The sequence below is a fragment of the Diabrotica virgifera genome, chromosome 3 (assembly GCF_917563875.1).
Source record: "Diabrotica virgifera virgifera chromosome 3, PGI_DIABVI_V3a".
Taxonomy (NCBI): domain Eukaryota; kingdom Metazoa; phylum Arthropoda; class Insecta; order Coleoptera; family Chrysomelidae; genus Diabrotica; species Diabrotica virgifera.
The window spans coordinates 110,048,741-110,180,106 of record NC_065445.1 but is presented as its reverse complement, the minus strand read 5'-3'; the positions used below and the strand labels follow the sequence as shown (position 1 = coordinate 110,180,106).

Here is a 131,366-nt window from a genome sequence, read left to right as displayed (position 1 = left end):
TATATATGTCTCAGATAAGATATTTTCCGGTGTTTAACAGTTTTTAGCAGTTCTCTATCTTTGTAGGTTGTCAATTCTGATATACGAATGTGAATCTTGGACCCTAAGACAAGCCAATTGAAGAAAGATGCCAGTGAAATGTTCTGTTGGAGATGTTACGATTTCCGTGGACCGACCACAGGACAAATACTTCAAATTTTAAATGAGTCAAAGGTTAGCAAACGGGTCTTCAGCAAAGTATATCTCCAACAATTAAAATACTTTGGACATATTATGAGAGCAGAAACAAAAAACATGGAAAGCCTTATTATCCTAGGAAAGGCAGAAGATAACGAGGAATATCCCCAACAAGATGGATCTACCAAATTACTAGAAATATCAAAAAGGCGCATGCATGAGTTAAAGAAATGAGCAGAGACTGAGATATTTGGAGAAAAGATAGGTGACCTCTAAGTTCTAATTCAAAAGTACATAATGCAAAATTGGCGAAGCTTATCATCTTAGAGCCCATCCACTCCAACAAATCAAAGATATTTGAGGCGCTCAGAGCAACAGTGGCCTAACCCCAAAAACGAAGTTTTGAGATAAATGCAATATTTGTATTCGTATTTCCATTATGATTATGAGACGGCGCTACAAATTATGTATCGCCATCTAGCCAAATATAGAGGTATATTATGTAGACCCTTGTCAATCCGAAGATTTAATGTTGCTGCTTTTATTGATATATTAATCTAAAAATGCTCAATTTGTGGCTTAGGCCACTGTTGCTCTGGGCGCCTCATTTGTGAATCTCTTTCAGATATTGAGTAGAACAGCCGTAGTGCAACGGATCGCTTTCAGATATTGAGTAGAACAGTCGTAGCGCAACGGCATGACAATTAACTGGTCTCATAAGCCAGAGCGCCTGGGTTCGAGCCCCAGCACAGACAATCCATTTTTCATTTCTAAAAATGATATGAGCTGTTCACCGTACCTCGGAGAGTATGTTAAGCCGTCGGTCCCCTGGGCTAGTGTTAACATCGACACTAGTTACTTGAAACAGGGTTAAAGATGTAAATGGCGCCGGAAGCTGTCCGGCTAAAATGCCATACGATATTCATATTTAGCCATACGGCTCACACTCCATCTAAGGGAAAAATTGACTCATCCCAGATACTTACGGTATCAAAAGGATTGAGCTCTGGTGGGACTCTTTCCGTGTTATCGAGCCCTAGGTGACTTGGTATGCAGGTGTATCTCCCAAAAATTTTCGTACACATCTGGCCGTTGCGAGTAGTACTGCTTTCTGCATGGTCTTATAAAGATGTTCATTAAGAACCAGCTTTTTATGCTTTCGAGGAGGGTCTTCGGAATGACTCCAGTAGTAGACACAATAATCGGTATCGTCCGGGTACTTTGCATTCTCCATTGTCTCCGTATTTGAATTTCCAGATCTCTGTACTTGGCGATCTTTTCAGTAAATTTAGTACGTAGATTATTGTTGTTAGGAATCGCCACATCAATGAGGGTTGTTTGTCTCCTTAATTTATTGACTAATACGAGATCTGGTCTATTATGTGCCACTGTTTGGTCTGTGAGCACAGTGCGGTCCCAGTATAGCTTGTAGTTGCCATCCTCAAGCATACTCTCAGGGACGTATTGATAATATGGGAGATGGTCGGTTTGGAGAAGTCCCAGCTTGATAGCTATCTCCTGATGAAGGATTTTTCCCACTGCGTCATGCCGTTCCTTGTACTCAGTTGCAGCAAATGCCTGGCAGCCCCCTGTAAGATGTTGGATGGTTTCTGTCGTTTTGAACATGAGGGTCTTTGATGATATATTTCAGGTAATTTCTGGTTGGTATAACCTGATCCTGAATGGCCAGTAATGAACACTCCGTTTCAGGGAACATCATTCCTGATGTCAACCAGTAGTTCGACGCTATATTATTGTCTACATAATCTTGGCTGACCTCATTGGGATGTCGCCCGTGCAGAGGTTTACCCATCCAGGCGCGCACTTTTTCGTCATTAGTAAGGTGGTTTATGCGCAGTTCTGCTTCCCTCAGTTTTATCGGTGTTGTGTCATCTACTGCGCAGATAGCGCGATGTAGAGTACATGTTTCAGCCTGCATCTGAAAGTAAGATCTTAAATTAGCAATTTGTTTGTCTAATTGCTCACCTATATCCATAAGTCCTCTTCCTCCTAAATTCCGTGGTAATGTCGTTCTTTCTACTGCACTTTTTGGATGGTGTTTTTGTGCCTTTGTGAGGTGCGTTCTTACTTTTCGCTGAAGATTTTCTATGTCCGTTTTTGTCCACTTAACAATGCCAAATGAATAGCTAAGCGCGGAACATGCGTAGGTGTTTAGTGCTGTAAACAAATTTCTACTGTTAAGGTGTGAGCGAAGCAGCTGTTTTACCCTTCGTATAAACTCAGTAGTTAACTCTGTTTTCATTTGTTTATGGTCAATTTTCCGTGCTTGCTTTACTCCAAGATATTTATACATATCGTTTTCACCCATGGCCTCGATGTTCTGGCCATTTTGCATATCGAATCCTCCGGGCTGTACTTTTCCTCTGACTATATTTAAAATACGGCACTTGTCTAGTCCGAAGTGCATACTAATGTCATTAGAAAAAGTTTCTACAGTTTTTAGCATCTCATCAAGTTGGTATACGATTATCCAGATTAGCCATACGGCTCACACTCCCTCTAAGGGGAAAATTGACTCATCCCAGATACCTACGGTATCAAAAGGATTGAGCTCTGGTGGGACTCTTTCCGTGTTATCGAGCCCTAGGTGACTTGGAATGCAGGTGTATCTCCCAGAAATTTTCGTACGCATCTGGCCGTCGCGAGTAGTACAGCTTTCTGCATGGTCTTATAAAGATGTTCATTCAGACCCAGCTTTTTTATGCTTTCGAGGAGGGTCTTCGGAATGACTCCAGTAGTAGACATAATAATCGGTATCGTCTGGGTACTTTGCATTCTCCATTGTCTTCGTATTTGAATTTCCAGATTTCTGTACTTGGCGATCTTTTCAGTAAATTTAGTACGTAGATTATTGTTGTTAGGAATCGCCACATCAATGAGGGTTGTTTGTCTCCTTAATTTATTGACTAATACGAGATCTGGTCTATTATGTGCCACTGTTTGGTCTGTGAGCACAGTGCGGTCCCAGTATAGCTTGTAGTTGCCATCCTCAAGCATACTCTCAGGGACATATTGATAATATGGGAGATGGTCGGTTTGGAGAAGTCCCAGCTTGATAGCTATCTCCTGATGAAGGATTTTTCCCACTGCGTCATGCCGTTCCTTGTACTCAGTTGCAGCAAATGCCTGGCAACCCACTGTAAGATGCTGGATGGTTCTTGGGCTTGACATCCATATCGGCATCTGTCGTTTTGAACATGAGGGTCTTTGATGATATATTTCAGGTAATTTCTGGTTGGTATAACCTGATCCTGAATGGCCAGTAATGAACCCTCCGTTTCAGGGAACATCATTCCTGATGTCAACCAGTAGTTCGACGCTATATATTGTCGACATAATCTTGGCTGACCTCATTGGGATGTCGCCCGTGCAGAGGTTTACCCATCCAGGCGCGCACTTTTTCGTCATTAGTAAGGTGGTTTATGCGCAGTTCTGCTTCCCTCAGTTTTATCGGTGTTGTGTCATCTACTGCGCAGATAGCGCGATGTAGAGTACATGTTTCAGCCTGCATCTGAAAGTAAGATCTTAAATTAGCAATTTGTTTGTCTAATTGCTCACCTATATCCATAAGTCCTCTTCCTCCTAAATTCCGTGGTAATGTCGTTCTTTCTAATGCACTTTTTGGATGGTGTTTTTGTGCCTTTGTGAGGTGCGTTCTTACTTTTCGCTGAAGATTTTCTATGTCCGTTTTTGTCCACTTAACAATGCCAAATGAATAGCTAAGCGCGGAACATGCGTAGGTGTCTAGTGCCTTAAACAAATTTCTACTGTTAAGGTGTGAGCGAAGCAGCTGTTTTACCCTTCGTATAAACTCAGTAGTTATCTCTGTTTTCATCTGTTTATGGTCAATTTTCCGCGCTTGCTTTACTCCAAGATATTTATACATATCGTTTTCACCCATGGCCTCGATGTTCTGGCCATTTTGCATATCGAATCCTCCGGGCTGTACGTTTCCTCTGACTATATTTAAAATACGGCACTTGTCTAGTCCGAAGTGCATACTAATGTCATTAGAAAAAGTTTCTACAGTTTTTAGCATCTCATCAAGTTGGTATACGATATCCAGATTTAGCCATACGGCTCACACTCCCTCTAAGGGGAAAATTGACTCATCCCAGATACCTACGGTATCAAAAGGATTGAGCTCTGGTGGGACTCTTTCCGTGTTATCAAGCCCTAGGTGACTTGGTATGCAGGTGTATCTCCCAAAAATTTTCGTACACTTCTGGCCGTCGCGAGTAGTACCGCTTTCTGCATGGTCTTATAAAGATTTTCATTCAGACCCAGCTTTTTGATGCTTTCGAGGAGGGTCTCCGGAATGACTCCAGTAGTAGACATAATAATCGGTATCGTCTGGGTACTTTGCATTCTCCATTGCCTTCGTATTTGAATTTCCAGATCTCTGTACTTGGCGATCTTTTCAGTAAATTTACTACGTAGATTATTGTTGTTGGGTATCGCCACATCAATTAGTGTTGTTTGTCTTGTTAATTTATTAACTAGTACGAGATCTGGTCTATTATGTGCCACTGTTTGGTCTGTGAGCACAGTGCGGTCCCAGTATAGCTTGTAGTTGCCATCCTCAAGCATACTCTCAGGGACGTATTGACAATACGGGAGATGGTCCGTTTGGAGAAGTCCCAGCTTGATAGCTATCTCTTGATAAAGGATTTTTCCCACTGCGTCATGCCGTTCCTTGTATTCAGTTGCAGCAAATGCCTGGCAGCCCCCTGTAAGATGTTGGATGGTTTCCGCTGTCATAGTTCGACGCTATATTGTCGACATATTCTTAGCTAACCTCATTGGGATGTCGCCCGTGCAGAGGTTTACCCATCCAGGTGCGCATTTTTTCGTCTTTAGTGAGGTGGTTTATACGCATTTCTGGTTCCCTCAGTTTTATCGGTGTTGTGTCATCTACTGCGCAAATAGCGCGATGTAGAGTAGATGTCTCAGCTTGCAACTGAAAATAATTTCTTAAATTAGCAATTTGTTTATCTAATTGCTAACCTATATCCATAAGTCCTCTTCCTCCTAGATTCCGTGGTAATGTTGTTCTTTCTACTGCACTTTTAGGATGGTGTTTTTGTGCCTTTGTGAGGTGTGTTCTTACTTTCCGCGCTGAAGATTCTCTATGTCCGTTTTTGTCCACTTAACAATGCCAAACGAATAGCTAAGCGCGTAACATGCGTAGGTGTTTAGTGCCTTAAACAAATTTCTACTGTTAAGGTGTGAACGAAGCAGCTGTTTTACCCTTCGTATAAACTCAGTAGTTATCTCAGTTTTCATTTGCTTATGGTCAATTTTCCGCGCCTGCTTTACTCCAAGATATTTGTACATATCGTTTTCGCCCATGGCCTCGATGTTCTGGCCATTTTGCATATCGAATCCTCCGGGCTGTACTTTTCCTTTGACTATATTTAAAACACGGCACTTGTCTAGTCCGAAGTGCATACTAATGTCATTTGAAAAGGATTCTACAGTTCTTAGCATCTCATCTAGTTGGTTTCGAGTGGAAGCCATTAATTTCAAATCATCCATATACAACAGATGATTAAGCTTCGCCACCACATTGTTGTTATTTTTGATGCTAAAACCTGCGTCAGTGGAGTTCAATAGCTGAGACAGTGGGTTCATAGCTAGACAGAACCACAATGGACTTAACGAATCTCCTTGGAAAAGGCCCCGGCTGATTGCGATATTTTCAGTTTCGATGTTATTTTCACCAGGTATTTGAAGGTGAATTCTAGTCTTCCACTCTTGTCATTATATGCTGTAAAAAGGTCACTATATTATACGATATACGATAGTATACGATATTATTATTATTATTAGATATTGAGTATTGCTGAACAATGAACAAACTGTTATTTTCAAAGTTTATTTATATTCTGTACATTGTCTATTTATAAATTAGAACCTGAAAATATGCGACTTATTTTAATTAAAAATATTTCTTCGGCTGTCTAAGCTAAAAATATGTTGTCTAAGTAACTGTGTCTAAAACATTTTTTTACAATAATTCGTTTATAAAGCTAAATTCAAAAATACAAAATATTGTATTAATATAATATATAGTTAACAGTACGTTCTTAAATTCCAGAAACAACATATTTACAGATGGCATTCTAAAATAATAGCAAATAAAAATAAAATTTCCTACTTTATAAACAGCGAAAAATGTCATGTGAGAGTCTGCGTCTGAAGTTTAGAACGCAGTGCATAACATTATCTAATATTCACATGATATGAGTCAACAACTTATATAATAATGACATATAAAGTCTTAATGTAAACTAATGACGTCAAATAATTCATAATAAGCCTATATAGACTATATACAGTATTAAATTCAATAGTTCTTTAATCAGTGCCAAAATATGAAAAACATGCACAAAATAACTTATATGAAATCACCATGTATTTCAAACATGGAAGCTTTTGGAAGCTACAGGTGTAGGTATTTTAGTTGAAACTATCAGAAGAGTTCGTGCCCAAGGACTATATTATAGCAGATGCCAGTTACGGGAGGGATCGGGAGTTATCCAGGCAGCACACGATTGATCACGTAAATTGGTGTCTTCCCAAGACTGGAACATTGGAAATTGGCAAAGTATGCTCTTTTCAAACGAAACCAGGATTTATGTAAAATCAGATGACCAACGAATCTGTGTACTTGAGGGCTAGAAAGACAAGCAAGAACGGAAACTGCCAGATCTGTTCACAAATATAAAAGAGGGAGCGCCATGTTTGGGTAGGCATTATGATCGGTGAAAAAACTTCTATAATTTCCATCCAACCAACTTTAACACCTCGCAATTATGTTGATTTGGTTCTGTAGTCCAGGGGTCACCAATTATGTTCCCTAAGGGTCCGTTTCGAAAACCTATGACACTTCCGGGGTCCAGATTTAATGCTAAGTCTGGTTGATCTGATTCGATTTCTTTACGGATTCTTGTTAAAAAATATCCCGTATAAACAAATCAAAAGGATGCCGGACGAAATTTTTGGGCAGAAATTGTTCAGACAGATGTTCAGGCAGAAATTGTTCAAACCGGCAAACAGGTGTATGTTCTCAAAGAAATTGAAAGTGTGTAAAAAAATTTTTAATAATGAGCAAGTACTTTCAACACATAACGTGCCATCATCAGAGCTTCGTCCTCTTATAAATCCTTCATAGAAGAGCAATTGTTAAAAATCACATGATAAATCATGGATACTGGGCAAAAGCCACAGATATCGGGTATAAAACCCTTAAAATTAAAAGTTAAACACATCTAAATTCTCTTTTAGTTTTAAAATTACAACATGGCTGCGTCAAACCATTGTGAGTTCACGTGAACAGCTTGAACTCACAATGGTTTGACGCAGCCATGTTGTAATTTTAAAACTAAAAGAGAATTTAGATGTGATAAACTTTTAATTTTAAGGGTTTTATACCCGATATCTGTGGCTTTTGCCCAGTATCCATGATTTATCATGTGATTTTTAACAATTGCTCTTCTATGAAGGATTTATAAGAGGACGAAGCTCTGATGATGGCACGTTTGTGTTGAAAGTACTTAGCTGATTATTAAAAATTTTTTTACACACTTTCAATTTCTTTGAGAACATACACCTGTTTGCCGGTTTGACCTATTTAGAAGTGTGTACAAGTCATACAGTCTGTTTCAATTTAAGAAATTGTTCAGTTTTCGGCAGACAGGTTCTGAAATTTGGAATGAGTTTAGTGCAACTGAGAGTTGAGATATTCATCTGTTAGCTGAGATCTGTACCGATTATTAATAAAGTTCATTCTTGAAAAGGCGGCTTCGCACACATACCTAAGTTGAGCCAAACATACTACACAATTTCATGTCCAAACATTTTTAAAATTGCCAAACACCATATTCTGGATTTAATGGCGGTCCGCCAATTGGTGACCCCTGCTATTATAGCCTATATAGACGGAGAGCTAGAGCCGAAAAATCATCGTCATAAGTAATATGGAGTTTTTCCTGTGAAATGTGTCCATTGTATATTGACAATTATGACCCCTTTCAGGCTGACACCTCAGTGGATACAGGAAGTAGCAATAAGGGATGAAAGGGGAAAGTTAGTGCAGTCATTAAAGGTTTTCACCTCCTATTTTGTTAAACCTCCATCGATTTGCATGAAAATTGGTGACTAGTTAGAGCATAACTCAAGGAATAAAACTGATTTGGTGCCAACTTGCTCTTTTACCCTGGTGGCGAATACCACCCCTTCCTGCGGGTGAAAACAATTTTATTAAAAATAACCCCACAAGTCGATAGAGGGACAAATTTTAAGTAAAATTTGTTATATCATGTTATTAAAATAAATCAATACTTTTTGAGTTATTAAAGATCAAATATTTGTCTATTTAAGAGCATACCTATGCGTGAAGTTACGGATGATAAAAAGAACATATTAATTGTGTTAGTAAAATATTATTTCGATTTTTAATTGAATTTTTTCTATCAATATAAACTGAATATGTCCAGAAACTGGGGGTGTCCAATAATAGGTACTTTTGACATATTCGAATACATTTTTGCTAAATTTATAATATCGAAATAATATAAAAATAATATTTTAGTAACATACAATTATATATGTTGTTTTTATCATCCGTAACTTCACGCATGAGCTCTTAAACAGACAAATCTTTGAGCTTTAATAACTCAAAAAATATTGATTTATTTTAATAACATAATATAACAAATTTTACTTATAATTTGTCTCTCTATCGATTTGTGGGGTCATTTTTAATAAAATAGTTTTCACCCCCGAGAAGGGGTGGTATTCACCCGCAGGGTAAAAGTGCAAGTTGGCACTAAATCATTTTTATTTATTGGGGTATGCTCTAACTAGTCACCAATTTTCATGCAAATCGATGGAGGTTTAACAAAATAGGAGGTGAAAACCTTAAAGACTACACTAACTTTCCCCTTCATTCCTTATGGCTCCTTCCTGTATCCTCTGAGGTGTCAGCCTGAAAGGGGTCATATTTATCAATATACAATAGACACATTTCACATGCCAAACTCCATATTACTTATGACGATGATTGTTCGGCTCTAGCTCTTAGACTAATAGGTAGTCACCGGAGATGTGCAATGGAAGAAAATTTAATGTAGCTTTAATTCACTTAAAATTATAAAAAATGTCGATGATTCCATACAAGTTTGGTTGTTTGTATTTTAGCAACTTTAGAAATATATTTAGTTTTACTACAACAATGTATTTGTGTTTTTCATCATACTGAGGTAGCCGACGAATTTTTCGCCCTGTTGTTTGTATACAAAAAACATAAAACATTGCTGATTTTTTTTAACTGGTATCAAATTTTTTGTAGTACGATCATTTATTCTGTATGTGTTTGTTGAGTAGTAGAAGGCCAAGTACAAATACATGGGAAAAGACCAGGCACGTTTAAATGGGATAAGGGAATTAAACAAGGAGATGGACTAAGTCTTCTAAGCACCAACAGAAGTGCATGGAAGAAATGGATAAGAGAGGGAACCCTACATCCGACGATCTGAAGGTCACTAAGGATTATGAGAAAGAAGAAGAAGATGTTCGCTAACTGTATTATACAGATTTTTCTGTCTATAATTAATTTGGAAACAGGAAAAAAATGAAGATTACGAGCTATAGGAGGGAAACTATTGACGATGGTTGAATTGGGACCACATAATTTAATTTCATTGGATACAGCATAACTAATTAACGTATTTTTTTATTTTATATATTTTATGACCCTACAACGCATCAGTCATCCAACCAATCAGTCAAAAATCAAGTGTTCAAGTTCAGCGGCATAATGAAATGTATTGTACATGCATTAAATGCATGTCTCAATACAAAAAAGACTAAAATTCTAGTACAGAGCCGATCGGAGAGAACAACACCACAAAAGTGTTGCCACCAAGTAAGAAAACAAATGATTTCTTGTTTATTTTGTATTTTGAGAACTATTTCAGAAGTGGAAATCAAAATGTCAAAATAAGCCTAGTTTCAACTAAACTTGTGGGCAATTCGCATGAAAGAAAGTAAATAACGTACCCGAGTGTAACCAAAATCGCAATATTTGTCTAATAACTCATAAATTGCGTTTCAGCAGTTTTGATTAAATTTTGCTACAATAATTACATATAATCGGCGGGCTGAAAAGTTCGTAGGCTGACACATAGATGGCGCTACTGGTATTAAATCTATATGATTTTTAGTGAACCCTAACCTTCAAAAGATGCGTTTATAAATTTGACAGCTATCGATCTATTAGTTTATGAGATATAGCATTTAGAGTGAAGCAACTTATGTTATTTTAAAAAAATTGATAAAAAGGTATTTCGTACCTTAATAATTGATTGCTTTTTGGAGAAAAAAAAATACTGCTAAAGCCAAAGGTTGGCTTGATAAACAATATTCGGACTCTGCACCAGGAAAATCAACCGTTAAGAAATGGTTTGCTAAGTTTAAACGAGGCGAAGTGAACACCGAGGGCGATGCATGCAGTGGACGCCCCAAAGAGGCTGTTACCGATGAGAATATCAAAAAGTCCACAAAATAGTTTTGGATGACCATAAAATGAAGTAGTTTGAGAAAGCTGAGACTGTAAAGATATGAAAGGAATGTGTTGGATATATTGTGTATGAATATTTGGGTATGCGGAAGCTCTGTGCAAAGTGGGTGCCGCGAGAGCTCACAGTCGATAAAAAACAACAACGAATTTGTGTTTCTGGGAAGTATTTGAAGCTATTCAATCGTAATAAAACCGAATTTTTGTGTTGATATATTATAATGCATGAAATATGACTCCATCATTTCACACCTGAGTCCAATCGACAGTCTGCCGGGTCGACTGCACGTGATGAACCGACTCCAAAGCGTGGAAAGACGCAATAGTGGGCTGGAAAGGTTATGGCATCAGTATTTTGGGATGCGCATGGTATAATATTTATCAACTATCTTGAAAAGGAAAAAACGATTAACAGCTACTATTACTTTGCGATATTGGGGCATTTGAAGGACGAAATCGCGTAAAAATGGCACCATTTGAAGAAAAATAAAGTGCTGTTTTATCAAGACAACGCACCGTGTAACAAATTAATGAAAATGATGGCAAAATTTCATGAATTGGGATTCGAATTGCCTCCGCAGCCACCGTATTCACCAGATATGGCTCCCGGCGACTACTACCTGTTAGCTGACCTCAATATAATGCTCACTGGAAAGAAATTTAGCACCAATGAAGAGTAAGTCGCCGAAACTGAGGCTTATTTTGAGGCTAAAGACAAATTTTATTATAAAAATGGTACTGAAAACTTGTATGACCGCCATAATCGTTGTATCACCCTCAAAGGTAACTATATTGAATAATAAAATAAAATTTTATCAAAAAAAAAATTCTTTCTGTTAGCCTACGAACTTTTCAGCCCGGCTGTTAATTGCCTGGTGAGTATGACAAATTCAAAATATTTTACTCTCTCCTATGACGCTACAGCTTAAGTCGGGCCCTGGCCTTCCCCAGCATCCGCCTCCAAATATCTCTGTCCCTGGCTGCTCTCCTCCAGTTGTCCACCCTCAATATCTCTTTAGCATCGGTTCTCACTTCGTCTATCCAACTCTTCCTTGGTCTTCCTATTGGCCGACGTCCCACTAAGCGTTCTACTACTAGGTAGAACGAATAGGAAGTACAACAAAGCTTAAAAGCAAGAAAGCGGCGGGATCTCTATAGATAAACTAACAACTTTATCAGACGAACAACAAGGTTTCAGATCCGAAAGATCCTGCGCAAACGCCGTATTTGTACTAAGACAAATCACAGAAAAGGCCATTGAGTACAATAAACCAGCATAATATCTATATTTTATAGACCTGACAAAGGCTTTCGATCGCATCCAAGTCGAAGACGTCTTACACCTACTGTATATAGAAGAAACATACCAATCAATATTATACAAGCCATCGAAAACATCTACTTCCATAATGGAATACAAGCAAAGATAAATGGAAAACTAACACAGTTTATACAAGTACAAAGCGGAGTCAGACAAGGTGACTCATTAAGCCCACTGCTCTTTAATATAATGGGCTTGCGAGCTTTCCCCAACACGACTCTACCTTATCGGCAGAGTCTACGAGAAGTGTACGGTAAATTGAAGCTGTAATTACAAAGAAATAAATATATGTGTCTTTGTACTCACTTTATAACGCTTAAAGAATTACGGGATCTGGATTTCATTGCATATATTTTTTTAAATTCTCGTATCAAAGTTAGGCGTGAAGTTAGTCGTATTGATGACAGTTGGGGAAACGTCCGCGACCTAATATAATAATGGACGAAATAATAGAAGTACGTAAAGGTCATGGTTACAAAATGGGGAACAAAGAAATCCAAATACATATTATGTTATACAGACGACACCGCATGAATCGCCGAGACAGAAGACGATCTCCAAAGATTAACACACATCTGCAATACAATATCAGCAGAAAAAACCAAATGTATGACATCTAAATACCCAATACGATGTAAAATCGAAATTGATGGGAAAATAATAAACCAAGGTTTAGATATCTGGGGATAGATATAACTATAGTTGATTTTTTAACCAAGAGGAGTAAACTAAAAAGACAGATTCACACCCAAGAAAGTTACTAGAAAAGTCACCAAATTCATCTTCGTTTTTTGTTGATCATATGACATATCGATGATAATCCATACATAATATATTATACTAACACATCGCTAAAGAGTTCTAAAAACAACTGTTTTTATATAAAAGTAGACTAAAAATCTAAAAATTAAAGGAATAATGCAGAAAACACAAAAAGTCGCCGATATACTTAATTAACCTATAAAATGACAGATGGGCCAAAATTTCATAAATGTCATTAGTGTCAAAATTTAATAACAGTGGAGTAAACTTGCCTGCGGTTGGACCAATTAGAAACAAGCATTACGGAGCGGTAAATTTGAATCACTCCTCTTGGTTAAAAAACAAACAATAGTTATGGAGATGTTGAAGAAGAAGTAAGACAACAAAGCTTAAAAGCAAGTAAAGCGGCGGGATCTCTTAATGTAACAATCTGGAAGAACAAACACCTAAGACAAGACACAAAAGCAAGAATCTATAAAGCAGCAATTAGACATATCATATTGACATACACGGCGGAGACAATACCTGACACATCTAAAACGAGACGACTACTAGAACCAACAGAGATGAAAATACTTCGACGAATATCAGGGAAAAGTCTGTTGGATAGGAAGAGAAGCGAAAACATAAGAAGATCATGGCAATGTAGAAGACATAAATGGATGGGTGACAAAACGGAAACAGGAGTGGAACGAACAAATTAGTAGAATGACAGATGATAGGATAGTACGAATAGCACGAGATAAGTCACCAAATGGACGAAGAAGTATTGGCAGACCAAGAAAAAGATGGTGCGACAGTTTGATCAATTTAGGAGGCTAATATTGAAGAAGAAACAGGCTTTAAAGCCTACATACAAGAAGGAAGAAGAAGTTCTACTAGATGTTCTGTTGTTATCCATTCTTATATTATAAGGTGACCATCTCAGTGCAATCTTCTTTTTGCATAATTTGCTATAGTGGTTTCTTTGTAATAATGGTATAACTCGTGGTTGAACCTTATTCTTCATATACCATTGTCGCAAATTGGTCCCAATATCCTCCTTAATATCTTTCTTTCAAGATATTCAGCTAAGGTCATCTAGTTTTTTTTTAGTTTTACAAATATCTACCTTTATTTTCATTGATTTGCATAGTTCTGTGTAAACATTGTATACAACATATTATGCATGAAGTTCAGTATTAAGAAAATTGTAAACAAGTTAGGTTATTTATATGTTTTTATGAGCAGTTTATTAATGTTATTATTAGTATAAATTAATAAAATTTAATAAAGTAACAATACCAATTTCAATAACAACAGGTTTGCAAACCAGAAACGTGTTTTCATTCTTGGCACACCACTTCTCTCTGAAAAATAGTCGTTTGTTAATATAGTTGTATCTTACTATGAGTTGCTTGGCGCCATATCTTATCTGAAACAACGCTATAAGAAAATTTGTTCCCATGGTCATATACGAGTAAAATAAAACTACTAAAAAGTATAAAAAAATAAAATATAAAAAAATATAAGTTACAATTTTGTATTGCACATACCTTCTAGGCAACGAAATAAACCTTAAAAAAGAGCTTGCATTGCTTTGAGATTTATGGAAAAGACTGCAATAAAAACTATAGTTTGTATAACTGTGATGGCTACGTTACAAGAAAAAAAAAACAGGCAAAAGAAGATAGAAATAAAAATTTATTGTTGTAAAATTAACTAAAAAATTAGCGCGTCATCAATATTTTTGTTTTTCGAAAGTTCTGCGAACTTTCAACAGTGCGGCAACAGTGTGTCGGTAGTACGACAGTGACCGTTGATTGATACATAATCGAGGTGTGCAAGTACTTGGAGGGGATACGAGAAACGATCGTGCGCGAATAGCGGAAAAATATTGCAACTTTCTTAAATAATTCATATTGTCAATTGAAATTGTCAAATTGACGTATATTTCATACCTACTGTCATTGAAGAAGAAAAATTATATATTGCTCCACAATATTGATATGATAATATATGCAATTATTATATAAAGATAAATTTAATTGTATTTTGCTTGCTGTACTGCATTTTAATAACTAATTTTATTCTGACTTTTTCTTCTATTATTTTTTTGGACGATGGCCTTGACAATTATCCAGTAACCAGGACTAATATAATTGGCCAATATAATTAAAAGTGCGAAAAATGTTGCTGAGCGCAGAAACCAGGTGTCGCTTTGCCGAACTTTCACGGTCCCAATAGGGGTATGGGCTATGAGTTTCGACGGTAGCGCTCTCTCGCGGTTTGAAACTTGTACTTTTCTTATAAAATTTATATATGTGAAATATACAAAACGAGAAAAAAAGATATTTATCTAGAAAAACACAAATTATGAACTGAAATATTATTGTAACCTAATTACCGAACGAATACACAGAATTAATAGTAAAAGTAATAATGTTTTTTTTATTTTATTCATTATAATAATTATAATATTTAATTTTATAAGTTCGTGCGACTGGATGACTATTTACGCAAGAGGCCATTGAGAAAAAGAAAACGTTTATGTGAAATTTATAGGTTATTTCTGTTTTTACTAGCTATGAGTTTCGTCGGTGGCGCTCTCTCGCGGTTTTAAACTTATACTTTTCTTGTAAAATCTTTTAATTAAATGCACAAAAGTACCACTAACAGCGCTGGCGAAAACTGTAATCCCCTCTACTCATCGGCTCACAGCCAATTTACCTATCGGTATTCGCACCGTGCGTCTCCCCTCTATTTGCAGTCACGTGACACGCTGTCAGTTTTGTAAGGACGTTTTAGTATTGACTCTTATGGGATTATTTTGTTAAACTTAAATATTTTATTTTCTAGTGATAATAAACCAATACAAATTGTTAGAATTCATTATTTATTCTTTTATAATGTCATTTATAGTTCAACAAAAATATTTTTTGTCGTTACTAAAGATTTATTGACATAATCTGCGATAGTGAGGTTATAGACGACATAGCGTATCCGTACTTTTTGGAGTCAATTCGGATTTATCAGAGCTAAAAAGTGTATGTAATATGTACAAAACTTATAAAAACGTAAATAATATTATTATATCATATATCATAACCTCACTTCATCCTTATAACAGCGTTAATCAATTTTATTCTTTGATCTATTTTTTTTTTGAGAATGAGGAAAATAAAAGTATTTCACATCACTAGTTTTCCATATATTTTTACAGTGAACAATACAACAAATAACGTGATATGGCATTTTTTTAAAATGTCCCATTTAAACACACAATAAAGCGTCCTTACAAAGATTCAAGCAACCGCCACCATGAGCAGGTCCGTCCGTTTTTGCTTTGACACTTTGTTAACGCTCGGAGCGAATACCTATTTATCAGGTATACTGGTATACCTATTTATCAATCAACGTGAATACTACCAAAAACAATAATTATTATACTCATAGGCGCGCTAAGTGTTGCCAAGTCAGTCAAATTCGATTTCTTGTTATAGATAATCGATTTTTAGTAGTTCAAATGTGACACAAAATCTAAGAATGGGATAAAAAAGTTTATTTAAAGAAAGTGTATTTTTTGTTCTTTTTAATGGCGGTACAGGCTTTTTTGTAATATTTTCTTTAATTATAGAGTGATTTTCACATACTAACATATTTCTCAAATTGGGCTTTGTACCATCATTTATAGTTTGTTTATACAGGGTGGTGAATTGGAAAACGGGACATAGGAAACTCAATGTAAAATTCTAAACTGTTGAAATCCTGCTTCCCTAATTATTCTACATCAAAAGACATGAGAAACTATTTGTAGAGGATTGAAATCTTTATTGAAAACAATTGTTAAAATTGTTCTACGAATTAAACACATTCCAAATTTTGTAAAATATAATAAATTTTATCAAAGTATTTGCCAAATTTAGGCCATACACAGTGCAAGAATGTGTATAAGGTTGCCTTCGGTCACAATGAAATTATTATATTAACAATATTTTGAACTGTCAGTATTTTTATTTTATCGTTTTTATTGTTTAAAAACCAATAAAGTCGAAAAGATGTCCTCAGTTGAGGAGAAAGAAGTAATAATAAAGATGTTTTATTCAGTCAATAGTTTGCGTACTGTCAGAAATAGTAACGTGTGGCCTTACTTTTACGCACTTACTTAGGTATGGCAAATGTATTCTATTTTTCAAAATTTTGGACTCTGTTTAAATCGTAGAACAATTTTAACTTTTGTTTTTAATACAGATTTTAATCCTCTACAAATAGTTTCTCATAAATTTTGATGTAAAATAATTAGGGAAGCAGGAATTCAACAATTTAGAATTTTACATTGAGTTTCCTATGGCCCGTTTTCCAATTCACCACCCGGTATATAGTGAGTTTAATAGTAATTGTACAGAAAATCAACTACATAATTTTTAGAGCTCTTGTCAATAAAGCCATTATAGCAAATTTGGCAGCTAACATGATATCCAAGATCGATAACGGCCATGAAACTAGATGGTATAATAATGTTGATCACTCTTTCATGTTGACTACTTAGCTAGGTAGTTGTTGTCCGACTTCTATATTCCCTTCCATTATCAGCTGCAGAAGTTATATCTGTCATGTCTAAATATATGTCCAAGACGTTTGCATTTTTTGATAATTTCTATGAGTTCATGATCTCCATTCCTGCATCTTAAAACCTTTTCACTTCTAACATGGTCGATCCATGCAATTTTTAACATACCACTAAATGCCCACTTCCTAACCTATCCAGCATCGTAACGAACTGACCGTTAACGTACAAGTTTCCATTGGATGCAGTAGGTCAACATATGTATATGATAAACTGTTATGTATATTGAGGGGTCTAGATGCAAAACCGGACATTTACACTTTTTGGTCAAAATTAGTTGAATACACCTCTGTAATCTGTGATTAGAGATCTATATGTTAACAATTTGATAAAGAGCAAAATTGCACAGTTCCTAGTAGTAATTCAGTGTGAAAAAATTGGTTCAGATGCAAAAGTGGACTTTTCCTCCAATTTGAGATAGGGAACAGTAAAGTTGTAATTATTTTTTTAAGTTTACTCAGAATGACATAAAGTGGAAATGTCCGGTTTTGAATCTAGACCCCTCATGTGGTATCGTACATTCAAGTCAATGTTTCGGCTGATTAGAAGTTGTATAAGTTTTAAGAAGATATTTTTTCCTAATCTATTCTCCATACTTTATTGTTCTTTGCCCAACGTCTGATGTATCCAACAATTTGTTTAATACTATAGGTCGGTTTATAACGTTCTCCGACTTCCAATCGCCACTTTGCCCGGTTGTTCCATAGGTTCTCTTCTTCTCCTTCTTCAGGTGCCGTCTCCGCTACGGAGGTTGGCAATCATCACAGCTATTTTAATTTTTGAGGCAGTAGCTCTAAATAGTTGTTTTGAGCTGCATCCAAACCATTCTCTCAGGCTCTTCAGCCATGAAATTCGTCGTCTTCCGATGCTTCTTCTGCCATCTATCTTTCCTTGCATTATGAGTCGTAGGATGCCATACTTTTCGCCCCGCATCACATGTCCGAGATACTGTAGCTTTCTTTCTTTAATTGTAAGTTCGACTTCCTTCTCTTTACCTATTCTTCTCAGTATTTCATTGTTCGTAACTCTGTCTACCCAGGAAACCCTCATAATTCTTCTATAGGTCCACATTTCAAAGGCGTTAAGTCGTCTCATTGTCTCTACATTTAACGTCCATGATTTCACTCCATAATATAGTACACTGTAGCAGTAACATTTTGTTAGGCGTACTTTAAGAGCTAATGTTAAATCTTTGCTACATAAGACCTTTTTCATTTTTATAAAATTAGAACGTGCTTTTTCGATTCTGACTTTTATTTCTGTAGTGTAGTCATTATTTTCTGTTACAAATGTACCTAGGTAAGTGTACTTTTTTACTCTTTCGATCTGCTGGCCCTCTACTATCAAGATTTCGTTAGTATTATGGTTGTTTTTACTAATTTTCATAAACTTCGTCTTTTTGATATTGAGAGAGAGAGAGTCCGTACTCCCTACTACACCTTACTATTTTACTCTTTTGCAGTCTTTGCAGGTCTTGTAAACTATCGGCTATTATTACTGTATCATCTGCATATCTGATATTGTTAACTAAGACTCCATTTACTCTTATGCCGACTGTTTCATCTTCCAGAGTTTCTCGCATTGCCTCTACAGAATAAGCGTATAATAATAAAGGTGATAGTATGCAGCCTTGCCTGACTCCTCTCTTTATTTCCATTTCTTCAGATGTTTCCTTTTCAATTCTTACTATTGCTCGCTGATTGTAATAGAGGTGTGTTATTAGTCTTAAATCTCTTTCATCTAGGTTTTTATTTTTTAGGATTTCCATGAGTCGATCATGTTTTACTTTATCAAACTCTTTATCTATAAAACAGACGTAAAGAGGATGGCTAACATCCAAACATCTCTGTGTCAGCACGTTGAAGGAGAATAATGCCTCTCTGGTACCCATACCATTGCGGAACCCATATTGAGTGTCACTAATATCCAGCTCCAGTTTAGAGTGTATTCTGGGGTAGATAATTTTCAATAGAATTTTTAAGGTATGAGACATTAAGCTTATGGTTCGGTAGTCACTGCATTCTTTGGCATTCACTTTCTTTGGCAAACACACAAATGCTGATGTCAACATTTCTCAAGGGATGATTCCTGTAGTATAGATAGCGTTGAACAGTTTTACTATTATGTCCAGGTTTTTCTCGTTGACCAACTTTATCAGCTCGCTAGGTAATTCATCTGGACCAGCAGGTTCTCTTCTATGTTTTTTTTTTCTATCCGGCCTTTGTCTATTCCTTCGCTCCAACTTTCCCTCAGTCTACCTCGTTTTTCTTTCCTTCTGGATACCATTTTCGTATTTGCTTTGGTGTTCGTTGTTCATCCATTCTTTGTACATGTTCGAACCAGAAGTTGTTTTGTTAAATCATCCGTGATTGTTCGCGTTCGTTGGTAATCCTTTCTCTTCCTTGTTCTTCTCCCAAAATGCATTTCCATTTGGTCTTAGCGTTGCCAGTGTTCTTTCTTTCAGTAACAATACTAATTAAACAACAGCTCTTTTGAGAATTCGATATCTACCTTGTCTGCTTCTTTTTTGTCCACCATTTCCTCTTCCTCGTTTATTTCTTCTCCCGTATATTCTCGTATTATACTCGTCAAGAGTTCTCTGTAATGATCTGCACATAGTAGCTTATATTCATTATCCTCTTTATTTTGTATTACGTTTGTTTTACCTTTGTATTTTTTTGGTTTGCTCTTTAATATCTTTAGAAACATTTTTTGTTTCTATTTGTTCTTTCTTGTTCTATTTCTTGCTTTTTTGCTATTATTCCTTTACAGTCCTGGTTATACTATTCGTTTTTGTTTTCTCCTTATATTCGCCTATCCGCCTGTTTGCAGCTTGTATTGATTTTTTAATCGACTAACATTGTGTTGTTTATATTTCTCTCTTATTTCCTCTTCATATTTCTTTCGAATATCTGCATTGGGCAATTTACTTGCATTCCATTTTTTCTGTTGGTTTTTCTGTTTCGTTACTATTTTAACCTTTTTCCTTACAGTGGCAGTGACCATATACTCTTAGCCCGGCCGCACATCAAAGAAACATGAAACCTAAATTACGTTTCATGGAAATAAACCAGTGCTAAACAAATATATATCCGGCCATTTATGAGACTCTCCGAAAATAAAAATGTGTCATGAGCATGAATCACACTCGTTTCATTAGTAGGCGGACTTTGAGATTTTCTTAGCAGTGTTTTCTTTTCATGAAACATGTTTTTCGTTTCATGTTTCATGTTTTTCGTTTCATGTTTCTTTGGTGTGCGGCTTGGCGTAGTGATCTGAGTCTGCACACGCACCTGTAAATGTTTTCACACCCTTCATCGATAATTTGTTTTCTTTTGTTAATGAGTACCTATGTGATCAATTTGGCTACACGTTTTCTGATCTGGTAACCTTCACGTTATTTTATATACCGGGTGTCCACTTATATTTTCCCCCAATTTAACTGCCTATAACTTCTAAACGACTTAAGATAGATATATGCGGTTTTCGCTGAAATGTTTTATTTTAGTAAAAGCTTTGTTTGAATGGATTGAATTTTTTATATCGCTTTTAAATAAAAAATGGCGGATTTTTGAAAAAAAAACGTTGACTTTTTTATTGAAACACCCAGTATATTTTTTTTTGTAAATTGAAAGAACGGTCATTTACCTATCCAGCGATATAAAGTTTTTTATTTTAAAATCGGTTGTCAAATGACTGAGCAATTAATTTTAAAAATGAGAGATCCAATGTGGAAATCACATAACTAAAGTTATGTGACATCCACGTTGCACCTCTCATTTTAAAAATTAATTACTCAGTCATTTGACAAACGATTTTAAAAAAACTTTATATCGCTGGATAGGTGAATGACCGTTCTTTCAATTTGCAAAAAATATACTGGGCGTTCCATTAAAAAAGTCAACAAAGTTTTTTTTAAAATCCGCCATTTTTTTTCGTAATTGAAAGCGATATAAAACTCAATCCATTCAGACAAAACTTTTACTAAAATAAAACATTTCAGCGAAAACAGCATATTTCTATCTTAAGTCGTTTATAAGTTATAGGCAGTTAAAATGGGAGAAAATATAAGTGAACACCCTGTATTTTAGAGTGTTTGTGTTTTAAGTGTAAATTTGTTTTAAGATTATGATGTTGATTCTTGTTGCTAAGTTACATAATCTTAAACCATATTAATTCGTGTTTTGTGTAGTGTATGCTTTCCTGCAATTTGTTCTAAAAAAATCCCTTTTCCAATCTGCGCATTGAGATCTAATACAATCATAAAATCTTTGGATATTTTTTTCATCTCTTTTTCTTTCTCTCTCTCTCTCATACACAAAAAAATTCTAAAAAGTGATACAGTCTGTAACCATATATCTCAAAATTAGATTCACAGCTAACAATTTAAAATGCGCACAATATTGTACTAGTATTTCTAGGTATAATATTAAAACTTCCTTAAAGTACCATCAATTTATAAGGATATATTTATATCCTTTCATACGTGAGATTCACTAATTACCACTCGTGTGGTATCATCTCAATAGTTTACAATTCCATTTATAAAATTTTAAATAAAATACTGATAGAAATAAACTCTAGTTCGTTAACAATTAAAATATTTTATCACACAACAAATATGTTTTTAACACCAACCTGAGCTCATTTGATGCTAGATTCAAAAGACAGATTCATTTTGAGAAAATATCGTCATATTTATTAATTATTACAAATCTAGTTTACAGGAATACACTTGTTTTGCTTTTGGCTTCTTTAACATTAAGATGATTTACAGTGCTACAGAAACATTGCTTCATACAAAAAGGTATGTAAAAAAATTTAACACCCACATAAGCTGACCTTAAGAGCGTAGGCGCAAAATGTCGGTCCAATTCTTTTTAAATGTACCTCTTCATTTTTTCGAATCCTGAGAAAACTAATAAATATTTTTGAAAAATTTAAACGAAGACTGATTACATTATTAATATGTAATAATGATTACATTATTACCAAGAGCCGAAAGTCCCTGAAAACTTCAATAACATTTATTTTGATAGGTTACATGTGTGATAAAAAAAAAAAGAAAATTTAGTGTGATTTTTGATTTCAAATATAGCATTTAAAATAATCTTTTTGTTGACTCTAAGGGACTTTCGGTCCTCAGTAATAATGTAATATTTCATTCTGAATTTAATTTTGTTTTTAAATACTTATTACTTTTCTCAGGATTCGAAAAAAATTAATGCATTTCTAAAGCATTGGTCCGAAATTTTGCGCATACGCTCTTAAACATACTTCATCAATGGTTGTCTTAAAGATTCTCGACCACTAGGATGCCAAGATATTTATAATGCCAAACCTGTACGCATCAGTTCGATGATTTACCAGATAATCTCGTACCTGGCACAAAGTTGTGGGTCAACGAAAATTTCAATATCAAAAGTAAGATTTGTGTTACCTTCTAGCTAAGGTCTAGTGTTACGGTGTTCAGATCGCACGAGCGCCATAATATAGTCCATTCACTCAGGGCAAAATTTTGCAAAACCTCGCGAATTTTAAAGATAAGAACATGAGAAATTTGGCGTACATATAGCTAACATGTCAAAGAAAAAAGTGATATTGTGCCGATGTGTGCTTTTGCCCTGGGGATGAGTTTCACCCCTTCTCGAGGGTGAAAAAAAAACGTTCAAAATAAGTCCGGAATTAGATAAACTGACTAATTCTAAGTAACTAATTCTATTAGTTTTTTTACTAAGTCAAAACTTTGCGAGTGAATATGTTCATTTTTCAACAAAAAAATCAAATTTTTAGACGGTTTCCGCAAATTACTCAAGAAGTAAATATTTTATCGAAAAAATATTCTTAGCAAAAATATAGCTTATAAAAAAGTAAAAAAATGGTGTATATATGAAGTCGGTAGACCTAGTATTTGAAAAGTTTTACTAATGAAAAGTAGGTTCTTATTCATCAAATTATAAACCTAATATTTCAACGTGAAATAACCAAAAAATCAAGCACTTTTCGGGAAAAACTCATTACAACTTTTTTAAAGTGTGTAAAAAAGCTTTATTTTTGTTTTTTTTTTTTAATTTTCTAACGTCAAAAGTAAGTAAGTTACGCTCAAAATGATGTTGGTTTCCTTTTTGGTAACACTGCCTGGTCTACATATACTGAAGACTGAGTACGGGGGATAACTATTGATTTAAGGTAAAGGAAATGTTTTCTTTCCAGATCCATCGAATTAATGGTTATCTATGATGAAGAACTATTTTAAATTACATTCTCCAGGATATTTTAGAAGCAGGAAAGCTGGTAAAATCTCAAAGAAAACATAATTAACGCAGCAACAGAACCGAGTCACTGGGAGAGAGGAAAGTATCGAATACTAACATACCAAAAAATAATTTCCTGTAGTCGGCTGTATACCATAAATCGCAAAAATTCATTAAAAATCCTTTATAAAAGGTATATATTAAAAAGACCTTTTCGGGCTACATCACAGAATGTTTTCGGAATGACACTTCCATCATCAGTGCTGCTTACGAGGTATACATGGTTTAGCCATTAAAAATAGCTTGGCGAAAACCCTTTAAATTGGGCAAAGTTGTTATAATGTTACATTGTTATAAACTTACGTGCATAGAAATTTGGGCCCACTTAAAAATTTGGTCATTTTTGATGTCTCATATTTCTTAAACCTGTTGGCCTATTCAAGTGATTTTTTGAACATGCTATAGCCTGATTCTTTAACAATACCACTGTAATAATATTGTTGCTAGAAAGGTAAATTTTCATTGTATACTGGCTGTACCAATCAAACTGTGTTTTTTTCTCAAAGTTCGCATCACCCTGTGGAATATTCTAGCATTTATAAAATACTGAAATTAAAACCAAACTGTAGTCTCAGGTTTTCTTAAGTTAACATTCTGTTTTTTGATTCATTCGTTTAGGTTGGATAATAAAAAAGTTAGGTACCTTAACAACTAGACATGCTCTTCATCAATACACGGTGTTTTTAAATAAGTGCGACAAACTTTAAGGGGTAAATCTGCTTGAAAAAATAATGACAGTTGGCTATATAAACGTATGTCCGCAAATGTTTCGTTTCCGAAATACGGGATGTTAAATTTTTTCTTACAAACTGACGATTTATTTATTGCTTTAAAACCAGTTGAGATATGCAAATGAAATTTGTTAGGTTTTAAGAGATAGTTATTGCGGATTTTTTGACATAAAATTAAGAATTTTATATTCACCATTACGTGCATACGGGTAATATGATCGGTCGTATGAGCGCTAATGGTGAATATTAAATTCTTAATTGTATGTCAAAAAATGTGCAATAACTACGTCTTAAAACCCACCAAATTTCAGTGGCATATCTCAACCGGTTTTAAAGCAATAAAATAAATCGTCAGTTTGTAAGAAAAAATTCAACATTCCGTATGTCGGAAACGAATCATTGGCGGACATACGTTTATAAAGCCAACTGTCATTATTTTTTTATGCAGAATTATCCCTTAAAGTTTGTCGCACTTATTTAGAAACACCGTGTATTCGCGGTGTGCAAGTACTTGGAAGGGAAACGATAAACGACCGTGCGCGAGTCGCGGAGAAATATTGCAACTATCTTAAATAATTCATATTGTCAATTGAAATTGTCAAATTGACGTATATTTCATACCTTCTGTCATTGAAGCAGAAAAATTATATATTGCTCCACAATATTGATATGATATGCAATTATTATATAAAGGTAAATTTAATTAATTGTATTTTGCTTGCAGTACTGCATTTTAATAACTAATTTTATTTACGACATACAATTGTTTACGTTTGCTTATCATAACCTGCATCTTATTTTTTCTTCTTATTATTTTTTTGGACTATGGCCTTGACAATTATCCAGTAACCAGGACTAATATAATTGGCCAATATAATTAAAAGTGCGAATAAAAGTACAGAGCGTAGAAATAGGGGTCGCTTTGCCGAACTTGCACGGTCCCAATTGATGAAGAACATGTCTAGTTGTTAAAGTACCTAACTTTTTTATTATCCAACATAAACGAATGAATCAGAAAACAGAATGTTAAGAAAACCTGAGGCTATAATTGGGTTTTAATTTCAATATTTTATAAATGCTAGAATATTCCACAGGGTGATGCGAACTTTGAGAAAAAAACACAGTTTGATTGGTACACCCGGTATACAATGAAAATTTACCTTTTTAGCAATAATATTATTACAGTGGTATTGTTAAAGAATTAGGCTATAGCATGTTAAAAAAATCACTTAAATCGGCCAACAGGCTTAGGAAATATGAGAAATCAAAAATGACCAAATTTTTAAGTGGGCCGATTTCTATGCACGTAAGTTTAGTTACTATTATGTGATGTTTGAACTTTTACTTGATTTTACATCATGGCAACGCAGTACTCCCAACTTTGTGGGTTCCTGGCTTTGAGGGAAACCTCTCTAACGCTATCTAGACTCCATTTACGGCATGTAATGCGGATGATCCAGCAAAATGAATCAGATAGAAAACCGCTCCTTGACAGACGCATTGGTCAAAGAAGAAGAGGAAGATTCAGAACAAGGTTTCTTGATAATATCGATGACGACATGAGAAATATGGAAATATATGTTTGGCGGAGCAAGGCGATTATAGAGACGACTAGAGAGAAATTCTAGAGGAGGTTAGGAGTTCACACAGAGTTGTAAAGCCAGAATGATGATGAATATAAAAAATAATTCATGAATAACATCGCACACGTGAACAGGACATGCGGACAAACCTTATGTAAGATTTTCTTAGAAAACTAACTTTTACTGTTACTTTTTTTACATCATAAATATCTTGCCAATTATAACATCTTCAGCCAGCATTTAATTTTAACGATTCTCTAAATCTTTTCCATGTGTATATCAAGTGTATTCTTCTAAAAGAGATGAAAAATGAATCTGGCGAAACTCCTTATGTATTAGAAATGGGAAATTTTTTAACTTCAATTTTGTATTACTTCGTTCCACATTTCTTATAGATAAAAGCTGTACTTCAAAGTTATAGATGATTTTATTAGGTATCTGATATATTATGTATTTATGGCACTGATGTAAATAATTAGTTTTACATATTAAATCTGTCTTCTGTCACCAAAATAAACTCAGGTTAAAGAGCCTAATAAGTCAGAACGTTCGTATTCGCAGTTGGCACTACCGAATGGGCATTTGAAGGGTGCATTTGCAAATGAGACGTTTGAACAATGTTGCCACTAGACGTCTGTTGCAGCTGTGGCGGTTGACTTACGTGTACTTGGGGAATTTGAATATTTGGTGCGTTGCTAGTCGGTTGAGCATTCTGAGGTGGTGCCGTTCCTAGAAAAAAAGTTTACGGGTTTCATTAAAAAGGTTAAACAGTTTCAAAAATCACTAAATTCGTTCCCAATTTTCTAAATATTTAAAATGTGTTGCGAAAGAAAACCTGCGTTTTTTTTTCGAGCTGCTGACAGTAGTAACAATGGGAAATCTGGCAACATTCCAAGCAGCAAATTTGAAATCTCCATATTGCAGAATAGGCTTATCCCGTTTTTTGTACAATTCGAACCATCTACATGTTTAAGAGACTTTAAATCTGCATTTCCAGACTTATAAATATATAAACTACAAATGAGTCTTACCTTGTGGCTGTATTTGGCTATTGGGCTGCGTCTGAGCATTATCTGCAGCGTGCTTCTTGAGATGCCTTATCAAGTTACCTTTTTCGACAAATGCCTTACCGCAATCTGGACATACATGAGGGCGATCACTCATGTGTGACCTTCGGTGGGATACTAAGTGACCTTTACACATGAAGTCTTTCTCACAAAGATCACACCTGAAAAACAAGAATATAAATATACTATCTTTTAAAAAAGATATAAGCGTCATAAAAAATTATATTAAAAATATCCATTGTATAAATAAACTAAAGATGTGTCATTAAATTGTAAAAATGTGTAGAACATGAATATATCGATTTCAAACAGGTGTTCCATGGAGCAGATCCATGGTACAATAAAGTTTCATAAAATGCGAAATTTATTGTACCATGGAGCAGATCAGGGCAGGCCAACCCGTCGATCGCGGCCTCTAGCTCAGTCGATCGCGGGCAAGGAAAACATTATCGGTACCTACCTATTCCCGTCCTAAATATTACGAAAATTATTTGCTAGAAATCTTGCATCGATCATCGCGAGCTACTCATGAAGTGTCCACTCAATGATACTACAGTAGAACCCCGATTATCCGTGCTCCTCGGGACCGGACGTTGGCACCGATAATTGAAAAGCACGGATAATCCGAACATTTATTTCTTATTGTAATACATATGTACCGGGTGTCCCAATAAGAATGGCGCTCGGCCATATCTCAGGAACCGTTATAGTACAGCTTTGGGAAAAAAAATTTATAAGAAAAGTTGCCTCGAGAAAAGCCTGGAAGTTATTTTCATAATTGTAAGTCCACCGCTAGAGGGCGTAATTGAATATCAAAAATTAAAAAATCGAAATTTTACAAAATTTGATTAAGAGGAAACAGTAGCGATCAACAGGTAGCGAAAACGCGTTCCAAGATTGCGGCTGTAATTTTGAATATTTTTTCGAGATATTTGGTACACATATTCGTAATATAATAAAGAATGGCGGTACAGAGCCCAATTTGAAAAATATATTAATATGTGGAAATTACTCTGTAATTCAATACAATATTAAAAAACCGAGCCTCTACCGCCATTAAGAAGAACACAAAAATACACTTTCTTCAAATAATTTTTTTCATCCGATGCCTAGATTTTGAGTCATTTTGGAACTACTAAAATTTTTTATTCCATTAGTAGTTCCAAAAAGACACAAAATCTAGGCATCGGATAAAAAAGTTTATTTGAAGAAAGTATATTTTTTTGTTCTTCTTAATGGCGGTACAGGCTCGTTTTTTTAATATTGTATTTAATTACAGAGTAATTTCCATATGTTAATATATTTTTCAAATTGGGCTCTGTACCGCCATTCTTTGTTATATTACGAATACGTGTGCCAAATATCTCGAAAAAATATTCAAAATTACAGCCGCAATCTTGGAACGCGTTTTGGCTACCTGTTGATCGCTACTGTATCACCTTAATGAAAGGGCACTGGAAATCCGATTATCGTATTCTTTATAAAATTCTGCGCATATTTTATTTCACAAGTTTAAGTCTACCTGTGCAAATAAGAGATGGGGGTGAGTGGGAACCTTGTTATGAAAAAATCCTGCTTAATCAATTTTTGCAAACTTGGTCTTGTTGAAAACAGCTCTTTTTCGTCAATGTACTAGATATAATTTGGAAACAGCCTATTACGTAATATGCCGGCTAGGAGGCGCTATTTATTTTCTTTTTAGAAATCTAGTTTTCTTTGGAAAATATTAAATACAAGTATGTATTTTTTTCCCTGTATGTATTACAAAATTAGACCAAATTAGCAACAGAATACCGAAAACCGCATGTCTATACCTTTTTTCTATCTCGAGATATCTTAAGAAACGTGTAAATTTTAAACATAACTGTTGCTGTCATATAAGTGGAAATATATAGAAGCAAGCAGTGTGCTATGGAAAAAAACAAAGAAACATTTTCCAGATGTCACCGTATATAATAAATCAAAACAAAATATGAAAAACTCTACTACTGGGGTGACGTCTTTGGGGATATTTCATTGCATATATTCTAGTCGCAACAGTTGCATTTCTTTTGCATTCAAAGAATGTGGCTATCATGTCAAATGCTTCTTAGTTTGTAAGGATCATCTTGAATTTCACTCTGTATAAATTTTATATAAAATTTAATAGAAATAAACCGCAACAAACCATCAATGCACAAATTTTTATGTTTTACTGATTTGACACATAATTTGACACATGATGACTTCTTGAAATTAATACTTCTAATAGTTCTATTTTTTTTCCATAGCACACTACTTGTTTCCACTTTGACTTCTTTAACTTAGTTTACCGGCGACAATAACAGTTATGTATTTATCTTAGTTGGGAATAGGATAATTGATATTAAAATATAATGAAATAAAAATTAAAAATTTATGTAGAAAATCTGACGTTTTTACATTTTCTACGATTTATCGAGAGAAAAGCAAATGCGCGGAGGCAACAATTCATAAAAATTTACATATTAACGCTATTTTTTTGGTATTATTTTAAGTATTAAAATTAGTGTAATATTTAAATAAAAATAAAATTAAACTGTTTAAAATATATTTATTTCGTTAAAATCATAATAATAGAAGTATAACTTCTCACTCGCGTACAAAGTACACATACTCTTTTTTTGTTATATTTTATAGTGTTATTTGTCTTGTTGTTTTGATTCATTATATACGGTGACGGTCTGGACAATGTTCCTTTGTTTTTTTTTCTCATAGCACACTACGTGCTTTTATATATTTCCACTTATATGACAGATACAGTTATGTTTAAAATTTACACGTTTCTTAAGATATCTCGAGATAGAAAAAAGGTATCGACATGCGGTTTTCGGTATTATGTTGCTAATTTGGTTTAATTTTGTAATACAGGAAAAAAATACATACTTGTATTTAATATTTTCCAAAGAAAACTAGATTTCTAAAAAAAAATAAATAGCGCCTTCTAGCCGGCATATTACGTAATAGGTTGTTTCCAAATTATAACTATTACATTGACGAAAAAGAGCTGTTTTCAATAAGACCAAGTTTGTAAAAATCTATTAAGCAGAACCGGACTTACAGCGATTTTTTCATAACAAGGTTCCCACTCACCCCCACCTCTTATTTGCACAGGTAGACTTAATCTTGTGAAATAAAATATGCACAGAATTGTATGAAGAATACGATGATTGGATTTCCAGTGCCCTTTCATTAGGCAAATTTTGTAAAATTTCGATTTTTTAATTTTTGATATTCAATTACGCCCTCTAGCGGTGGACTTACAATTATGAAAATAATTTCCAGGCTTTTCTCGGGGCAACTTTTGTTATAAAATTGTTTTTCCCAAAGCTGTAGTATAAACGGTTCCTGAGATATGGCCGAGAACCATTCTTATTGGGACACCCGGTACGTATATCCATATATATAGCCCTACAAAAAGACAACAGAAAAAATAAATCTTTCATTATGGATCTCCCTCTCCGCGTATAGAGTTTCCGGCGAGTGATTTACAGTGACGCTATTTTGATAAAATCTCAAAAATACAATTTAAGTAATAGAAAATCATAGCACGGATAATCCGCATCCCGGATAATCCGCACACGGATAAGCTGGGTTCTACTTATTCATGACACCTTTGAAACAGTTAAGATAAAAAATCCTAGTCGGTAGATCGCAAAGGATTAGAAAGGCAGACAGTAGATCTCGAGTCTGATTAAGTTGGCCACCCCTGGAGTAGATAGACAAATAATGCTAAGGCAATTTTCATTGCTAGCTATACCCAAAAAGGTCTTACTTTTTTACTTGTATTTATACAAATGATCTTGGAAGGTTTTAAATTAAAATGTGGTTTATTACCATTAAATATAATAGATCTCTCGTCTAGATCCATCCGTCCTTGTGGAGTATTGGGCGCTTATGCGTTTCTTGGCCAAAAGTGTAAGATTGTATGACTAGCCGGGTCAGTGCAAAATATAATAGATAAGTTTTTTTTATAATAGATAACACAATATACAGCTCAACTGGCCTTAAAGGCCCATGGCTTGAAATTCTTTCACTGTTTCCCTCCTTTTCCTCTGTCCATGGCCGCAGTTCTCCAATTTGTTATACCGATTGTTTCAAGGTCTTCTTTACACACTTCGAGCAACTTTTTCCATGGTCGTCCTCTTCTCTTCTTTCCTTCCCCTTTCTCCATTCTCGCAAGATGACCTAACCATCTAATTCTCTTTGATCTGGCTATCTGATTTCCGGTACAGCTCTCTGATCTCTGCATTTGTTTGCTTCCTTCAAACATTTTCAATGTTTAGCATATCGTCTTGATGTTTTTTCAGAACTCATGTTTCGCTTCCGTGAAGGACTGTGGGCTGGATCAATGATCGGTATAATCTCAATTTTGTCTCTCTGGAGATGTTTTTTGCTCTTGGTAGTTTGTGTAGGGCTCCAACATAGGCCTGGATCCCGCGTACCAAAAAAAGTTGATTAATAACAAGCTGAAAATTTGTAATAGCTTAACGGTGTCTAGTCGGACAAACTTTGATGTACGGGAACACTGGAACAGGGGAAGTTGTAATTGTGGAACAGGTTAAAAATTTGGAACGTCAGACTAGGAAAACGTCCCATGTATTTTGTCGGACAGAACTTCCAATTCATTTGTTACTCTTTCGTTAAACTCTCATGCAAAAATCAGACTGCTATTTATCACCAACATAATTCCTGTCATTTGACATGTTCTACGTGTCGGACTTATTAAAATGCCCAATTTGTGATAAAGACCAGTCTGATTTTTGCATGAGAGTTTAATGAATGGGTAAAGGCGGAAATACATATCCGCGCCGCGAACTCCGCGCCGTGTGAACGCCGCGCGTTCGTGGCGCGGTTAATGTTCGTTAAAATTTTTCATTTTGACGAACCTTCCGCGATCCAGAGGAAACTTACGAACATTTAGTAATTGTAGATAATTGGTATTAAATGTGGGTGCCTACATTGGATCCGTTTTTCTCCGATCAGATCAGATCCGATATCGACCGACGTCGGGAGTAGCTTCTCCTATTCTCATCGAGAAGTGTTTGGTTTTATTCCGATTGGTCGCAAGTTGAGTCGCAAGTTGGTTGCAAATTGGTTGCAAGCTGGTTGCAAGTTGGTTGCAAATTGGTTGCAAGTTGGTTGCAAGATGGTTGCAAGTTGGTTACAAGTTGGGGGTTGCAAGCTAACATGTTTAAATATATTCAATGTCATCATCTCATTTTCACTTTCCACGGTAAACATCAATAAGTTTGATATTTCCTTCCTAACACTCCATTACTAACAAATATTCAACTCAGGCGCCCCAAATCCAACAAACCACTCGCAAACCCGTCCAAATACGTATTGCGAACCATCAAAGCATTTGTTGAAAAGCCGACAGAAGTTAGATCGTGGTGCGCCGTGTGCGAGCCGTTTGTGTGCCACTTGAAAACACGTACTAATCTAACAAATATGCTGCGCGCGAGCGGCTCGCACACCGAGTAGAGCGCATATGTATACCCGCCTTAACAAATCAATTGGAAGTTCTGTCCGACAAAATACATGTGACGTTTTCGTAGTCTGACGTTCCAAATTTTTAACCTTTTCCACAATTAAAACTTCCCCTGTTCCAGTGTTCTCATTTCATACATCAAAGTTTGTCCGACGAGACACCGTTAAGCTATTAACAAATTTTCAGCTTGCTATTAATCAACTTTTTTTTGGTACGCGGGATCCAGGCCTAACACTCTTTCTTCCTCTCGAAATTTGCTTCTCCATTTCTTGGCTTTCTTCCCCTTTACTTGTTAAGGTTACTCCTAGATACTCGAATTCCGTCACATTTTTGAAGCAATACTCTTTACCCTCCTTGTTTGTGCTAGTCTTCATTATGAATAGACATGCCAGATATATCTAGTTCTTCCATTTTATCTTTGCACATGCATGAAATTATTCACGAATTACTTCCTTTTTAGTCACAGGAACTACAATCGCAAAATTAACCCAGTTGTCCGTAGAAACCACAATAAGTTAAACAATGCTAACCATGTCTTTGATATCTTGTTTACTATGAATTTTGACGTTTATCATTTTCAGTAACAGTGACATTAGCACATTTGTTGTATTTATTGGTTTATTTGCATTTATTGTTCTTCATATTATTTAAACTTATAATCTTTGTATGTCATTTTAATTTTTATTCTCAAACATAATTGTTAGAATAACTAACTGTTGCTCTCTTAATTTGATTACTTCCAGTAAGCATTTATTTTTCTACGCTAATGAGACATGATATTATGACAATGATATTACATATCGACGTATGTTTCACTTAACGTTTTAATTTAACTTGTTTGCAAATGAAATGACGTTTCTGCAAATTTACACTAAACAGCAAAATTAACGCACCACTTTAAAAATGGGACGTTTTTGATGTCTCGAATTTCATTAGTGATTTTTTTTAGTATGTTATAGCCTTATTCTCTAAGAATATCGACGTAGTGATATTGTTGCTGGGCAGGTAAATGTCATTGTATACCGGATGTAACTGTGTTTTTTCCTCAAAGTTCGGAACACCCTGTGGAATACTCTAGCATTTAAAAAAATATTGAAATTAAAACTCAATTGTAACCTTAGGCTTTCTTAACAATCTATTTTTTGACTCATTCAGTTATGTTAGATAATAAAAAAGTTAGTTACGTTAACAACTAGTTACGTTTTTTATCAATAAACCCTCATTTTCTGCGTAGTTTAATAAACAAGCCTAAAATAGGCTATGAGATATTAAGAATTTGATAGATGCCAAATTGTTAACAGTCAAAAAGTGTCGTATGTTGTGAAAATTAGTTGATTTATTATTTAAAGTTACAATTATATCCGTAATTTTTTTTCTTGTTTGGTGGAAATGGAACGTACTACAAGGAATTTGACCCGTGATGAGTGGGTTCAAGCAGTGACCTTACACAGCGAAGGACTTAGCTACTATGTTATGGATAAGAGGTTTTTTGCATTACAAAAGGCCCTCTTTTGCTTGAATCCACTCATCACGGGTCAAATTCCTTGTAGTACGTTCCATTTCCACCAAACAAGAAAAAAAATTACGGATATAATTGTAACTTTAAATAATAAATCAACTAATTTTCACAACATACGACACTTTTTGACCGTTAACAATTTGACATTTATCAAATTGTTAATTTCTAATAGCCAACTTTAGACTTGTTTATTAAACTAAGCAGAAAATATGGATTTATTGATGAAAATCTTGACTAGTTTTTGTATCATCCTAAACATACCTAACTTTTGTATCATCCAACATAAGCGAATGAATCAAAAAACAAAATGTAAGAAAGCCTAAGGCTACAATAGGGAACTTGCATAAAATTTTAAATTCGAAAAAATGGTATAAATCACAACATAATTTAGAACATGTATCAATTATTAAAAAGTTTTGTTTGGCTTTCGTTTGGCCACCAAAGACGATTAAAAATTCAAATTATACCAGCCAGCCCAAAACGTGTCGTGACGTCATCCGGTTATATGGTTACATTCTGCACCAACAAAATAAACAAAATTGTATATAATTTTAAATTGGACTTTATAAGCGTCAGTAGAACATACAGTTATACAGTGACGTCACAAGTGTTTTTGATCGTTTGAACTATTCATAGAAAACTTGTACTTTTACAAAATTGTTTCATTTTCCATAGTAAACCTTCTTTCATTTCCTTCAAAAACTGTATCAAGCTCCAATCTCAACCAACTGGTATATATTATTACAATGACATACGATAAATGTCATTAGAATATAAATATTTTTCCCTTATTCCGCGACGATGAGCTGGCCAAATACCCAAGTAGGTGGAGGCCAATAAACTAAAGAAGGAGAAGAAGAATATACCTAAATATAACCATACTCATAACTATATAATAAAACTATTAGTGCGGCAGATTCGTGCAAATATTATAAGAATTGCACATTTAATGATACAAGCATATAATTTGGTCCACATATACCGCACATATAAAGGTTCAAATTTAGATATGAGGCCATCTCAGATTTTGCCTTTTACTAAAATGGCGGTCATTCAAAATGGGCGACTATACATATGTGACTAATAGCACGATATCTTTTGAATGAAAAGTCCGATGTCAACCAAATTTGGTACATACGTTCTTTTTGTAATTTACAACATCTATGTCGTGAACTGGAAGAATCGGTTTACCAGAAGTTGTGTTTTCCTGGTTTTTTATGTAAAACTATTTTATATTATGTAAATAATTTATTTTCAATTTTTTCACCCTGTATATATTAATTTTTCAAAATGGTAATACCACCATTGAAAAGGGCGTAAGAATATATTTTAGGAAATATTTTGAACTTTTTAGTTATGTTAATTACCATTTAATAAATGCATAACGTGTCTTCACATGTACCTATGTGTGGCAGATTCTTGCAAATATTACATATAAAAATTATTGTGCATTTAACGGTAGAACCATATAATTTGGACCACATATACTACACATACAAAAGTTCAAATTTAGAAATGAGGCCATCTCAGATTTTGCCTTTTACAAAAATGGCGAGCTTTCAAAAAGGCTACTATAAATATGTGACTAATAGCACGATAACTTTTGAACGAAAAGTCCGATTTCAGCCAAATTTGGCATTAAGGCTCTTTTTTGATGAATAAGATCGAGGTCTTAAACCGGAAGGGTCGGTTTATCAGAATATTGTAAAAATATTTTTTAGGAAAGATTTTGAACTTTTTAGTTATGTTAATTACCATTTAATAAATACATAACGTATCTTCACATGTACCTATGTGCGGCAGATTTATTTTGAATGCCCGCTATTTTTGTAAAAGACAAAATCTGAGATGGCCTCATATCTAAATTTGAATCTTTGTATGTGTAGTGTGTGTGGTCCAAATTATATGCTTTTATCATTAAATGCACAATAATTCTTATATTATTTGCACGAATCTGCCGCACATAGGTTCATAGGTACATGTGAAGATACGTTATGCATCTATTAATTGGTAATTAACATAACTAAAGAGTTCAAAATATTTCCTAGAAAAATCTTTTACGCTCTTTTCAACGCCGTTATTAACTTTTTTAAAAATTAATATATACGGGGTGAAAGAATCGGTAAAAAAACATGTTTTTACATAAAAATCAGGAAAAACACAACTTTTGGTAAATCGATTCTTCCTGTTCCAGACCTTGGTCTTACACATCAAAAAAAGAACCTATATATCAAATTTGGTTGAAATCGGACTTTTTATTCAAAAGTTATCGTGCTATTAGTCACATATGTATAGTCGCCATTTCGAATGCCCGCCATTTTTGTAAAAGGTAAAATCTGAGATGGCCTTATATCTAAATTTGAACCTTGATGTGTGTAGTACATGTGGTCCAAATTATATGCTTCTACCATTAAATACACAATAATTCTTATAATATTTCCACGAATCGGCCACACATAGGGTACATGTGAAGATACGTTATGCATTTATTAAATGGTAATTAACATAACTAAAAAGTTCAAAATATTTTCTACAAAATATTTTTACGATTTTTTTAATTGCGGTATTACCTTTTTGAAAAATTAATATATACAGAGGGAAAAAATTGAAAAAAAACATATTTTTACATAAACAACTAGTAAAAACACAATTTCTGGTAAACCGATTCTTCTGGTTCACCACATCCATCTTGTAAATCAAAAAAAGAACCTATATACCAAATTTGGTTGAAATCGGACCTATCGTTCAAAAGTTATGGTACTATTAAACACATATTTATAGTCGATATTTTGAATGGCAGCCATTTTTGTAAAAGGCAAAATCTGAGATGGCCTCATATCTAAATTTGAACTTTTATATGTGTAGTATATGTGGTCCAAATTATATGCTTGTATCATTAAATGTGCAATTGTTTCACATATCGGCCGCACTATATGTTACGTCACGGGTCGTTTGAATTATTCTATACCGCAGAAGACTTTAAATTTCTATTTCTAGTTTTTGAAGCGTGAAATTTTGGAAATCTCATTTTTAAACAAAACTGAATATTATTATGTAATAAAAAAAATGTGCAAGTTCCCTATTATTAAGTTTTAATTTCAATATTTTATACAAGCTAGAATATTCCACAGGGTGTTGACCAAACTTTGAGGAAAAAATACAGTATGATTGTTCCACCCGGTATACAATGACATGTATCTGTCCAGCAACACTATTACTACATCCATATTCTTAATCTTTAACTACACGCGTTGGCGTATTTGGTACACAAGATATAAGAATTCTACTGCAAATATATTTTAAAATTTAGTTTTTGACCTTGTTTATCTCTCTAACCTATCAATGGAATGTACTTTACAATTTAGTTTTAGTTTCGTTATAATCAGCGTTCTGGGAAGATCGTAATTTACATTTTATTATTTGTTGTTTCCGGTGGTGGACAATATACGCCACGATTATATTAATATAAGTCGTAATATAAGTATATATTTCAATTGTTTTTTAGTCATTATGGCACAAAATATATTTTTCTTTATAAACAATACTTTTTTCCTGTAAAAAATTACATTTCAAAAAATTTTTTATTAGTAATTTTATTTATCATGGAATCCAGTTATTCCATGATTCCAGTTATAAATCCCAATTGGCTTACTGAGAAGGACTTCCAAGTATTCACTGATGCCGAATAAGGTTTATAACAAACAACTAAGTGTATTTAAAAAAAATAAACAAATCCGCTGTTTTTAAGTGTATTTTTTTGTGGCGTATAAAGTACGCTACGCGTATAGTTATATTATAACTTGATGCGCGGGTAGTTAAAGGTTAAAGAATAAGGCTATAACATATTAAAAAAATCATTCAAATCGGACAACAGGTTTAGAAAATTCGAGAGATCAAATATGTCCCATTTTTAAGGCGGTGTGTTAATTTTGCTGCGCAGTGTATAATGGAACAACTATTTTTTGAAGCAAAAAAAATCAATACCTGGTAAATATATTTATTAAAGTTTATTACCTGAAAGGTCTCTCCGCATCAGCTCCTTTATTATGCGATCTTTGGTGAAATAGAAGGTTTCCTTTGAGCGGGAAGGACTTCCCACATTCGTTGCACGCAAAAGGCCTTTCTCCCGTATGAGATCTCATGTGATTAACTAAATGCTCCTTTCTGGTAAACGGTTTGGAGCAAACGTTACAGCAATGCGGGGTTTCCCCGGTATGTTGGCGAAGGTGATTAGTGAGGTGCTCTTTGCGAGTGAAAGTTTTTTGACAAAATTCGCAACGGTGAGGAGATTCGCCTGAAAATGCAGCAATATATTAATAGAACTATATATTAAAAGGGTGATTCCATCTCAAATCACTCAATTTTGGATCAAAAAAAATTTTGGATCTCCGATTTGTCTGAAAATTGGTATATAGCTTCTGCGGGACGTAAAAATAAGATATTTAAGGTCAAAAAATCTTCTTCTTTTTTCTCAAAATGTTATTTTATGCGATTTTACAGTGATTTGAAAACATAATATTTTAATAGAAGGGCCTCAAAAATGTCAAAATATGACACTATAACAAGTTATTTTGATTCAAAACAAGTTTTTATCAAATTTTATGGTGTAGAAAACGTTAAAATACCGTTTTTTACATTTTTCCCCATTCCCAAAATACATCATAATCGATTTGGCTGAAAATTTGCCCACAAATAGCCAAAACATAGGACTTTAAGTGGTTAGAAGGATCATAGTCAAAAATATAGAAGTCTACTGTATCATTCACTCGGAAAATATCGACCTCACAACAAAAATTGTTAAAAAGAAATTGTAATAATTGTAAATACGATTTATTTGGAATAATAGAGAGTTATCAAGTAACTCGAGGAGAATACGGTAACGTTATTTTAGCGATGGAGCATGCGCAGTATGAATATTGAATAGCGGAAATGATTTTAACGTTAACGTGCTCCGTTACGGTAGGTCGGATAGCGGGCTTAAAATACGGTAACGTTAGCAGCGAATCGTACCAATTCGGCAGGACTCGGCCATTTCAGTTCTGTCATGTTCATGTAATAAATAAATATGTTGTGTTATGAAATTTTATTTTGTATGTTAACAGCAGGTGTTTTGTCTTTGTTTTCTTGGCTTGGTTTTGGTTGACTGTTTTGGTTTGGTTGAGTTTAAAGTTTTAGTTCCTCTCAGCATTACTTACTAGTACAGGTATGGCCAGTTTCTGTTACAATTATATCTTGTATCCCTAACAATTGTACAAGCCTTGGAATATCCTGTTTTTCAAACCGAAAATACTGTTTGGCTTGTTCAGGTTTTAAGGTATCGAACTTAAAGACAGGATATACATTTTGATTTTGAACGTTATCATAATTTAAAACGAGATTTAGTATTAAGTACTCTATATCATTGTCATTGGCTTCAAGTAACATTGCCTGTTATAAGATCTCTTCCATATTTTTTAGAAAAATTTGAAATCCAAATTGTACAAAACAAGTCAAAATTACAAAATATGTATCTTGGGTGAAAGAAAACAAAAACAGAAAAAAATTTAAACAAATTTAATTATTTTGCTGTCAAATACGAAATTTGACTGACAGCTGCCAACTATTAACGTGAAGCAGAAATTCAACCACTTGATAACTCTAAAATTACATATACGTTAAAACTTATACCGTAAAAAAATAGCGTTTACGTGTCAAAATAACGGATGGATAGAATTTTACTTGATAACTCTCTAATTTCAGTTCCTACCATTTTTGTCGAAAAGTTAAAAATAGCGAAGATATTGAGCAAAACAGGTTCTCCTTTAAAAATCAAGATGGCGGCTAATGTAACGGAGGAATTCATTCGCGATTTTAAATTTAGGCTACTATTGACTCCTCTAAAGATTAATAAAATAAAATTTTGGGCAGCTCGATATGCAAGGTCAAAAATGCTATCCCGACTGGACTAATATACTTTTGAGTCTGATATTATTGCATGTAACTTCTTTGGTATTGTAATATAACCCAAATCCTTCTAACCGCTTAAAGTCTTACGTTTTGACTATCTGTGGGCAAATTTTCAGCCAAATCGAGTATGATGTATTTTGGGAATGGAGAAAATGTAAAAAAACGGTATTTTAACGTTTTCTACACTATAAAATTGGATCAAAAACTTGTTTAGAATGAAAATAACTTATTACAATGCAATATAATGACATTTTTGAGTCCCTTCTATTAAAATATTATTGTTTCCATTGACACTTTACGATAGAAAAAGAAGATTTTTTGACCTTAAATATCTTATTTTTACGTCCCGCAGAAGCTATACACGAAGTTTCAGAAAAATCGGAGATCTAAAAGTTTTTGCCTGAGTGATTTGACATGGAATGTACCAAAACCATTTAAAAAAAAATGGGAGAGTTATGTAAGTCGGGCAATAGCGCTAAAACCTTGTAACAACACCTTATTTCATCTTCCCAAAAAGGCAACATTTACAAAGGTTTTTTCAGTTTTCAAATGATTTTATCCGTCTCTTCAAAATACAGGATGGGTGAATACTGATTAACCCTACATTTGAAAATACACATGATTTATTTTAAATAACTTTATACAGTCCGTCTAATTTACTTACCGTTGCACGTCATTATCTACGTTAGAGATCTAAATTGACATTGTTGCCCAATTACAAAAGATTCTTGAATTCATTTTAAATCAAATACATCACATAATTTTTGCAGAAGTGGATTATACAGCAAAACAAATTAATATTCAATGTAAATAAATAAAAACTTTATGAAATAGAAAACAAGAATTAAGTTATAATCTTACATTAAAGTACATAATAAAAACAGTAAATATAATGAAACAAATACTTATAGTAAAGAATATAAACAAATATGAAGTGTCATCACCGCAACTGTCAAACAAATGTTACCAATTTATGCCAAAATCTCACCTTCGTTCGATTATAGTTACAGTGTATTCTGAACAAATGTGCTTCATAAAAACGCTTTATAATCCATTTATACAAACTAAATGGAACATATTATTGTGTATTTCTTTAAGTTAACATTAATAGAAATCTTTAAATATTATTTCTACGCGTATATAATAAAATATGTCTAGTAGCTGTAATGCCAGTGTACTCGGTAAAGTGATTCTAAAAAAGAACACACCTACCGCCTAAATATTTCGTGTTGGTATCATGTGACGTCACGGGCTATGACGCGGATGACGTGCAACGATAAGTAAATTAGATGGAGTATATATTACTTTGAATTCGTATTTTCCACCATATTAATAAAAAGTTTTACTGACATAGGACGTTTCCAAAATTATAAAATGATAATGAATTCCATGCGCCATATAAAATTAAAATCAAAGCAATACGAGTTAATTGCTTATCGGCAAAGGAATTTTTAATCTGACTTGAGTTAGATGTTTATGATCAAACTTTTAAACCAGGATTTGATTTCTTCTTCTTCATGTATAGTGTGACTAACTCAAAATCAGTCGAATTCGGGACAATGCTGAAAAAGATACCTGAAATCCGGGACTTTTCAATGAAAATCGGGCCATTTTTATGTTGACAATGATATTTTTGATGGGATTAAGCCACAATTGGTTGTAATGGTAATTACATTTTTGTTAGTTTTTGACGTCTCGACTTTCAATCCGGAAATCGTTCTCAAACTTTGAGAAAAATTTAAGTAAATATAACCTTAAGTTAATATAAAAAAATAATTATCATTACAATCAATTGTGGCTTAATCCCATCAAAGATATATTTGTCAAACATGCCACAAGAAAACAGCTTCAGAACATTTTTATGTTTATTACATCTTACTATCATATTTGTTGAACAAAAATTATGAATTTGCTTAAAAATTAGAGAAACAAGAAAGCCTTTAAAAAGTGTGATGTGAATTATTGGAAGAATAACGTATTAAAAATTTCAAAATAGAATTTTACCAAAATGTTGAAAATTCAGATGGCCCGGAAGCCTTGTCCGGGACGTCGGGACACAACTTCGTAATTCGGGCCATGTCCCGGATTGTTGGTCACACTATTCATGTACCATATCCTTTCGGAACGTTTTAGCTATCTTAATTTTATTCATCGCCACCCTAAATAGCATGCTTGTATCAACATCACACTAATCTCGCAAGTTCTTTAAGCATGAAGTTCTTCTTCGTCCTGGACTGCGTTCGCCTGCTATTTTCCCATGCATAATATTTTGTAGCAACCTAAATTTGATATCTCTCATTATATATTCGAAATACTCCAGCTTTCTCTTCTTGATGCTTTTTATAATCTTAGTAGTCTTGTTGAGACGTTCTAGTATTGTGGAGTTTCGAATCTTCTCCACTCAAAAAACGTTTAAAATACTTCTATAGCACCACATTTCGAAAGCCTTAAAGGCGACTTTATTCACAGTCCAAGACTCGACACCATAAAGTAAGACCGAGAACACGTAGCAGAGAAGTAGGCGGATTCTCAATGCCAATTTTAGGTCTCTGTACTGTTGCATAATTTTTATGGGAAAATTTTAGAAAATAGATTTATATCAGAGACCACGAGATCGTAGATTTTCATCGCACTGTATATGACCAAAAATTGTAAATATTATAATTTAGTTAGTAGACAGTGTTTTCGCGGAAAGTGAAATCGTTAAGGTGGTTTGTTAATGGGTCTCGGAACGGACTCAAACAATGGTGCGGTAAAAATTAGAAAGTACATTTATTTCTCGCTTTGAAATGAACAATGACGTTTTATAAATGTTTGTTAGAAGGATAGGCAGTAAACAAATTTATTGAGTTTAGAATATAAGGCTTTTTGTTTAGCATTTTGAAACAACGAAAGTAATTTGGTGTCTCCTAGAATTTAACAAAATGGAAAAGTTGTATACAAAATAAATTGGTTCTTAAAAAATGAAAATATGGATGTAGTGGGTAGACAGGATGTTTGTGATTGGCGGAGAAAGATAGATGGTGAAAATGAGAGTGTTGAGTCTGATTTTAAGGAGAGAAAAAATGGTCACTGTGTAATGAATATCTGGAGAGTACAGTCCAGTTTTTAAAAAGTGAGAAGTCGGTGTAAAGTGGTGAAATTGGCCTTTGCGAGCAGAATCGTGGTGAAACGAAATCGTTGACCGAGTTGAGAAGTTAATTTTCCTTGTGTCCGAGGATATTCCTGTTTTCTGTCTAGAACGAGTAGCCGGTGGGTATCAATTTGCACAAGATATCGAGCAGAGAAAAAACTGAATAGAGATTTCGAGCGAGTCCCGTTGTTTGTTTGTTGGTGAAGCAGTTTGGACAAGAAGGACCTTTTGCTACATCCTAGGAGCACATGTGGGAGAATCGAGGACTACGCAATCCAGGAAAAAGAAGTAAAGAAGAAACAAAAAGGTTAGTCAGAATTTTTGTGAAACGGAGAGAGTTTGTTTTATATCCACACCATATTTGTTTATTTTTGTATTGAGCAGTTCTATAGCATAATTTAGTCATTCCAAAATATAAAGAAGAAATAAGTAATCAATTCAAAACGAGAAAAGTAAATTTTAGTGTTTTTTGTAAGAATATACTAAAGAATTTTTAAATAAAGTTTTTGTTAAAACAAAGGAGATATCAGAATTAAAGCTTAATTTATTAGATGAGAAATAGTTGCAACAGAATTAAATTTTAGTATAATTTTTAAATCTTATATTTATGGTATATTGGATAAATAAAAAATATTTATAACATTTATATGACATCGAGTGTGTTTAATTTCCCTGTTTTGTCCCTGGAAGAGGTAAGCAACTAGAGATACTAGAAGCCACAAACCTAAGGTTGGTAATGTATTAAAATTAAAATAGCCATGAGAATAAAATTTATTAGAAAATTCAATTTAATTTTGGTTTTGTTTTACGTAAGTAATAATTAAAATATTTAAGTAATTAATCAAAATAAGAATTTGCTGATCAATCTCATAAAAAGAGAGAAATACAGAGCATAACAGTACATAATACCTTGGAGACCTCCTTCTAAAAGCGGCTCTGGCTTGCTCTATCCTAGATCTAATTTCACCGTGACTCTCTGCGTTACAATTTAACTGATATCAAAGGTAAACAATTCGATCAACTCGCTCAAGTTTGCTCGGATTTGTTTTGGAAACCTTTAAATTGAAGTTGGAAAGCAATAACCGCCAAACAACATGGTTATAATAACAGCTCGTTATTTTCGTGACTATCAATCTTTAAACCTCGGTAGCTCATGACATCCATGAGGTCGGAATTGCCTTGCATCTATCAGGATGTGATCTATCTGGTTGGGTTAACGGTTTCATTGTCGGGGGAATTCTATGTTCCTTTGCGTATCATTTTATGGGAAAATCTTGTTCTTACTACTACCATGTTTTTGGTGATTGCTTTATTTATTTTATGTTTTGTATGCCGAAGAGAAACGGAGTGAGGAGAATTCCAGCGGAGAAATTACAAAACTTACATCAAAAAGTGGCATCGAAGAATTCTCTGAATGTTTTGTATGTGGCCTATAACAGGTCATTTTTAATGTAAAAGTTAGTTTGTAATAAGATAAGTTTCTACAAATCTTATAACGTTATAATTATCTTAAGTTACAACAGATTTTACATATACCAAATAAATATTTTAGTAATACACATAGGCAATGATAAGAATTAAAATTAAAGAATTAATTTAAGATCATGGAACTGTACAAGTATAAAACGACAAGCAGAAGAATAAGTATATCAGTAACAGAAAGCAGAAGTATCAGCACGTTTTCGGGCAGGCAGATCCACGATAGACCACGTTTTTCCCTCTCACTTAAGTAATAGAGAAAAATTGCTTATAACAGTATACAACTAGTAAAACTTTGGCAGAAAGTAGAACATATAACAAAAAGGAACAAATACTGAACCTGAGACAACTCATTGAAAATTCTAGAGAATTTCAAATTATATGCTTCGCTACCAAAAGGCATTTGATTGTGTAAGCTGGATAAATCTGTGGTCAATTTTAATAGAAATGGGCGCACCAATGCACCTGGTGACACTTATTAAAAATCTGTACCAGTCCAATATAGCGACAGTACGACTAGATCATTAAGTTCTCAAACCAATTCAAGACCGAGAGAGGTGTTAGACAAGGATGCGTGTTGTCACCTGACTTATTTAACATTTATGGTGAGCATGTCATGAGGATGGTTTTTTATGCCTCCTCTACACATCGGCAGACGTGTCCGCGGACGGCATCTGCGTATACATCCGCAGATGTGTAGATGGGGTAATTTGATCGTCTGTTGTTTACCTCGGACCTCTACGACGCATTAGTTTTCGCAGTGAATTCAAAGTAGATATTGCGTCACCCGAGAATTAACACAGACTGAACGATTTACAGATGTGTACCTACAGATGTGTGGTCAGCGCGTGGTGATACATCGGCAGATGCATCCGCAGACGCGTCTGCTGATGTGAAGAGGATGCATTAGAAGGATGGGCCGGTGGAGTAACAGTAGCTGGTAGGAAAATCTCCAATTTAAGATTTGCTGATGACCCTACACTTATAGCAGCAAATGAGCAAGAAATGTTTGATCTTCTGCGAAGAGTTGAGATCGAAAGCAATAAAGTTGGTCTGAAAATCAATAAAGCTAAGACAAAAATAATGGTGGTCGACAGATTCGACACTATTCAACTGACTAACATGTTACAGGAATACCAGATAGTAAACACCTTTATCTATCTCGGGTCTAGTATAACTAACGATGGTAACTGTGAAGCAGAAGTTCGGAGACGTATTGGTATGGCATAAAATGCGATGAGTCGCCTAACTAAAGTTTGGAAAGACAGATCTATCTCTCAAAATATCAAGATGAGACTGGTGAATGCCCTTGTATTCTCAATATTTCTATACGGAGCAGACTTGGAATCTTCGCGCATGCGAGCGCCAAAAAATTGATGCCTTTGAGATGTGGTGCTGGAGAAGAATGCTGCGCATACCTTGGACAGCTCATAGGACAAACGTTTCCATTCTAAACCAACTCAATATTAAAAAAGGCTGTCCACAATATGTCTGCAACGAATTCTGCAATTCTTTGGTCACGTGGTTCGTAGAGGTGATGACAGTTTGGAGAGATTAATTGTTTCTGGAAACGTTCCGGGGAGAAGATCAAGAGGACGATCATCAACTAGATGGTCTGACCAAATAAAGTATTCAGCTGGAAACTCATTCTGCGAAGCTCTTAGAGCAGCTGAAGATAGAGACCAATGGAGAAACATTGTTAGGAATATTGCAAGAAAGAGGGAAAGAGAGAGAGAGAGAGAGAGAGAGAGAGAGAGAGAGAGAGAACATATAAAACAGCTGTTTGCGACGACTGAGTCGATTAATTACATAAACAACCTTAAAACCTTAACGTTTGCGTGCAAATTGGACATGAAGTATTTTTATATTGAGTCAATTTTAACATTTATTATAATATTGTAAATGTTGGAAATGCCATACGCTAAATAAATAAATAATATCCCCTTCATTTCTTCATGTATTATAATATCTGCAATTTGCAAATCATCTCTAGAATTCCATTTTAGTTGATTGTAAGTGCTTCTTATCGCTCACATTTCAGTTTCTTAGGCGAAGTGGTGTTTAAAATTATGTCATATGTTTTGCTTTTTATGTACTTACTTATCATTACATTGATTTCAATGTCTGTATAGACAGATGAACTATAGCAGATTGAATGTTTTTTTATGATTGTATGCAACACTACAATTGCAGTCCTCAATCAAGATTTCATGCTGTAAAGTGTAAAAAACATTAAAAATTCAATGTTCACCTGTATGCTGATGTAGGTGATTGGTCAGGTGTGCTTTGCGGGTGAAAGTTTTTTGGCAGAACTGACATCGGTGCGGTGATTCACCTGCAATCATAATATTAAAAGTAGTTAAAAATTTGCCGATTGTATGGGTAAAATCGTGAAGTCTGCAGAGAGAAGTTCAAATGTAAATGAAAAAATTTAAACAGAAATAATGTATTAACTTTTTACAAAAATTAAATTATTTTAAAAACTATTGTAAAAGTATTGACTTTTTTTATTATTGTAAAGATAATGATTAAATTAAATTTAAAATACACGGATATAGCTACACATTTTTGCACGACAATGGTACTCAGTTCATAATAGTCCATTCTTTCACGGTTTTTGCTCTAAATTTTAAAGAACCGCTTGGATTGACATGAAATTTGGATACGTATAGCTTACATGTCAAACAAAAAAAGTGATATTGTGCCGATGTGTGCTTTTGCCCTGGGGCTGACTTTCACCCTCTGTAGGGGGTGAAAGAATATATGTCCAAAATAAGTCCGGAAATGGGTAAACTGACTAATTTTAAGTAACTTTTGTTCTATAGAGCCTTTTAGCCAAGTCAACACTTTTCGAGTTATTTGCGAGTGAATATGTTCATTTTTCAACAAAATATCCACATTTTTAGACGGTTTTTCGCAAATAACTCAAAAAGCAAGTATTTTGTCGAAAAAAACGTTCTTAGCAAAAATATAGCTTATAAAAAAGTAAAAAAAAATGGTGTACGCGTTAGGTACCTGGATCTCGTAGAACCAGAGTTATAGCCTATGAAAAATAGATTCGTATTCACCAAATTTCAAATAGAATATTTCGACGTGAAATATCCAAAAAATTAAGCACTTTTTGGGGAAAACCCATTATAACTTTTTTAAAGTGCTTAAAAAAGCTTTATTTCTTTTTTTACAAAAAGTTTCTAGCATTAAATTTAAGCAAGTTACGCTCAAAATAAAGTTGGTCCCTTTTGTTTTTGCAAAAAAAATCGGGAAGACCACCCCCTAATTAGCAACTTAAATGAAATTAATCGTTACCGCTCCACAAATTATTTTACTTATGTTGTGTTTATATGATCTGTAAGTTTTTTCCAAAAAACCAGTTTAAAAAAAAATTAAATTAAAAAAAAAGTTTAAACCAAAAAATTGGTTTCAAAGTAAAATTTTTAAAAATTTAAATTTTGAAAAATATGCTTTTTTTCAAAATAACTTAAAAATTGTTAGAGATACCAAAAATCTCGAAAAACAAAAAAAAAGTCAGATTTGCTTTTCTGAATATCATGTACTTTTTGTTTTTCTGTTAGACAAAAATTGATTAAGATTTGGTGTTTCTAAATTTGCATACATTCGTGATCAGTGACTCGTTCAACCCCTTTTAACTACAGCTCTTTCAATAATAAGGACCTTGAACCGATGAAACTTACAGATCATATAAACAATATATATACGAGTCAAGAAACTTGTGAAGTCGTAACGATTAAGTTCATTTAAGATACTAATTAGGAGGTGATTTTCTCGATTTTTTTTACCAAAACCAAAAGGGACTAACTTTATTTTGAGCGTAACTTGTTTAATTTTGATGCTAGAAATTTTTTTTATAAAACAAAAATGAAGCTTTTTTTAAACACTTTAAATAAGTTGTAATGAGTTTTCCCCGAAATGTGCTTCATTTTTGGTTATTTCACGTTAAAGTATTCCATTTGGAATTTGACGAATATGAACCTATTTTTCATTAGCTATAACTCTGCTTCTACTAGGTGTAGAGACGTGATATGTACACCATTTTTTAAAAAATTTTACAGGCTATATTTTTGCTAAAAATGTTTTTTCGACAAAATACTTACTATTTGAGTTATTTGCGAAAAACCGTCTAAAAGCGTGGTTATTTTGTTGAAAAAATGAACATATTCACTGCCAAATAACTCGAAAAGTATTGACTTAGTGAAAAAACTCTATAGAACAAAAGTTACTTAAAAGTAACCAGTGTATCCATTTCCTAACTTTCTTTGGACGAATATTTTTTCACCCCCAAGGGGGTGAAAACCACTCCCACGGCAAAAGCACATATCGGCACAATATCACTTTTTTTCTTTGACTTGTTAGCTATGTGTATGCCAATCAAGTTCATGTCAATCCAAGCGGTTCTTTAAAATTTAGAGATTTGATTTTTTTTTGAAATTTCTGTATTGTAGTTCTAAAGACATATTCACTCTCTGTCTCTTTATTCGTATATTCATACTTCGTCGTGCATACCTAAACACCCGTTTCTTTTATTTGTCAATAAAAGTGTTTCAAACAGAATATACTACCTGGATTTTGCCTTTATATAGCATTGCATAATATATTATTGAAAAAACGTTGAAAACCTTTTTGCTTCATTCTCCTTTCCTCCTTGATCTCGCTGCTCCTGCACAAGTGGACAATAATAGTCATTCTTAAATACAATAATTGTATGCCTTCTTCTTTCAATGAATCGATGGTTATTGCTTTAATTTCGGGATAGAAGACAACAAAAATATTTAAAAATCCACAAGGAAAAAGTTTTCCTGTAGTTGGCTGTATACCAAGTAATACAAAACACAATAAAATCCTTTTTTTTTAATATTTAAAATTACAAGAGTCCTTGTTTTTCCAAATTTTTTGTTACAATACACTTTCGCATGCAAGTAAACCGGTTGTCATAACATTGCATAAGCAAAATTTTCTTTTTGGCTGATTCAACTGCTTCGTTTCATGTTTAAACTATTGACCGCGCACTTTATTTTTAACTTTTGGAAACGTAAAGAAATCATTAGGATTTAACACATGAACGGGACTTAGGACATTATTTTCACGTTTATAGATATGGACCGTTCACTCTTGTTAGAGTATAGGTCGCTCAAATACTATGAGCTCTCTTAATCCATTTCACGCGGTGGATTAGTCAGCAGTTTACTTTAGGTCGTCGTTCATAGGTTGTGATGTTTTTTTTGCCTTCTCTACTATCTTCCACTCACTCCGGTCCTGAATCTTTTCTCTCCAGTTTGCAATCTCCATCTTTGATATATCGTCTAGCAGTTGGTCTTCCCATCTTATTTTTGGTCTTCCTCTTGGTCTATTTGTTACTGGTCTCCAGTTCATTATCTTCCTGATCAGTTCTTCTACCCCTCTTCTTTGTGTGTGCCCAAACCATCTGAGCCTTTGTGCTTTAATAAATTTTACTATATCTTCTCCTTCAGTTATATTTATTATTTCATGGTTCATCAGCTTTCTATATTCCCCTGTTTCTGTCTTCACTAGGCCATGTATTCTTTTCAAAATTTTTCTCTCAATTATTCTTAACTTTTCTTCGTCTTTTTTCGTAAGGCACATTACTTCTGCTCCATAGGCTATCACTGGTCTAATTGCTGCTGTATATATTTTTGATTTTGCTTTTTTGCTCAGATTTTTGTCCTTGAGTAATCGGTGATATTTCCAATATACTCTATTACCTGCTTTAATTCTTTCGTTTATCTCTATTATACTCCTTCCGTTTTTGCCGTCCACCATCACCCCCAGGTATTTGAAGCAATCTACTCTCTGGAATGTATTTTCACCTATCTTTATTTCTGTTATTCCGTTTACATTGTCACTTGTGCTTATAAGGTATTTTGTTTTATTCTGATTGATTATTAATCCTCTCGTCTTTGCTTCTCTTACCAGGGTTAAAAGTGCCTCTTCTAGTCTTTTTTTATCTCGTGCTACCAGTTCGTGGTCATCCGCATATCCTATGATCTGTGTCGAGCTTTGAATAATTGTCCTTTTCAGGCCTGTGTCCTTAATTACTCCTTCTAGAGCGATATTAAATAGTGTCGTTGACAGACTGTCTCCTTGTCTTACCCCAAGTTCTATTTTGATGTCGTTTGTATCTCCTTAACTTTTGCTGTTGAGTCTTTCATTGTCATTCTAGTTAGTCTTATTAAATTTGCCGGTATCTCCATTTTTTCATTTCCTTTAATAATTGTTGTCTGTTATGCTGTCGAAGGCCTGTTGGAAGTCGATGAATAGTATGTGTAATTATATGTCATGTTCATAGCTTTTTTCAATTGTTTGTGTTAGTAAGTCGATAGCATCTATTGTTGATCTTCCTTTTCTAAAGCCCTGCTGGTATGGTCCTATAATTTTTTCTGTGTATTGATTTAGTCGGTTTCTTATAATTGTGGTCAATATCTTATACGTTGTACAGAGCATAATTGCTCTGTAGTTGCAGCACTTAGTTGGACCTCCTTTCTTAAATATTGGTGCGATATGTCCCTTTTTCCACTCTATGGGCATGCTTTCATCCTTCCAAGTTGTAACCATTAACTTGTGCATTCGATTCGTGAGCTCCTCTCCTCCGTTGATGATCAGTTCGTTGTTGATTTCATCTGTCCCTGGCGTTTTGTTTACTTTTAATTGTTTTAGTACCTCCATGACTTCCTGGTAAGTAGGTGCGCCTTCCTCTTCATCCCTGTTATCTCTTATATCCTCATCCTCTGAATCTGCCTTATTGTTGTTTTTGTATAGGTCCGTGAAATGTTTTTCCCAATCTTTTTTGTTTTGTTTTGTGACAGTTTTTTTCGTGCTGTATTGTTGTTTTATGTATTCGAACAATTTCTTGTTGTCTCTATTATTCGTTTCTAATTCTTGCATTTGTTCAGAGATCCATGTGTTCTTCTTTCTTCTATTGAGTCTCAATGCTTCTTGTTTTTCTTTTCTATATTGGTCCAGTTGTTCCTGTTCGGCACTCTGTAGCCATTTCTTTCTTGCGAAGTGCTTCAGTTGACTTTTTTGGTGACATTCCTCATCAAACCATTCTTTCGATTCTTTGTTTTTTTGGAATGCTATTATTTGTTCTGCTGTCTCTATTATGCTGTTCTTTATGTTTTTCCATTCCTCTTCTGTTTCTATGTTCTCGTACCTGCCCAGTTTCTTTCCAGTTGTTCTGTATATTGTCGCTTTTTTTCTTGCGTTTTCAGTTTGGCTATATTCCATTTCATCCTTTTTCATTTTCACGTTTGCTGTAGCGCAATTTGATGCAGAATGATTCGATGCTTTTGTTTCTTTTTCGTGCTTCTGATAAAACTTCAGGTAAACAATTGTATATCACTCCACATGTACTTCTACAACCTTTTAATAGAATTGTAGCCAGATGTTCAGTTTTCGACACAATACAGACAACCATTTGTTGGAAACACTTCGAGATCGCATGACTTTTGTTGGTTCTGCTTCGTCTTGGAACACCAAAACGATAGATTGTTGTTTGGTTTTGGTGTTGAATGCATAATGTCAACTGTCATCTCCACTAACAATTTCGTATCCCAAATTCGAAGACTCTGTGTTAAATCGTTTAAGTGGTTCTTTGCACTATGTGATAAAGATAATGTGTGTGAAATTCATCACGAATACATTTTTTTCACACTTAAGTGATCAGGAAAAATTTTATTTACTTGTTACATGTCGTATCTATGAATTTTTCTATAGGTTACATGTCTATCTGCCATTATAATTTGTTACACAACATCAGTGTTTGCTGCTGTTTCTGACGTTATCAGTCGACCTTCATGAAACTCACCACTAAGGCTATTTCAATCAACCCTAATTCTAAATACCACCAAAACATAGTCTAGACAGTATATCGTACATCAACCTCATGTTATCAGTTTTGTGCTTGTGATATTTCTTGTACTTCTGATTTTTACAATTTTAACTTATTTTAGTAATTATTCTAAGATTTCTACTAAAAATAAAACACAACATCGACTACAACAAATAAATGGGTACTTACCCGTTAAATATTACATATATCTCAAAATGGCAACATTTTTTGGGGCTTTAGAGAGTAGAGACTTGTCCCAAAACCAATAAAACATGGAAATTGACTAACTTTGTCTGACATCCTAGCAATGTATCCAATTCATCTTAGCGTCGACACTTATAGCTGGTATAATTCAAAGTTATATCTTCAATGTCAACCCATAGTTCACATAAAATTGTGCAATAACGTTAAAATTGCATAACGTCAACAATGACACCTTTCACACCATCCGCTGTGGTTTCCTGAACTTGGATGCCGTTCTTGAAGTTGTGTCAGTTGTTTTTCTGTCTGTGCAATAACTCTTGAATGAGCTAGAGCTTTAAAATTGGCACATGCGCTCCTCTTAACCCCAAGACATCTACTGGATTTAGGCTCAATAGGTCAAAGGTCACCAAAATTACGGATAACTCTGGATTATAGAGCATGTGGAGTCTTGAAACGTGGTGTAGAGGTGCTTTAAACTGTACACCACGGTGTGTCAATTTGTGGCCTACATGTCTGATACGTTATGAGTAACCTTGAGTTTTGTGATTAGTAGGATAGCTGTTGCATACATTGATTCGTAGTTATTTATATATTTATTATATTCAAGAATTCTATTATGTCTTTCGATACTCCATTGTATTGGTTTATTTCTCCGACTCAAATCATTTAAATGTATTTATACCATCTCTAAATAGGGTCAATTTAAATCTTCAACAGATTTTCACCCTATCTTTATGTAGACATTGTAAGGATTTACATAAACTCTTTCAGATCATATCTCTAGTTGATGCTATAAAACATTAAAATGCTATCTTAAAATTCTTTAATGTAACTCTAATCAAGATGTTACACTACAGTTTTCACACTATGATTTATGTAAGTTTTATATGTTTTTTTATCTGTTATTCTGTTTTCATTAGAAATTATTAGCATTTTTAAACATTTGATCACGACCAGATTTGCTAAATTTTAGATTTAGTTTTGTTTTTTTTTATTTAAATTTTCATTTATTGCTTTAAAGTATACAATAGCTTTATAGTGAAAATTTAGCTCACCTCAGGATTTTACCGCATTCAAATATTAGATTTGTTGTCCTTTTGACAGATATTAATTTGTGTTAATAATAAAACTTTTGCATAGACAAGATAGTTACTTTTGGATAACTTCATTAATTCGTTATAATACACAATTTAACAATGAAATTTAAATAATGATAGAGAAATTTCAAATTAAAGAAAAGTTGCCTCCTAAGTTTTATACCTTGCTAGGTCATGGTATTGCACCTTGGAAATGGATGTCTGAAATAACTGACATTATACATTCATCATACTCATTAGTGAATAATGTATCTGCTGAAATAACCCTTCACTCTCGGTGACGTAATAAATACATGAAGTTTCCCATCATTAGTAAGTGGCAGTTGGGGACGAAATGAAATATAAGTACATATATGGTGTTTCCAATAAAAAAGTTTCTTCAGCAAAATGAAAGAATATTGATTTAATGACCTTTACTCCTTGAACCTTACATCTCAAAAAATGCTCAAAAAATAAACAACCTACGTTTCACAGATGACACAGCCCTTCTTGCAAATAGTCAAGCAGAGCTGACGGACCTTATTCGACTGGTCGAAAGCGAAAGTCAAATATTTGGTTTGCAATTAAACATATCAAAGACAAAGATCATGATATTGGATAGACTACATAAAAATCATCCACACACAACCACAATTGACCAGTTTGAGGTTGAGCTCATACTTACATATATCTGGTATCATTGATCACAAACAGAGGGTCATTACAGGAAAAGATTAAACGTAGATGTGATCTGGCAAAAGTTGCCACAACAAAAATAACCAAAATATGGAAGGACTGTCAAATTTCAAAAGCGTTAAAGATGAGGTCGATCAACTGCTTCCCAATACTGACCTACGGATGTGAATTAGGCCCTGAGAAAATCGGATAGAAGAAAGATAGACGCCACTGAAATGTTCTGTTGGAGAGGAATGTTACGAATTCCTTGTGTAACGGTCTGATACGTTACGAAATTATTTTTGAACTCTTTAATTATTTCTATAATTATTTTCTTTTTATCGCTTAATTAAATTTCTCTAATTTGCTCGTAATTCCCATTTATAACTATTATGTTCTTTTATATCTTAAAAATATTTATTTTATTACGCCATATCTCAACACACTAAAAACTACCTGTTAGTTTCGTAGGTTGGTAGCGGTGAATAAAAATAAATAATTTTAATCTTAAACTTTAATCATTTTACTTCGTGTTCTGAGGTCGTCCTTGTGACGGACGAAAAGAACGGGAGCTTTTACTTTTGGTTGTAACTTCTGAGCGAGTGGTGTGTGGCCACTTTAGGTCAAGTTTAGAGGTTAGACCTCGTTTTATTGTTAAAGTATGTGAATTTCGAAGTATGGATCACCAAATGTAATCTGGAGTATTTGGGAAGAAATAAGTAATCCATCCAATGGGGTTTTCAGCATAAAATCATCGCCACATGCCACTCACGTGAAAACTTACATCTCACAACACCGAGAGCCAACCATTAGTCACTTGGGGGAACAAGTTTTTGGGGGCATTCCAGCTTTTTTTCGTCTTCGCACCTGGGTCTACAGGAGGCATGGTTTTGCACCATCCTGGTGCTTATTTCCGGGGATGCAGCAGCAACCTCTTTAGGAGCCGTTCGAGTTTGTTTGGGAACAATCAGTCTTGTGAAGTTGAGTAACTATTGTGTTTTATATCTGACATTTGGTTTATGCATTGTTTATTAATTATTTTTCTTAAGATTTAGCTTGCATTTATTTGGTTTTTGATAGAGGTACATATAAGTTTAGTAAGTTCCCAAACATGTATAATTTTGCGGTATTGTACGTATTTGCCTAAAAGGTATGTATTACTTTTTATATTTTATTGTTTATTTAGGTCGATTTCATGTCATTATATAAATTTAGGTTGTATTAGTTGCTTGTTTCCCAAATATTTTGTGTTCATTAGCTTTTCTTCATTTGTTCAGTCAATTCAAGTCGGTTGTATATTATATTTCTTAGTTTCAATTTCATTAATTAATTTTGCTTAATCCATTATAGTATTTTCTCTTAGTCAGGCTTGTGCCTATTCATTTATATTAGTAGTCATATTTTTCGGGTTTTAATTTAGTTGTACGTAGCAAGCGTACTATAACCATCTGGTAAAGGGTCTCATGTGAGTTGTACCCTATGTATTAGTAAGAGGTATATAATTTTGTAAGATACATATAACAGGACTGTTGTTTTATTGTATAATATCCTGTAAAAACATAACTTTTGTCATTTTAGAGTCACATAATATGCATTGTTTAACTCAGAGATTGTCAAAAATCTAGTAGTTATTTTTAATAAATGTTTATTCATTTTGTATATTATTTATTCTTATTTCCTTCATATTTTCATATACTTATTTATTTAATATTTGACAGCAGTGTAAGATACCTGGGAGAGTGATCGAAGATCATTTTCTTGGCGCCCATAATTTGTTAGGTTTATTTAATTTGTTCTTCTTTAGCAATTATTCATCTTTATTCATTTTCAGTACATTATCGTTATCTACTTTGAGCTACCGTCTTTGACAGGCATGCAAATGAGCTGTATCCATCCTTGAGTGTCAAGTTGTCGTTCTCTACATATCTTGCTAGCCAACTCTATTTAGTTTGCATCTGACTTCTTCATACTCTTATTATCAGTTTAGCTCACTCCCTTCATCTTATCATTTTCTCCCTATAGACGAAGCAGCGAAGCACTAAAAAACCCAAAACCTAGGAATTTTGTGCAGTAAGACGAATCGTCATGGAACTTTTTGCATTCGATTAGAGAGAGTGTCAGGCAACTTTGTGAACTAAATTCATCTAGGGCAAAAATTTTTGTGCATAAGAAAATGCATTTTAAAAGTGCATCTCGAAGAGGTGAAAATGAATAATTTAGAACTTGGGAAATATTGACGGAAATGAGTTAAATTTTTATACTCGGGGGTTTTGGGGATCGCTGAGCACGAATTTCATATCGGCGATGGTCTGCAAGGTACCTGGTGCCCACGGTGGAACTAGTCGCCTAGAGTTTTATGATATAATCATTAAAAATCAGTCAATATCCATTAGTCGGGGGGTTTTTTGGGGTCGCCGGCCACGAATTTAATGTTGGCGATGGCATCCAAGATACCTGGTGCCCAGGGTGGAACTCGTCGCCTAGAGTTTTTAGTTATAATTATCCAAAATCAGCCAAAAACTATTACCCTGGGGGTTTTGGGGGTCGCTGAGTACGAATTTCATGTCGGCGATGGTCTCCAAGGTACCTGGTGCCCAGTGTGGAACTCTTCGCCTGGAGTTTTATGTTATAATAATTAAAAATCAGTCAATATCCATTACACGGCGGTTTTTGGGGTCGCTGACCACGAATTTAATGTCGGCTGTGGTCTCCAAGATACCTGATGCCTAAAGTGGAACTCGTCGCCAGGAGTTTTTAGTTATAATTATTCAAAATTAGTCAAAATCTATTACACTGGTGGTTTTGAGGGTCTCTGAGTACGAATTTCATGTCGGCGATGGTGCCCAAGGTACCTGGTGCCAAAGGTTGGAACTCGTTGCCTAGCGTTTTTGTTATAACCATTCAAAATCAGTCAATAACCATTACTCGGGGGGTTTTTGGAGTCGCTAAACACAATTTAATGTTGGCGGTGGTCTCCAAGGTACCTGGTTCCCAGGGTTCAACTCGTCGCCTGGAGTTTTATGTCATAATTATTCAAAATCAGTGAAAACCCATTAATCTGGGGTTTTGGGGGTCACTTAGTACGAATTTCATGTCGGCGATGGTCTCTAAGTTACCTGGTGCCCAGGGTGAAACTCGTCGCCTGGAGTTTTATGTTGTAACCATTCAAAACCAGCCAATAACCATTACTCGGGGGTTTTTGGGGTCTCTGAGTACGAATTTCATGTCAGCGATGGTCTCCAAAGTACCTGGTGCCTAGGGTGAAACTCGTCGCCTGCAGTTTTATGTTATATTCATTCAAAATCAGTCAATATCCATTACTTCGGTGTTTTGGGGGTCGCTAAATATATTTTTCATTAATAATTTTTCTTAAAACACTATTATATTATATCCTAAAACACTACCTATTTAAAAATTAATTTAAAATTTTATCGCTTTTAAAGCAGTTGTCGTTAAATTTTGACACTAATGACATTTATGAAATTAATTCAATTGGCATTTCAAGGGTAATTAAGTTATATCAGCGATTTTTTGTGTTTTCTGCGGTATTATTTTAATTTTTAGATTTTTAGTCTGCTTTTATATAAAAAACAGTGGTTTTTAGAACTCTTTAGCGACGTATTAGTATAATATAATTTTGATGGATTACCGTCGAAGGCCGATATGATCAACCAAAAAAGAAGATGCATATGGTGATTTTTCTATTGACTTTCTTGGGTGTGAATCTGTCTTTTTATTTTACTGCTCCTGGTTTAAAAACAAAGCATAGTATATATGTGAATACCTCCAAGCCACACTTTTATGTAGTTCTGTTCTTTTAAAAAATTTTAATTAATTATAAAAAAACATCTAAAAAGTGATACCGTATTTAAAGCAAAGTAAGTTTTTAATGTTGGTGTTTTGAAAAAGTCATATATTTTATACTTATTAGTTTTGTTAATTACAGAATAAATAATAATATTATAATATCAAGCTGTTTAAGATTGGTATTAAAGGAATTTTCATTATCTACAGTCTATAGCTGCGCTGTTTTATAATTTTGGTTTTCGAAATTGCGGAAGAGAGAAATTTGTGTACCTTCAAGTAAGTAAATATATTTTTTTATTTTATTTTACTTTTTTATTAATTTTTTCATTATATTATACAAATAAATTGATTATGAATACGTGCACTAACATTTAATTTAACACGTATTTTTTAGATTATTGTATACCTACCTTGAAGACCATCGCCAACATGAAATTGATGCCCAACTAAAACATTCATAGTAATGGTTATTGACTGATTTTGTATGATTATACCATAAAACTTCAGGCGACAAGTTCCACCCTGGGCACCAGGTACCTTGGAGACCATCACCGTCATGAAATTCATGTTTAGCGACCCCCAAAACTCCCCGAATAATGGTTTTAAATTATTTGTAATAATTATAACATAAAACTCTGGACGACGAGTTCCACTTTGGGCACCAGGTACCTTGGAGATCATCGAACACATTAAATTATTGTTCAGCGACCCCCAAAATACTCAGAGTAATGGTTATTGACTGCTTTTGAATGATTATAACATAAAACTCCAGGCGACGAGTTCCACCCTGGGCACCAGGTATACAGGAGACCATCTCCGTCATGAAATTCGTGCTCAGCGACCCCCAAAACCTTCCGCGTAATGGTTTTAAATGATTTGGAATAATTATAACATAATACTCCAGACGACGAGCTCCACCCTGGGCACCAGGTATCTTGGAGACCATCTACCACATGAAACTCTTGTTCAGCGATTCCCAAAGCCCTCAGAGTAATGGCTATTGACTGATTTTGAATGATTATAACATAAAACTCCAGGCGACGAGTTGCACCCTGGGAACCAGGTATCTTGGAGACCATCGCCGATATGAAATTCGTACTCAGCGATCCCCAAAACCCCCGATTATAAAAATTCAACTCATTTCCATCAATATTGCCCGAGTTCTAAATTTTTCATTTTCACCTCTTCGAGATGCACTTTTAAAATGCATTTTCTTATGCACAAAAATTTTTGCCCTAGATGAATTTAGTTCACAAAGTTGCCTGACACTCTCTCTAATCGAATGCAAAAAGTTGCATGACGCTTCATTTTACTGCACAAAATTGCTAGGTTTAATGCTTCGTTGCCTCGTCTACTACATAATACTACTGCAAAAGTAGTATTTCATTACTTCAGCTTTTTCTTAGTATTTTGGTAACTTCGGCTTCTCAACGTAGAAGCCCCTTCATTTTGTTAATTTAGCATTTTGCTACCCATTAGTTACTTTCTTTTTTCTACTTCTGTTGGAGTTTATCACTCTCTTTGCATTCACTCCAACAGAAGTTCTTTTTCTTTTTCTTGTTTCATTTGGACCGACCGTAGGACAAATAATTCAATTTTAAAATAGTTAAAAGTTAGCCAACGACTCTTCAGTAAAGTCCATCTACAACAATTAAAATACTTTGGACATGTTATGAGAGCAAACACAGAAAACATGAAAGGACTCATTATATAAGGAAAAGTCTTTATTCCAAAGCCGAAGATCACGAGGAAGATCCCCAAAAGATCGATCGATCAAATTACAGGAATATGCAAAAGATCTATGCATGAGTTAAAAGAAATGGCCAGAGACAGAGATCGTTGGAGACGGACAATACACGACATCACGTCGACCACTACACTCCCTCCGGGGGCTCAGGATTGAGGAGAGACTCCCAGAATTCATTGTTTTATTGAGTGGCCAGTTTTGTAGCGAAAGAAATTAGGAACATAATGTACATAATGTAAATCATTCTCGCCATAGTATTGTGGTATTAATGTGAAGTGATAGCTCAAAAGGAAAATATACTGGCGAAAATGTAGACCACTTGCGAAAAGGAGTAAAGGTAAAATAAAATATGGAGTAAAGGTAAAGAAATTTCGAAAGAGTAAGAAGATGGAAAAAATATTAAACAATAACTGAATATTTCCTAACTACTGATTTTACTTCGCATTAAATTATTTAATATTACGATTATATATATACACGCAGTTGCCAAAAAGTTTTAACGACCATTACCTTACCCAACATCTCCAACAAAAAAATTAAAAGCAAAAACATATGAATGAACTCACCTGTATGGATTCGAACATGGTTGGTTAGATGTTCTTTTCTTGTAAAGGATTTCGAACAGAAATGGCACCTATGCGGCGATTCTCCTGTATGCTGCCTGACGTGGTTGTTCAAGTGCTCTTTTCTCGTAAAAGACTTCGTACAATAGGTGCATTTGTGCGGAGATTCTCCAGTATGTTGACGAACGTGGTTGACGAGATGATCTTTTCGGGTGAACGCTTTCGGACAGAAGTTACATCGGAACGGTGTTTCTCCTAATAAAAGACAGATACTGTAACATTGTTTTCATTTTAATTTTTTGAACTAAAAATTTCTTTAGGGACGTTGTGCACTTTTTGGATGGGGAAAAACGTTGAATTCGCGACCGTCATCGCTTATACATACATCGTGTATGTTTTTTCTCATGAGGATCTTTCAGTGCGTCACAGTTTTTTGATTTTTTTCTAACGCATTAAATTGCATGTGACAAAAAAAACGCACGTCTGTGATTACATTTCGTCGGCGACATTTATAACATTTATTCTAGTTGTCAATAGATGGCGCTATAATCGAAAAAAAAATTATTTACTAATTATATAATATATCTACGACTAATCTGTTCAATTTATAAGACTATACAAATCACAGAAAATACCATTTTATAAATGCAATAAACACAATTGATTTGATTTTATGCCAAATTGCAAATAAAATGTGACAACTGTCAGATTTAACTAAAATGTCATGTCACTAAAATGTATATTATCACGGATTTACCTTTATTTCGATCATTTGTGACGCACTGAAAAATGCTCATGAAAAGAAACATATGTATATATAAATTATGTAGAAGTATTTAATTTTTTTTTATTTAGCTAATGCCTCGACAACTAATGGCCATTGGCATGGTAGGTACGGTGAATTTTTGCAGTTAGGTAGCACGTTTGCCCGGGGCCCCCAACACGTTTGCCCGGGGCCCCCAACATCGTACTTATGGCCCTGCTGTACCAATAGACAGGAATGTGGCATGTGGGGAAGATTTGATTAGAGAAAATCGTCGAATTTGAATCAGAGCAACTTCAGAAAATATTGGTGCGAGTATAGGATCTGTCTGTATTATCGTACATAAACTGCGTTACAGCAAAGTTTCTGCGAAATGGGCTCCCCATCTTTTGTCAGAGTACCGAACAATCTTGCGTGCGGGTTTATTTTTGCAACATCTCACGGAATAGAGGCAACACGGTAAAGACTTTCTTTCGTTAATAAATTACTGTCGACGAATCTAATCGTGATTATCTTATATTTATTATCTTGCTATCAAGCACTAAAACGAAAATATCCAGACAAGCTCTTACACAGTATCATTCTTCTGCACAACAATAATAGGCCTCATGTTGCGAAAGTATTGAAAGAAAATCTACAATGAGAGAGACGGAGCATATTAGATCATCCACCCTATAGTCCTGATTTATTGCATTGCGATTTTTACACCTTCGGGCCACTGAAAAAGGCGATAAAAAATAATCGTTTTCAGTCGGACGAAGGCGTGCAAAATGACATAAAAGAATTCTTCAAGTAACCGCCACAAGAATTCTTTAAAGCAAGGATGGGATCAGTGCCTTTAATGAAGTGGTAATTATTTGTAGATATATCTACCAATTATTTTTTTCTGGGCCAAAGATGAGTTGAACCAACTGAACAAGCCTTGTACTAATAAAGATACAAGGTGTCCCAAAAGTAGCGAAACGGTCGAATATTTCGCGAAATGAACATCGGATCGAAAAACTGAAAAATACCGATTCAATATTTTTGAAAAATCTATCGAATGACACTAAACACGACCCCCCACTCTACCCCCTGGAGGTGGGGTGGGGGGTAACTTTAAAATCTTAAATAGAAACCTCCATTTTTTATTACAGATTTAGATTCCTTATGTAAAACTAAGCAACTTTGATTCGAGACATTTTTTCGAATTATGGATAGATGGCGCTATAATCGGTAAAAATAATTTATCTTCATACCATATGTAAATTACAGAAATGGTCTAATATCTCGAGAAATACACTTTCAAATGCAAAACCAAAAAACACGTTTTTGATATTTTTTAAAAACCTATCGAACGACCTTAAACACGACCTCCACTCCACACCCTGGAGGTGGAGGTAACTTTAAAATCTTAAATAGGAACCCCAATTTTTTATTGCAGATTTAGATTTGTCATAAAAAAATAAGTAACATTTATTCGAAACATTTTTTAGAATTGTTGATAGATGGCGCTATAATCGGAAAAATGCGATTTATTAGCCCCATCTATCAACAAATCTAAAAAATGTTTTGAATAAATGTTACTTATTCTTTATGAGGAATCCAAAATTGCAATAAAAAATGGGGGTTTCTATTTAAGATTTTAAAGTTACCCCCCCCTCCACCTTCAGTGTGTGGACGGGGGGGGGGGGGAGGTCGTGTTTAGTGTCTTTCGATAGGTTTTTGAAAAATATTAAACACGTGTTCTTTGATTTTTCATTTTAAAGTGTATTTCTCGAGATATTAGATCGTTTCTATAATTTACCTATGGTATCACGATAAATAGTTTTTACCGATTATAGCGCCATCTATCCACAATTCGAAAAAATGTCCCGAATAAAAGTTGCTAAAAATGGGCGTTTCTTTTTAAAATTTAAAAGTTACCCCCACCCTACCTCCAAGAGGTGGAGTGGGGGTCGTGTTTAGTGCCATTATTAGATAGATTTTAAAAAAATATTGAATACGTATTTTTCAGTTTTCCCATCCGATGTTCATTTCGCGAAATATTCAACCGTTCCGCTACTTTTGGGACACCATATATATAAAACAAGCTGAAAATGCGAGCATTATCATAACGAAAACTTTGTTTATTTACGTATTTAAATTCATAATATGGAAAATTGCTATTATGAAAAGTTGTTTAGAAATAATAATTATGTTTTAATGTGCAATTATATCATTCTAATTTAAATGTTATGAACTATAAAGGCACTTTACTCTTGATCGAAATTCATATTTTTTATATACCTCGTATAAAATTAATAAAATTTTAATATGATGGTTGCATCATAAATATTCGACCACGAAGAGCTTTTTATGAAGAATAACTTTTCTTCGTCAAATTTAAAATAAAAGAGTTATAAATGAAAATGTTGTTGATATCCATAATTTAAGAAAAATCTTCAAATTTTTTTTCCATTAGAAGGATGTAATTGCACATGTCAGACCATAATTTTTTATTCCAAACAATATTATTTCATGTAGTCGGTTCGCTAAACTCAGACACAACTGGCTAGTGATTTTAGTCAAAAATTTTGCCAATTTGGCAAAAAAAATAATTACTAAATAGTTAATAAGTACTAAATAATTAGTAATTTTGCCAATTTTGGCAAAATTCGCAAAAGACAAAAAAATTACCTACTAAAATCACTAGCTAGTTGTGTCGAGTTTAGCGAACCGACTATAATAACAATTTTCATTTCATAACGAATGGAACAGTCCATTTATCATTAAAGGAGAGGGCGTATACTCGTATAAACCTTTTTAAAGCGGTTAATAAATTATTGCTTTTAAAATATACTCAAATTGTATTTTTGTACATCTTATTTATTTTATATATGTAATACCTAATTAAATTCACTATCAAATGTCATTGATATTTTATTAATACTTAATTTAAAATTTAGTTTGACATTCACGAAGTGTCAAACTCAAATAATGTAAATAACCTATGCTTTGCTTAACAAATCGAGATTCAAAAACTAGCCTACTTACTATCAACGATTTCAGCTGAGGTGTAGTGTGTCGGAAGAAAATAAATGGATGGTAACGTCACATTTTAGACTTTGAGGGCGATTATCTCGAAGACGGTTAGAGATATCGAAATGTCGTTTTCAGATTTGGATTCAGAAGAAAAAACTACATGAGAATCCATCGATAAATCTGATCTGAGTATTGCAGGAGCGGCAACGCAATAACACACACACTTTTGCGAATTTATAAACGAAATGTTTTCGTTGAAAATTAAAAACATTATCATTACCTGTATGCTGTCTAACATGATTGATTAAATGCTCTTTCCTAGTAAACGATTTAGCGCAGAATCCACATCGATGTGGTGATTCTCCTGTATGCTGCCTGACGTGGTTCAATAGATGCTCTTTCCTAGTAAATGTTTTGGAACAGAAGTCGCAACGATGTGGGGTTTCGCCGGTATGCCACATTATGTGATTTGTAAAATGTTCTTTTCTTGTAAAAGATTTGCCGCAAATTTCACACCTGGAAAAAAATCAGTATCAGTATAAAGGCTGATTTATGTTAGGACGGGACGTGTACGACACGGGCCCTGGAACAACCGGGCTTCAAACGGGGTTTTGATTTATGCTACGACGCACAGTGGGGCAAGAGACAACATAAGTTGGCATTAAATCGTTGTCGATATATTATGGCCAATTTTTTTCTTCAAATATTATAAGTTGTGTGAACATAAAAAAAACGATGTTTTTTCAAAGATTCTTCTTCTCAATGTGCCTATCCATGACGAATGTTGGCGATCATCATGGCAATCTTTATTTTATCTGCAGCAGCGCGGAAAAGCTGCACAGATGTTGTGTTAAAGCAGGTTCTGAAGTTCTTTAACCAGGATGTTCTTCTTCTTCCTGAGCCTCGCTTTACAAATATTTTCTCTTGAAGGATGGCTTGTTCAAAAAATGTTTTGCTCAAAATTTTCAAAGCTGAATGTCTATAGTTACTACCGATATTGATTTAAATGATATTTGAAGTTTAGTCATTTTTATTTTATATCTTATTTATTTATTATTATCTAATATTATTTATATCTCAAAACAATTGTGTTAACATTATTTTTTGAAAATTGCTTAACCAAATTGTTCTTTAAAACCATTTACCGCATATTTATAAGAATAACATAAAATTTTGTAGGTAAAATATTGAAAAACTTACAACTACAGATCATCATCAGAATCATCAGATGTGACGTCAACATCTTGCACATTCGGAAATTTGAACATAATATATTATGCACTAATATGCAGTGCTTCCACTGGCAGGTGTTCTAATTTCTTTCTTTTTATGTTTCTTTTGCTTGTGATCAGTGGATCACTACTAATCAACAAAAAGTGGAATACATCTTAATTTGTTTTGGATCTACTACACTTTCTTGGATTATTATGCTTGAATTATGCAAATAACGAAAAATTAGAATAGAGTGTTACTCAATTTAATTAGGTCAACATAACCTCACAAAAAATAAAATTATGAAAAAAGGAGCAAATATGAGCAAAAAGTTAAAATGACTTTTTAAAGAATAATACTCAAGCTTTCAAAATAAAACAAAATTAAAGTTGGATCAGTCTGGGAACACTAACAAATCACTTGTTCTTTTTGAAAAATGCATATTTTGATATTTTGTACAGGTAATTTTAAACAATATATTATAAGAGACTATATTTACTTAATTATTATATCACATCTGTAATACTATTGTCACTTTCGTGAAGATCAAATATCCGTAGCCAATTTTACTAGTAAATTAACTTTTCACTTGAAATAAGTGGATCAAACGTAAGTCGAATCACGTTATCGCGGCCTATGCATTGTTAACACGGGACCATGTGCCCTTTGCGACGCGTCGCAACTGGTGGAGGGGGATTTAATGGGAAAAAAATGATGCCAAATCATACGCAGGATTGTGTACTATTCAATTAAAATGAATGTGACAGAAAATACTGCATTTAGTATTTTCATTTTATGCCAACTTTTTAGCTCTCCTGCCCCACTGTGCGACGGGTGGCTTCCGGCTTCTGCAGTTTTTTTTTAATTAGTTTTATTGGCGAGTGTTTTGAGTGAGTTTAAAAAAGTAATTTTACAAGCATGGAATTGCTAGCGATAGCTGTAGCTTTGGTTGAAGATGAAAGAAGAAAAGGCGATGGGGAGTCCACTCAATGTGGATGGCATAGCTTCTTCACTCACTTAATTAAATGTTCGTCAATCATTTAATTGACGTTTTATTGATTACAATAAGCCGTTCGATATGGTCCGACACAACCATCTTATGCAGTTGCTTAAAGATAAACACATTGATATTAAAGACTTAAGAATAATAACGCATCTCTACTTTAACTAAACAGCAAAAGTCAGAGTAGGTAAAGAACTTTCGGAGGAAGTAGATTTGTATCTACCACATTTATTATATTGTTACACTTCTTGTAAATAACTTTAATGAACTCAAACAATATTACAATTATTAAACTCAATGACAACTACAATATAAACTTTAAATACTCAATTACAACTGAACTGTAAAATGTCAAACATATATGTTTATATAGATTTCTGGCGTTCTGGACGTCACCAGACATTTCTGGGTTATTCCATGACATCCAGAACATTCTCGTACGTGACTTCTTCTTTCACGTCAAGGGACTTTTTCTATGTATGATCAATCTACGGAACTGTCATAACACTGCTCCCTCCTTTATAGTTATTCGCCTCCAATAACTGGTCTATCAGGGTCTGGTTGAAGCCAACAGGGTGGATCAGTTCCACGATATGGGGCTAATCTCTCGATATGAACTACCTTGGGTTTACTTCTAGCTGAAAAGTGGATGCGGTAGACTAGATTATTTATTTTCTTCAAGACATTGTACGGGCCTTCCCAGTTTCGGACAAAGTCCTTTCTTGCGTGTGGGATTGTATAACCATACTGGGTCACCTTTTTCGAAAATTGTCCCAGTAGCATGCATATCGAGCCTGGACTTAGCTCTATCACTTTGGAGCTTCAAACTTTTACGAGCAAATTCGTAGACTGTTTCCAATCTTTCTTTTAAGTTTTCAACGTAGGTCAAGGATGAAGGTTCTTCTTCACAAGGAGGCAATCTTCCGAAAATAAGATCTTGAGGAAGCTTCATTTCTCTTCCGGTGATCGTCATCGATGGAGAATAACCAGTTGCTTCATGTTCGGAAATTCTGTAGGCTAACAATAACAGAGGAATTAGGGTATCCCAATCTTTTTGATTATCAGCAACAAACATTGAAAGATATTGACAAATAGTTCTATTATGTCTTTCGATCATTCCGTCTGATTGTGGATAGAGAGGCGTAGTTCGAGTTTTCCTAATATCCAAGATTTTCATTAATTCTTGCCATAATTCTGATTCAAACTTTCGACCTTGATCAGAATGCAACTCTAAAGGGACTCCATGTCTTGATACGACGTGTGTTATAAATGCTTCTGCTACTGTAGTCGCTTCTTGATTAGGAAAGGGTGCAATTTCAGGCCATTTCGAAAAATAATTCATTGCAACCATTAAGTACTTGTTTCCTCTCTCTGTCAGCGGGAGTGGACCGAGAATATCTACTGCAAATCGTTCAAAAGGCTCTCCGGAAAAATATTGTGCCATTTTACCATGACTTCTTGTTCTAGGGCCTTTTCTACCGTTACATAAATCGCATTTCTTACACCAAGCTTCTACATCTCGGCGACAATTTATCCAATAAAATCTGTCTCGAATTCTGGCCAGTGTTCTTTTTACTCCAAAATGTTCTCCAGACAGGCTGCTATGAAGTTCTTGCAACAAGTTGCGGTGTGGGGGATAAACTCTCGGTGTTGGTCAATTGGAGTATGGAGTAGCAGGCCTACGTTCTCTCAGATGAGACTCCAACAAGAGTCGAAAATCGTCGATTCAGAGGGCTGGACTGCGCTCCGTATTCTAATTGAAAAATAAGATTGTTTTGCCTTCGCATTGCAACTGAATAAAAATGGAATTTTTATTTTATTTTTATTGGTCGTTACTTCTTTGAGTAACTAGGTCCATTTTCTGTTGGAATTTACCAGCTGAACAGACGGGATCGTGAATTGTAAGTTTTTGAATTCCCTCTTGTCTTCTTCGCTTCAGCATCCATCTGGCTTGCAAATTTTAGAAGCCTTGGAGGTGTCACCAAGAAAATGGACCAATAAGTTTTCAATTTAAAAATCTTTTAGTAATATTTTAATACTTTTAAATATTATTAATATTGCTATTAGGATTGAAAACTACTTCATCTTTCAATTGCCAGATGACGCTAGTCACCTAATACCTTCACTTCGGTTGCGGTGTGGGGGATAAACTCTCGGTGTTGGTCAATTGGAGTATGGAGTAACAGGCCTACGTTCTCTCCTATGAGACTCCAACAAGAGTCGAAAATCGTTGATTCAGAGGGCTGGACTGCGCTCCGTATTCTAATTGAAAAATAAGATTGTTTTGCCTTCGCATTGCAACTGAATAAAAATGGAATTTTTATTTTATCAAACATATAATATGTTTATATAGATTTCTGACGTTCTGGACGTCACCAGACATTTCTGGGTTATCCCATGACATCCAGAACATTCTCGTACGTGACTACTTCTTCTTTCACGTCAAGGGACTTTTTCTATGTAGGATCAATCTACGGAACTGTCATAACAATATTTTGTACTTCTTATGCGTAGTTCTTATTAGTGTCTAATTATTGGATTATAGGAAGACTGTATTATTGTAGTTACAAATATGAATAGCTTTACAATATAAAATGTACTTACCTGAAAGGTGTATCATTCGTGTGACTTCTCATATGATTCGCTAAATGTTCTTTCCTAGTATATTTCTTTCCGCAAACCGTACAATGATGAGGAGTTTCGCCGGTGTGCCACATTACGTGATTCATAAAGTGTTCTTTTCTCGTAAACGACTTTTTACATAATTCGCACCTATGAGGCGTTTCACCTGTATGTTTCCGAACGTGATTTACCATGTGCTCCTTCCTTGTAAATGTTTTCGTACAATATTGGCATCTGAAATTGAGTAATTTAAATTTTAGATACATTTACTACTACACTTACACTTGCAAGTAAAAAAATCGACTCGCTCGATGAATAATTGTAGTTTATGCTTAGTAATTTCATGTTGTCTTCTTTGAATTAAAAAAATTAATGCAAAAAATATTTTCAAAAACATATTTTCTCTCGCACAGTATAAGTTATCTTAATTATGTTCTTTAGTTACCAACTTTATAAATATTGGTGTCATTACAATAAAAATTATTCTGTTCACAATATTTTACTTCTAATTTTACATTTTTTTATGAAAGCGGAATATTCGCGATTGGATACGAATACACAGTGCCTAACATCTATTCCGATTAGCTGAAGATAGTGAACAACTCACCAATGTAATTGCCAACGTTGAGGGGACCTAATATGGCACCGAAAGAAGAAGAATCGAATATAAACATTTGTATTTAAGTGGTCATCTTAGATTAACTCTGAAAATACAATGGGTGCGTTCACCAGACCAGTGCGCTACGTCAGCGCTCTGAAACTGTTTAAGATTTTTCGGGTGAACGTCATGTCAATTTAGGCTAAACTTCAACGTGTTGACGAAGCGGCCGCCATTTTATTGAACGTAGTATTTGTATCGCTTCAATATTGAACGTGTTTAAGAAATATATTGTAATGGCGCGATTATATGAAAATATTTATTTTACAATAGTTTTAATTATAAAGTAATTGAAACTTAGGAGATACATAATTGTATATGCTCACGAAATTGTAAATCTGTGTATTAAGGAACAATCGAGAGTTATCAAGTAACTCTATGAGAATACGGTAACGTTATAAATAACATGTAAAGTATACAGTAAAATAGCGTTACCGTATTCTCCTAGGGTTACTTGATAACTCTCTAATATTTTCAACATAATTCATATTTACGTGATAACTATTATTTATTTATAGTGGGTCATCCATGGGGTCATAAAATGGTTCTGCTCTGCCAAGTCCAGCACAGCCAGAAGCACCAAAAATTATTTCTTGTTCATTTCATTATCAAACATCAATAAAGGTAGTATATTATCCATTTTTGAAATAAATTTGTTTAAGATAGGTCCAATTTATCGTTGAACGATAAGTATAATAAATCAACAAAAACAAGGAATCTCGTTTTAGGTTAGGTTCATACATAGAACCTTAGAAAAGGAAAGAAAGACTCTTTTTTCCTTGTCTAAGCATAGAACAGGTGGGAATTGGGAACACAAACAAAACCAACTATGAAAAGTGTCAAACGGAAAAATACCATTCACCAGACTAAACGTAGTTTTAAAGCGCTGCAACATAGCTGTTTAGTTGAAACTTAAACCGATTATTTCTGGTGAACGCAGCCAATGACAATTGAAGGTCCAGCTAGCTTTAAATTATGGTTTTTGCTAATTGGATAGAGCAAACAGAGATCAACTAGAGATACGATCTACGAATTTCACGAATCTAATTATCCTACTAAATGCTTTCATAATATAATATACAATTTTTTTTCTATTTAGCTAATGCCTCGACAACTAATGGCCAATGGCTGCGTTCACCAGAAATAAGCAGTTTCAAGTTTCAACTGAACAACTGTGTTTTAGCGCTTTAAAACTACGTTCAGTCTGGTGAATGGTATTTTTTCCGTTTGACACTTTCATAGTTGGTTTTGTTTTGTGTTCTCGGATGTTTTATGAATTATGAACTTAACCTAAAACGAGATTCGTTGTTTTTGTTTATTTTTATATCGTGCTATCGTTCAACGATAACTTGGACGTGTCTTACACAAATATGAACAATATAATACAACCTTTATTGTTGTTTGATAATGACATGAACAAGAAGTAATTTTTAGTGCTGCTGGCTGTGGACTTGGCAGAACCATTGGATGATGATGAATAATAACCCACCATAAATAAATAATAATTCGAGAGTTATCAAGTAACTCTATGAGAATACGGTAACGTTATAAATAACATGTAAAGTATACAGTAAAATAGCGTTACCGTATTCTCCTAGGGTTACTTGATAACTCTCTATTGTCACGAGAAATATGAATTATGTTGAAAATATTGTTCCTCAATACACAGATTTACAATTTCGTCAGCGTATACAATTATGTATCTCCTAAGTTTCAATTACTTTATAATTAAAACCATTGTAAAAGTAAATATTTTCAAATCAGCGCGCCATTACAATATATTTCTTAAACATGTTCAATATTGAAGCGATGCAACTACTACGTTGACTAAAATGGCGACCGCTTCGTCAACACGTTGAAGTTTAGCCTAAATTGACATGACGTTCACCGGAAAAATCTTAAACAGTTTCAAAGCGCTGGCATAGCGCACTGGTCTGGTGATCGCACCCATTGGCATGGTAGGGACGGTGAATTTTTGCAGTTAGTGTCATGTGTAGTGTGTGTGTTGAGTAAGTGTTGTTACTTTGCAGAGTCGACGTCATTGTCTTTGCAAAGAGATGCTAATTGTATCTGAACGTCTGCGGAATATATAATATTATTTACTATAAAATACAACTGATTCCTATCCCTTCATATGTCTGTACTATCTATTTATTTATTTATTTTACGGATATACCATTTTTACAAAAATACGACGTCAACCTTTACAAAGCATAGGTTCAATAGGTTGCGTTAAAAAAAAACAAACCAAAAATTAAAATTAAACAACATTCAATAAAAGTAGTAGCTTAAGTTATTAAATAATGCTCAAAATCTCTCAACTGATTTCTTAAATGTTGCTATAGATATTCCAAATAACTCGTAAACTATTGCTGTGCTCATTGGCAGTTCGTAAAATTCTTGTAATGGGTTCATTTTGACCATAATTTGTAGTGTGGAATGGAATGTTGAAAATCTCAGTGTTACGAGTTCTTCTAATATTAACGTTAAAACTTATTAAACTTAGTAACTCTGGATCTTGAACATATCCATTTATAATCTTAAAAAGGAACCATAAATCCGCTTGACACCTTCTATGAAGCAGTGGTGAGATATTTAGTATTGACAGTATATCATCATATGTGTATTGCTGTCTAATAAAACCAATCTTGTAAGCACATACCCTCAAGATTTATTCTGAACTCTCTCGATACTGTAGATGTCACTGTTATATGAACGAGACCAAATGAGAGAACCATACTCCAAAACTGATCGGACTAAACTAAAGTATTACATTTTTAAAGTTTGTACTGAAAACTGATTACAGTTTCTTAGAATAAATCCCAACATTTTTAAAGCTTTAGCTGAAGTTTCGTTAATGTGATATTTAAAAGTTAATTTAGAATCAAAATTTATACCTAAATCCTTAATATTATGACGTGCCTTTAATGGTACATTATTTATACAATAAGTATAATTTACAAACTCTCTTGATCTTCCAAAAGTAATTTTAAAACATTTTTTTATATTTAAGTATAGCATGTTTACCTCACACCAACTAGCTAAGCTTTTAATATCATTCTGTAACAAAGAGGCATCAACTAGGTTATTTACTATTCGAAATATTTTAAGGTCATCAGCAAACATTAGAAATTTACTACTTTTAATCACTGAGGATATGTCATTAACAAATATATTAAATAAGAGAGGCCCAATATGAGACCCTTGAGGAACTCCTGAGGTTACATATACTTGTTGAGATAAACAATTTCCATATTTAACATACTGACTTCTACCAGATATATACCTACCTATCCACTCAATTATTTTACCTCCAAATCCATAGCCTTTTAATTTAGCAATAAGCAGATCATGGTTAACTCTATCGAAGGCTTTAGAGAAGTCTGTGTAGATAGCGTCAACCTGACCCTTCTGTTCAACTGAATTAGCAATGAAATTAGTATACAATATTAAGTTCGTGCATGTAGACTTACCTTTAGAAAAGCCATGTTGTCTAACATCAATTATATCTTTAGAATTCCATGTCAAAAAGTTATTTACAAGGCACTCAAAAAGTTTGGGTAATACAGATTGGTTACAAACCGCTCGATAATTTTCAACATCATTTTTATTACCAGACTTAAAAATTGGTGTTAAATAACTAGTTTTCCAAAAATCAGGAAAGATGCCAGTACTCAATGAGGAATTAAATAAGTAGCAGATAGGTTTTACGAGAGTAAAAATGCAATGCTTGAGAACATAAGCTGGCAAACAATCTGGTCCAAGCGATAATTTCCAAGGCATCTTTAAAACACTATCAATTATGTCTGAGAGCTCAATACTATAATTATTCACATTTACACTCTGCTGATAGTTAAAAATTGGGATCTGATTAAATTTAGAATTAGAATATGTAGTTGAGAAAAACTTACTAAATAAATTAACTACATCTTGAGCATTATCACCTGTACTATCACCGTAGAACATATTAGATGGCAGATTATAACTTTTACGTTTATTATTGATATACTTCCAAAAATGTCGAGGATTAGATAGAATCCCATTCTCAATATTATTCAAATAGTTACTATAACATTGAGAGGAAACTTGTTTACATTAATTTCTTAACTGAGAAAATCTTAAATAATCATCCCTTCTACCAAATAATTTGTACTGCTTATGTATTTTCTTTTTTAAATAGATCAACTTCCTTAACTTACCATTAAACCAAATCGGAAAAGAACTTGTTTTAAATTTTTTGATCGGAACAAATAAGTCAAAACCTGTATACATAAAATCATAAAATACTGCTAAGCTGTAATTCACATCATCTGATAAAAGTAAGTCCCAATTAATACCTGCGAAGTAATCATTTAATCCGACATAATTTGCATTTTTAAAATCATAATAAAATTCCTCGTAGTTCAGTTGATAATGCTTTTCGAAACCAGTTAATTCTACAACTATAGGCGAATGATGGATACTATTATCAAATAGCGAATCAAGTTTAATAACTACATCAACATTGTTTAAATTTGTAAATACTAAATCTAGAAAGACATTACGACTGTTAGGTAAAGTGTTTATTTGAAACATGTTCAAATAACCAAAAGAATTTGCCAAATACACAGCAGGAGAGTCATCAGGACATTCAACATTTAATCCAAAGTTGTCATTACTCCAGGAAGCATTTGGTAAATTATAATCACCACACAGTACCAAGTTTCCACACTTCTCCATAACATATTCAACTGAACTGCAATGTAACATGTATACATTTAGGTCGGATGCAGGAGGGATATAAACTCCACCCATAACTATGCACTTATTATTAATTTTCAGTGATACAAAAATTTGTTCTACTTCACAATCAGGGGTTATCACTTTCTGCGCACTTATGCCATTTTTAACAGCAATCAACAAACCTCCACCCCTAGTTTTTCCTGTAGAAGCAGGATTGCGATCATTTCTAAACACATTATAACCAATAAGTCCTAATTCTGCATCGCTATAATCTAATTTTTTAATTTTTAGAATTTCTAATTCTAAAGTTAACCAAGTTTCCACCAAAATGATTATATGATAATTACATTGAGCTATCGCAATTTCCAGAGACTTTAGTTTAGTTCTTAATCCACCAACATTTTGATAATAAATTAATAAAGGAGGTGAGCTTATATGTTTCGTTGTGTCTAGTTTTTTTGTGTGGAATTATCATTTTTGCAAATTTCAGGTATACCTTTAACATTTCGTATAAATAAATCTTTCTCACCTTGTTCTTGGCGTTTTTTGAGGTCCTCTTTAACTTTATTGAGTTTGTTGAGTTGCTGGGGAGTTAGATCAGAATTTATAAATATCTTTTTTTGCTTTGGCAACGTGAATCTTATTTTTTAAAATATTCATTACATCAAAAGAATTTGTTAGTACAATTTTTAGGGAACGAGCACCATTTTTGTTTTTCTTACCAAATCTAACAGCTTTGACAACTTTAATATTCTCTTGAGTAATATCCTTGAAAATTGAAGTCACAGTAGCCAAATCATCAGAAGCAGCATTTCTTCTATCCACAGATTCACCTAGATTATGAATGATTAAGTTGTTCATTCTCTTTTGTCTTTCAAATACCTCACTTACAATATCCTCTTCATGGTTTTTAGAATTCTGCAATTTCATATCATTAACCTCATTCTGCAGTTTTTCAATTAATTTGAATAGTTTTGGAACAAGTTTCATTCCAGATTTACATTCTTGGCACAAAAACTGCAGAACACGATTCTTCTTTAACTCCATAACCCGAATTTCTGATGAACACAGACCAGAACAATAAGTATCTTTGTGAACTGGGCGGTCACAGCTATCACAATAAAGCATTTCTTCTTCAGTACCATCTTTCTTGCATTCCATACACTTCAATTATCTAAATAAAAATTTAAAAACCGGTCCTGCACACTAACTAATGAGCTTTATCAATTGCCTACTGATAATGGACAAGTTCAGTTTTTTCGTGATCTGTAAATTACCACAAAAAAGGGTAAAAACACTGAATTATTTTCTGTTAATTGCAGATTAACCAACTATTACACAATTGTATTAAAAACACTGTGAATTCAGGAGATACCACAAAAATTTGCTATAAATTGATCCTCATCGTAATCTTTTCGCCCATATTGCAATGTATTACGACAAACAGTGCAAAAAATTGATTAAAAGCTGAAAGGCATAGCAATAAGAACCAGACGTCCTATAAGAAGGATAAAAAGAATTACAGATGGACCTCACAGGTTGAAGTAAAGGAGACCTGAAGATTCTTAAACAATATAATATGTCAATAGATTGACAATCAGCCCTGTGATGTATCAAACACGTTATAAATAACGTATACGTTATCCTGCATGTATGTTAAATTCTACAAATTGATGTGATGTATGACAAATAACTTTTCTGAAAAACGTTATCTGGTAACATAGCAGGTTCAATTTAACGGGACCTATTTAACCTCTTGGTATAAAATAACGTGTGGTATAAAGAATAATAAATATAAAAAATGGACAATTTAGTCCAGAATTTTGGTCAGATTGTAAACGTCGGGTTATTAAAATAATTAGATGATGCTATTAGACGGTTTGCTAAAGTTATTTATAAATAGTGTATTATTTTTTGAGGTTGTGTTATTTGTAAACAAAAACATTTTATTCATATACCTAAATGAAGAAAACATAAACATACAGAATTGTGAGATTGGGTAAATCCATTTGGATGTTCGTTTTGTAGTTTATTTCAATCCTTGTTGAGCCATTTTATAATACCGGGTGTCCACTTATATTTTCCCCCATTTTAACTGCCTAAAGTTCTAAACGGCTCAAGGTAGAAATATGCGGTTAAATGTTTTATTTTAGTAAAAGTTTTGTTTGAATGGATTGAATTTTTATATCGCTTTTAAATAAAAAATAGCGGATTTTTGAAAAAAAATCGTTGTTCACTTTTTTAATGAAACACCCAGTATATTTTCTTGTAGATCGAAAGAACGGTCATTCACCTATCCAGCGATATACAGTTTTTTAAAATCGGTTGTCAAATGACAGCAATTAATTTTTAAAATGAGAGATGCAATGTGGAAATCACATAACATAATATCAATTTGCTTAGTTATTTTTCATTATGTTATTTAGTTATGTGATATCCACGTTGCATCTCTCATTTTAAAATATAATTACTCAGTCATTTGACAACCGATTTTAAAAAACTATATATCGCTGGATAGGTGAATGACCGTTCTTTCAATTTACAAAAGAATATACTTGGTGTTCCATTAAAAAAGGCAATAAAGTTTTTTTTTTTAATCCGCCATTTTTTTTCGTAATTGTATGTATGTATAAGAAATTCAATCCATTCAGACAAAACTTTTACTAAAATAAAACATTTCAGTGAAAACCGCATATTTCTATCTTGAGCCGTTTAGAAGTTATAGGCAATTAAAATGGGGGAAAATATGAGTGGACACCCGGTATAACAACCCGACAAGCAAAAATTAAATAAAATGCACAATAGAAAGAACACCTCACGAACCGCCCCGGGAAATTTCAAATAACATTTTGGTTTTGGTGCCAGATGTGCGATGAACAAGATGCGTATTTCGCTGCATGTTTATGTCTGTCTTCCTCTAACGACTCTAACTTATTCAATTTCTGTATACTGTTATTCTAACATGCTCTATAACGTGCACGTTAAAAACATGATACATCACATCTATTATACGGCAACACGTTATACAGGCTGTTATGATCAAACGTTATTTTAACATAACGTGTAATAGATTAGATTTAGAGAGGTGGCTTTCTGGCCTATTCCACTGCGACCTTTTCAGATCTATTGTGGCCCTCTAGTCCTAGATAACGTTCTCTAGCCTGACCCTTTTTAAAAAGTCTAATAGCTTCGAGACTGAACCTTCCATGTAGCTATTTGCCGTTGGATTTTGTTCTCCTAATGCAAATAACCGCACATTTGCCAGATTGTCACAATGACATAAAATGTGCTCTGCTGTTTCTTCTTCGAGGTGACAGAATCTGCACAAGTCATCATCTGCCAATCCCATCAGCTTTAAGTGCCTATTCAGCTTACAGTGCCCTGTTAGCAGACCTACTATGGCTTTGACTGTTTTCCTGTCTTTGCTTATTAGGTCTGCCGTAAATTTTGGCGAATGTTCTGTAATGAACTGTTTCGCCTGTCTTTGACCTGGTGAATTCCTCCACCATTCCAAAGATTTGTGAGCTACCCACTTTCTTGTAGCCGTTCTTGTAACTGTCTTTGCAACGCCGCAGAAGGGTTCCGGTCCAACGAATGGCATTGATGAGCCTTGTTTGGCCATTTCATCTGCTTTTTCATTGCCCTTATGACCCTCGTGCCCCGGTACCCAGGCCACCGTAACCTTGCTACGATATCCTAGTTTATTTAGGGCACTCACACAATCCCATACTAGCTTAGATTTGACTACAGAATTGAGTGCCTTAAGCGCTGCCTGACTATCTGTGAAGATGGCAACTGAACGGAACGTTCTTTGCTGCCTTTCTATTATGTGTAATTGCCTTTCTATTCTATAACGTGTAATATGTCATATAACCTTTTTTGATACATCACAGGGTTGAATACCATTATTACATTTTTTAATATCTATTCTTTTTCTTATTTCCAGCGTACGAAAATCATTTTTTTCCACTTACCTATAAGGAGTCTCCCCTGTATGGCACCTTGTATGGTTATCCAGATGTTCCTTTCTTGCGAAAGTCTTAGAACAGATCCCACAAGCATAAGGCTTATCAGTCGAGTGTCTCTTCATATGCCTTTCCAAGGAAGCGTCATTGGCAAAAACGTGAAAACAAACGGCACAAGTAAACATGCTTCCCCCTAAATGGCACTTGCCGTGACGTGTTAGCTCTTGTGCATTCGTAAAGGCCTTACCGCAAACTTGACATGTAAACGGCTTACGTTCTGTGTGGTAACGCCTGTGCACGATTAACTGATATCGAAACTGAAACATTTTGCCACATAAGTCGCAGGAATGGTTAGCTACTACCGTTGAGAGATTTTCGTTGGTGATGTTGCTCGTGGACGGCTCTTGTTCATCTTTAGCAGCGATTATGATATTCGAATTAGAGATGTTCAAATGGTTCGAGTTTTGAGTGAGATTTTGCGTGTTGTTTGACAAATCGGTACCTGAAAAAATACACGAAAATATTTTATTAGGCAGACAATATTACCAGAGAACGGCAGTTCTCGCCAGTGGCGTACAATACCCCTACATGCGACACTAGACAGGGTGTTAGTAAATAAGTATGAAAAATTTTAAGGGCTAATTCTACATGAAAAATTAATGCCAGTTTGCTCTATAAACATATGTGAGCAAATGCTTAGATTCGGAGATACGGGGTGTTGAAATTTTTATTTCAAACTGCCAATTTATTTATTGCTCTAAGACCAGTTTAACTATGAAAATGAAATTTGGTGAGTTTTAGGAGGTAGTTATTACGAATTTTATGACATACAATTAAGAATTTTGTATTCATCATTGGCGCGCCTACGGGCAATGGTCTGAATTATTTTAAAGAAAAAAATAGTACGCCACTGAGATATTTCGAATTAGAAATTATTTTTAAATTCCACGTCTAATTTATGATAAAAAACCTTTCTTGACTTTTTTTCATATGATGCACCGTTTTTATGCAGAAAAATAAAACATCTTGGCGCATATTTTTCATTTCTTAATACATCATCAAGAACTATCCAATATAATAATACTAAACTAGAACAATAACAGAAAATATTACTAATACCATTACAACTAGGTGCAAAGCTGCCAGAAATGTTTAAAATGATCTCCTTTACAGGTAACAGAAGAATTTTATATTCATCATTGGCGTGCGTACGGGTAATGGTCTGAATGTTTTGAAGAAAAAAATAGTACGTCACTGAGATAGGTCAAACTAAAAATCATTTTTGAATTCCTCGTTCAATTGACGACAAAAAATCTTTCCTGCCTTTTTTTCATATGCGGCGTTTACAAAGTATTTGAACTAAGTTTCTATGCATATGGAAACTACCTCAAATACTTGGTAAGCGTTAAGATGTTCTATTTTTTTGTATAAAAACGGCGCCTCGTATAAAAAAAGGAAAGAACGATTTTTTGTCGTAAATTGAACGAGGAATTCAAAAATGATTTTTAGTTTGACATATCTCAGTGGCGTACTATTTTTTTCTTCAAAAAATTCAGACCATTACCCGTACGCGCGCCAATGATGAATATAAAATTCTTCTGTTATCTGTAAAGGAGATCATTTTAAACATTTCTTGCAGCTTTGCACCTAGTTGAAATGGTATTAGTAATATTTTCTGTTATTGTTCTAGTTTAGTATTATTATATTGGATAGTTCTTGATGATGTATTAAGAAATGAAAAATATGCGCCAAGATGTTTTATTTTTCTGCATAAAAACGGTGCATCATATGAAAAAAAGGTAGGAAAGGTTTTTTATCATAAATTAGACGTGGAATTTAAAAATAATTTTTTATTCGAAATATCTCAGTGGCGTACTATTTTTTTCTTTAAAAAAATTCAGACCATTGCCCGTAGGCGCGCCAATGATGAATACAAAATTCTTAATTGTATGTCAAAAAATTCGTAATAACTACCTCCTAAAACTCATTAAATTTCATTTTCATAGCTCAACTGGTCTTAGAGCAATAAATAAATTGGCAGTTTGAAATAAAAATTTCAACACCCCGTATCGCCGAAACTAAGCATTTGCGGACATATGTTTATAGAGCAAACTTTTATTAATTTTTCATGTAGAATTAGCCCTTACAATTTTTCATACTTATTTACTAACACCCTGTATATACACGAAATTTTTGATTTTCTAAATCTGACTGAATTGAAAATTGGGCCAAATCCCATCTTAAGGTTTAGGAAAAGTCTCGCCCATCCATATGCCAACTCTCCATTTTGGTCCAAGGGTGTGGATTTTACGGCCCTTCCCATTTAGGGTCTGTTTTTCGTTCTCGTCTCCAAAACTCCCAAAAATTTCAAAAATGTAAGTCCGACTTTTGCGGCTTCTGATAGCACTGATAGCACCTTTCTAACGCATGTCTAATTTTGAAAATCGGTTATACCATTCAAAAGTTACAGAGCTCAGAAGTATGATTTGATTTTTATTTAAAAATGGGAAAATGTTTGTGGATTTACACCGCACTGTTATTTACATCGATTTGAATTTTTTTTTCTGTGTTTCAAGAGGGGGTCAGGGCCGATTCAGAACCGGTGTAGTTTGTGACTTTTGACTATCCATAAGCCAGCTATAGGGCTAGATAGACACAAAATGGCATATTTTTTGGGTGTATATATCTTAGGTTCAAGGAGAGACAGGAAAACCGCAAATACAACATATCAATAGCGTTGAGCTAAGCTTTCAAATGGTTCCTAAGATGTCAAGATCATATCTACACACGGCTCAGTGTAGCTGAAAAACTGAAAAATTAAACTTTGAAAATTTTGGTTTTTCGACAATTACCCAAAATTTCAACCTACGAAATGCGCCAATAACTGAGCGTTTGTAGGAGGACTCTAGACGCGTCTAACGGTGTATACCTCATTTCTGGGAAAATTCGAATTTTTATGTTATAGGCTTCAGAAGTATGATCAAATATTATTTCTTATGGGAAAACGGTTTTTCAAGCTCAAAAATTCCTGTAATACCTTCAGTTATCATACTTGACCTTGGATGCATCAGATACTACTTGTCAATACGTTTCAAACTCATGTTTAATCATCAAAATAGGTTAAGCCGTTCAGAAGTTATCGAGCTCCAAAAGTATAATCCACTTAACAATTATCGCCGAAATGGTTTATATAGTTGTAGTGGTTACGATGCTAAGTTTGATCGGGCAAGCCCAGTTTGTTTGCCGGCCATAATTATTAGGATAGCTGGAATATGAACTCGGATTGTCTTATCACAAGTCTGGTGTCGTAACTACTATATCATTTGGGAGAGAATGCAACAAGAGCGACCATTTATAACGCTTAACGTGTAATCGAGAAACATTACTTTCAACTTCATACATTTAATATATAAAAAACTTTTAAAAACTCCTGATAGAAGAATAAAAAACCGCTAAACGCCGTAAAAATGAGTGGTGCATACAATATTCCAGCAACAAAAGGGCGTGAATATTACGTGACGCGAAAATTTATTTTCATTTTGATTGAAAATAAAATTCTAGTTTTATTTTGAAAGATTTTTCCATAATATTTGCTAAATTTGAAGTAAAACGCGCCACAAAAGAGTCTCAAAATGCAAACTGTATCAAAGTTACTCAAAGTTTTACTTCAAATTTAGCAAATATTATGGAAAAAATCTTTCAAAATAAAACTAGACTTTTATTTTCCATCAGAATGAAAATACATTTTCGAGACACGTAATATTCATATCAGCTCTTTTGTTGCTGGAATATTGTATGCACCACTCATTTTTACGGCGTTTAGCGGTTTTTCACATCGACTACACCGCTTTTCGGCAAGAATAGTGTCGACCAGTGGTAACGGTCAACGTGGAAACATGCAAGTGAATCGTACGTAGAAATTATTGCTCTGAAACACGTGTATCGAACCGTAAAATAAAATAGTTCTAGTTGTCCAATTTATTTCATTTTTTTTTGTAAGTACTTATAGTATTTGTTTGATAGTTTACTAGCGTATTTGGTGAAAAATATAAAATTAGTGCTGTTTTTTAAGTGTTGAGTGATACCCGCCTTTTGGCCGGCTTGTACGGTAAAATAAGTCCTTCGCGTATTTGAATAAAAGTACATATTTGTATTATTTATACTTTTCTTTCTATTGTAGAACATCGAAAAAATAGATCTCAAAGACGAAGAAAGTATGGTGCGAAAAGGTATAACGAGCTGACAGACGCGGAAAAAAGGACAAAATACGATCTTTCCACAATAACTGATGAACAAATCATGAACTCTAATCTTGATTCAGATGACGAGATAGTTTACGAAGATGATGATGATAGCATTGCCGATCCGGATTATGACTACAAGGCGAATGTGCTCACAGCCGAGAACGATGAGATCATTTTTTCCTGTTTACGTGAAAATATCATTGATTTGGAGCTCTCCACGAACATTCCGTTGGAGCTAATAGTGCAGTCACTGAAGGTTTTCACCTCCGATTTAGTTGAACCTCCATCGATTTTCATGAAAATTAGTGAGTAATTAGAGGATACCTCAAGGAACAAAGGTGACATGATGCCAACTTGCGTTTTTACCCTGGGGGTGGATGCCACCCCTTCTCGAGGGTGAAAATTATTATATTAAAAATAATACCATAAGTCGATAGAGGGACAAATTATAAGCAAAATTTGTTAGATAAAGTCATTAAAATAAATCAACACTTTTTGAGTTAATAAAGACCAAAGATTTTATTTTTTCGTAAAAATGTTTTAAATCGGTTTTTCACGTATAAATCAAAAACTATAAGCTTTTACAAAAAAGTTATTATTACTGAAATTGAAGATAATAAAAAATTGAATACATCCCTCGCATAAAGAACTAAACTAATGTTAGTTCAAAGTAAGTTATTGGCAATTGAATGTGTATTTTTTGCGACGAGTACTCAAATCTAAGTATTCAAGCTTAAATAACGGGAAAACGATGCAATGTATAAAATATTCTTGCTAAACTTTTGCCAAAGTACTTCGGAATACCTATCAAATGAGCTTCAGAACAAGGTAGTCAAAATTAAGCAAGTTATAATGAAAATAAAAGAACCGTTTCGAATTTTTTAGGAAAAAGTGAAAAATAAAACATAGGTCATTTCCACAAAAATTAAAATTTATAGTAATCCTTACAAAATCTTCTTTATATTAGCATAAGTAATGTTTTTGATAATTTTGACCGGTTTAGAATGCATATTTAAAAAAAAAGATATAATTTAAAAAAATCATAATTTTTAAAATTATTGTAATTTATCGGCCTGGTGATTCTAGATTAGCAGATGATGAATCCCTTATCGCATCACTTGATGAACTGTCCAGCCTAGAAAATCTGATTGTTATTGGAGACTTTAATTTTAGAGACATTTCGTGGCCTATAACTGATCCACCTAGTGACTTATCAACTTCCAAAAATGTATTTACAGATTTTGTATTAAATTCTAACTTACATCAATTTATAACGGAGCCGACTCGATTTAGAATTAATAATTTACCATCTATTTTGGACTTGGTATTCTCTAATGATCCCCATTTATTAACACATCCCCTAATAAGCTCTCCAGTAGGTAACTCAGATCATGCAGTCATAACGTTTCATATTCAGTTTAACTTACAGTACTGTACTCCTAATGTTAATAAAACGGTATATGAGATAATTGATTTTGAAAATGCAAATCGCCAACTGGCTGATATTGATTGGAATGATGTTTTCGGTGACATAAGGGATCCAGTTGTATTCTGGGATAAGTTCTTGCACGTTGTTAATTTCTGCAAAAACCAAAATACCGTCAAAAAAACCATATACAAAAATAACATAAAACCTTGGATTAATGGTGAATTAATATATCTGATCAAGTATAAAAGAAAGTTGTGGAACAAATATAGACGTACAAATCGCATAGAGGATTTACTAATTCATCGAAACTTTGCCAGAGATTTAAAGAAATCTCTACATGAAGCTCGTGTTGCCTACGAAGAGAGTATAGCCATTAGTAGTAACTGTAAAAAATTGTACAAGTATATTCGATCTTCGTTGACAACAAAAGTTTCTATACCTTTACTGGAAAAAGATAATGGTGATAATATATCCCAAAGTAACTATGAGAATGCCGAAGTCCTCGCCAGTACTTTCTCTAAGGTTTTTTCTGTCGAACCCACTAATCATCAGTTGCCTAATATTACTTCGTCACGAGTTTCTTCTTCCCTTGAAAATATTATCATTACTCCTGATAAAGTTAAATATCATCTTCAAAATCTAAAAAATAATTCGTCTCCTGGTCTCGACTTAATATCTTCTTTATTTTTAAAGAAATGTTCCGATGCTTTGGCTTACCCACTATATGTGATTATGTCCTTATCATTCACCACACATATTTTGCCTCCCATATGGAAAACCGCATCTGTAACACCGATTTTTAAAAAAGGGAACAAATTGGATTCTAATAACTACCGTCCTATCAGCTTAACACCTATAGTGTCTAAGATAATGGAATCTATTATTGCCGAGACAATTTCTGATTTTCTGCAAAACGAATTGGTTATACCAGAACAGCAGCATGGTTTTGTCAAAGGACGTTCTACAATGACAAATCTTCTTTGGTGTGTCAATGAATGGTCAAGAGCATTAGACAGAAAAACCCCGGTAGACATTATTTACCTCGATTTTGCTAAAGCTTTTGATCGAGTTCCAAAGCGAAGACTATTACATAAATTGGAACACCTTGGTATCCGTGGTCAATTACTGAAATGGATCGACGCGTATTTAACAGATAGAAAATTTTGTGTTAGAGTTGGGGACTCTTTCTCAGTCGAGAGAACGGTTTTGAGTGGGGTACCGCAAGGATCAGTTTTGGGTCCACTTTTATTCATAGCATATTCCAGTGATCTACAATTTCACATTAAATGCAGCAAAGCTTTCTATGCAGATGACACGAAACTATTTTCTGATCCCTCCGTAAATTTCCAGTTACTACAAGATGATCTTGATTGCATATCGGAATGGTGCTCTACTTGGATGCTGCCTCTTAATGTGGACAAATGTGTAGTTCTTCACATGGGTAAAAATAATCCGTATCTTCCTTACTCTATTAATGGGCGCGTGTTAAGATCAGTGAAATCACATAATGATCTAGGTGTTATAATTAATAACAATCTAAGTTGGTCGGAACATATTTTTCATATTTCTAAAAACGCTAACAGTAAATTATACCTACTGAATAAAACGTTTGCAAAAGTGTCATTCATAAACTCAGTTCATCTGTATAAACTGTACATTCGTCCAGTTCTGGAATATTGCGGAACTGTTTGGTGTCCGGTATTAGTGCGCGATCGTAATATTCTCGAAAACGTACAACGGAAGTGCACTAGGATGTCTTTTGGTCGCTCAAGACCTACATATACAGAAAGACTGAATATGGCTAATCTTACTACATTCGAACAACGTCGACTTCGAGGGGATTTAATTATTACATTTCGAATATTAAAATACAACTTCGGAAATATGAGAGATATGTTTATACTAGACAATGACAATCGTCTTCGTGGCCACAAACTTAAGCTTAAAAAGGAAACTTTTTTTACAACAACAAGGCAATTTTTTCTTTGCAATCGAGTGTTCTCGACATGGAACAGCCTTCCGGCTGAGATTATAGATGCTCCATCTGTCAATGTTTTTAAAAAGAAACTGGATGACCACTTGTTCCAAAATTGAACATTTAATTTGTACCAAACACTTGCTCCCTATGTGCTATGTTTTTGTATTTTAGTTATATTTAATTACTTAGTTAGTTTGCATAATATGTATCTATTTTAATGTAACTATTTAATTTAACATTTCATGCATACTATATAATAATATTGTAGTCTAATGGGCATATGGGTTTCGCGACCCCTGCTCAAATTTATTGTATAATAATAATAATAATAATTATCATATTCTTTTAATAATAACTAATAACTCCAAAAATACTCAATATACGTAAAAAATTATATATAACGTAATTTTAGTTTTTTATGTGTCAAATATTTTACTTGTTATACTATTTCTATAGGGTAAAAAATAACCGAGATAGAAACGTTTAAATCTTAAATTTTGCTGTGGGAACCATGCAACCGGGGTCATTTAACCTTTTATTTTTAAAAAAGTAAGGAGTTTAAAAGATTAGGCTCAACGTGATTAAATAGCACCTGGAATCAACTTTCAAACAGTTTTTAGATGAACCTGATATCGTAAACACGAACGGAGTTATTAAAAAAAAACAATAACATTTTTTGGAAAAAAAAAACATAAATTTTGAAAAAATTTTGGAGCATAAATTGTAACGCTATCAACATGTTCGGGGGCTCATTTAATAGATATTTTTAAGTACTTTGACAAATATCTAATAAGTTTATGTTATAAAATGCATGTTTCCAGTTATTTCAGCTTGAATACTTAGAGTTTTTTACTCGCCGAAAAAAATATACATTCAATTACCTATAACTCACTTTTAGTTAACATTAAAAGGTTTTTGTAGTAAGGGGTTTATTTTATGTTTTATTAGCTTCAATTTTGATAATCATAACTTTTTTGTAAAAACTTACACTTTTTGAGTTATTGATGAAAGATTGGTTAAAAACATGCATTTTCTCAAGAAAAATTAAAATCTTTGATCTTTAATAACTCAAAAAGTTTTGATTTATTTTAATAACTTTACATAACAAATTTTGCTTGAAATTTGTCCCTCTATCGAATTATGGGGTTATTTTTAATAAAATAATTTTCACCCCCGAGAAGGGATGGCATCCACCCCCAGGGTAAAAGCGCAAGTTGGCACCATGTCACCTTTGTTCCTTGAGATATCCTTTAACCACTCACCAATTTTCATGCAAATCGATGGAGGTTCAACGAAATCGGAGGTAATAGCTCATATCCACCTTCAGTGACTCCACTATAAGTAATATCACTGATGTTAGTGAAGGTTTAGTGGGTGTTTCAGAATCACATGCAAATATATCTACTTCTGAAATGGCAACATTAACTTTGCCGGAACTTATAATATCAGAAAATACATCACCAGAAGTTCCAACAACTGATCCGGATACTCAAATGGAGGTTTCAGTATCACCCGTACCGTTAGCATAAAAAAACATTTGCATCAACTTCCGCACAACTAGCAACAACCACTAAATACAAACCAAAGAAAAGACCCAGATCCCCGTTACCAACTGTAGAAGCTACGGGACCACAAATAGTACCATCAGCGGGGGGCTTCACCAGCACAGGCATGCTAATCAAACACGAAAAGTCACAATGCAATACTAATTTTTTCTCTTTCTTTGAGTTGACCTCATTGAATCTCATATGGGGCGAAGTAAATTGCGAATTAAAACAATGGATGCAATGAAACGAATCTTTTACCATTTTCTGGATATGGCTGTCACAAATGCGTTCATTTTGTATCAGATCATATAATGAAGATGCTGCGAAAACAGATTTCAAAGAAGAAGGAGCTTCATAAGATATAAAACATGAGACTATTCCAATTTCGTGTGAAAATTGCTCAAGCTCTGTGCTCTTCTGTTCAGAAAAGACCCATTGGTCAACATTCAAATTCACAGCTCACTACTAATAGTACTAAAGCTGGTATAAAGGCAACGCATCCTGTTGAAGACGTATGTTACGATGGAGTAGATCATGTTCCTGAATGGATTCCAGGTAGTAAAAAGGCTGGCAAATACTGCAAGAAATCAGAAACACACACTTTCTGCCTGAAATGTCAACTACATGTATGTCATTCCGGTGCCAAGAATTGTTGGAAAGACTACTAAGTCCGTGGTTAATGTATTTCTTTCATAATATTTACCTGTTAATTTTTTTTATCAAGTTTATATCAATAACAATTTAAATGTTTTTATAAGCAATAAAAAAGCCCTAGTTAATTTTTCCCTGTAGAACGATATACCGGCCGTACGGCCGGCATTCTTCTTTTTCATTTTGTGGCCGAGTCAATAACGATATCAAAAAATTAACTTTCCATTCGTGTTTCACGTAGCAAAATTGCCCCGAAACCAAAATTTTCAGAAAGTTGCACCCCCTATTTCTATTTTGCCGATTAAAGGGTTAAGGATACAGCTAAAAATTAAATAGATAATAATACAAAAATTGTTCCCCACTGTATAAACCATGTCACTTATGCAGTGGCGGCTCGTGATTTTTACAATAGGGGAGGCTATACCTAACTGTAAAATATCTAGACAAATTTGCACTAGCAAAAATATGCGCCAAAAAATGTAATTTAAGGCCCCATTTTTTGACCATTTTTTATTTACATTTCATAATATCATCCTAATTCATAATTTCATGATATCATATCATTTTAAAAATAGTTAGTCTAATTGTAAAAGTTTAATACCAAAGTTTGTGTCGTTTATTTGTTAACAATTCCATCTATTTGTAAATAGATACCTCGCATATCAAAATAAATACAGATTTGAAGTTTTGCAGTCCATACATAATGAAGCTTCAAATTTTTTAAGATACTCAACTGAATTTTTTTAATTCTAAACGCGGCCTACTGCGAATTCAAAAACACCATAAATTACCGATATTTTGTTTTGAGTTAGAGATATCGGAAAAAGTTATTTAAGCAAAGTTGTTCCAAATATTATTATAACCCCACATACCAAATTTCATAACAAAATTCGCACTTTTAGATTTTTCATTATGTATTTTTAGTCAGGACCCTAAAATTCGTTGTCCCGAGACGCACGCAACCACGCAACGGAGCCGATAAGCTATTCTGCCTCCCTTGGTATATCTCCGGGCAGCGTGTGATGGCACCGTAGATGCCACTGTTAGGAGACCGGGTCTCCTTAAACGCCTGCTGCGCTGCACGGAGCATTAGCAACGGAGACTGTTGGGCTTCTCGGCTCCGTGCTCCGTTCATGCATCTCGGGATAACCCAGGGTCCTGCCTACAATAATATTTAATAAAACTGAGACGCGATCATGCGTTCTAATGCTAATGCTCCGTACGTATGGATAATTAGTGATAATATGGAATTTACACGTTGTATAATAGTGAGAGTTGTACTTGTTGTTTTCGCGATTCATGATGAAGAAAACAGTATAGAGTGTGTAAAAAATTTATGGGGAGGCTGAGCCTCCCTTGCCTCCTCTGACGAGCCGCCACTGCACTTATGGGTCATTCTTAATAAACTGGTAGATTTCGCCACTAATTTTAAAATAATTAAGATTCATTAAATATGTATTTTTTTTTCGTAGCTTGATTGAGATATAGCCACTTGTTAAGGGACTATCCTAGTGTAAAAGTACTTTTTTGGGAATTTCTAAAATAAAAAGTACTGTACCAATTGTTTTGAAAATTTGCACGAGCATTTATTATAAAAAGAAGTATATGTAAAACAATTTTCATTTTTCAAAATATTGAAAATTAAACGATTTATGCGCCATCTACTGGCACCGTGAAAATAAAAAGATAGCTCCACTGCTGCAGTGATTGGGACTAATAGAGACCCTAAAACGACGACACAGCCTGGACTCTAGCGCTAATTGTTAATAATTAAAAATAACAGCTTTGTAATAAAATAATGACAAAAATTTCTTCAGGATCTTTTTTTTTATATAATTATGTTTATTTACAATCTACATCATTAAAAGAGTATTAAGTAAATTTTTTTTCCATGTTTTTGGTCATGAAGAAGAGACTTCCAATGATGTCTCATCTTATTCTATTTATGTTTAAAGTTTTAAAATAGGTCCTGAGGCCAGGTTCAATCTAGTCTCCTTGTGACAGGGCCATTATGAAATAATTCCCTTACTAATTCGTTGTCATGGTGAATGGTACGCTCGTTTTGTGATTCCGAGGCTCTATGGATTTCTTCTCTAATGAAAGGTATATTTAAGTCTTCGTGAAGTGTTTGATTAGGTACATACCAGGGTGCATCCACTATTGATCTTAGAACTTTCGACTGAAATCTTTGAATGATATTCAGTGATGTTGACTTTGCACAGCCCCAGAGGTGTAGTCCGTAGTACCAAATAGGTTTGATTATTGCTTTATACAGAAGAATTTTGTTTTGGATGTTGAGTTTTGATCTGCGTCCAAGGAGCCAATACATTTGCCGAAATTTCAAGTCTAGTTGTCTTCTTTTAGTCTGTATATGTTTTTTCCAAGTAAGACGTTGGTCAAGATGGAGGCCAAGGTATTTAGCTTCTGTTACTGTTGGTATTCGTACATTTTCCATTCTTACAGGTGGGCATGTGTTGTGGCGGTTTGTAAACGTTATTTGAGATGATTTTGTTTTATTTACTTTAGTTCGCCATTTTGTGTACCATTCACTGAGTATGTCCAGATGGTGTTGCAGGTCTTGTGAGGCTTGTATGTGATCTTCATTTACTGCTAGTATTGCTACGTCATCAGCAAAGGAAGCGATCGTAGTATTAGGAGACTCTGGTATATCGGCTGTGTAGAGTGAGAAAAGCAGAGATCCGAGAACACTACCTTGCGGAACTCCGGAGTTAATAGGACAGAGGCTGGATTGTTGGTCTTTGAATTTTACTGAGAAATATCTATTTGATAAGTAGGATTTGATTAGGAGGAAATAGTTACTAGATAGTGCTAATTTTACTTTGTAAAGCAGTCCTCTGTGCCAAACTTTGTCAAACGCTTGTGAGATATCTAGGAATACAGCGTTGCAGTATTTCTTTTCTTCGAGAGTTTTTGATATTTCATTTACTATTCGATGGACTTGTTGTGTAGTAGAGTGATTTTCCCGAAAACCAAACTGATGTTCTGGTAGTAATGTTAGGAATTCATGATCTGCTTATATTCTTTGTAGCAGCAATCTTTCAAAAACTTTGCTAACGATTGGGAGTAGGCTGATGGGTCGATAAGATGTTACTTCATTGGGAGCTTTGCCTGGCTTAAGGATCATTATAATTTCTGCAAATTTCCATATTTTTGGAAAGTATGATAAACTTAGCATGCGATTAAATATTACTGTTAGCATAATAATGGCCTTACGAGGAAGTTGTTTTAGTACTTGTGCCGAGATTAAGTCATAACCTGGAGCTTTTCGTGAGTTGAGTTTGATTATTTCTTTCTTGACTTCTATAGGAGTAAAACTTTTGATTGTAAGGGACATTTGACATGCTGCGCTAATTAGTTCTTCCACTTCTTCATCAAGGTCTGGTGGCTCGGTTTGAAATACACGCGTAAGATGTTCAGCAAAGACGTCCGCTTTTTCTTTGTTGGAACGAGCCCATTCGCCATTTGGTTTATGGAGGGGAGGAATAGTTGTGTATGGTTTTTTGAGTTTCTTAGTCGCCTTCCATAGCGTCTGATCATTTGCTGTAAGGTTTGTAATGTAATGTTCGAAGGTTTCGTTGTTTGCAGCTTTGATGGCTACTCCAAGTTGTCTACGTAGTCTATTGTATATATGTTGATCTACGTTGTTTCTAGATCTTTGCCAGTTTCTTCTCGCACGACGTTTTTCAGCAATGAGTTGCCGAATTTGTAGGGGAACATTTGTTGCATGTGTCAGTATGCGTTCAGTTCGTGGTGTAGATTGCCATGCCGCTTCTTGCACAATGGTGGTGAAATATTGAGCTGCTGTATCTATCTCGTGTGGAGATTTGATTCGCAAATTAAGATTAATGTTTTCTTCTAGGTAGTATTGAAAATCTGCCCAGTTGGTGTTTTTTGACGCTAGTCGAGGAGGGGGTGTGTTGGTTATAACTGTGGTACTCTTGTTCATAATAACTGGTGTATGATCAGATGAGAGGTCATAGCTGGATTCTATTAGACAGTTGTTTCTGGATTCTCCTTTGCTTATGTAAAAGTCTAGCACATCTGGAAGTTTTCTGGGGTCACTTGGCCAGTAAGTAGGGATTCCGTTGGTGTGGCAATCGTAGTTGTTGTCGGTCATTGCTTTTAAAAGGTTACGACCTTTTGTTGTTATGAGTCTTGAGCCCATTGAGGATCTTGAAGGAGGGATTTTAAACTTTGATTTGGTCACTTTTTGACTTTCACAATAATAATTTTTAATCGAGTTAGTAATACTTAAAAATTATTATTCTTGCGTTTAACTCGACAACAGTAAATTTTAGAGAAAAATGGCAAGAGATCTTTTTGTTCAGAATGACCCAAATTATCTAAAAAAATTGTTCGAAATGAAAAAATTATTTTTGTGAATTTGTTTAAAAAAATAAACAATTTTTCGACCACGGCACCGCCTGGCACCCTGTGGATTTGTTATAAGGATCTTTTTTGAGAAAGTGTGCGCAAAAAAATCGAATCGAAATAATTTCGCTAACGGGGCGAGGATACAGCCCGCTCTATTAGGGTTTCACAAAATTTATAATAATAAAAATTTAGATTTGTATAAAGTAAGAATAGTCTTAGTAATAACGAAAGTGTAGTCATAATGTAACATTTAACTACACTATATCTCTATAATGCAAGTACTTACCTTGAGTGCCTTGTAACTTTCCAAATATTTCGTGATACGCCAACAACTGATTAAGATCATCTACATTCACTTTATACATATTGTTAACGATGTCTAGTCCCAACGTCTTTACCAGTTCTTGTTCTTGCATATTAGTCTGTATCTTCACTATACTTCCATCGGCCGTTCTCACATCCATTAAGTTGCTTTTCAGTTCTTGTAAACCGAATTGAGAACTCGATACTAATTTACAATTGGGAAAGGCTTTTTCATCTTTGACTATTTGTATAGTTTCAGTAAGGGAATCTTGGTGATCATTATTTGACTGGTTTTGGTTGTTATCTACAGAATTCTCCAATCGTACCTGAAACAAATTTATTTTTTGTATATTGATGTTATTTTTCTGAAAAGGTCAAAGGAAAGGAAAATACTGAGTGCATAACAATTTTTGGATGACCTAGCAGTACTTCTAAACTTCAGTATCAGCGAAAACAAAATTAAAATTCCCGCCAAAATACTCCTTAAAATAGAATAGAAATGAAATAAAATATTTACCGCATTTTCCAAAACTTGCTGAACTTGTAAATGCTGTAACTGTTGAACAGTCAAGGGTTGCTGCCCTAAGTGGTTTTCTGATAACTGAAGCTGAGCTGCTTGTAATTGAGCTGATAATATGTCTTTCTGATCTTTAGTGTCTTCTATTACTGAAACTAAATTATCCTGAACTTGTACTTGAACCAAATTTTGAGCATTTTGTTGGTGTTGCTGTTGCTGCTGCTGTTGTTGTTGTTGCTGCTGCTGTTGTTGTTGTTGGTGATGTTGCTGTTGTGATTGTTGGCTTTGGTGTTGTGAATGAGAAATCTGAAAATAAGAAGAATATAATACAATGAAACTAGACTATTAATATTCGAGGTAGAACTGCTCAGGAATTGGTAAGGAACCCCAGTAAGTGGTAAGTGGGCGACGCCTGATGATATATCTATTTTAAAACCATCAGCAACGGGGAAGCATTGAAATTGTCATTAATTTGTGTACATATTTGTTTTATTGTATTATACTTCACGTAATGACGTAAACTAACCAATGTGAACTCACACATTTTGTTAATTTTACCTACTTAGTTTGCAGTTTTTATTTAAGTAATTAAAAATTGTTATCTGTTAGTGTAAAATAAATAGTGTACTTATTAACTAAATTAAAAAATAAAATTAGAAACTATAAGATGGATTAATAATTTTTAAGAAACTGATTTTTTTGGTGGACTGTGTATATCGAGCATAATAGCACGAGGTAATGGCGACTTTAGTTTATTAAAACTTTTATTTTTCTTTATAAAGAAATTGAGCAAACATATCGATCACTTAATATGAAAGCATTGTTAGGCCAGGGTAATAAGACAAAAATATACCCTGTTCGTGACACTTCAGCAGCCAGGGTACTGAAGCGTTTTTTCGACAGGTAATACCTATAGGAACAAATTATAACTATTTCCTGCGTAGGATCTGGCGGCCATTTTTATTTATAACCATTTTTAACTGTCAAAAAATGGCATTTCCCCCTTTTTTTCAAATCAACGGAAAACAGTGAAACTTATGATTTTTTTAGTACAAATATCTTCGAGATTATGGAAAAAGCTTTAAAATGGCGTATTACAAAGTTTGATATACAGTAGAACCCCGATTATCCGTTAGGGTGGTGCGAAAAAAGTCAAATTGATAATCCCGTATCGCTATAGTGCGGAAAAGTTGTGATTGATAATTACAAGAAAAACAAAACAAAAATTATTAAAATCGGACTTTATCTTCCGATCCCGCAACGGGCCTAAAGATTATGAAAAAATGAAATTTTACTTTTTTTTCGGAGATTTTTATTAATCCTCCATGTACGTTTTATTTATCGCTATAGTAAAATTTATTTACAGTTTGCATGGTTGAGTAATAAAAACAACAGTTTTACGCATCTAACGAATATCTTCCGATCCCTCAAGGTCAATCAAAATCTATAAAAATTTGAAATTTTCGATGATTTTGATAAATTTAAAAACATTTAGTTATCTCATTTTTCTCCTACATTGTGAAGTTTTTTGCTTGTTTATATATTGTATGACAATACTTAAACAACCCAGAACTCACAACGATGAGGTGGTTGTACTTCTAGCTCCACACACACCCTTCTCTCCAACCAACCAATAAGTGTGATTTTTTACCTTATTTACATAGTAAATTTCTTTTTCATGTTGCTTTTAAACGTCAACTTTGTATTGTGATTTGGTGGTAGAATCTGGCAGCATGGACCTTGATTTAAGTGTTACCCTTATGAATCCATCTCTTGATTGGGGCCCACATACATTAGACCAGGGGTGACCAACTTAATCGGACACGAGATCTACTGTCTGCCTTTCTAATTCTCTGCGATCTACCGACTAGGAATTTTCGTAATATTTAGGACGGGAATAGGTAGGTAGATAATTTTTTCTTGCCATCGATCGACTGACCTAGGGGTCGCGATCGACGGGTTTGCCTCCCCTGCATTAGACGATGCTTCCGTGACCAACTTTTGGCACCTCTTATCAGCTTGCGTGTGTCAGGGATAGTTTTGTACATTCCAGTCTGGTATGTCGCCCGATGTAATGCAAGAACTTATATCTTCATTTGACACTTCGAAGAAGTGGTGGAGAAGATAGTTTTGCAACATTATATTCCAGTCTATTATTTCAGTTTAGTACCGTGCTTCAAAATTTCAAGTACTAGGGAGAAAGGAAACACATTAGCGAGCTAGGGCTAAGGAGAGTGTTAAAAGCCGGATAGATTAAAGCCAAGGACAAACGTATTAGAAATTTCATCCCTCCTCTCCTACTTTAAATTTTGAAGCACAGGACTACACTGAAATATTAGATTGGAATGTTGCAAAATTATCTTCTTCACCAGTTCTTCAAAGCGTTTCAAATGAAGATATAAGTTGCTACATTATATCAGGCAACACACCAGACTGGAATGTACAAAACCATCCTGCCATACGCAAGCTGTCTAGCGGTACGTAGAGTTGGTCACGGAAGTATCGTCTAATGTATGTGGGACCCAATCAAGAGATGGATTCATCAAGGCAACCCTTAAATCAAGGTCCATGCTGCCAGATTTTACAACCAAATCAAAATTCAAAGTTGACGTTTAAAAGCTGGACACAAACAAATGAAAAAGAAATGCACTATGTAAATAATGTAAAAAACACACACTCATTGGTTTATGGAGAGAAGGGTGTGGGTGGAGTAAAAAGTGCAACCACTTTCTTGTTGTGAGTTCTGGGTCGTTTAAATATTATTATACAATATCTAAACAAGCGAAGAGCTTCACAATGCAACAAAAAATGAGATAACTAAATGTTTTTTAATTTATCAAAATCATCAACAATTTCAAATTTTTATAGATTTTGATTGACCTTGCGGGATCAGAAGATATTCGTAAAGTGCATAAAACTATTGTTTTTATTATCATGCAAACTAAATAAATTTTACTATAGCGATAAATAAAATGTACAGGGGGAATAAATAAAAATTTCCGAAAAAAAGGTAAAATTTCATTTTTTCATAATCTTTAGGCCCGTTGCGGGATCGGAAGATAAAGTCCGATTTGAATAATTTTTGTTTTGTTTTTCTTGTAATTACCAATCGCAACTTTTCCGGACTATTCGCGGTGTGCAAGTACTTGGAAGGGAAACGAGAAACGACCGTGCGCGAGTCGCGGAGAAATATTGCAACTATCTTAAATAATTCATATTGTCATTTGAAATTGTCAAATTGACGTATATTTCATACCTTCTGTCATTGAAGCAGAAAAATTATATATTGCTCCACAATATCGATATGATATGCAATTATTATACAGTACGTAAATCGTTCGGCTGGACATAGGGAATATACATTGAGATAATTGTGGCAACTGCGCTAATCTGCGTTAGTTGAAACTTCGGTTCGAGTACGAGTTCTGTAACGAGTAACTGGTGCAATAGAGCTGTTAGAACGAATATAATGAGTGAGTTTTGAAGCAAGGATCTCCATAAATAAATCAAAAACAAAGTTTATGATTAATGAGTTAATAATTTTACTTTAAAACTAAAATTTTTAAAACTAAACTTTTTTAAAATTTAAAACTAAACAGTTTTCCCATTCCCTTATGCCAAAAATATTTAGCTACTACATTGTCATATTTTGACGTTTATTTGTGGCAGTCGAAATGAGTTGTCCATTTTGAGGTTAATGCCCCTTAATGCTAACAACCATATTGTCATCGAGAGAGCTCAGTTGCCAAAACTATCTCAATATAATACAATGTATGTATTTATGCATCTAAATATATACAATGTATGTTCCCTATGTCCAGCTGAACGATTTACGTACTGTATAAAGGTAAATTTAATTAATTGTATTTTGCTTGCAGTACTGCATTTTAATAAATAATTTTATTTACTACGTACAATTGCTTACGTTTGCATAACATAACCTGCATCTTATTTTTTCTTCTTATTATTTTTTTGGACTATGGCCTTGACAATTATCCAGTAACCAGGACTAATATAATTGGCCAATATAATTAAAAGTGCGAATAAAAGTACAGAGCGTAGAAATAGGGGTCGCTTTGCCGAACTTGCACGGTCCCAATAGCGATACTGGATTATCAACTTGACTTTTTTCGCACCACCCTATTATCCGTGCTCCTCGGGACCGAAAGGTGGCACGGATAATTGAAAAGGTGGCACGGATAATTGAAAAGGTGGCACGGATAATTGAAAAGCACGGATAATCCGAACATGTATTTCTTATGTATAATACATATGTACGTATACACATACATATGTACCTACCATAAAAAATAACAGAAAAAAATAAATCTTTCATTATGAGTCTCTCTATCATCATATAGAGTTTCCGTCAAGTGATTTACGATGACGCTATTTTGATAAAACCTCAAAAACGCAATTTGAGTAATAGAAAATCATAGCACGGATAATCCGCAGCACGTATAATCCGCACCCGGATAATCGGGGTTCTACTGTACTCATTTATTGTTAATATAATTGTGAAAAAAGGTCAGAATTGCAAAAGAAAATATTTTCTGAATAACTGTTGTAAAACTTTGTGTACAGCTTTGAAATTTTTGTCAAATGAGGGTTCATTGGTGCTTAATACGTGATACAAATTTTACAGCGATTCATTCAATTGTTTAAATTTTATTCAAATTGTTTATCCCTGAGAGCATTTTTTTGCAATAACATAAGTCAGAAAAAAATTACCTTAGAACCATGCCACAGATGGGTGTCAAATGAAAGAGCATGAGCTACATTTTCAACATGGTTTAAAAAAGTGAATAAAAAATGCATTTATTAGTAATAAATAATTATGCAAAAGAGGAGTACGGTCCTGACAATGATAATATACATCACGTTGTAAACCGCTGCGAAATTTATCAGTTTTTAAATGATAAAAACACAGTTTAAAATTATTTTGTTAGTTCCTCCACATTGTTATAGTGGAAACACCATGTAAACCTCGCAAACCTGACGTGAGTACCAAAAACCACATCATATTATATTTATATTAATAATAATATAACCTATAAAATATCCAAGAAATATAAATAGGACCAGTTTTGGGCCAAGATCCACACCGGTTTTTGAACCGGCGACAGGGCCGGCCTTGCAACGTCTCCAAAATTAATCTAACATGACTTCGAATAACACCATGAACACTACCCAAACTACATCTCACATCTCATATTCCAGTGTTGTTAACACGTTTAAACAACCAACAAAAGACGAAGCCATAGTTCTTTCTAGTATTGAAGGAACCAAAGTTCAAGAGTACATCATAGCCGTCGGTTCAATAGTTGGCCCACGTAACGTATCTTTCGCTTCCAGAATAGCCAATAATAGAATATGTATATATCTCTCTTCTAAAAATATGGTTGATTCATTGCTGCATTCCCACAAATACGTCAATATAAAACAAACTCAAGTAGAAATAAGAAGACTTATCACTCCAGCTCAAAGACTGATAATATCAAACGCTGGTCCTTCTGTTCCAACCACGTTAATTGAACAAGAACTACGTAAAATGGGTATAAAAGCCGTCTCTAAAATGACTTTTCTTAGGGTAGGAATGCCTGAAAGCGAATACAGCCATGTCTTGAGTTTTAGAAGGCAAACATTTATCACACCTTTAGAAAATATGTCCATTCCCGATTCTTTCATGATCTCTCATGATAATACCACTTACAGACTATACCTTTCTATAGAAGGATTCAACTGTTCAAAATGCAAGACTATTGGTCACCAGGAAACAGAATGTCCTGACAATGCTAATACAATCACTTCTAATGCAACCACTTCTAATACAACAAATCCTGACCCAACCAATTCTAATCCAACCACTTCTAAAGCTCTTCCAGAAACCTCCCAAAACACACAATATATAACAAATCTACCTTATAACCAAACAGAACAAAAACCTTCTGACAGAGCCTTAATATCAACCTCTAACGATCACCCAGCATCTTCCCAAAACATATTAGATCAGATCCCAGACGTACAGGTCTCTAATAACCAATTAGAATCTACCATAGAAACTGACGACATGTCAAGACCTACAAATAATACAAATGAAACAAACACTTTAAAAATCCCAACATCATCAACTTCCAACAAGATCATCAATCTTACTCCATTAGAAATAACACAACCTAAAATTATTCCAAACGTCACAAAACATCTAAAAAGGCTCATCTCATCGTCTCCAGAAATCAACGAAAATACCACACAGACTGATTCTCATATCTTCACTTCTCCAGTAACAAGGAAATCAAAGAAAAAAACAAAAACGTCTAAAAGAAATTCTCGAGATGAACTTTTACTTTCCCTAGAGACAATTAAAGACAAAATCGCAAACAGATCACCACCATTTGTCCTCAACTTCGACGAAATATGTGACTTTCTCGAAAACACATTAAACGCAAAACATCCCGAAATAACCTCAAAAAACTATTCGAACGAAACAGCCGAATTAATTCAGATCCTTAATTTTGTTCACGCTTATACCCACAATTCAAAATTAAAAAATAATATAACTCGATTAAGAAAAAAACTAAGCCCCAATAATTTCTCTTCCACAGAAGAGACCGATGAAACACATTCTCAGTCAGAACTCGAAAATGTCTAACCCCTATATATTACAGTGGAATATCAATGGGTTCTACACCCATTTAGAACAATTAAAACTTCTAATAAATGAAACATGCCCTAAGATCTTATGTCTTCAAGAAACTCATTTTAAGCAATCCAATATTAATCTTCAAAACTACCAATGTTTTCCAAAAAACAGAAGCACAACAGGCAAGTGGCGGAGTAGCCATCTTTGTAAGAACAGACCTAGAAGCTAAGCCAATCACATTAAGAATGTCCTCAATTTCAAAAAGAAAGAAGATCCCATAGAATCACAGACGATGACCCAGAGAATCACAGACGATGACCTCAAGACAATCCTCACCAAAAAGTTTCATCAGTGTTAACATATTTAAAAGACATCAAATTGTATAACTCTACTAATGTAATACTTTGTATCGTTATATCCACTAATAACCCTGCGCGGTTGATGTGGTTTTGTGTTTTAAATAAAAAAAAAATTATGCAAAAGTATCGTCAATTTTTCTTTATAAACTTTTTGAATAACTTTTTCCAAAAAAATTAACTTTTTACCCTGTTTTAAGTGCACAACTACCAAATAATGTTATCTATATCATAATTGATAAAAAATTGTAATAAATATGTATAATTTCTTATATAACAAAATAAAAAGTTTATAAGGAAAGATTTACGATACTTTTGCTTAATTATTTGTTACTGATAAATGCATTTTTTATTCACTTTTTTTTAAACCAAATTGAAAATATAGCTCATGCTCTTTCATTAGACACCTGTGGAATGGTTCTAGCGTCATTTTCTTCTTACGTTATTGCAATCTTCTTGCATATCTTCTTACGTTATTGCAAAAAAATGCTCTCTGGGTTAAACAATTTGAATAAAATTTAAACAATTGAATGAATCGCTTTAAAATTTTTATCACATATTAAGCACCAAAGAACCTTTATTTGACAAAAATTTAAAAGCTGTACACTAATTTTTACAACAGTTATTGCGAAAATAATTTTTTTTGCAATTCCGACCTTTTTTCGCAATTATATTAACAATAAATGAGTATATCAAACTTTGTAATACGTCATTTTAAAGCTTTTTCCATAATCTCCAAGATATTTGTACTAAAAAACCATAAGTTTCCCTGTTTTCCATTGATTTGAAAAAAAAAAAAGTGAAAAATGTCATTTTTTGCCACTTAATTGTTTATAAATAAAAATGGCCGCCAGATCCTAGGCAGGAAATAGTTACAATTTGCTCTTATAGGTATTACCTGTCGAAAAAACGCTTCAGTACCCTGACTGTTCAAGTGTCATGCAAAAAACCTTATTGCCCTGGACTATGTAAGAGTTCCTTACATTAAGCTATGATTATTGCAGATGCAAGTATGTATTTGAATTTGAATTATTCATAGTTTCTAGTTAATGAAAACAAAAAAGGTAAAAACGAATCAGTAGTTAGCATCAACTATTATTGAATGCCTACAGATGAAACATAATTTTGGCAAAATTCACATGTAAATAATTTACATTCATTTGAAGCTTCGAGATCAAATGACAAATTAATTATTTTCCCGCAGTTAACGTCCACCTTTGAGATTTTGAGTAACCTCTGTCAGAATTGGTTTTTGCGAATACTTATAGAAATATTTGATCAATTGGAAAAAGAAGAAGAAATTATAATTTGCTGATGACCAGGTAATACTGACACAGAAAAAGGACTTGGGATATATACAAAGATCTTATTGGCTCCGTGCGTCTCCCCTCTACTTACAGTCACGTGACACGCTGTCAGATTTTGTAAGGACGTTTTAACATTGAGTCTTATGGGATTATTTTGTTAAACTTGAATATTTTATTTTGTAGTGATAATAACCGAATACAATTGTTAGAATTCATTAGTTATTAATTTATACTGTAATTTATAGTGCAACAAAAATATTTTCTTTTTCGTTAATAAAGATTTATTGACATAAACTGCGATAGTGAGGTTATGTATAGAAAATCAAACTGATAATCAATATTGGAAAGTGAAGAATTTATATCAGATTAAAGTGAGTTTTTATTTTCTGTTTATATTAATACATAGTATCACTAGCGTGACACGGCATTTTTTTTAAATATCTCATTTAAACATACACAAAGCGTCCTTATAAAATTTCAAAAAACCGCCACCATGAGCAGGTCGGTCGATTATGCTTTGACACTTTGTTAACGCTCGGAGCGAATACACATTGATTTGGTCAACTGGGAAAAATAGCATAACGCGGAGCAGTTCGGGTCGGTGGTCTATCTATTTCTCTCTACCGGCGCTTAAATTTCTCTCTCTAGCATAATGATGGCTGCCGCCTCTGTGTAACTGTCGTTCCATTACTTCCACCTCTTGGTAGATACGCTCACACTCGCACGACAGACAAAGATAGCTAGACCACCGTACTTGATATCGGCGTTACACCCCGATGCATTGAGTGGCATATCCCTAGCCAGATCTATTCTCTTTACATATCTCTGGATATATAGCACCGAAATTACGAAAGGTAGAACTAACAATAAATCTGAATAAAATACCTCAGTGTAGGACCAATACTATTGGGACCATGCAAGTTCAGAAGAGCGACACCTGGTTTCATAGTTCAGCAACATTTTTAGCACTTTTAATTATATTGGCCAATTATATTAGTCCTGGTTACTGAATAATTGGCAAGGCCATAGCCCAAAAAAGAATAAGAAGAAAAAGTAAGATTAAAGTTATGTTATTAAAAGGTAAACATTGTATTACAAGCAAAATACCATTAATTAAATTCACTTTAATAATTGAATATCATATCAATATTATGGAGCAATATAATATATAATTTTTACAATTTATAACACATCATTTGCGAAATCTCATTTTCTTCAATGACAGTAAGTATGAAATAAACGTCAATTTGACAAGTTCAAGTATCAATATGAATTATTTAAGAGGCTACAATAGCGCGTCATCAAAAACGGAAAACGCGGTCCAAGATTGCGGCTTTAATTTTGAATATTTCGTCGAGATATTTGGCACACATATTCGTAATATAGTAAAGAATGGCGGTACAGAGCCAATTTGAGAAATATGTTAGAATGTGGAAATTACTCTATAATTAAATACAATATTAAAAAAACGAGCCTGTACCGCCATTAAGAAGAACGAAAAAATACACTTTCTTCAAATAATCTTTTTCATCCCATGCCTAGATTTTGTCTCACATTGGAACTACTAAAATTTTTTATCTCTAACAAGAAATCGAACGTATTATAAATAATAACTGAGTAGGCAACATAGAGAAATAGTCACTGTCATTTTGACAAACCTGTGTCAGCTTTCTAAGTCTACTAGTACGATTCTCTTATTTCTGTTATCTGTTCAGTACAGTAGTGTATTATTTTAATAATTCCTTACATTTTTGTGTAATAGAACTAAGTTGTTGGACTATTTGAAAAAAACAGAATATTGTTAATTGTGAGTTTTACTTATAGGTAAGTATATTTTACGTAAAAATATTTCGAATTCTAATGCGAGAATATTATATATAGTTTTAGGAGGATTTTTTAGTCTAGAAATAGAATAGAATAGAAATATGCTTTATTGTCACTGAAAATTATACAATTTTATGGACAAAGCTTAACATAGAGTCACGAAAAAGATATACATAACAATAACAAATACAATTTTATAAAATTAGATAAATCGTCAATAAAAAAAAATATAAAGTTAAAAAAGTGAAGTAAAAAAACAAAAACCAATATATTGCAAAATTACTATAAATTGCAAAATTGAACATACAACATAATATAATAAAACACAAAAAAAGGAACTAATAAGTTTAAGCTGCTGTATGTGACACCCAAATATAGATAAATACACTTTAGTTACTTGTACATTACTGTGATTTCTTAGTTAGTCATTAAGAAACTCTTCTAATATCTCTTCTAAATATCATCAATAGTTTAAATTTTAAATTTAAATAAAAAAAACTAAAATACACGCTTTTAATAAAATTTTCACCTATTTTGGTTTATATTTATAAATATTTATTTACTTATAATAATAAAATTGTTTTCTATTACTTCCATTTAGCGCGCCTATGTCATAATATTCGAGTTATATCAAATAATCCCGACGCACTTTTGCCAAAGTTTCGCATAACTTTCGAAACAAGGTGTGCTACTATCTCCCGAAGTTATATTGATGGCGCGCTACTGTTGGCTTTTAAGACATATCGACACCCCCATCGAACAAGGTTGTAACTCATTTTTAGCGATTTTACAGGAGAGGCAAAAAAGAAAACAAGAATTTTTAAAAATTTGTAGCGAAATGATTAGACCCTTTTACACTAATGTGATATATTTATAACGTAATAAGGGATTACTGTGAGATGTATGCTTTGTAATTTTATTAGCTATTGAGAATCTTGAGTTTGATTGAGATACAACCTTGAGATTAAACATGAGTATTCGTAGAAAAAGGTTGTAACTCGCCTAACAACCATTTTACACTCTCCGTGTTAATTATTTTTCCCGTTTAACTATAAAAAGGTTGTATATTTTGAGTTATTTGCAATATAGCTAGGAGAAAATTAGTTTTTATGGTATATTTAAACAAAATATCAACTCACAGTTTACATAATTTTAATTGGAAATTATAATTTTACAATAACAATAATATTCTATCACTATGAAAAAACGATGGTATAAAATATCTCAAATTTTTCGCATTTTTATTGCGTATCTTTAAATATTTAATTTTAAACCATTTTACTTTATTACTTTACTATTTTACTATTAATATCTACTTCAAAATTAACATGTGCGTCCTTAAATGGGTTAAAATTTAGAATTTGCTTTTGATTTATTTCATTTACGGATTTGGGCTTGCCTGATGCTTTGGCATATCATGTCATGGTTATCCATTGGTGTGGAGCATATATGACTCAATGTTTTTTCCGTTTTTCTATAAGGGCGTGCATTGAATCACCCTCGTTTTGTGGATGTGCTATTTCTAAAAATACATGTGTAATGTTAACATTAAACTTTTTCACTACATAGAAGTATGTAGCAAACACTATTCGATACTTATTTTGTCCACCGTAACTACCAAAAACGAAAAAACTCCGTAAATACGTTTTTACTTTTATTTCTATAATTTGACTTTGAGATGCACCATATGTTTGAATACGTTATAAATTAAACATACGTGCAACAAAGTTGTAACTCATTTAAAATTAAAAACCTTGTTAATCATCAAGTATAAAGAAAGTAAATATTTTACATAGAGTATCCAGTGTTACTGCCTTCTTCATGCTAAAATGGAGTAAAATGGCATACGTAACTTAAAATACAACTTCTTATTAGCCAAACTATTGAGAATTAAACTATGTCGTTTATATTGACGTGTGCGCAATTTTTTGCTGAATTCGCCTGTGTTGAAATCTAAAAAAAGATGTAACTTGAGTTACAACCTTGTTCGATGCGGGTGTCGATATTACTTATGTTAAGAAAGTTGCAAGATTTCTCCGCTGCTTGCGCACGATCGTTTCTCGTATCCCCTCCAAGTACTTGCACACAGCGAATAGGTAAAGAGACAAAAGCCCTAATTTTAGCCAAAAATAAAAAGAACGGTATAAGCAGATGTAATCTAGTTATCTTGGACCAAAAATTAATAAAGAAGGAACTGATCAACTGGAAATGACAAAAATAATGACCAAGAAAGAAGAGCTCTAAGCAGATTAAATAATATACAGTGATGACCACGCTAATAACCGGTAAAATAACACAACTGACAGTTGTTTGTCAGTTGTGTTTGATGAGTTTGGCAACTGCCACTATGACAGTGCAGTTTTAGTTGACATACTCCTCTGATACGTTTAAAGATGGGAAACAATCAATATAATGTAAATTTATAGGTTTTTATCGCTTAATTTCCCACCTCCTCCGCTAGTTTCATTTCTTTTTATCTCGCAACCTAATAAGTTTTCATCTCTTGCGGTATTTTGCCGATTATTAGAAAGCTCATCACTGTGTGGTGGTACAATATGACCGTGTCAAAACTATTGCACTCTATGATGCAGAATCATGGAAATGGACACAATATGACATAAAACGATTGACAGCTATGGAAATTGATGCATGGCAAATATCACGAAGAGACAGGAAAAAAACGGACAAATAAAAGAAATCACTGGAACCAAGAACTTGTGGAAGATGTTGAACAACAATTAAGATGGTATAGTCATGGCAACTTTCGAAAGTAATAGGTAGCATGGAATTGGAAACCAGCCGGGAGCAGAAAATGTGGAAGACCCGAAACAAGCTGGATAACTAACGTCAAGAACGTAATGAGCAAGAAAAACTTGCGACAATGAGATCTGAGATGTGCTTAGATAAAAGAATTGTTAATTTTTTGCTTATTTGCTTTAACATATTTGCATTGTATTGTTAGACTTACTAAAAGAATGGTTCACGGACAGTATGGAATTTAAGAGTACTGGCTTCAATGTCTCTTCAACGAAGTGGAAATCGACGAAGAAATTAAAATAGATAGGTGATTCAAGTATAGGTAGAAAATATTTTTATAAATACGGATTCAGAACAAGACGTGTCCTAATTAAATAAGAAATTGGAGAAAAAAACCATGAAACATATCTGAATGGAGCAAGACTCCTGGAATAGGCTAAGGCCCAAAAAGGGTTGTGGAGCTAGCAATGGGAAAGATGAAACGATGAAATGAAAGATAAAATAGCAAATGAGCTCATAAATGTGGAAGACCACAGCTAATGCATCAGTTAAAGTCATAAGATCAGGTCCCAGATCACGCCAAATAGAATTCTATTTTAGTGACGTCACGTTGCCTAGCTACCGTCGATTCTCCCATTATGAAATTATATTTTGTGACGTCAGCAAAATAGAATTCTATTTGGCGTGCTCTGGGCCCAGGAAGAATAACTAAGGAACGGAGAACCAGTATTATGATGTCACCATTGTTTATATACTTAGGGATAGTTGTCAGTCCAATAGGAAAATTTGTTTGATTCAAATTGAGACAGTCACCACATGTCCCCACAATTTCTGTCAGGGTCGCAACGTCAAAATGCATAGACACCAAGTTGGATACGATCCTATTCATAACACCCCAACTCGCATACATATTAAGAAAAATAAATATATACGGAAGAATATATTTAGAAATTTAATTAATGATGTCATGCTATTACATACATAGTAGCATGACATCATTAATTCAATTTCTAAATATACTCTTCTAATATAAATTTATTTTTCTTAATATGTATGCGAGTTGGGGTGTTATGAATAGGATCGTATCCAACTTGGTGTCTATGCATTTTGACGTTGCAACCCTGACAGAAATTGTGGGGACATCTGGTGACTGTCTCAATTTGAATCAAACATAATATTTACCTATTGGGCTGACCAACTATCTCCCTATATAAACAATGATGTCACTATTTAAGAAAGGCAAAAAACGATCCCAGCAATTATAGAGTAATAATTTTTTTTAGTTCCATTTTGAAACTCCTAACAAAATTACTAATGAGGAAATTCAAAAATACTTAATATATTAGATGAACAACAAAGATTCAGAAGTGGAAGATGAAGGTTAGAATAGCCCTAGATGTCGGGTAATTCTAACTATATATGTTGAAAAAACCGAAGAACAAGAAGAACTATCTGTTTGAAAGATATTAAGTTTGAAGTAAAATTGATTCAAGAGTTGTCAGATGATGATATGCATAGAATTGGCTGACATAATGACGTTTTACAATCAAACCAAATTTTTTAAATAATTTTATGTTAATGAAGCCACTTTTTTACTAAAGGCATAGTTGAAGATATTAGTTGCGCCATGGTAAACAGTAGATACATGAATCTTAAACCTAATATCCAAGATTTGGGGAAGCTGGGAATCATAAGATAGTGAATGACAGTGGCGTGCGGTGACTTTTTCAAAAGGGGAAGCGACTCAATAAGGATATAAAAATATTTTTTTTTAAGGGTCGAGCCACTTCTCACCTTGTAACACTCTGATGCGCAGGGGCTCTCTATCAGCAAAGTGCTTATGTGAGACGTCCTGGGTACAAGGACTCACACACTAAATCCTACGCCGATAAATACGTGAGGCACTCTATTCCTGCTATTTCTAATGACTATAGTGACCTATCATTGATCTGTATTGCTAGCTCGGGCCTTAGTCCTCGCGCCGGGCTTGGCTTTCTAAAGAAGAATCCTATTTAAAAAAAAAATTATACTCCGAGGCATTTTCCACAACACACAACTTTCACTAAAATGACACTTATTTATACTCGAGGTCTATTCTTCTATCAACTTCTGATAATTGTTGAATGCCGTCTTTTTCAATGGATAATAGGGTTAACTTTCAAAGTCTGTCTTCGCTTGTTGAATTTCTTTTAAACTCTTAATTTGAAACTTTTAATGCATCTTAATACTGCAAAACTTCGTTCAACTGATTCACTTGTGGCTGGGATAGTTACTACTAATTCACACAACTTGACCACTTCACACAGTGACTTGTTTAAACCAGTACTTATAAAGAAATCCCAGATTTTTGGGTATTTCTTTATCATTAATGTCAGTTGTTTCATAAATGACACTTAACTGAGAATGCAAAGCTGGGATATCAAAAAATTTTCACTATTTAATCGTAGTGAAATAAATTCCTCTGTGGGAAATTTTGATGAATTATAATTAGAAATATTAAGATTATATAAAATTCTACAAATTTTAAATCGTTAAAATTTTGAAAGCTAGAATTCATTTGTTGTAGAATATTATCAAAAGGTCTCTTTGTTTCCTCTGTCTCTCTGTCTCCGAAATTATCAATCTTCATTATTTTTCTTTCATGTTCAAACCCCATATGTTCAGTTTTATCCCAAATATTTTTAAACTGCTCTCGTTTTTTTAATTATCGTATTAATAAAGTAATCAATTTGTCTTATACAAAATGCAATACCGTTTGACTTCTGTAAAATGTCAAATAAAAGATCAGTAAAAGAAAAAATCTCTGCAAAAAATTTAAATCGAAATATTCTTTAAGCGAATGTATGTAATACCTAAGCACCCCTTAGCAGCAGTAACAGTCGGAGCATCTCACTTTCGGGAAGGCGATAGGACGATCGCTTCCAGGCCAGGGTATTAAAATTCGCGCGACTAGTGGGTGCGGTCATTGAACCCTGACCAATTTTTAAACGGGACAGCTACATGACAAGCGGCGATTTTGAGATGCGTTTCTGTCAGGAGTGGACCGAATAGTTGAATTGTGTGCATATTGAGTTCGTTCGTACGCGATTAATTTTTAATATTTTTCAATGCCTATTGCCTAGGTAATATGTAGATTACTTGGATTAGGGGAAAATTTTTGATTATTAAATATTAATTAATAATATATTTCTTATATCGACGTATAAATAGGGAAGCGGTGCTTCCCCCGCTTCCATGGACCGCACGCCTCTGGTGAATGATAGCTCAAGGTTTGTATTTATTCTGTACTTATAGTATATGTATTTATTTGGTGCTAATTGGAATACCATAATATCAGTGGAGTTATTCAGCCTTGTGATGAATTACCGAAGTTATTTTTAACGTTTGCGTTAAAGTTAACATAACTATAACCAGTAGGAAAAATGAAAGAATACCCATGAACGAACATATAAAACACGCTGTATTTTCCTATCACCGTGTCAGAAAAAAAATTGGCCAGCGCAAGTACATGTAATAATTATTGTTACATGTACTTGCACTGGACAATTTTCTTTTTGACACGGTGACAGGAAAATACAGCGTGTTTTATATGTTCGTTCATGGGTATTCTTTCATTTTTCCGACTGTAACTATCTCCATAACTATAAAACGTAAATTCGGTGTGATGGATCATCCACCCTTATTAGTTATTTCTTACTTTATAGAAGGACAAGACGGAAGAAAATATTAAGTTGTCTACAAAGAGAACCTTACGTAGAATCAGTAAAAGTTGGAGCGAGAAAGAGAATCACGAGAAGTTGGTATACCTACCTACCGGCTACCGATGACCGAACAGCTGTTCGCTGTTCGGTGTGGTTCGGTGGTGAATCGTAAAAGTAGATAGAAAGAAGTACTTATACTAAATTTATCTATTTATTATTTATTGACGGGCCGAAGTCCATTAGTATGTAATACAATTAAAATGCCACACAAACTAGAAAAACAATTCAAAATAATATCTAGTACAAAATTGGTAAATACTTAATAAACAAAAATAAAATTACTTGCTCTCATTTAACAATTGAGAGATATATAAAGTAATAAAATCTAAATATCTAAAACATTTTGCAATTGACAAATACAACTTATCTTAGAACAAAGACAATAACAGTTAAATATAAATGTAATTGTGTGGAAAACGCAGTAAAGTCGTTCATAAAGAAATCAACATGCGGAGATAACGTGTTTGCTAATTTAATAGTTTTACAGAGATAGGAACTTGAACCATAGTTTGTACGGTTAATGACTTTGTGGAAGGTGGTCACAAAACGGGTGGTTCTTGAAGGTACACGTAGACCAATTATATTTAAGAGCAAACAGTAGCGATCAACAGGTAGCAACAAACGCGTTCCAAGATTGCGGCTCTAATTTTGAATATTTTGTCGTGATACTTGGTACACATATTCGTAATATAATAAAGAATGGCGGTACAGAGTCCAATTTCAGAAATATGTTAGTACATATATGTGGAAATTACTCTATAACTAAATAAAATATTTAAAAAAGGAGCCTGTACCGCCATTAAGAAAGACAAAAAAATACACTTTCTTCAAATAAACTTTTTTATCCCGTGCCTAGATTTTGTGTCACATTGGAACTACTAAAAATCGATTTTTTTATAACACTAAATCGAACGTCACTGACTTGGCAACATTTCGCGCGTATGTGTATAAAAATTATTGTTTTTGATAGTATAAACGTCACTGTCAGTGTCGAATTACCGACGCACTGTTGCCTCACTTTTGAAAGTTCGCAGAACTTTCGCAATATTGGACTGCGTTTGTTGCTATCTGTTGATCGATACTGTGTGCTCTTAAGAGTGAGATACAGAATTTATGACAATGAATTAAGTTATATAAGAAGCAAAGATCTTTATGTTGACGACAACTCTGTAATGAGTCAAGTCGAATAATTTGCAGTAAAGACTGATAACTTTGACCAGTGAAATGCATCTTATAAGCATTCAAGATGCAGTAGAAATAAACAAACCAAGACATGGTAAATGCTACTATAAGCACTCCCGAATCCTAATTTACAATGTATAAACTTTGGAAATCATGATTTGGGATTTACAATGTATATAGGTACATTGTAAATTACGATTCGGGAGTGCTCCTCGTAACATTTAACGTGTCTTGGTTTTGGAGGTTTATAAAATAGAAACTTCAATTTGTATCTCTCGATTTGATTTTTATATAATTTTTAAAATTTCATTACCCTTCTATTTTTAAATTATTAGCTTTCTGTTTAATTTTTAATATTGTTTTAATTTTATTACCTACGTGTTTTTAATTGTTATCTTAGGTATATGTTTTTGATAATTTTGTGCTTCTTTATATTTTGATATTAAATTTGATTTATTAAAAATAAAATGCCGCACAAAGTCCTGGGACAACCTGGACCTGAATCAGCGTTCTACGTTAAATATTCACTTGATTTCTATCTAAAAACAAATCAAAACTTAAACCTAACCTTACAATCCTTAACATAACTACAGAATTATCTCATATAAATATCAGATAACTCAAGAACTGTCAAGAAATAATGCAAGTAGTTAAGTTAAATATGATACATCACACCAATTCGAGGATTATAACTTAACTACAGGATAACTTCGGTCATCCATCACAGGGCTGATTGTCTATATACAGGAAGTGCTGAATAAAATATCCAAAGAAAGTATAATATTAGTAATGATTATTATTATTCATATGAATACTCACCCTTATATCTCTGGATAATTGGTTAGCAGTTTGTGATGACAAGTTTTCACTGGTATGATGACTAGATACATTGTGAGCATTCTCAAGATGAACTGCACTTGCAGATAATCCAAGGTTACCTTGGTGTTGTGAGGTGGCAATGCTAACTGGAATCTGAGTATGTTGTTGAATGAGTAGTGGATCTGCTTGAAGAAAACTGTGTTGGCTAAGTACAGCATCCTAAGATAACAAAATAATTGGCAATTATTAAAAATGCCTCCATCGTAAATAATTTGGGTGTAATAAATTATTGTACATAAATATTTTTTTTTTTGATTTACTCCCAAGATTGGAGGTTGGTGATTGTGGAACAATATTTTTAATCTCAGAATTCTGGTTCTTATTTCGCTTTTCGATGAAATTCTTCTGAAGACCTTTTCAAACCATATATACCCTATTCCACGAATATACGTCTGTTTTGGATTATTTCGACAACGAATATTTTATTGTGCAAAATATGAAGAACGAAAATAAATTGCAAATTGCATTGCTGTTTATTGGAATAATTATTAGAGCCATTTATTTTCGTACTTATGTTGCACACTGAAATATTTGTTGTCGCGATAATCCAAAACAGATGTATGTTGGTGGAATGAACCATATATACTGTCATAGATAAATAAAGGCAGAGAGGAAGAAGAAGAACATCTAACTATTTAATTGTATCATAATTTGTATGCATAAAATTTGTCAATTTGTATTACGTTAGAATAGTTCATTTTTAAAATATTTAATTTTTTCATTCACCCTGTAAAATAGGTACCGATTGAAATTATCAGTATTGTATTGTTAGATATTATAAGTTTCTCTTTTAATAATGGTAAAATAATTCTATGAATTTTGGACAATTGTTTATCATGTTACCAGTGCGATTAAATTCAATAGAGAGTGCTTCTAGAACAATTCGCGGCGAAAGCGTTTGTATACGAAAGAGTATACGTTTTGTTATCGGAGTTTACCAGAACTATTTGGAAAGAGTCGTAATTTCCGATTTCTTAGAAAATATGAAAAGTAATGACAATTGGTAATTGGGATACTGTGAGATATGAAGAAGAGGTCGATGGGTGTTGGCCAATAGAACTGAAGAGATGTGATTGATGGAAGGGGAAATCAGCCAAGACAGTTTTTGGCAAGGGAGAAGACGGTAGAGTGTATTTCCGACAGCTGAAAGGGAAGTTAGTTTTGAAGGAGAAGTTAAAAAGTGCCGGTCTTCGTTAATTAAAGCCTTATAGGCACCCGTAAACACAAAGTACTAAGTAAAAGTTTTTTTTAAGTTAACAGTAAATTCAGTGACGACAAGAGCTAGCAGCTGTACCAAGGTATTCAAACTTAGATTTCTCTATATCAATATTCTCTGGTGCGTGGATTTCGATTTTCTTTGGTATCATCGACTGACGTCTCCATAAAGACTCCAGTGTAATTGGACCTAAACTTTTACATAAACAATTTCGTAATTTTTTTTTAAATTGACTTTTGTTGACCAGTTATAATTCATTTTTGTATCAATACTGGATAATTTATATTTTAAATAATTTGCGGTATTTGTCATATTCGTTTCAATTAATTTGCATAATCATTTCATAGATTGTCTGTTTCTACAGTTTAGCCTATTATTAAAATTTGTGTTTAATTCTTTGGTATAATCAAATTATTTTTAATATACGGTTATATTTTACTTTCGATTTTTATTTTTTTCATGAGTTTTTTCTGAGTATTGGTTTTGCAATTCTGCGATTGGATGACGCAAAACCCTGAGATAATTTTATTAATTTGAGCTAGTCCAATCAAAGAGTTATTATAATATAATAATAATTAAAGAAAATAAAGGTACATAAGTGTAATTTTTAAAATGCTTACATATTATAGAAAATAAGTAGAATCAAAACAATACATATGTATTACCTAAATGATATAAGCAGTCGAAAAAATAGCAATTTAAGCAGGAAATGGAATCTCTTATTTCTAAAGACCGGTACTAGTGTAGTTACCATCCTGAATGAGGTGCCATGTATGGTTTCACATGTTCAATGTAAACTTTGTTTTGTTTGTAGTAAAGAAGAGTTAGTGTGTGTGCTTAGATTTGAATGAACAACATTTTCAGCAATACTTGTAGTATGATTAAAAGTTTCCATTCTCTCAGAAACAATGCATGAAGCGACTGGCGATTTTGAATGTCATTTTGACCAGAATGTCCTATTGACAAAAATCAAAATGCGTTTTAAAGTGCAGCATTCGTATGTAATATTTGCACTTTGCTGCAAAGAAGTTAGTTTCTATAAAGCCGTTATATAAATAAAAGTTGCGCGAAGTTTACCATTTTTTTAGGATTCTATTGAGATTAATAAAATTTATCACTTCCATTGACCAGTCACATGGAATTTCCATTGTTAGAACCTGATCTTCAAAACCTGTAACTTTAGTTCTGATGCTAACACATACCTAACATTGATCTTTCCATAGTGTGTTATATAACTTATTTTATTTATTGTTTCTTTTTCAGAATGTAAGAATGCCTATATATTATATATATAATAATAATAATATTAGAATGCCTCAAGTATCTCTAAAACAGCTTGTACGATTCTTATAAATTTTGGTGTGTAAGGGTCTTGTGATACAGCTGATATTATGGTGGTACAGTAGAACCCCGCTAATCCGAACGTTCAGCAAATCTGAACCAACGGAAAGTGAAAGAAATTAAAAAATTCAAAACAAAAACTTACAAAAATGTTAATTATACAGAGTAAAACGAGAAAATGTAACAATGTAGGATTAGTAGAACTTTGGCATTTAAAATTTGTTAAAAATGAAGACGTACTTTAATATGTAATGCTTATAAAGGTTTTTTTTATTTATAATTGGCTTTGGCATAAACCAATTAGCCAGACTTACTTATAAAGGTTAAACATAAACTTACTTCGATTCTCTCATAGTCAACTTGAGTCCAAAAATATTGTCCACAGTCTTACGAAAACGTTTTGCGACTCAAAATCAACGACAATGAAAGCTTTGAATCACTAGTTAGGCTAACTTTCGGATATTCCGAACTTTTCAGAATCCGAACAGGCTGTCCCCCAATTAGTTCGGATTTTCGGGGTTCTACTGTATTTGCATTGTCAAATTTTCTGTTTTTGTGGAAATCTAATGAACTTTCTTATTTCAAATGGGACACTGCATATTTTTTATGTTTTGAAGTCCTTAATAAATACTGATTATTTTTGAAGTTATACTTCTTTAGGCGCGATTGGGAATGAATGTAAATGTCCGCGAATACATCAAAATTGTTGGTGTTACGTGCAGATCAGTTATATGTTTGTTCTGATTGTGGCGGCTGTGGTTAAAGAATGTGTTGTGATTTTTATTATTATGGTTATGGTTGTTAAGTTGTGTTTTAAAAGTTGTGAGAACAAAGACAAAAGTGAGTTTATAGTTGTAGGTACTGACTTTTTAAATAGTTTTTATATATATTTTTGAACTTATTAATATTAAAAAAAAGAATATGGTTGTACTTTGTATGCATGTTAGAAGTTACACTTCTATTAAAATTGTGTAGAAAATCTGACATTTTTTAGATTTCTTACGATTCCTCAAGGGCAATTGCTGGGACGCTCCAGTTCATAAAAATTGTGTATTAACGTTATTTAAAATTTTTGGTATTATTTTAAGTATTAAAATTAGTTTAATATTTAAATAAAATACAATTAAAATGTTTAAAATATATTTGTTAGGTTGAAATCATAAAAATAGAAGTATAACTTCTTAGATGCATACAAAGTACACACATTCTTTTTTTTTGTAATATTTCTATACCCAATTGTGGTTGTAAGGGAAAGCCCGGCAAATGTTTTATTATATTAGAATTTGTCATAATATTGTTTTAAAAGAAATATTCATACAAAAAATTGATCATACACCAATATTACTTACTTGAGATATCTTTCCTTGACTTTCTCTAGTTGCTCCTGGTAATCCATAGACAGAGACCTGGGGAATTGGTCCTGGCAGAAGATTAGTCAGCACCCAGTACTTAGCTACATTACTTAGAGCAACTGCATTCAGAGCCGTTGTGTTAACTCTTAAGTCTGTAGGTACTGAAGTGGTGGCAGGACTCCTGTGAGAAAGTGCCTATAAAACAAAAATTCTTGCTTATTTTCAGATACTAACAGTAATAAAATACAATTATTATCTATTTCTACTGCCCAAGTAATTAAGCCTTGATGTGCCATCACCAATTTTTTTCTCACACCTATCAAAACATAACTACAGCAATTATTAGGGCCGGTTTTTCCAACCGCACTTAAGCCAAAGCTTACTTTAAGCCTGAGCTTAACTTAGATGCCTGTATTTCCACTTCAATTTGAGGCTTAAGCATAGGCTTAAACCAAATAATTTTAAGCTAGCGCGGGAGTTGGTTTAAGCCTTTGCTTAAAATTTGTTTTCTGTTTTTGAGGTTATTTCTACAGATTAATAATTATAGTTATTTTGAAAACCAACTTTTGCGTAATAACGTTATTATTTGATTATTAACGATTATTAAAATAAAATTCTTACTCCATTTGGGAGGTGTACAGGCACATAAAAATTATTTATTTCTACAATGCTTGGTATATTTATTTTTACAAAAGTAAACTTACATTCCAATTTGACATTTTCAGGAATAAGTATATCCAATAAACAAAATTACAAAGACGCATCTTCTATTGCGTATGCCCTTATGCAAAATAACAATAAAACATATAACCAGAGAAAATATAGACAATATGCAATATTATACTAACAACACATGTACGATGTACACAAAATTAAGTGAAGTAAAAATTAGATAGATAAAGATGACAAGATAAAATTAAATAAGGTAGTGGTTTTTACCAAAGAACAGTTAGTTCTGGCATTTTGACATATTCAGAGGTACCAAACCAATTAACTTGACAGTTGAAGACCAGTTTGATGGAAATGATGTAAATATGGCACCCAGCTTAAGCTTTTCTTTAACTTTTGACACAGGCTTAGCTAAGCAAAAGCTTAAGTAGCTGTTGATATACCGGCCCTTAGTCATACAGTAGATTCCCTCTGACTATAACGAGAACTGAAATGGCAGACTTATTACCTCATTATAGGCGGATCTCGTTATATCGAACAACAACAATATTGTGCATATTACAGTAAGAGTCACCATACTAGATGGGTATGTACCTAATTGCTATGCTTATGGGCTAATCCGGTCCATTCACAGATGTGACTTTCATCCCTGTCATGTTTCTGTCAAGAAACTATTCAAAATAAGTGTTTTTTGATGCAAAAAATACATAGTTAATAGTATTATTACCCTGTTTTAAAATAATTTTATTCAAACACCAAGAATAGTACATAAAGTTTTTACAACTTTAAGAAAATGACAACTATAAACATCAAAATTAAATCAGCTGGATTTAATACAGCTGATCTATTATTTGTCAACTTTCTATGTTAATGTTCAGTTTCTATACAATTTCTGACATTCTAAACGTCACTTGACATAAAAATAAACATTGCAACAAGTAAAGGGTCGTAATAGCTCAATGTTCCCATAGGCGTAACCAGGATGATCCTAAGGGGGGGGTTACAACTACCTGAAAGGGGGGGGTTACAACTACTGGAAGGTCTCTGAGGGGTATGGTGTTAAGCGTATAGAGCTCAAAGTACATCCCAATGGGGGGGGTTACAACCCCCAAAACCCCCCCCTGGTTACGCCTATGAATGTTCCTATGTGTCCAGTACAGCGGCTCTTATTGTGTATGAATAATATTATGTAGTTTTCTAAGACATTAACTTCCTATAGTGAAGCCATTCCGAGCAATATTATAAGATGCTAAATATTGTTTGAATGGCACTTTTAAAAGAGTCAGTAGATAAACAGGAAGAAGTTTATTGGCAGTGGAGTTTATTACATCACTGGCCTCTATAAGCACACAGATTTTAGGCATTTTTGTATACAGGCACCTGGGATATAAATAATTTATAGCCATCACCTTGAAAAAACAGGTAAAGAAACATGTTATTTGATCTCATTTTCCCTCGTTATAACCAAATATGCCTCGTTATAGAGGATTATACTGCCATCCTAAGCCAAAAGGGGGTATCTCAAAATTTTTCGATTTTTACATTATGGTTCTTAAGGACCCCAAATACAATGTTTAACCTATTTCTTAAGCGAAAAAGACACATTTTAACTCCATAGTGCCTAAAAATTGGTAATAAAATTAAACATCTATACGAGTGCTTGTAATAAAAAACCGATAAATCGCAATAACTCAACAACTTAAAATATTGAGATGCGTCTTTTTGGCTTAGGACGGCAGTATAGTTCAATAGGAATTTCATGGAACACCTAATGTACCTTGTTATAAGCTAAACCTCGTAATACCTGTATTTGTTATAGAGAGAGTATACTGTACATAGTTATTTATAATAGCTGTTTTCTTAACTAACTTTATAATGAAGTTTGAAATTTTATGGTAAATTTACATACAAAGCTAACCTCATTCACACAGTTAAGGAATGGTTTTGTTTAAGTTTCCGCAAAAGTCAAAGAAATGACAAAAATATTTTTATATACAGTAATACCTTGACTTACGCTACCCCAACTTACGCGAACCCAGAGTTACGTGATTTTTAAATTTTGTTGATTTGTTATTTGATATGCGATTTTAAAATCTTATCAGTTCATTATTTGAGCGCCACACGATTGTTTAGTTATCGACGAGATATAATTACCACCCACACACTATTGCTCATCCAATGTATTATACATATTTGGACTTTTCACACGGAATCAGCGATTTTATTTATTTATTTATTTACGGCATCCATTTACAAGTTTTACACACAACAAGACTTTTACAAGTTACACCTCAACAATAATAAATTATTAAAATAATAAACACATCAGAATAATACAAACAAACATATTGTAAGAACAATACAGAACTACAACAAACTTATTGTAAGATACCCCTTAGTTGTTTTTTGAACAAACCAATTTTGGAGTCAAAAATATCCATTTGTCTTGGCAGGCTATTAGCACTCCGAACCAATCGTGTAGTTGGTTCATTTATACCAAAATTAGTGTGGTGAAATGGCACTGAAAAGATTTCTGATTGTCTGTTGCTTCTACTAGGAACTTTAAGACTAAAAAGTGATATCAATTGAGGACAATCTATGAAAGCATTAATAACTTTGTAACTTTGTGTAGGAAGCATAAATCTAACAATGTCCTCCTTGACTCAAGTGTTGGTAAATTTAGACTATCTCTTACCCACTGATAGTCATATTCCTCTCTCCTGTATCCACTCTTATAAGCTGCTACCCTCAAAAATTTATTTTGGACTCTTTCAATATGTTCAATGTAACAGTTGTATGATGGGGACCATACAACTGATCCAAACTCTAGAATGGGCCTAACGAGACCACAATAAAGTTTTCTAAATGTGAACAAAGACAGGTCTACAGATGTGCGTTGGATAAATATTTTGTATTTCTTATCTACAGTTTTGTTTAATGGAGTGGGTGTTTGTTACTTTTATAAAGGGATTTTTTTTATATCTAAGAAGACTTGAAAGACGCTGTAAAAAGACGGTATTACTGTATTTTTTTATAAATTGTTTATTTATTTATTATTAAGTAACTAATGATATTAAAAGAACATTTTACATTCTATTTGTTTGATAAGGTCAGATTTTATAATATAATATGTGATTGGAGCAGTAGCCACTTTCTGTCATTTACTGTTGCATGGAGTAAATTTCTGACTTATTTTATATGCTTTAAATGATGATGCACAGGTAAAAAACCATGGACTAAAGTGTAAACATGTTACAAGCAGTGGTGGCTGGTCAAAGGAGGCAAGGGAGGCTTAGCCTCCCCATAAATTTTTTACACATATGCTACACTGTTTTGTATACTTTGCTATTTTGCTTTGCGTTAGAGATATCGGAAAAAGTTATTTGATTAAGTTGTTCCAAATAATGTTCTAACCCCACATACCAAATTTCATCACAAAATTCGCACTTTCAGTTTTTTCATTATTTGTAGTCAGGATCCTAAAACTGGAGCGGCCGGAAAATCTCACTTACTAATGCTCTGCGCAGCCCAGTAGCGTTTACGGAGACCCAGTCTCCTTAGAGCTGCGTTATAGTTTAACTCACACCCTGCCCGGAGATTGGGCAAGGGCGGCTGATCGGCCAGCAGCCTCCTCTCCAATTTTAGAATCCTGACTATAAATAATGAAAAAACTAAAAGTGCGAATTTTGTGATGAAATTTAGTATGTGGGGTTAGAATAATATTTGGAACAACTTGTACAAATAACCTTTTCCGATATCTGTAATGCAAAGCAAAATATCAGTAATTTACTGTGTTTTTGGATTCGCAGTAAGCCATTTTTAGAATTAAAAAAAACCGTTGAGTATCTTAAAAAATGTGAATCTTCAGCCTGTATGGACTGCAAAAGTTCAAATCTGTATTTATTTTGATATGCATATCTACTTACAGAGATAGAATTGTTAACAAATAAATGACACAAACTTTGGTACAGTAGAACCTCGATTATCTGTCAGGGCACCGGACCAAGAGTATGACGGATAATCGAAAAGACGGTTAACAGAACATTAAAAAAATGAAAATTCTGTAAATTGCTACATTAGTAAGGCTACTCGGACTGGTCCGAAATTTGCAGAGTATATTTTTGACGACTTTTTATTCACTTTTCATTCTATACATTTTTTCGCGCTGAGCTATAGTTTTTCTGTATTTCTCATTCAAAAAACTGATATTTTGACATCAATTTCAAACCGCATCCACCATTTTAATTGCTGTCAATAACGTGCGTATGCGTATTGCATACTTTTTTGAAGCAATGTTGCCACATCTTTCGAAATTATTGTTTATTGCGAAATTACCAATTCCAGTATGTACTAGACTTTTTGCAAGCGTAAAATAAAGGATACATACTTGTAATAAGATACAAGAAAAAAGTGAAAACAAGATCATTGAAAAAAGTAAAACATTAAGTTTTTATTTTGGCATTTAAAGAATACTCATAAAACTCATCCTAAAATATGGAAGTGCAATTAGAAATAGGTATGTACTATTTTAGGAATTGTTAAATACTTTTGCATATTATGGGTATATAGAAATATATATAAAATGGGGAATTTCTGGAGAATGTATTATTGGGGAATAATGGATATACCTACAGTCCTCAACTGTTTAAGGACATTGGTACATACAAATTGCTTCAAGAATAATAATTTTGTTTGAAAGAATATTTGGTATTTTGAAGAGATTTCTTATTTTAGCACGTGGAATGAGATGCTAGTTACCTTTTGTTCAAAGAATAATATCAGCATGTTCAGTTTTGCGGCTGATATTGGCCGAAACATTAATAATCTAATTCTGAGAAGAAACTTTTATTATGAGTTCTTTTTAATAAATAAAACAGAACATACAATTTAATGATGAAAGTTTAATCGAATAATTATGTAATCCCAAAAAAAACTCATAATAATACATAACTTTTATTAATATTAAGTTCAATAGTTACTCCGAAAAACACAAATGTACATTTGGCAACATTGAACATGATCAGAATATCCTATATTGTGTGCAAGCGCGCTGGACTTATTTTTCCAAACAATGAATTTTTGGCCATTTTACAATATTATTTATTTTTGTATAATTTAATGCGAAAATAATGAATGGTATTTATAATTTGTTTATATATGTTATAATAACTAAAGGTATTTTGTACTTTGATAGCATTTTAATCTGGCTAGTTTTAAATTTTCCATATTTTATAATTTTTTTTTCAATTGTTTTAAACATTTCTACACTTTTTGTTTGTTCCGTAACAAAAAACATGAAAATTTTGCCTTTGTTCCAATTTTTAGGCTAAGTCTACGCAAACCTTTGTCAGTTACAATAGGTTCATCAATATAGCTACAGTCAAATTCCAAGTCTTTATCAGCTTCTAAATCTGTTTGGTTCGCCTTTGTTGCCATTTCAACGATTTTTTTATCTGTCAGCAATGGATAGCCGTTTGTGTCCTCATCATAAATCAAATTAACTTTTTTTTATTTTTTTTACATTAAAGTTTTTGCTTATGTAGTCAATAAAACTTGTGTATGTACCCTGATAGTTAACAGAGGTGACGATTAATGGAGAGATGGATAATCGAGGTTCCACTGTAATACACTTTTACAATTTGACTAACTATTTTTAAAATGATGTGATATTATGAAATTATGAATTATGATGAAATTATAAAATGTAAATAAAAAATGGTCAAAAAAATGGGGCCTTAAATTAGATTTCCTTGGCAGATTTTTTTTACTATTGCAAAATTGTCTAGATATTTTACAGTTAGGTATAGCCTCCCCTATTGTAAAAATCACGAGCCGCCACTGGTTACAAGTACAGTACCTACAGATTGACATTTGATCTAGTCTATCAGCCACTTCTGGGATCATCTAGACAAAGTCGAAAACAAATTATTTTTCTTTCGATGTTTAACACATTCATGGACATGCTGTCATTGTATACACTTATTCTTATGGAGTAAATGACTTCATATGCAGTCATGACCGTGAATGTGTTAACTAAAAAGCTTCAGTCAAAGGCAAAAAATGGAATTTATTTTGGGGTAAGTCCAAAGACTGGTTAAACCTAGGATTAACTACAGTCAAACCTGCCATATCCGGATCAATCTGGCGACAGACCGATACAGATATGAAAAAATCCAGATATCAAGACCACTACTTCTTTTACAGTCTCTGAAACGTTTTCTCCTTCATACATTCCAGTAATCAACGCCATCAATAACTTTCGTCGATAGACACGTTTTATAGAGTCTATAATACATTATTTCACAATCTTTTAGTTCTTCTGTTAGTACGTTGTCCAACAGCAGGACTGCCTTTCTCGGTAGATTTCAGTAGATCCGGACATCGCAGAACCGTCCGGATATGGCAGGTTGTACTGTAGTTGTACTAGGAAGACTGCATTTCAGAGAGAGAATTTTTGGGTTAAAACCCAGAATACTATTGTATTTTATTAATTATGTAGGTACTATTAAAAAACACCAGACTAGAAAGACTACACTTGTTGATGAAACATCTTTAGATGGAGATTTCAAAACCAGTTATTCTACTCTTCAACCTCTCAATAATCTGTCAACATTGTTTCACTTTTTAATTAATTGAAGTATTTTTTATTATTTTGTCAATTCCAATTTTCTGATATTTCTTTTGTTTTGTTTCTTCTAGTAGTTTTATTTCCTGTTATAATTTATTATAATTTTGGCGAATGGATTTAGTGTCCGCAGTCATATAAACCCAAACAAACAACAATATTATAATTACTCCTAGTTTAAAAACGAGGTATAGCATAATTTCAAAAAAAAAATATCCCTTTCATTGTTTATAAAATTCACCTTCTGTTGACTAGATTTTTCCTTTTCTCTTTCTTCTAATCCCTGTCCCTTTTATTTCCAGCTCTTTTGTCTCTTTTTATAACGGAAATCAAAGTACACATACATATTTTTTTTTACCCACCCGGTATACTACGAGAGTCAGTCTTTAGACTTTCATAATTTTTAAAGCAAATAAACCAGAGTTTTTAGGAAAAAATAACTACAAAGACAGTCGATTTTTATGAATGACATTTATTTCATTGGGGACCTCGATGAATCACTGTTACTCTCTAATAAGTATTGATTATTAGAATATAAATAAACAAATTCATCCAAACCCCAACTACTTATCTTAATTTTTATTAATTTATTTAATTAATTAAAAACTTTACCTCTGTGTTTGGAGCACTATGCACAGTTGGTAGAACATTCTGATTATCAGAATTCATAATTATCCAAATTAAATATTGGTTCTATATTTATTTACAATAAAATCAACATTGTTTATTGTCAAATAAGTTTTAAAAATCACGTGAACATTTTCACTGTCAATTTATAGTTGTTCGGGGGGACGCGGAGGTAGCCATTGTAGAGGTTTTCATCTGATTTTTTGTAAATTTAACGAATTATTTCGCACGGTAGGCTGAACATATAACACAAAACACTCTTTAATTTACACATATCAAATTTCCAAGGGTTATTATGTCTGGAATTGTCGTAAGTTTGAAATATTTTCGTTTAAGCTAGAACAACGGGAGCGGGGCGCCGCAAACAATAAACAGTCGAATCAACATGGCGTACTTGAAGCTACGGCGAATGCGTAATAGTTGTAACAAAGAAGATATTTTACATTCGAATAGAATTTAATCGACTCATTACTTATTTTGACATTTAGAAATTTGCAAATAGATAGGAGTACTTGAATTAATATTTCTGTAATGCTTGATTTCTTAAAAAATTGTTGAATATTTGAATTTTAACTTCCCTCCATTTTTTGTTCCGCCTGCGTACTTCCGTCAATGAAAAATATGTGCTGTCAAATTGTCATACCGTTCTCTAATTTGTAAACATGTTACAGGTCCGGGCTTAATAAAAAGGAAATCTAATCTTAAAAACTAAGACTTCACAGCAAGCGGAAATGTTGTTTGTCCTGGCCCTGGACAATAACTCCTGGATAATTTTATTATTTATTATTTATGTTTTAAACAAATTACAATATATTAACGATATATTAACGATACGATATGAATATTAACATAATATTTTTAAAATTGAATAAAGGAATTTTATTATTTATTTATTATTTAGATTTTAAACAAATTATGTTATAAACTGAATTCGCTCTACCGAGATTCAATTTGACACATTCGGAATAGGAAACGTACAACTTAGAGTGTCTACTAATCTCATAAAATTTTGTGAAGTTTATTTCTACAAAATATTTTTATTTTGTACAATAAATATTTTTCTCATTTGTTATCAATACATTATAATGGTGTAAATAAATAATTATTGATTAGCGTAAGGTTTATGTTATTTTTATGTCTGTTTACTATTAATAATATTGGCTATGAGAGGTGCGTTGGTTGTGTAGTAATTTCCAGTCACTTCTGACAACTGAATTTCCCAAAAAAGAAATTACTAACGTCAGTGTCAAAGTGAATCTCGATAAAGCGAATTCAGAACATTCAATAAATTATTATGTTTGCTCCTAACGCCACCTGCTAACGAATAGACAAAGCATACGTTGTTTACTTTTGATAGAACCTGGATAGAACCGCCAAAGTCAAAATAAATATTAATGTATTAATAAATACGAATATCATTTGATAGTAAATTAAAATAAATAAGATGTTTAAAAATAAAATTTGAGTATACTTTGAAAGGAATTTATTAACAATTAACATTAAAAAGGTTAGTAGAAATATATTTCTTTTAGAATTACAAATGAAATAGTTACATTTGTATTACGGACTCCCCGTTGCATATATTTAAGCATTGAAGTTACAAAATGAAAATCGATTTTTTCCAATAAATCGAAAACTATTCGAGATTTTTCATTGAAAATGGACATAGGGTATGTTTTGAACCAATTTAAAAAAGAAGCCACATCTCGATAAAAGATGCCTTATTGAAAAAATAGTAAGAAGCAAAAAAGTTTTAAAAACACTGTGTTTAACTAATGGTACCACAATAATAGTTTAATTAGAATGTATACAAATATTTGGGGGGTTTAAAGGAACAAAACTCCCATAAAATTTTTAAGTAAACATATTAAAAAAGAAGCCGCATCTCGATAAAAACTAAATTATCGAAGAAATATTAAGACGCAAAAAAGTTTTAAAAATATTGTGTTTAACTAATGGTACCACAATAATAATTTAATTGGAACCTACGCAAAAGTTTGGGGGGTTTAAGGGAACAAAACCCCCATAAAATTTTTATGGGGTGCACAAATTTCACTATAATTGTTTTTAAAGATTTTCCTGCCATAAGAATGCCACTTGTCCATTTTCAATAAAAAGAGTTTTCGATATATGGAAAAAAATCGATTTTCATTTTGTAACTTCCGAGGGCTGTAACTTTTTTTATGTGCACATTTGTACTAAGGTAAGTTAGGTTTAATCTATCTATTTTTAGTCCCAGAATATGTGATTTAATTTATGACCTGCATTTTTCTTACACCCTGTATAGGGAGATGAACAATGATTTAAGTGTCATTTTACGATTACGATTCAAGTATCATTACTGGAAATATTTACTACTTCATCTTTAATTAAATTTTTCCCAAGATTTACAAAAATATGGCTTACTTTATCAAGAAAAATAATGTTTTTTGTGTTTAGACAAGGCAAAAACGGCGGGTTCGTTGAAAAAAATATTCCCATGAGATTTTTTTGCATAATCACATTTGTAATACACCCCAGAATAAGGTTCAAAAAGTCGCCCACGAGAAAAGTGGTCCGAATTTTTTTCAACAATTTTTTTTAATCAAGTTGTAATTTGACAAAAAAGGTCTCTTGTAATTTTTCTCTAAAGTTGATGGTTTTTCGAGTTATAAGCAATTTAAAATTTGAAAAACGCAAAAATGGTCATTTTTAAGACCTAATAACTCGGTTAAAAATAATTATTATGAAAGTCAGAAAGTGACTAAATCAAAGTTTAAAGCCCCCCCCTGTCGCCCCTGTCTTTGACACCTCTTCTCTTTGCTTTAACTCTAATATATTTTAAATCGTACTCTAGATTATCTTGATACCGTAATGATATTTTACTTTATTTATATTTTTAACAGTTATATTTAAAAAATAATAATTTCGTTTTAAAACGAAACCAAGAGTGCTTATGGCACTCTCTGGACGAACTGAAATATAAGACGTGTCTTGGTTTCGTTTTACAACGAAATTATTATTTTCTATTAATGTTATTTAGAGCAAAACATTGGCATGAACATTAACGGAGAATTAATTAACAATATACGATCCGCTGATTACACGCTATATAGCAACAGGTAACCAAGCAAATTTACAGTATTTGCTGTAAAACATAAACACTCATACCAACGAGTATGGTCAAAAATTGAACATCAAAAAGTCTAAATTTATGATTGTATCGAAGAAACTATACATCAATGTGAACTTAACCATAAATATTAAGCAAGTGGAAAGAGTTACGTCCTACAAAATATTTAGGGGTTTGGTTCATTGATACTAACCACCAGATAAGAGAAATAAAGAGGCGAATAGAAATAGCGAGACAATCATTTATCAAAATGAAAAAGTTCCTATGCTGCCGGAACATAAATTTGAAATTAAGAACGATAATGTGTTATGTTTTCTCTGTATGTACTGTTGTTAGGCATGGAAGCTTGGACACTGAAAAAGATAAACATCAAAAACATTGAGGCATTCGAGATGTGGTGTTATAGGAGAATTTGGAAAATACCATGGAAAGATAGGGTAACAAATCAAGATGTTTTGCTGAAGGGAAAGGAATGCGAAGTCGTGACAACTGGAATATCCAGGCCACATAATGAAAGGGGGAAAAACTCTCTGCTAAGGCTCATAATCCAAGGAAAAGTCTCGGGAAAGAGAAATGTGGGACGTAGAAGGATTTCCTGGTTGCGAAATTTTAGGGAGTGGTACGGGTGCAGTTCAGCAGTGGAATACAATTGTTTAGAGCTGTAGCCAACAATGTTAAAATTACTGTGATGGTAGCCAATCTCCGATAGGAGACGGTATTGCAAGGAGATAAAATTGGTGTTATAGGCCTGGATCCCGCGTACCAGCTTTAACGATGTCTAGTAGGAAAAAACTTTGATGTACGGGAAAACTGGAACAGGGGAAGTTTTAATTGTGGAACAGGTTACAGGTTTCGAACGTCAGACTACGAAAACGTCCCATGTATTTTGTCGGACACAATTTCCAATTAATTTGTTACCCTTTCATTAAACTCCCGTGCAAAAATCAGACTGCTATTCGCCACCAGTGTAATTCCTGTCATTTAACGTGTTCTACGTGTCGGAAAAATATTTTAATTAAATTAATTGAAACAAAAAGAAGAAGGCATGTAATTTATTTAATTCAAAATACATTCTACTGCTGTCACAAAACAGAAAAAAATGTTTTTTGATAAATAAACATTGCGTTTCGCTTAATTTCAATGTTCAAGCTGCCAACCATCTGCCTCTTGGTAGGTTGAATATTAAATTTAAGCAAAAAACAATATTTATTTGTCAAATAAACATTTTTCTCTGTTTTCTCTCAGTAGTAGAATGTATTTTGAGTTAAATAAATTGCACACATTCTTCTTTTTGTGTCAATTAATTTAATTCAAAATAACCTTTTTTGACACCCTGTATAAATAATTATGTCAATGTTAATATTACTGAGTAGAGAATTGAATAACCTTTCAAATCAGGTAGCACACGACCCCTATTGCCTATTTAAAAATAAGAGGTGGGGGAATGGAAGGGAGGGGGTTGACAAATGACAGATGTATGTACCGTAAAAATGTGTTCCCCTTAGATCAAAAATCGACCTGTTGTCTTCATTTCCTTAAAATCTAATAAATACTGCCACATATCGAGGTGGACTCTTTTTTTGGCCCACTCTGTATAAAGTTTGCTATTGAATAAACTTAAAGCAGTTTTACATTATGCCATTTTCATGCTAGGCAAGAGCCATGCACGACAGATCATGCAACTGCGCATGCCCACGCGCTATTTCTATGCAATTCCTGTGCTAGGCGAAAAATTAAAACATGTTCTATTTTTCATGCTATTTTGATGCAAGTTGTCAAATTTCATGTTGCCAATATAACAATATTTACAGTTTAGAATAAAACTTAACCTTATTGTGTAAATTTAAATGTTATTTATTGGAAGTAATAATGTTCTATTGGAAGTTCTCGTTGGAACTTTACCGCGCTGAGCAGATGGGACGTGAATTGTAAATTGTAGAATTCCCTCATCTTCCTTAGTCTCAGCATCCGTATGGCTTGCAAATTGTAGAAGCCTTGGAGGTGTAACCAGAGAAGGTTCCCATTGTTTTCATTCTGGTGGGGTGTAGAATAGCATTATGTTGTTTTATATGCCATTAGAGTGAAAACTTAGTCTTTTTGCTAGCAGTTGCCGCTAGGGCATCTATGCCATTTCGTTCGTTGCAATCCGGGACTGCACGCTGGGGTTTGTTTTGGTTTTCTCGGGGAGAGCAGCATATGTGCCTCCTGATGAGAGACTAATAAGTTTCGAAACCGGTAGGGGTGCTTGCGGCACTCTCTGATGGGACTAGAATATGGTTCGGCTGTGTTTTCGTTTTGCAACGAAATTGAAAATGGTTATTCATTTTTGATTTACATTTACTCTGTGTGGAGTATGAAGGGAACCATTCTCGTTGGAACTTTACCGCGATGAGCAGATGGGACGTGAATTGTAAATTGTAGAATTCCCTCATCTTCCTTAGTCTCAGCATCCGTATGGCTTGCAAATTGTAGAAGCCTCGGAGGTGTAACCAGAGAAGGTTCCCATTGTTTTCATTCTGGTAGGGTGTAGAATAGCATTATGTTGTTTTATATGCCATTAGAGTGAAAACTTTACTGAAAAGAGTCTTTTTGAAGTAATAATAATTTGAGATTTATACTTGAATATATTTAATGTTGGAGTGAAATTTCCCAGTGAAATATCTAAAGTTAATGTTTTGGTATATTTCTTTTGTTGGCAACAATGAAATGTGGTATCAAAAATTGCACAGAAATAGCTCTGATGTAAAAAGGGCAGGCTAGGCAAGAAATATGCCATGCAAGACGGACTTGCATAGCATGAGACTTGCATAGCCTTGATGTAAAGCTGCTTTTAAAAACAACCTGCTAGTTTTCACAATCATAAACTTGTCAGAATGACACGTTTCACAATTAAAATCACGTCCCACAATTAAAACTTCCACTGTTCCAGTGTTCTTATACATAAACGTTTGTTCGACTAGACACTGTTAAGCTATTAACAAATTTTCAGCTTGCTATTAATAAACATTTTTTTGGTACGCGGGATTAAGGCCTATTACTCCTAACTGAACAGGCAGGAAGTGAGATGCAGGAAGGGAGATAGATCTCCCTTGACCTTCCTTTTTCAGCATTCGTTTGGTTTGTAAATTGTAGACACACAATTGTAGACAATCAACATTGCCCTACAGAAAGCTATTAGAGAATCTGGCATAACAACAAGAAGGACCATTATTAATAGGAGTGTACAAATACTAGCGTATGCGGATGACATCGATATAATAGCAAGAAGAAAGGGGGACCTGGTTCAATCGTTCACGGCATTGGAAGCAGCAGCAAAAAGAAGGGGGCTACAAGTTAATATTGATAAAACTAAGTATATATGAAGGTCTCAAATAATAATCAAGTAGCAGAACCTGAAGATCTAACGTTTGTTTTTTTATAACTTGTTTTTATTTCTCTATGACGGAGATATATTAATAGGTTTGTTCCAGCATCAGTTTCAAACGGTTTGAAACCATCAGCGAATAGTCGACCAGCGCGAGTAGAGGGGATAGCACTGGTGACTGTATTATGTTCTCTCACTGACCAACTGTTTGCTAGAACAAACCTAATATTATGTGACACATGACAGAAGCTCGAAACAAATGACAATCGATGAAAAGCCCTATTGCAACAATTTAAGTCATTACCATTTTGTCGAGTTTAAAATGGTCGAGATATTTAACAAAAACTATTCATATATATATATATATATATATATATATACAAGTAGTACCTATTTTGATTGACTTGATTGGAAATACGAATTTCACAAATTTTTTGGGTATTGAAGTCAAATTGGGGCTTTAAAGTATACTATTGTCTAATTTTCGAGCTTTCGGAAATGTTTATTTCCTTTTTTAAGAATGTCTACAATGCAATAAGATAAAAAAATATTAGAATATGTATCAAAGAACAAATAGTAATGAGTAACTTACCAGAATTTAGATTATAAAAAAAATGTTGGTTACTATACATAAGATTAAAAATATCAAT

At 33.6% G+C, this 131,366-nt stretch overlaps 1 protein-coding gene across 2 annotated transcripts; it reads right to left on the bottom strand.

The window, feature by feature from the left end:
* Positions 1-24,304: 24,304 nt before the first annotated feature.
* On the bottom strand, positions 24,305-125,002 carry LOC114332614 (zinc finger protein 271-like). 2 transcript variants are annotated; one of them, XM_050646823.1, is made up of 13 exons: positions 124,226-125,002; positions 116,317-116,514; positions 112,351-112,569; positions 93,702-94,007; positions 93,168-93,510; positions 78,647-79,139; positions 69,275-69,526; positions 64,736-64,971; positions 60,693-60,944; positions 47,005-47,088; positions 38,210-38,489; positions 27,129-27,325; positions 24,305-26,826 (listed from the first exon to the last, which is right to left on the bottom strand). In XM_050646823.1, the coding sequence occupies exons 1-13, from the start codon at positions 124,280-124,282 to the stop codon at positions 26,630-26,632; spliced, it is 3,114 nt and encodes a 1,037-aa protein (XP_050502780.1). In that variant the 5' UTR covers positions 124,283-125,002; the 3' UTR covers positions 24,305-26,629. The 2 variants fall into 2 exon arrangements, with proteins under 2 accessions (XP_050502780.1, XP_050502781.1); XM_050646824.1 differs by lacking the exon at positions 47,005-47,088.
* Positions 125,003-131,366: the final 6,364 nt, after the last annotated feature.

What these genes read in the sequence shown, in the direction of transcription:
- LOC114332614 (XM_050646823.1), bottom strand. Translation starts at nt 124,282, where the DNA reads ATGAATTCTGATAATCAGAATGTTCTACCAACTGTGCATAGTGCTCCA. An exon ending in GTCAAGGAAAGATATCTCAA is followed by an intron (nt 112,570 to 116,316) that starts GTAAGTAATATT and finishes TTGTTATCTTAG; the next exon opens with GATGCTGTACTTAGCCAACA. An exon ending in GATGCGGAGAGACCTTTCAG is followed by an intron (nt 27,326 to 38,209) that starts GTAATAAACTTT and finishes CTTGTTTTTCAG; the next exon opens with GTGTGATCTTTGTGAGAAAG.